This window comes from Pinus tabuliformis, chromosome 9, assembly GCF_031772625.1.
Source record: "Pinus tabuliformis cultivar Carrire ecotype Pingquan chromosome 9, CPIR1, whole genome shotgun sequence".
Taxonomy (NCBI): domain Eukaryota; kingdom Viridiplantae; phylum Streptophyta; class Pinopsida; order Pinales; family Pinaceae; genus Pinus; species Pinus tabuliformis.
The window spans coordinates 650,013,183-650,157,361 of record NC_142307.1 but is presented as its reverse complement, the minus strand read 5'-3'; the positions used below and the strand labels follow the sequence as shown (position 1 = coordinate 650,157,361).

Genomic DNA, 144,179 nt, shown 5'->3' with positions numbered 1-144,179 from the left:
CGGATCAGTGGTATCAGAGCGGTCTGCTTTTTCTCTGTTTTTCTTTGCATGTCCCCAACAAGGTCGGGATATAAGGAGTTAGGGCTTGAACTGGTTGAACCTTTGCAAGACCAGCCTCGCAAATCCCGACGGCCTCCCATGGCGGACGAGAAGAAAGACGAGGGGGCAGGAGATCCCATCAAAATCTTGCTCGAAGAAGCCTCGAGCGACAACGGAACGCGATGATGGACAGTTTTGCGCAGATCCTTCAGCGGCTACCCAGAAGCGGCATCGGCTTCCAGCAGCTACTCTGGAAACGCCACACCCTTTAAGGTACAAGTTAATTTTGAAATCCCCATATTCGAGGTCAGATAGACGCGATGCCGTAGATAAATGGTTAAATCTGCTAGAGGGTTATTTTTCTGTTCATGAATTTTCGAGTCGGGAAAAGATTGTTTTTGCTCTTCTCAAAGCAGCCCCCCACGTCAAGGACTGGTGGGAAACCTACTGCGAGCAGAAGGATGAAAGTACTGGCTCACTATTTTCAGCCGCACCCACCTGGGATTCGTTCCGGGATGCATCAAGGAGCAGTACTACCCTGTCGGGAGCTATGAGGATGAATACATAAAGTGGACCACGCTGCGGCAGGGAAGGGACCAAGACGTGCCGGAGTTCACCAATCTTTTCCATACCCTTCGCACAAAGTTGGGTATCAAGGATTCGGAGCAACATTTGATACTCAAATACCGTGGCTGCCTGCACAAGTACATCCAGGAAGAAATACAAGTTCCTAAACATCCCCTCGCTCGGCGCAGCATACCGGTATGCCGTCAAGGTCGAGCAGAAGTTTAAACAAAAGAAGCGAGACTTTGGATCTGCGAATCCAAAGCAAGGGAAAGGTGCCCCTAAACCACAGAACAAAGGACAAAGCCAAGGCGGGACAGCCCAAGACAACCAGCCGAAGCTGCAAGCAAAGACAGCGCCGCGAAGCCGAGAAAGGACACTGGAAAATGGTGCGAGTTCCATAAGAGCTCCACTCACAACACAAGTGAGTGTCGGGCCAAGCAGTCACTGGTGGCTGAGCTAAAGGTTTCAGAATCAGATGCATGTTCCGACTCTGAGTCAGAACCCGATAAGGGGTATGAAAAAGGGAAGCAGATCATTGATGCGGACCCAGCGCCACTGTTGCTACCTCAAAGATCCAGAAAAATGAACCCGAAGATCCAGAGGAGGAGGAGCGTCTCTTCCACTCCCAGATGTGGGTAAAGGGCTCCCCGATACAGTTCATTGTTGATAGCGGGAGTCAAAAGAACCTCATTTCGGCAGAGGTCGTGAAGCGGTTGGGCTTACCGACCACAGCACATCCACAACCATACACCATTGGGTGGCTTCACCAAGGACGAGATCTTCGCGTGAGCCAGCAGTGTCGCCTTCCATACAACATCAAGCCCTTCACGGATGAGGTATTGTGTGACATTGCTCCCCTTGAAGTTTGTGATGTATTACTAGGACAACCATACTTGTGGAAGCGACATGCTGTGTATGAATCAAGGCCCCGTGCTGTTATTATTACATTGGGAAATAAGTTGTTCAGGATACCAGAGGTAGCACCACCTGCCGCCATCTCTTTGATTACTGCAAAACAATGCAGTAAGATCATTTCCAAAACCAGGAAATTTGTTTTCCTGATGATACGCCCTCAAGGGAAGAAGAAGACAGTGGCCGCGGCCTCCAAACGGGTCCCTCTGCACGACAGCTACAGATGGACAAGATTGTGAAGGAGTACGAAGACATCTTCACCTCCCCGGCAGGGGTTCCTCTGCACTGTCAAGTCAAGCACTCCATCGATCTGACCCCAGGTGCGCCGCTACCCAATGGACCAATTTATCGGCGCTCCGTTCTGGAGAACAATGAAATCAAGAGGCAGATTCAGGAGCTCCTGCAGAAAGGTCACATCCGTCCGAGTTCATCGCCCTGTGGGAGCCCGATAGTGTTGGTACAGAAGAAGGATGGGACGTGGAGACTCTGTATTGACTATCGGGCGCTGAACAAGATCACTGTCCGTAATAGGTACCCGATCCCGCGGATTGATGACCTCCTAGACCAACTAAAGGGGGCGAAATATTTCAGCAAGATCGATCTGAAGTCAGGATATCACCAGGTACCAATTGAACCCTCAGATGTGTGGAAGACTGCCTTCAAATCCAAGGAGGGCCTCTTCGAATGGTTGGTCATGCCTTTCGGATTGACGAATGCTCCTGCAACCTTTATGAGGCTAATGGATGACATCTTGCGGCCATTCACCAACTCCTTTGTAGTAGTATACTTGGATGACATTCTGATCTTCAGCCAGAGTTGGGAAGAGCACCTCCACCACATCCGACAGGTTCTCCAAACACTGCGGCAACACAAGCTATGTGCCAATTTGGAGAAATGCACTTTTGGCATGACCGAGGTTCAGTATCTGGGATACATCATTGATGAACAGGGGGTGCATGTCGATCCAGCCAAGGTCCAAGTCATTCGGGATTGGCCCTCTCCAACCACTCTAACAGAGCTCCGCAGCTTTCTAGGTCTTGCCAACTTCTACCGCAGGTTTGTGTTGGGGTTTTCTCATATTTCTTGGCCCTTGAGTCAAGTCACCAAGGGCGGGGCGAAAGCAAAATTCTTTTGGTCTGAATCTCAACAGAAGGCATTCAGGGAGTTGAAGGATCGCCTCTGCACGGCACCAGTGCTCGCGTTACCAGATTTACAACAACCATTTGAGGTCGAGACAGATGCCTCTGACTATGCTATTGGGGCAGTCCTTACTCAACATGGACATCCAGTGGCATATCACAGTGAAACACTTTCAGACACAGTCCGGAAGTACCCCACTTATGATAAAGAGATGTATTCCATTGTACAGGCCTGCCGACAATGGAAGCATTACATTTTGGGGAAGGAAACGGTCATCCACACAGACCACCGACCTCTGCAGTTCATACAGACCCAAGGGAAATTGCAAAATGATCGCCATCAGAAGTGGTCTACATACCTGCAACAGTTTCACTTGAATATCAAGTATAAAAAGGGCAGCACCAATAATGTTGCAGATTGCCTCAGTCGACCACCGATCATGGCGCTAACCACCGTGCTCAACTCTGCGGGCACGAGACTTCTGATTGGCCACTTCTCTACAAAAGCGACCCAGAATTCGGCCACACATACCAGACACTCTTGGAGGGTCGGCAGGTTGCAGATTTTCACCTCCAGGATGCCCTATTATGCCACCTCGGTCACCTTTGTGTTCCTTCAAGCGAGCGTGCCAAGATGATTTGGGAAGCACACTACAGTCGGGCTGCTGGGCATTTCGGGGTCGAGAAAACAGTGGCAGTACTGCAAAATTATTTCTATTGGCCGAATCTTCGACAGGATGTTGGGAAGTACATCCGATCATGTACTGCCTGTGCCATTGCCAAACCGACCATTAAGAAGCAAGGCCTCTACACCCCGTTGCCTACCCCTAGTCGACCTTGGGAATCCATCTCCATGGATTACATGTCAGGCCTTCCTTCCACTAAGCATGGAAATGACTGTGTTTTTGTGGTCGTCGACAGGTTCTCAAAGATGGCCATTATGATGGCCTGCAAGAAGAATATCACAGCAGAAGCCACTGCTAAACTCTTCTTTGAACGAGTGTGGGTGCACTTTGGGATCCCACAGTCTATCATCTCAGATCGGGACAGTCGGTTTCTCAGCACATTTTGGTCCAGTCTCTGGTCAATGCTGGACACCAAACTCACGAAGTCCACAGCCTTCCATCCTCAAACTGATGGCCAGACAGAGGTTGTCAATAGGATGATTGTGCACATTCTGCGCATGTATAACTCAAAGCATCCACGCACATGGGACGAGAGCCTCCCCTATGTTCAGCATAGCTACAACCGAGCTCTTCACAGCTCCACTGGCCATAGCCCTTTTCAGGTGGGTTTGGGATTCCAGCCACTATGCCCCATTGATGTGGCCATGCCACTTGCAGCTACTCACATGAATTCAGCTCATGTCCAGTCCGAAACAGATAAGGCCACCAGCTTCATTGAGCGCATCCAACATATTCGCCAGCAGGTCCATGACATTCTTGAGAAATCAAATGCCAAGTACAAGCAGCGACATGATCAACATCGGGTGCCACACAAGTTTCAGGTGGGCGACAAAGTCTGGTTGCATTTGCAAAAGGAACGCCTTACTGGAGCCTATCGGAAATTGAGACCACTCCGATATGGTCCTTACACCATTACTAAGGCTATGGGAGACAATGCATTTGAGCTCAGCATTCCCCCATTCCTTGGCCTGCACCCAGTGTTCAATGTGGACCGCCTTCGGCCATACTTTCCACCATTGCTAGACACATCCGACATTGCAGAACAGCTCAAACCCACAGAATTAAATCCAGATTGCATGGAACAAGCTGCAACTGATCGATCATGGACACACAGATCAAGAACACTCGCCAACAAAATATCCAACTGTATCGAGTTGTCAAAGCAGGCCAACTCCTTCAGCAGGGCAAGTGGCTCACCAGGGAACAAGTTCAGCAGAAGTTTCCTCATCTCATGGAGGATCTCAACGCAATGGGGACCATTGCTTCCTAAGGGGGGAGGAATGATCCAGGTGGATATTGGTGGCCACCTGCCAAGTCCACCTGGACCCCCACCATTGTCTTTCTCAGCATTTTCAGTTTCCTTAATTGTAGCACAACTTACTATTTTTAGCAGTTTTTCGGGTCCTGAACTTCCGGAGCCGTTTTGAGGCCCTAAACGACGTTTTTTGGGAAATCTACCTGCCAGCGATTTTTTTGATAAAAATCGTCTTTTTCGTCGTAGTCCTCGGAGAGATCTTTCCAACGGGCTATCATGGACGTCAAACGGAGATAGTATGACCAATTCGACCCCGGGAAGTTGATGTACCAACTTACCAAAAAAACGGGGCCCACAATTTGGCGTTTCATCTTCTAGGGTTAGGTTTTGGAATGTGAAGGGTTTTCTATTGTTTCTCAACAATAAATAGGCCTCTGAGCCTCATTGTAAGACAGTTCAGAGGCATGTAGCCATCACATCTCTTCTCAGAGATAAGCTACCATCGCCCTAGCTAATTTATTTCCATTTCTGTTGTAAGCATATTTGAGTATTTTCCATTAATGAAATGAAGTATTATTTCCGCTGCATCTTTGTGTATATGGTTATCTCTGTAATTTGTTGCGTTCCTGTTTAAATCCGGATCAGTGGTATCAGAGCGGTCTGCTTTTTCTCTGTTTTTCTTTGCATGTCCCCAACAAGGTCGGGATATAAGGAGTTAGGGCTTGAACTGGTTGAACCTTTGCAAGACCAGCCTCGCAAATCCCGACGGCCTCCCATGGCAGGCGAGAAGAAAGACGAGGGGGCAGGAGATCCCATCAAAATCTTGCTCGAAGAAGCCCTCGAGCGACAACGGAACGCGATGATGGACAGTTTTGCCCAGATCCTTCAGCGGCTACCGAGAAGCAACGGATCGGCTTCCAGCAGCTACTCTGGAAACGCCACACCCTTTAAGGTACAAGTTAATTTTGAAATCCCCATATTAGAAGGTCAGATAGACACAGATGCCGTAGATAAATGGTTAAATCTGCTAGAGGGTTATTTTTCTGTTCATGAATTTTTGAGTCGGGAAAAGATTGTTTTTGCTCTCTCAAAGCAGCCCCCCACGTCAAGGACTGGTGGGAAACCTACTGCGAGCAGAAGGATGAAAGTACTGGCTCACTATTTTCAGCCGCACCCACCCACCTGGGATTCGTTCCGGGATGCTATCAAGGAGCAGTACTACCCTGTCGGGAGCTATGAGGATGAATACATAAAGTGGACCACGCTGCGGCAGGGAAGGGACCAAGACGTGCCGGAGTTCACCAATCTTTTCCATACCCTTCGCACAAAGTTGGGTATCAAGGATTCGGAGCAACATTTGATACTCAAATACCGTGGCTGCCTGCACAAGTACATCCAGGAAGAAATACAATTCCTAAACATCCCCTCGCTCGGCGCAGCATACCGGTATGCCGTCAAGGTCGAGCAGAAGTTTAAACAAAAGAAGCGAGACTTTGGATCTGCGAACCCAAGCAAGGGGAAAGGTGCCCCTAAACCACAGAACAAAGAAAAATCCAAGGCGGGACAACCCAAGACAACCAGCCGAAGCTGCAAGCAAAGAACAGCGCCGCGAAGCCGAGAAAGGACACTGGAAAATGGTGCGAGTTCCATAAGAGCTCCACTCACAACACAAGTGAGTGTCGGGCCAAGCAGTCACTGGTGGCTGAGCTAAAGGTTTCAGAATCAGATGCATGTTCCGACACGGAGTCAGAACCCGATAAGGGGTATGAAAAAGGGAAGCAGATCATTGATGCGGACCCCAGTGCCACTGTTGCTACCGCAAAGATCCAGAAAAATGAACCCGAAGATCCAGAGGAGGAGGAGCGTCTCTTCCACTCCCAGATGTGGGTAAAGGGCTCCTCGATACAGTTCATTGTTGATAGCGGGAGTCAAAAGAACCTCATTTCGGCAGAGGTCGTGAAGCGGTTGGGCTTACCGACCACATCACATCCACAACCATACACCATTGGGTGGCTTCACCAAGGACGAGATCTTCGCGTGAGCCAGCAGTGTCGCCTTCCATATAACATCAAGCCCTTCACGGATGAGGTATTGTGTGGCATTGCTCCCCTTGAAGTTTGTGATGTATTACTAGGACAACCATACTTGTGGAAGCGACATGCTGTGTATGAATCGAGGCCCGTGCAGTTATTATTACATTGGGAAATAAGTTGTTCAGGATACCAGAGGTAGCACCACCTGCCGCCCTCTCTTTGATTACTGCAAAACAATGCAGTAAGATCATTTCCAAAACCAGGAAATTTGTTTTCTTGATGATACGCCCTCAAGGAGAAGAAGAAGACAGTGGCGCGGCCTCCAAACGGGGCCCTCTGCACGACAACTACAGATGGACAAGATTGTGGAGGAGTACGAGGACATCTTCACCTCCCCGGCAGGGGTTCCTCTGCACTGTCAAGTCAAGCACTCCATCGATTTGACCCCAGGTGCACCGCTACCCAATGGACCAATTTATCGGCGCTCCGTTCTGGAGAACGATGATGAAATCAAGGCAGATTCAAGAGCTCCTGCAGAAAGGTCACATCCGTCCGAGTTCATCGCCCTGTGGGAGCCCGATCGTGTTGGTACAGAAGAAGGATGGGACGTGGAGACTCTGTATTGACTATCGGGCGCTGAAAAAGATCACTGTCCGTAATAGGTACCCGATCCCACGGATTGATGACCTCCTAGACCAACTAAAGGGGGCGAAATATTTCAGCAAGATTGATCTGAAGTCAGGATATCACCAGGTACCAATCGAACCCTCAGATGTGTGGAAGACTGCCTTCAAATCCAAGGAGGGCCTCTTCGAATGGTTGGTCATGCCTTTCGGATTGACGAATGCTCCTGCAACCTTTATGAGGCTAATGGATGACATCTTGCGGCCATTCACAAACTCCTTTGTAGTAGTATACTTGGATGACATTCTGATCTTCAGCCAGAGTTGGGAAGAGCACCTCCACCACATTCGACAGGTTCTCCAAACACTGCGGCAACACAAGCTATGTGCCAATTTGGAGAAATGCACTTTTGGCATGACCGAGGTTCAGTATCTGGGATACATCATTGATGAACAGGGGGTGCATGTCGATCCAGCCAAGGTCCAAGTCATTCGGTATTGGCCCTCTCCAACCACTCTAACAGAGCTACGCAGCTTTCTAGGTCTTGCCAACTTCTACCGCAGGTTTGTGTTGGGGTTTTCTCATATTTCTTGGCCCTTGAGTCAAGTCACCAAGGGCGGGGCGAAAGCAAAATTCTTTTGGTCTGAATCTCAACAGAAGGCATTCAGGGAGTTGAAGGATCACCTCTGCACGGCACCAGTGCTCGCGTTACCAGATTTACAACAACCATTTGAGGTCGAGACAGATGCCTCTGACTATGCTATTGGGGCAGTCCTTACTCAACATGGACATCCAGTGGCATATCACAGTGAAACACTTTCAGACACAGTCCGGAAGTACCCCACTTATGATAAAGAGATGTATTCCATTGTACAGGCCTGCCGACAATGGAAGCATTACATTTTGGGGAAGGAAACGGTCATCCACACAGACCACCGACCTCTGCAGTTCATACAGACCCAAGGGAAATTGCAAAATGATCGCCATCAGAAGTGGTCTACATACCTGCAACAGTTTCACTTGAATATCAAGTACAAAAAGGGCAACACCAATAATGTTGCAGATTGCCTCAGTCGACCACCGATCATGGCGCTAACCACCGTGCTCAACTCCTGCGGGCACGAGACTTCTGATTGGCCACTTCTCTACAAAAGCGACCCAGAATTCGGCAGGCCACACATACCAGACACTCTTGGAGGGTCGGCAGGTTGCAGATTTTCACCTCCAGGATGCCCTATTATGCCACCTCGGTCACCTTTGTGTTCCTTCAAGCGAGCGTGCCAAGATGATTTGGGAAGCACACTACAGTCGGGCTGCTGGGCATTTCGAGGTCGAGAAAACAGTGGCAGTACTGCAAAATTATTTCTATTGGCCGAATCTTCGACAGGATGTTGGGAAGTACATCCGATCATGTACTGCCTGTGCCATTGCCAAACCGACCATTAAGAAGCAAGGCCTCTACACCCGTTGCCTACCCCTAGTCGACCTTGGGAATCCATCTCCATGGATTACATGTCAGGCCTTCCTTCCACTAAGCATGGAAATGACTGTGTTTTTGTGGTCGTCGACAGGTTCTCAAAGATGGCCATTATGATGGACTGCAAGAAGAATATCACAGCAGAAGCCACTGCTAAACTCTTCTTTGAACGAGTGTGGGTGCACTTTGGGATCCCACAGTCTATCATCTCAGATCGGGACAGTCGGTTTCTCAGCACATTTTGGTCCAGTCTCTGGTCAATGATGGACACCAAACTCACGAAGTCCACAGCCTTCCATCCTCAAACTGATGGCCAGACAGAGGTTGTCAATAGGATGATTGTGCACATTCTGCACATGTATAACTCAAAGCATCCACGCACATGGGACGAGAGCCTCCCCTATGTTCAGCATAGCTACAACCGAGCTCTTCACAGCTCCACTGGCCATAGCCCTTTTCAGGTGGGTTTGGGATTCCAGCCACTATGCCCCATTGATGTGGCCATGCCACTTGCAGCTACTCACATGAATTCAGCTCATGTCCAGTCCGAAACAGATAAGGCCACCAGCTTCATTGAGCGCATCCAACATATTCGCCAACAGGTCCATGAAATTCTTGAGAAATCAAATGCCAAGTACAAGCAGCGACATGATCAACATCGGGTGCCACACAAGTTTCAGGTGGGCGACAAAGTCTGGTTGCATTTGCAAAAGGAACGCCTTACTGGAGCCTATCGGAAATTGAGACCACTCCGATATGGTCCTTACACCATTACTAAGGCTATGGGAGACAATGCATTTGAGCTCAGCATTCCCCCATTCCTTGGCCTGCACCCAGTGTTCAATGTGGACCGCCTTCGGCCATACTTTCCACCATTGCTAGACACATCCGACATTGCAGAACAGCTCAAACCCACAGAATTAAATCCAGATTGCATGGAACAAGCTGCAACTGATCAGATCATGGACACACAGATCAAGAACACTCGCCAACAAAATATCCAACTGTATCGAGTTGTCAAAGCAGGCCAACTCCTTCAGCAGGGCAAGTGGCTCACCAGGGAACAAGTTCAGCAGAAGTTTCCTCATCTCATGGAGGATCTCAACGCAATGGGGACCATTGCTTCCTAGGGGGGAGGGAATGATCCAGGTGGATATTGGTGGCCACCTGCCAAGTCCACCTGGACCCCCACCATTGTCTTTCTCAGCATTTTCAGTTTCCTTAATTGTAGCACAACTTACTATTTTTAGCAGTTTTTCGGGTCCTGAACTTCCGGAGCCGTTTTGAGGCCCTAAACGACGTTTTTTGGGAAATCTACCGTCAGCGATTTTTTTGATAAAAATCGTCTTTTCCGTCGTAGTCCTCGGAGAGATCTTTCCAACGGGCTATCATGCACATCAAACGGAGATAGTATGACCAATTCGCGACCCCGGGAAGTTGATGTACCAACTTACCAAAAAAAAACGGGGCCCACAATTTGGCGTTTCATCTTCTAGGGTTAGGTTTTGGAATGTGAAGGGTTTTCTATTGTTTCTCAACAATAAATAGGCCTCCGAGCCTCATTGTAAGACAGTTCAGAGGCATGTAGCCATCACATCTCTTCTCAGAGATAAGCTACCATCGCCCTAGCTAATTTATTTCCATTTCTGTTGTAAGCATATTTGAGTATTTTCCATTAATGAAATGAAGTATTATTTCTGCTGCATCTTTGTGTATATGGTTATCTCTGTAATTTGTTGCGTTCTTGTTTAAATCCAGATCAAACTTGGTCCAAGTTTTGGGTCAAAGACTTTACATTTTGAGGTACGGAGTTGTGCAGAGCACGTGGAGCCGATGAAGTTATATTGATCGTGTGGTGTTTTAGGAGCTTTAGGGCAAGTCAAAGCCCCTTATTTTGTAACAGGTATTGGGTTTTAGTCATTGTTTTGTTGGATCCATGGTATGTGGACCATGGTCTTGTAGTAAGGAAGTCTATCTAAGAAGATGTAATACTTTGTAAAGGATACCAATCATGTCATAATAGAAGATCATAAGTGAATTATATTCTCTGTCTTGAGTATATCTTTGGGGAAGGCTCCGCAGCTAAGTGCGCGGAGGCTTGGAAAATTCTGCAGTTGAGTGCACAGACCACATACAGTTGTGTGCGCAGGTCAAAGAAGTATATGTATTGAATATTTGTAACAATAAAGAATAAGTTTGGCGAATTTATTGTGTTCTGTTTGTGTTGTTGTTATTATCATTATGCATGATTTTTACTGAATTACGTGAAAGAATACAAGTTATACTATTTTACATTAGTTGATGCGATAAGAGTAATTTTGTAAATTTAATAATCAACGTGAAGTTATTCATGTATGCAAAGTTATAGGAAAATAGAAAACATAAGTAAATGCACAGATGCAACAACGCGCATATCCCTCTGGTTGCGGAAACCTAGTTCTACAACCTCTCATAACCATTTTGGGTGAGAGTGCAATCTTCTTGCAAGTCATTGCCAAAATGGAAAGTGGTTGAGGGCTCTTTTGGTGCGTAGAAAAATTTGGACCTGGTGAAGCGCCCTTAAACAAACAAAAATACTCCCTATTATTCAATGTTGTTTCTTTACATTTAATATTATATTTCTATCAATCGTGGCATTAAGCCTTATGAGTTGTGGTGAATAATATGATTTTAATGTTTTCTGTGTTACGTATGTATATGTGTATAAAATATGATACACCCCTTTACCCAATGGTGCCATTGTCATTGAATTCCCATGAGCAGATCTTTGACACCTTCAAATTTACTTCTAGCTTCCGCCTCAATTTTTTTTAATCCTTTCACACTTGTTTTATTATGCTAGTGTTTTACTCTTAATTTCCATCATTAGTTTATAGAGTTTAAACAAATTCATTTTTATGATATAGATATGTTGGAAATTAGGTATGGGATACAATTCACTCTTTGGCATTGTACCAGATAAAAGTTACCTTTTGTGTGTTTTGTCCACATTTTTGGTTTTTTTCTAGACCTATGTTGTAGTCATGAACATCAATATATCAGTTTCTAGGTTGAATTTTAGGTCCAAGCTACAAATAGGTGAAACACTAGATTTCCCTTTGCACCTTTATGCTTTTCTACTAATATTTTTTATGGTTCAAGGTATATGCGACAATTGTCCCTTTGACATTGTGCTATATATAATTTTGTTTCCCATGTGTGCAATAGACGTTTTTTGGTTTGCTATTAGGTCAATGTTTTAGTTTTTAAGATCAATATATTAGTTTGTTGTTTAAGATTTCAATCACTAAAATTGGTGAGAAAGATAATAGTGGAATTTAAAGATGCACGAGGAAGAGAACATATATGGGGGATACAAGAATCATATGGAAGGAGAATATTTGAATCAACAAATACCTTGAAAAAGACTAACACATGAGGAAAAAAATGGAAAAGAGATATGGAGGTAGACATAAGGAAAAGAATGATTTATGGGAAGGTAAATATATAATGAGGAGATAGGAAACATGTGAGAATATATTTAATGCGTATTAATTGAAGACCCTCTAATACATGCATGGGAAAGACATTGATCGCTTCGAGGCAAACTATTGACTTTAAAATATTTGCTATAAGAGAAATATTTCTTCTTCTAACATCCCGAACGACCCATCTTGTTGAGAAATCATCAGACTTATGATTTATATTAGCTTTCTCTTTCCATGTTAATTTCTTGTGAAGTTTGTTTCCCTTTTATTAATCTTTATTATGTTCATTCATCAAACAATTACCAAAAAATAAACATGAAGATTGCAAGAAAAATAAAGAACACAAGATATAGGCTACAAGCTAGGGAAAAACCAAAAAAAATAGCTTCCTATAGAATCATATTAAAGTGATATATCCATGACTCAAACCTTCTACATTCCAATTCTAACCCTCCTTCTGCGCAACAAATTCATCAATAGCAAGAGATTACCAAAAAATCATTAACAAGAGATATGATAAGGCAGAACTTCCACAAGCCCTTCTTAATTTCAGACTTCATCCCTCCTTCTACGAAATTCTGAGAACCAATTAAGCAAAATTATATGTGTCAAAATGAGCTCATCTCACCCTCTATTTGTACTGTCCAAAAGGGTTCGAATAGACATGCCCTTTGGGTAGCACTGAATTGGAATCTAAAGGCATTTTTTACCCAAAATTACATCTAGAAAATTATTTTCTCTTTTTCTTTACAAGAAGTACAAATAGGAATTTGATACAACAAATCCTAGAAGCATGAAGAGAATGCTTAACTAATAAAAAATAATAATGATTAAAAATAATTTTTTGTTTTTTATTTTACATAAAATAAACAACGACATAAGTACAGTGATTATTATGAAGGTTGAACCTAATTACACTTTCCAACACTCCCTCTTAATAGGTAGGTATTCATAATTACATAACAGGTACATGGATACTTATCAAATTGAAATATTCTCATAAGAAGAGTCAGATTGATAAGCCATATTTAAGCATTAACATCATAACCAACAATTTCAAATGGAAACATAGTAAGGCCTTGATTAACAAGCTCTAACTCTCCAAAAAATTAGACCACAATGTTGGGAGGCATACACATGGACACCATCATAGCCTCTCAAGGAACATACCCCATTCAAATGTTCACAAGGTATGTCCTTCCAGTACTACTTTTCCCTTGTATTCCCAATCCTTAATGAATATCGATTCTCTTTGACCAATTTTACCTTAGATACCCTATTAAATCCTCAAAGAGTGTCGGTCCAAGGGACTAGCTCTTATCTTGGATTCCCAATCCTCAATGAGTACTAGTTCCATATGTTTATCCAATCTTCCATTCTCCCTCCTATTGTGACACACTAGAAATACGACGATTAGTCGTGGCTTAGTGCATGACACATATGGAGAATATGGTGTCCATCATCACTCCCTTTCAACCAGGGAGGTGATCCTTACTCCTCCTAAAAAATGGAGGAGATTTCTTGCTCCCTCTCAACTAGTGATACATCATAATAATCATTAGCCAGTGTTATACATCATCAATACACTATCTACTTGTTCTCTCATCAAAATATAGTTGTATTTTCAAGGCTCCTTTCTCATGTTACATTATTCCTGAGCTTTGACCTTCTAGGATGTCAAATATTTTACGGAGCTAAATTATTTCACATTTCATCTTCATGATAAGGTTTCTTGGCTCTTAATAGCATCACATCATATCAAACTTCGACCTTTCTAGATATTGTCAATTTACTAAAAGGTTCATCTATCATCTTGAAGGATCTAAGCTTCCTCACAACTTCTATCGCATGTATTTTTCCTTCATAATAGTGTTCTGCCTCATATTATTATAAGATTCATATCAACTTTCCAATATACATTATAATCTCATTCTTATCCAAGCAATCAATAGTGATATCCACAGAATATATGTGTTTTATGATCAAACCACACAATTTTCGTTACAACAAATTAAGTATTTACAACCTCTGCATAAACTACTGTAATATTCATTTCGAAGGAGCCAAATCACATCTTAAAAAATCATCAGTATCGGACTTTCCAATCATAATGGCCACAAGTCAAGGTGTCAAATTATACTGCTTGCTCCCTCTAATGTCAATAATCCTTTGTGTAGTATATCTCATATTGCAACAGATTTCAACTTTATTCTCTTTAGCTTTCAATCATCAATTCAAACCAACCAGGAGGCTTCAATATTGTAATCATCATGGTCTTTATATATCCATTTTTCCTACTTGTTTCCTCCCATATAATAGCCTTCTTGATACATACATCAAAATACTCCTTCCTTCATAGCCTTCAGGTTATGCCATGTTCCTTCAAGTCTTTCATCTGCTTAGTCAAGCTTTAGATAGAACTTACCGTTGACTTGTAACTTTGACTAGAAGACATATGAAAGAACAAAGAGACAAAATATAAGGATAGTAGCATTAATAATAATCAAGAAGGTGTCAAATACTTATCTCTAGAGAAAGGTTGACTCTCTCTTACTCTCAAACCCCTTTTCATCAAAGCCTTTTTTTCATATCATCATGATATAGTATCTTCCAATATCTAGGTTCCTTTTCCTTTCACAGTGGAAATTAGTTAAGGTTTCTATTTCTATAGTTTGTTCTCCCATTCCATACTTTGCTAGGGTTTACAAACCCTAGATGCCTAGACCTATCACATGCAAACTATAAAGTTCTACAATCACACAAATGAATTTTTTGGAAAACCCTATATTTTTAAGGTTTGCAAGGTCTTGATAGAAATAATAGATTTTATGCAATCCTTAGATTCATTAGAATGATTAAGACTTGGCATTTGCAAAATTATATAAACATGTTGTAAAACCCTAACAATTGACATACATTTTATCTTTACTGACTCTAATTTATGCATACGTTTTCGATAATCATTATCATGGCCTAAAACTTTATATAGGTCACAAAAAATTATATGTACCTCCTTTGATTTTACCTTACCTCTTTTTCAAAGACCTAGTATCGTTCCTTGAATTGACATTTATCAACATTTGACAATGCTGGACCCGCCAACATGTCAACGAGATCTCCCCCGTAAGAATTCATAATTAGACCTCAGACCGTTTGGTGTAGGAGCCCTAGCAGTGGGTCAGAAGGTAATTCCTTAACTGTGATGTCGCACATAGGCAAGTAAGATAACTTTGTCAGAAGCAAGGGTGTGACTAAGGGAGTGAGTCAAAGAAGGTGTATGAGAGGTTCTAACACATAAAGGGGAGATGAGGGTGAAGGTGAGTTCTAGGTTGAAAGGGATTAGTCCCAACTCGGCTATGAACACACAACACAAAAGGACATGAACAACTTTCGGCGGAGTAGTCCACTTGAATGTGTCTGTCACAACATACAAGGTAATATAACACATACAACACTCATGGATCAGCATGAGACAATTACAACGGTTGTTATAGCGAGGTTCATGTGAAAGATCTATTTGGTGTCCAGCAGAGCATTCGACATGGTCAGGACATCATTAACAACATATACAACACATTAACAACAATATTCATATAATTGCATACAAATCAGTTCATACACAAAGATGTAAGTTAAACAACATATATCATTAAGGAAATCAGAACAGTCCAACTATAATAACAACATATGCATGAAAATGTGTTGGCTCTTATTATATAAAGAAGTGTAAGTCACAATCATACAATAAATGCATGTAAACCTGCTAGCCCCAACATTGGAATGTTACAGCCACATCCGCCTGCTCCTCCAAAGAGATGAACTAGCTCCGTGCAGTGGAGAAGCCAAGGTGCATTACAATACTGTCAAGCTTTATCCAAGATAGTATTATCAGAAGCTTGGCTGACCAAAAGCCTATACAATGAGTTATGAGAGACTATTTATAGCAAAGGGTGGAGTAACCCTTGACATTCCCCTTTCTGACAGTTCAACTGCCCTCATGACTCTCACCCTCTCTATGACTGTTACATCCAACGGTTGACACTTGACTTACACTTGACATGAGTCAACATTAAAATGCACATGTACTCATGTGAGACAACATGGCTTGAGCAAGCCTTGCAAGACATCACTGACACTCAGTCCGCAATGGTGATACCAACTCTTTGACATGCTTGTGATGGTGAATCTCATGAGCTAATGCCAAGCTTGGTCGTCCGTGATGGTATGTATGCACCTCATGGTAACATCTTGTTGAAGCGAACTCTTGCCTCTGTTGCAACCGGTGCATTGGTTCGACCCCTTCATCCAAGTCGTCTGCTAACATGCGCATGGTCTTCTTCGGTGTGCCTGAACCAGCAACACACTGATGCATAATGTCCATGCTGATCTTCAAGTGTCTGCTAGTGGTCATGTGCATCAACTTTCCGTAGTACATGTTCAGCTCGAGTAAGACTTTCTTCTTGTCTTCGCCTTGGTGAGTGTTTCGAATGGGTTGGATTGAATGTGTGCGCACAATGACATGCATGCTGCTAAATCCCTTGCATCCGATCAACAACACTCCTCACCATGTCTACTCTGTGTTAGCTACTAGGATGGATCCTTAACTTGTATAGGCTCAATTTCATCCATGAGTGCATGTTGCACCCACTATTGTTCCTGTTCCTATTGCAACTCATTTTTCTATCTGTGTAGCTACATGTTCTTCCTGAGTTGTTGCTTCAGCACATGCAACCCCTTCTTTGTTCCATCTTCTGCCTTCGTGTGATCTTCATGTCGCGCCGTCACTTCATAGCTGGAGTCTCCAAAGTTGCTTTCATCATTAATGGAGTTGCTTGAGCTTGCAACCTTGTTCTGCCTCGTGTTGTCAACAATCCTCCTCTTGTATTCGTTGCATTTGGTATGCTATCTTCAACTGTTGTTCATGATGTTACACATTGTGATGCTACTACTGTCATATCTTGATGTCCTTGTCTATGAACAACTTGATGCCTTCGTTGGTAGGAAAGTCCATGGATACTTGATCGACTACATCCCTAAGAGTGCTTTGAATGGTGTCTTTGTCTCTGCTCTCCTGGAAACCATTGTACCTATACTAATGAGAGGCAGATGAACACCTAGGATACCTGGAGACATGGAAACACTCATGGCAAGCAATCTATCAGTCGAAAACCAAAATGAACCTGAGAACTGACTTGCAACGTACCTAGGTGCGTGATCATTAAGGTTATGCAATTTTGAGCAGGAGGTCGGGAGACCAAATGCCAAGACTACACAAGGCACATTCTGGGTTGCTGGAAGACTGACTGACTACTGGAATTGTACAATGCATAGTTCAGTCTGTCTGCGAAATGGTGAGATTGCACAATGTGCAATTCCAGTTGGGAAAGACTGCTGGCCTAGGGACAAATTTGTGCAATTTCTTGGGCCAAGTAGCCACTGTCCTCCAGAAGTGTGCAAAATAGTCGTGGAGGCCAGTGCTAGGAAAGAATGTTCAAATCTAGAGAGGAAGGTGAGCCTTGCTATCCTAGATTGCATAATAAAACCTTGGTGAAGGCAGAGTCTAGGCGAAGGTTGGCCCGACTCACCGACGGGCAATTGAAAGAAACTAAGACACTAAATGCATGACGACACTAAGTGATAGCAGAAGTGATTGACAGTGCATGCAAAACATGAATGAAAGATTCAATAAACAGATCAACGTGCATGTGGGTGATGCAATTCGTTGGTTGGGCGAACTTTAGTGAAATAGTTTCATGCATGCAATAACAGTGAGATAGAAATGAAAACTGAAACAGAGCTAGTACAAGCAGAAATACATGTAAATGACAAAAAGCATTAAAATAAATCAAGGAAACATTACTCACACAAGAGAAAACACAAAAAGCGACATAAATGCAGCGTAAAGCATGGGAAGCGGGCTTACCCCAAGATAGTTGAGTTGAATGTGTTGACTACTCCTAGATGTGATGTGGGATGTCAAAGTTGCAAGGATGATGTGAGGAATGAGCTTTACAATGTCTAGTTGATGATTTTTGATAACATCGAGGTTGCGACATGCATGCCACAAATCTAGGGGAAGCGACACTTGGTGGGAGGTTTCTAAATTTCTCCTTGCATGTAACCTCCAAATGCTAAACATAGATCCCTGAGACAAGGAATTCCTTTGCATGTTTCCTTGGGAGAAGTAGCCTATGGATGAAATTTTGTTTTGCTTGATTCCAGAGGGAACCAGTCAACTCAGCCGCACATCCAAGAGGATGTTAAACTGCTTGAAGGAAATGCACATTTCTAGCTAGGAGCTAAGCTGGCTGCCTAGGAGATTTTCCCAATTTCTCGGCAAAGCAGCTAACTGCTACCTAGATTTTCGCAAATTCTATGCTGAGTAGCCTTGCTGGGGAAATTTTCACAAATCCTACTGGGAGTGTTGGTAGGCAGGATTGCGCAATCCTGGAGCCAAGTAGGTTGCCAAAGAGGATTGTACAATTTCTAGAGGGAAGGCTAGTTGCCCTCTAGAAATGCGCAATTTTCAAGGGGAAGTTGTGCAGCCTACAGCTGGACCAAATCTAGGTGAATAGCCTGTGAGGGGAATGGATCAAGTTATGACCGAAAAGCTTCCTTTATGCAAGAAAGACACTAAAGCTTGTGAACTTAACGAAGCAAGGCAAGCTGCTGTGAAGATCTAAAGGGAGGCTCCAAAACGAGGGTACAAAAAATTTTTGGAGGGTGGTTGTAGCCGCTACAACACAACATCATTTCTTCAAAATGATTTAATTGATGAAGTAAGTCGTTTGAAACTATATACATCCTCTATAGACCAGCCAACAACCACTATGAGTCACAATAATATAAGTCCTTTGTAGATTATTCACCATAACCAAACATTATTGTAGCGAAAACTAAAATGTGGTCTTGTGGTCTAGCTGCCATACCTATGTATCATTAGAACCGAATGAAAACATTCCCTTTGTAGAATAGCTACTATAGTAAAAAAAATTATGCCATCTACTTATGTGATGTCACTGTAATGTTGCTTGATCCATTATATAATTATGTTATTATAAAATATATTGATGCCATCTAAAATCATGGTTACCCGATTGTAGAGATAACTCACTGTTAAGAATGATCCTGAATGATATCATTGTGCTGAACATAGAAGATTCATGACCATTGTAATGATTAAGCCATTTCACAACAATTCTTCAGTTATAGTCAAGTGTGATTCCTCTATTGTCTAGTATATGAGTCTCATGAACCACTTTATAATTTTAGTATTATGGAATGTGAAATGAAACATTTATAGATCTAAGTACTGACAACAAACCAATGTAATAACAAGTGTGATGCTAAAGTGAGATCCATATCACAGTGCGAGTTAGGGAACTACATCACTTTGTGAGCCATAGTATGCAGAGATTAGTGATGCCATATAGAACCACATGCGATGCTACATAGATCCACTATAGAGATAATTATGTCACAGAACCACATATGCGAACCATGGTGTTAATATCAATCCTTAGATGAAGCAATGTGGATCATTAACAAGTCATCAAGAAAATATGAGCGACAAGGTTATGTAATGATCTTGGAGTGAGCCAATAAACATATATGATCCTTATCACTATAAAATATGAAGCTTCTGTATAATATATCAAGCTAGAGGGTAAGTGATTTTCAATGCGAGTCACTATCAATTTCATATGTGAACTTCATATCAATTGAGTCATTGTAGTATCGGTGTCACAATGGTATACTACCGTTAGCGTTATACTTCCATAAGGGTGAAACTCAACATCACTGCTATATCATCTTTGCATATATAAAGTTTTTGTATTAAGGTATCTAGATCATCATCAAAGAATAGGTAACAATATCATTGTTATATTATTCATGTCAAGATCCTTCGCATCACTCTCATATATTATACCTTCGTTTCATTATTGTATCTTCGTATCCTTTTTATTAGTGTTGTATCTCAAATCAACCAGTCAAGGGCTCTCATCCTTTTATATTACTTTGCATCATATTGAAAGGGGTTTTTACTATGTATAAAATTAGGTTCGTAGTATAGTTAATTTACTACTTCAAATTTCATTAGAGTAGTGACTTGTATCATTAGATGAATAAATTGGATCATATATTACAGTCATTTCTTGAAAAATGATTTGCATCCTTTTCTTTTTATACCTTCATAACTTGCATCATTTTCCATTCTTATTACTTATATGCACCTCTAATTCACTAATATTTTCATCATGCCATATTCCAAGGTACCAAGGTATTGCCCAGAAATGTGTATTACAATTTATCATACCTTTGTATACACTTCAAGCTGAAAGGATTTGCATCATGAAGATAATCTTGTTATTGCTTCAAAACTATAACACGAAAATTCAAATCATACTTTTAGACTTAGTATCATTCTTACTGTCATCCTTCACTTGCAGTCAAATAAATCGCATTAACTCAGAGTTCTAGTCTTGATAGAATAGGTATCCACAGATAAGAAATATCTAGCCTTATTTTAAGCCAGAAGAAGTGATCTCTAGGCCTCCTTTTTCCAAACCTTATCTCTGATACCAAATTTTAAAACTCAATACCAATGGATCTTTAGTTTGTGAGTGTTCTTGATCTGTGTGTCCATGATACGATAATTTATGGCCTATTTAATGTAGTCTAGGTTCCTCAACTGATCGCTTAGAATTGTTCCTCAACTTGCCTTGACGATGAACCACACTAGTTGGTTTGAAACGCATCGACAAATGATTCTCTATGTGATTTTGCTGAAATCATTCTCACAATAAAAGTATGTATCACAGGAGTCTAAACTCTTTAGTAATTTCCTTGCATAGAGAAGCCACTGCAAAAAAGGTTCATCATTTCAAAAGGGCATGCATGTAGGTCTTGAAGTTGAAGTCAAATATAGTGTTTCTAAAGTGTTGCAGGGACTCCTCGGTTATTCCGGCATTTGCCCGGATTAACCTGTTCATATAGCCGTTGAAGGACCTGCATGCACTATTTAACTGATATCTCAGAATTGTTCCTCAGTAACAAATTAACCAACGGCTAATTTTCAACGACTAACTCTGGGCAATGATGCATCCATGTTATTTACTCTTTTAGATAGATTGATTTCTCACCTTGTCATGAGGATGAACCAAATCCATGTTATTTATTCTTTTAGGTCGATTGATTTTCAACTTGTCCTGAGGATGAACCACATTAGTTGGTTCGAAATGTTGACCCAATCCTAATGATGTGATTAATCTGAAACACTGATATCTATATAATATAATATTGAGTAATTTAAAATGTTAATTTTAATAATTCTATGGTACTTTAAAAAATAAAAATAATATAATAATAGTTTATGTGTTTTTGGAAAAATATTTTTATTTAGTTATAAATTAACTTGAGAGGCTTGGGATTGAGTTAGTTGGACTGTCACTATACTTCTGAGCCCGACACAACTACCCATAAGCCTCACTAGATAGGTAAACTGAGTTTGTAACTTGGGCAGGGTTCTTATATTGGTTGAAAAAGCATTCCATTGTGGGATATCCACCGTTCAAGTTGTTTCTTTAGAAAATATTATAAGATCACATCAAAATCGATAGAAGATATATGCCTCCATAGAATGGATCAAGTCCATTGTCTCACAAACAGAGGGATCTCATACACAAATTACCTCATCATCATCATCATCATCATATATATAGAATGAAATATATATAAATAAATATTCATATTAATATTTTATCTGTATCTATTCATATATATATATATATATATATAAAGTTATAAAAAAAATAAGATATATTTTTAATATTTATTATGTTTATATACATATAATTCGATTATATTATAAAGATATTTTATATATTGATATGCTAAGAAACTATAAATAATTCAGTTATTTTTAAATAAATGGCAAAGTTAATTATAGATGTAAGGGAAATTTATATTGATTATTTAAAATTGGTGAATTATTATTATTTAAAACTCGATAAAAAATATATTTTATTTATACGTAAAAGCAACTTCATCTGGCTTCGAGAATTTTGTGTTACAAATACTATATTAACTAGTTCAACCATGTAAAGGTGGAAGCTCATTTGGCCCCTCTCCCTCACTCGTAATATATGGTTATACTACTATTTTACTCATCACTCCCAAAACCCCACCTCTTATGTGATCTCCCTATGCAATACATTAAAGTTCTTTTGAGCTACCCCCTCACTTATAGTTTATATATTATTACTATTTCACTAACACTCCAATCTCCCCATTTAATTTCTTGTGCAATAAATTTAAATTCAAAATAGACATCAAAATCGATCATTACATAAATATTATTACAAATACAAAAAGATGTCATATCAAAATTTTCTCATTCTCACACAAATTCTCACATTCCAAGTACATACACAATCACAATGAAAAATGACAAATAAACAAACAACCCTATCAAACAACAACCATAATTAAATTAAAAAATATTATAGATATACAAGCATCACATTAAATTTTCATCATTCCATTAAAAAACATATAAATACACAAGCACTCAAATATCATATCAATTTTTTTATCATTACATTCAAAAACATTGTAAATACACAAGCATATAAATATTCCTTCAGATTTTATTACACACAAAAGTTTAAATACACAAACAAATGTGATAAAAAAAGTACAAACTCTATCTTAAATGCATACAATCAAGTATGTAAACGCATACTAAAAAATGCATACAATCAAGTACATAAACGCATAATAAAAAATGCATACCATGAAGAGTACAAACACATAATGAAAAATGCATAAAATTAGGAGTACAAACAAATAATCAAGAGAACAACTCAAGTTTCAATCATTACAAACAAGATTGTAAGTATAGAAACAATACAAACGCACAATAAATACACAAACATTAAAACATCAAAAGCATTGCAAATACACAAGCAATATAAACATCCCATCCAATCTCCTTATTACACACACAAAATTATAAATACTACAAAAATTGCATATCAAACTTTGATCATCATACACACAAGATTGTAGATATCCAAATACACAAAATTAATGTGCATACTAAATCAAGCCATATGCTAAAGAAAATCCACATACATTTCAAAGAACATATCAAACATGTCATCCACATTCATTGTAAATGCACAACTATGTAAATGAAGCCCAATCAACAATCATTCTCATACAAAATCAGAAATATAAATCAAATAATTAACATCACAAAAAGAATTTTAAATATCCAAAGATATATTGAGTATTACATATGAAATTTTGATCATCACACGCAAATAAGGTGTTGAATGCGCAAACATAATATAATCACCATGCATTAATAAAGAAAATACTCACACAGTTCAAAATACATATTTTTTTCACTATGTGGTTGACGACCCCAATTGAGATTATTAGATTATTTCCCCTATGTGGTTCACGCCCCTGGAGACGACTCACTGCTACACTCACAAAATATTCTATCAAGTAGATCTACCTAAAAAGATAACTTCCTATTGACTCAACCATGGAACTTGACCCTAAGAGTGATCAGAGAATCAAACCCACTGTAGTAGATTTATTTTAATGATAGGAACTTGACAAACTGAATTATCTATCAAAACTAAAATTAAGATTAATAAATATTAGTAAAATGAATAATTTTTTAATAGTTAATAAATTATAAAATTAAAATTAATATCTATCTATATATATAGGAAATATAAAAAATTATTTAAAATAAAGTTAAATTTAAATTAGATATAAAAAAAATAATTAAGACGATTTATATTTTAAAACATTATTAAACTAATAAAAAATAATTAATAAAAAAATATATGAAATACATTTTGTTTATTATTAATTAATTTAAATTTAAATATAATATATTCTTAAAAATACATAAATTTATTGAAAAAATTTATATTTATATTTAAATAATATATTAATAAAATATATAAATTTATTTAAAGAATTTAAACTTAAATTAAATATCAAACATAACATTAAAATAAAAATAATTAATATACAGAGTAAATAATATACATCAAATTCTAAACGTATGATGCATTTTATTATTTAATTTTTATTAAATAACAATATTAATAAGATATAATTTTTTTATTTTTTATTTTTTATTTTAATTAAATAAATAATAATATTAATATTAGTAAATAAATATTTATAATTTTGTTCTTCGTATTAAATAAAGATTAAATTCAAATTACTGAAATTTAAATTAATTAAAGCTATTTTGAATTTTTTTAAACGATATATATATATATATGAATGATAAGAATTATAAAGAAAATTTAATATATTAAACTTTAATGGAGTATTTTAATAAAATATGAGAATTTATTTTAAAATTTAAATTTAAATGTATAAGTGCATCACATGAATCTATATATATTAAATATTTTTTTATAATATATATAAATATTTATAATGATATTAATTAAATAGTTTTTAGAATAATAATTTAAATTTTATTTAATAAAAAAAAATTATTATTATTTAACAATAAATATATATAGATATAGATATTTTATCTGTGTGAATTAAAGTTATGAAAAAAATTAGATATATTTTTAATATTTATTTTATATTTATATATATATATATATATATAATATATATATAATTTGATAAATAAAAATTCAAAAATAATATTTTACTTATACTTAAAAGGAATTTTACTTGGTTTTGAGAATTTTGTGATATAAAGTGATATAAATTCTCTACTAACAAGGCAAACCATGTGAAGGTGGAAGTTCATTTGGCCTCTCCCCCTCAATGCTAATTTATGGTTATACTACTATTTCACTCATCACTCTCCCCAACCCCACCGCCTATTTCATTTTCCTATATAATAGATTAAAATTCATTTCTACTACCCCCTCACTGAGAGTTTATATAATATTACTATTTCACTCAACACTCCCAATCCCGGCATTTAATTTCTTGTGCAATAAAATTAAATTGAAAATAGACACCAAATTTTGATCATTACATAAATATTAGTGCAAATACAAAAAGATGTCATCTCAAATTTTTCTCATTCTCACACAAATTTTCACATTCCAAGCATATACACAATCACAATGAAAAAATTACAAATAAACAAACAACCCAATCAAACAACAACCATGATTACATTAAAAGGTATTATAGATATACAAGCATCACATTAAATTTTCATCATTCCATTAAAAGATATATAGATACACAATTACTCAAACACCATATTGGATTTTCACCATTACATTCAAAAACATTGTAAATAAAGAAACATATAAACATTTTTTTAGAATTTATTACACACAAGATTGTAAATACACAAACAAAAGTGATCAAGAATACAAACACAGAATCAGAAATGCATACAAACACATACTGAAAAATGCATACAATCAAGAGTACAAATACACATACAATTAATAGTACAAACAGACAATGAAGAGTACAGTTCAAGTTTTAATCACTATTGCATTCAAAAACATTGTGAATACAGAAACATATAAACATTACTTTAGAATTTATTACACACAAGATTGTAAATACACAAACAAATGTGATCAAGAATAAAAACACACAACAAGAAATGAATACAATCAAGTATACAAACATGTACTGAAAAATACATACAATCAAGAGTACAAATACACATACAATTAATAGTATGTGTATTTAATAGTATCTGTATTCTGGAGATCTCTACGTTCCTATTCATTTCCTTCGCAAATGATTAAACAAGTCAAAGTGAGGGAGATGAAATAAAAAGTTACAACAAGTCGAAAGTGAGGGAGACGAAATAAAAAGTTACCAGAAGTCGAAAGTGATGGGAGAGAAGAATCCAAATATAAACCTAGAAATTCAATCTGAGTAGTTATGACAATGAAATTTGTAAGTATTATTGGCAGGTACACAGGAAGCAGTGAAACATTTCAAAATGGCCACGCCCTTGCATCTTGAGTTGGGACAGCAGCAACAATAACACAGAAAGCCAAGCATACAGTCCCAAATCACCTTAACAAACCTTAATGCCAGCAAAATATATCATAAAATAAAAATTTAAGAATGATTAAATACAGAGAGAACCGAGTATTTGAGAAAATTTACCAAATTATGAATAAAAAAATAGCTATGGGGCTAACTTGGGGGTGGGTGATATTGGATTATATACTGAGCCTCTGCATCAGTATGGAAGGTCTCTGGAGGGAGCTGAAGAGGATGAACGGGTGACCCAACAGCTGAGCAGCCTCTGCATCAGTATGGAAGGTCTCTGGAGGGAGCTGAAGAGGATGAAGGGGTGACCCAACAGCTGAGCAGCCTCTGCATTAGTATGGAGGGTGTCTCGGGAGGGGTGACCTGAAGCAGCAAACGTCATTGGAGGAGGAGGAGCTGATGGTCCCCGTAACAAATTGCGCACTATCAGTATGTTTTCTGCCCTGCCGCCAGAAATGGGAAATGTCCAATAAAATAAAATACTCCAGCAGACTCAACCCCTGTAGGGGTCGAATCTCTCTGGGCTCGTATTTTGATGGCCTGGCCTTAACAATTCTATCGTTAAAAAATCCTACATAATATTTTGTCCACTGGATGCGACTCTAGAGAAAATTTGAGCCATTAAGTTACAAGTCCACATGTGAATGTAGACAAAATTTGAGCAATTAAATTACATGTCCAATCAAACATAACCCAGAAATTCAATATAAACCAAATATATTGAATCCAAATATAAACCCGGAGATTCAATCTGAGTATATATGGTATTGAGAAAATATGGAAGGGCACCTGGAGACCTGCAAGCAGAGGGATCTAAGCTATAGTTAGAGAGCCAGAGGGTAGGCAGCAGGCCCGGTGAAGTTTGAGTAATCGATTCCCGAACATCTGGAAGGAATACCCTCCCGAATCCAACCCCACCTGCTGAACAGGGATTGAAAATGGTAACGAAATAACCCATATGGATTTTTGGGTAACAGGTAGGTTTCAGGCTTCATCTACTAATGATAAAATAATGAATCACTTGCAGAGCGTCGCTGGGGCCCTTGGATGTAATGTGCTTAACGTAGAATAGCTAATGCAAATTGTATCAGTAATTCGGTGCAAAACCTGAGATAGCTAATGCAGAAATAATCCCTTGTATGGTTTACAAAACAGATAGCTAATGCAATCGACAATGACTTTCAAACAGAGTCGGTCAAGAAAATGATGTACCTACCTCCGAAGGATGAATTCACATTGATAGTCATGATATTTGCAATGGTTACGGCCCTTAGATTCAATGTCTAAGAGAATGGTCGCTGCATTGGGAGACGATGCGTAAAATGAATGATGTGGCCGAGAAACCTAGAGTTAGTCCACCCCTCGATACCGCAACATAGAAACCTAGCCTGTGCACTGTATACGAAGGTTTAAGTACGCCCTCGGTAAGGGAAGGGTCGCCGTTAACTCCATCTTTAAACAGCTTCACAGGGTAAGGGAAATTCTACTCCAGAAAAATGCTTCGACGCCAGCCATATTCAAAAGGCATGCCCGGTTTCTCTAGCTTTCTGTGGTTAAACAACCAAGTAACATGGATTCAGATGATCTAATTTAAAAAACCAAGAAACCGCCTCACCATGGATGCACAGAATTTAATTTTAAAAACCAAGAAACATGGATGCAAAGGATTTAATTTAAGAAACCAAGAAACATGGATGCAGAGGATTTAATTTAAAAAACCAAGAAACTGCAGGATCTGCAGTATAAAACGCTACCAGTGGCCACTATTCGACGATGGCCACCGCCCAGATCCAATCATGATATGGGCATGCCCTGTTTCTCTCCATTTAGGCGCAAAGCAGGGATCTATATTGCCGCCTCTCGCCAAGGATGCTGAAGATCTAATTTAAAAAACCAAATAACAGTGAACATCTCAGTTTATTTACAGGAATCGAGCTATGCCAATGAAATTTCTAAACTCAAATTGATTCCGCTCTCATTTAACTAATCTTGTTTGCAACCCACAACCCATAATCAGAGTGATCAATCCATACAGAGAGTTTGAAAATAAATTTACAGGAATGCCTCATTTACCTGTCATCGAGTCGGATGCCACATTTAACTGTGATCCCTGGGCAGAATTGTCTTGATTCAATAATAATTGATGTGTTACCTCTGCCTCTCAGGGAATACCACACCACCCAGACAAAGAGACACACCAAACAAATGACACAAACAGACATAACAATAGACACCAGACCACATTCATGCACACACAACATATGGAGCTCCAAACGCACGAGACGCACAAGACTAGACCACACAATGCAGGAAACTCTGAGAGGAGGAGCAGGAGGAGAGGGTCTGCAATGCCAATGCCAATATGAATTCCGAAAATTGAGTTGAAAAGTAATCAACATCCTTGGCCGTTGCGATAACTTGTTCGATAAGTAGTGTCACTTATCTCTCGCACTTTGCTATCACCAATTTTTACCAGAGCGGAGGGCTGGGATTGGTTATTTCTTACATGTTGATGTCAATTTTGCTTGCAAAAGACGGCTCAGATTACCTGTTAGATGCGGAAAGATGCTGCAGATTTTTTTCACAGCTGCATAACAAAAGTACAATCCATGTCATTGAAGCAAAAATAATAATTAAAGCACAATTCATGTCATCTAATTAAAAATAGTAACAAAAGCACAACTTATGTCATTCAAATAAAATTAGTAATAAAATTATCTAATCAAAAATAGAATCCAATTTTTAAAATAAATTGAAGCAATACTCACAAGTTCAAAATGTTTGATATGTTCCAGTGCTCATCACTGTCAGCGTTCATCTACTTGCTTTATAGTGCGCACGCTTTTGCATGGAGATGTCTTTCTGAACACCGAGTCCAACTCCAATCCTCAACTTACTTCATACCATGCCCTAGTTAGCATCTTCTTCATGGTTCACCTCCTGCTATGGATATGAAGGTCATATTTTTTGCACAAGTGTTTCTGCAACAAATGATTAGCTTCATCTTATTAGGAGGAAATTATATAACTGAACATCATGCCCCTACAACTATTCCATCCACTCTCATTTCAACATCCATTCTTCTAGTATCCAATAAGGTTATTCATGTCAACTATGTTCCTACAAATGATGATGTCTTTCACTAGAAAGAGTGTACAATCAATAAAAAACAGGGACAATTTATTTTCATCATGCCAAAACTCATCATACTTTGTCCGTAGTTCCTATTGGATTTAGTCCAAAATGTGATATATCTGTGTGTTATTTATTTTGTACTTTATTTCTTTTAGTTTATCTACCTTGTCGTGAATATTTCATTGGTGACTTGGTCAAACATGCTCACTCACCGAACTTTGTATCACATATTGTAACCCTTGGAGACCTGGTCAAGTATGATCACTCCCCACCATTTTTTCAAAAATATAACCACATAAAACAATAGTGTACACCATGTATGATTTGATGTTCTCCTTTTGGTAATTTCATTCTTCTTTCTTTTGTAAATATGTACAATGCAGCGTACCTATACTCATGTCAAATGGAAATAGAGGAAAATGTAGAAGGAAAATCCAAATTGACAAACCTTTCCATCTTTTGAAGTTTGTGAGTGATGTAGTATCTATTATAGATGGCTTTGTGATCTTGCACATAAGGTCTACCAAGGATTTTGCATGTGCTCTACATTGCATCCATATTATGGCTTTAAACCTTCCACAACTATAAGTTGTAAGAACTCGACACTTATTGTGAACACCATTGTGTACTTGTCTTCCTTAACATAGGATTAGCTGGGAACTAATGTTTCCCACCTTCGAGTGCTGCTAATGGTCAATTCGTAACCTTCTATTTATTAAACTACTCACATTTTTATAATCTACGAAAAAACTAGGTAGTTGGTAACAAATTGAAGCATGTTAAGATGAGCTTGTGTTAACACGAGTGGACATATAACTACACACCATGTCTCAAAAGCACAACTTGTTTCCTTTACCCCTTTGCTCAACTAGCAAAATTTTCTTCTCATGTTCCTATCATTTTTTCACAAAGATATCTACTACTTTTGCTACGAAATTAGTTCGCAATAACAATGATTGTCTTCCTACTCCACTTTTAATGCCTTTTTGTGGGCTTCTATAATTGGTTCTTTCCTTTCCCACATTTTCTCAAAATGTCGTTTACTAGTTTCTTAATGCCAAAAGCCCATATTCCCAAATGTAATCTCTGATATCTCAACACCTATATGTTGATGAATTAATAAAGACACAGAATGCAGGAAACTCTAAGAGGAGGAGGAAGATAGGCACTGCAATGCTAATGCCAATGCCAATATGAAGTCAAAAACTGAATCGAATTAAAGCAATCAAGATCCTTGACTGTTGAGATAACCTATTTGATAAGTAGTGCCAATTATCTCTCGCGCTTTTCTATCATAAACTGCCAATTTTATTAAGAGCGGAGGGTTGGGATTACTGCGCTAGTTCTCTTCATCTATTAGATGTTGATGCCAATTATGTTTGAAAAAGAGGGCTTGGATTGCACAATGTGGAATGATGCTCCAATGTTTATAGATAGACAACAAAAGCTACGACTAGGCAACCAAAGCACAATCCATGTCATCAAAGCAAAAATAGAATCCACTATAATGTTGGTTAATTTTTTTAAAATAAAAGCATGTAGATATAGAAGAAGGGTTAAAGCCCCTTTTCATGTCATCATGATGACATTTTCATATGTTATCTTAGGAATTAAATAATTGAACCGAATTAAAAAAAATCAAAGAGTCGTCATACTATATCAATTTTCTCCTTTGATATGCACTATGTGTTATTCTATGTTATTTTTCTCCTTTGATAAGGACTATGAGTTATCTCTTAGATGTTGCTATCATAGATTACCAATTCGGAGGGGAGGGTTGGGATTGCAGTATGCTGAAAGATGCCCCGACGAATGGAGGATGTAGCCACCTTTTACAACCAAACATCAAAAGCAAGCCCTTTTGCATAAAGTATATTTTAGGTTTTCTTTCTCACATTGACACAAAGCTAACTTGAGTAAGTAAACATATTGCAAAGACCACTTAATCCTATGCGTTGTCTAAACATTATTATGCCCAATACAAATTGATATTTACTCAAACTATTAATATATAATGGCTTTAGTAAGTATGTTTATGCATGATTTCACTCATTTGGTATAATTTGAAGCCTACAACTATTTTCATGATGGACAACGTTTACATTGTTGGCGCTTAGGTACATAATGGGGAGAACATGTATGGTACCATGAGTTCGTTTACCCTATTCACTTACACGTAAACAAATTTGGCACAATAAACACTTTATATGATAGAGATGTTTGGTAGAAATCAATAAACTAATGGACACTTCATACAAATATATCCTGGAGCTGCTACAATTTTTTATATGGTTGCCCCCATCTGTGGGGATTCCTTTTCCCCTGTGAGGAATTAGAGCACCTACGCTTATCTTTGGATTAGATTAGGTGAAGAGAAATTAATTTGGATCAAGGAAGGTAGAAAAACTTGGTTTGAATTTATAAGACCACTAAGCATCTTATGGAAAAGAGTTATGGTACAAAAGGGTCCTTTGAGCAAATGCAACCAATGAATATGGTCTGCCAATTAGGAGATTTAACTAGATTGGCTTCTCTTGTTGCCTATGATTTGAAGCCCTCGCAAATGTTCCAAAAAACAAAGAGCATCTTGGTGAAATACGTAGAGGATGTAGACAAGAAGGATGCCATCCTTCATGGCATTATATCATGGATTTGATGAGAAATCTGGTCATGTTTTAAATGTCTGGGTACACCATATTTTTAATGGAATTCTCAATTAATTTGTACTATTGTAAAAATTTGTTGAGACTACAACAAGATGATGGGGCTTAGTGAAAAGAGTCGCCTTCACTAAGTGGGTCCGCAGGCTATTTTTGGCGCAAGTCTATTTTTAGACTATGTCTATTTTTAGATATATGGATCATGTCTATGGATTGCAGGTTGCTGTTTATGGATGATTGATCAAGTTGGGAAAAAATAGATGGACTTCTATTTTTGATGAAAGTGTGAGTGATCACAGTGTGAGTGATCAAAGTCAAAAATAGAAAAGTCAAATATTATTATCTCACAATAATATTTGGACTATAAACTTAATCTTATTCTCTTGGAGCACTTCAGTTTGAGCTACAGAGGTGGCACATGCAGCTGTCAGAAAGAAATATGCTTTTCTTATGAGTCAGTTGAGTTGTTGCATGCATGACTTCAGTTAGAACTCAATCAGTTGAGTTTGGTGGAGTTGATTGTGGAGTTGATGGAGTTGTGTTCAGTTTAGCTTTGTTAAACTGGTTGTATTTCTTCTAACTGGAAAATAGACTAGAGATGAGTTGGGTGAATTAGTTATTAATTAATTCACAAGTTATTAACTCATAATACAACTAATGAATACATCAGTTAACTCAGTTGCATGTCAGTGCATGTTCAGTTCAACAGGGACAGGTGGTAGAGAATCAGATTGCTATCAGTTGTGACTATAGTTGTGCACCAGATCTTGCACAATCAAGGGATTGAGTATGCCAATGAGTTTGCTCACATATTTGCCTACATTATAGCTTGTGCTCACGTCCAACAAAGAGTGAGTGACTATTTTTCAGGTGAAAAACGAGTTTGGTGACCCATTCTCATCAGTTCTTGAGCAGGTATTGAGCAGTGGAGGCAGGCAAGCAAAGAAGAGATTTGGAGATCAGATCTGAGCTGTATTGTGTGTAACGGAGGTGGAGATACTTGTGAGAAGTATTATGCTGTGTAACGTTACATGACTCAATAATTAATATACAGATAGTTGGGGTTTTTAGCGAGATGCTTTCCCCAGGATACATACTGTGTTAATGTGTGAATGCTCTTGATGTTTTATTGTTATTGATGCTGCTATATTGATGATCAACGTAGAGGAGCTTATGTATTGTATATGTTTTCCGCAATAGTACATGATCAGGATAATCTCCATTGAATATGTGTTAAATTATTCAAAATTTCTACATGGTATCAGAGCGAGCTAGATAATTGTAGAAAAAGTTTCTACATGGTATCGGAGCTGTTGATCATCAAATCTACTATTCAGGAAGTGTTTACATTCTATTTCTTCAGGCAGAGTCTGTAATCGGGCCAGGTAGCCTCTGGATTCATCCTTCCTTTGGAAGGTGAGATATCTGGTGAATGCCCATACAGTCAATCTCTGTACGAGAAATATTGTGTTCTCACGAATCTTAGATCGAAAGCGGTTGAGTTGGTAGCTGGTGGAATTCGAATTTGCAGCAGTGTTGTTGAAATGTCTTTCAACGGATTGCAAATGTTATTCCAAAGCAAGAGCGACTTGGCGCTCAAGGATAAACTCAATAACAATAAGTATGAGAATGGATCTTCATCAAAGGTATCTGATGAAGAGAATTGCGCTTTGGCTGCCAAAGCAAAGAAGGGGAAGAACAAGAAAGCTTCTCATTCCAGTGCGAAAGGCAAGAAGCAGGATATGTCCAAGCTGAAGTGTTTTCACTATCACCAGCATGGACACTATGCCACAAATTGTCCGCAGAAGAAGAAGAACAAGCAAGCTGCTGGATCTACAGGGGGAGAGGCCTTAGCTTCTCAGTTTGAGCTTGATTTTTCATTGATCGCATGCTTGGTTTCAAGTGTGATGGGATCAGTGTGGTTCTTGGACAGTGGTGCATCTTTTCACATGACGGGAGATAGAGATTTGTTCTCTGATCTGGAGGACAAAGATCTTGGAGTGCACATCGAGATGGGCGATGATGGTAGATACAGTGCGACCGGTATCGGTACCATTTCCTTTGAGAGGGAGTCTGGTAAACCCTTTTTATTGAAGGAAGTCATGCATGTTCCAGGATTGAAGAAGAATCTCATCTCAGTGGCGATGTTAGAAGACAAGGGGTATGATGTTGTTTTCAGCGAGGGAAAGGCCTTCCTGCGCAGCAAGACAACTGGTGAGACCCGGAAGATAGGGGTTCGAGTGAGGAACCTTTATCAGTTACATGTAGATGGATGCGCAGCAATGGCAGGCAAGCCAGAAGGATTGGTGAGCCGGGATGATGGCGAGTTGTGGCACAGGAGATTGGGTCACCTTCACCATGGAGCCTTGAAGATACTGCAGCAGATCACTACAGGGCTTCCTAAAGGCACACTTGCGCAGTCAGATCAGTGCAAGGGGTGTACTTTGGGGAAGTTTGTGAAAGCCACCTTTCACGAGAAGGATAGTCGCGCCATGACGATCCTTGAGAGAATTCACACAGACGTGTGTGGACCTTTCTCAGTTGCTTCGACAACAAAACACAGGTATTATGTGATTTTTGTTGATGATTTCTCTCGTAAGTGCTGGATCTTCTTCATGCAGAAGAAGAGCGAGACATATTCAAAGTTCTGTGAATTCAAAGCACTGGTCGAGAAGGAGTCGGGGAAGAAGGTGAAGGCTCTTAGGAGCGATAATGGTGGTGAATACATCTCGGACGAGTTCAAGGATTTCTGCAAGACAGAAGGGATTCGTAGAGAGCTCATAGCTCCCCATAACCCACAGCAGAACGGGGTAGCTGAGCGAAAGAACAGAACGATCATGGGTCCTGCACGGGCAATGTTGCATGATCAGGGCCTACCCCTTCACTTGTGGGCGGAAGCATGCAATACAACAGTTTATGTGCAGAACCGTTGTCCTCATAGGATACTTGGCATGAGTACACCCGAGGAGGCTTATTCTGGTAAGAAGCCTGATCTTTCTCATTTGAGGATTTTTGGTGCTAACGTTTACATGCATGTGACGAAGGATGCCAGAAAGAAGTTGGAGCCGACCGCAGAGGTTAGGATATTTGTGGGGTACACTGATACGCCCCACAACTATCGTGTGTATTTGCCAGACAGTGGTAAAAATGTTGTGCGACGAGATATAAAATTTCAGGAGGAGAAAGCCATGAAGTGTTCACTTGAGAGGGAGCTACACTTGCATGCAGATGAGGAGCTATTAGTTCCTAAGGATGAGCTTCAGGACGTGGATCAACCACAGGAGGAGGTTCATGGATTGGAAGAGACCACTCATGCAGCGCCAACCATCAGAGGGCGAAAGCGCTTGACAGAAGCTGAGCAACTGGCTCAAGATGCAGAGAAAGTTGTAGGACCACCTACAGCCCAACGCAGGCAGAGACAGTCACCTGATCAGTACACTGGATACATGGCTCTTATGAGCAAGTGTGTTGTGACTGAGCCATCCTCTTTCGAGGAAGTTGTGGAGGATCCCGCATGGGTAGACACCATGGTGGAAGAGTATGATTCTATTGTCAGAAACAGTGCATGGGGGATTGTTCCTAGACCAGAAGGGAAATCAGTGGTGGGTTCAAGATGGATCTACAAAGTTAAGCAGGCAGCTGACGGGAGTGTGGAGAAGTACACGGCAAGATTTGTTGCCCGAGGCTTTTCACAGATTGAGGGGATCGATTATGAGGAGACCTTTGCACCTGTCGCAAGGTATTCTTCCATACGGACGATTCTTGCTCTCTCAGCGCAGATGGGATGGCACATTCATCAGATGGATGTGGAGACTGCGTTCCTCAACAGAGTCATTGAGGAGGAGGTGTACATTGAGCAACCCGAAGGATTTGAAGTCTTCAGCAGCGAGTCGCATGTGTGCAGGCTCAAGAGAGTGTTGTATGGGTTGAAGCAAGCACCACGTGCTTGGTACACACGGATAGACAGCTATTTCACAGGACTTGGATTCTCCAAGAGTGAGGCGGATCCTAACCTATACCATATTGTGGTGGAGGGTAAGTTGCTTATCATTGTACTGTATGTTGATGATTTGATTCTAACGGGTGATGAGCTGTTGATACTATCATGCAAGAAGGATCTTGCTACAGAGTTTGAGATGAAGGATTTGGGCCTCCTTCACTATTTCCTGGGATTGGAAATATGGCAGCGCAGTGGTGGACTGTTTGTTTCTCAGGGCAAGTATGCTCGGGAGATACTGGAGAAGTTCAACATGCATGGCTGCAAGCCTGTTGATACTCCTCTTCCTGGAGGTTGGAGGAAGGAGGATGCCACTTCGGGAGAAGAAGTGGATGCCACTGTTTATCGACAGTTGGTGGGGTCGCTGATGTATTTGGTCAATACACGACCTGATATATGCTATGCAGTTAACCAACTTTCACAAGCTATGGTTAAGCCTACCAAGCTCTTCTGGAAGGCGGGCAAGCATGTATTGCGCTACTTGAGAGGCACATTGGGATATGGTTTGTGGTACAGACAGGAGGATGAGGTGAAGCTATGTGGCTTCACGGATGCAGATTGGGCAGGGGGCCCAACAAACAGAAAGAGCACATCAGGAGGGGTATTCAGTATTGGATCGACTGCAATTTCTTGGTATAGCAGGAAACAGAGATCCGTGGCACTCAGTTCAGCGGAGGCCGAGTATATGGCAGCAAGTTTGGCTGCATGCGAGGCTATATGGATGAGGAAGATCCTAGTTGGTTTGTTCGGTTCTCATTTGGATCCTACTGTGATTTACTGTGATAACCAGAGTTGCGTTAAACTCTCGGCTAATCATGTATTTCATGATAGATCTAAACATATTGACATCAGGTACCATCATATCAGAGATTGTGTGTAGCGGAGGATCATGTTACTTTCGTACATTCCAACGGAGGATCAGGATGCTAATATTCTGACGAAGGCTCTCACCAGGAGAAAATTCGAGTACCACCGAGGCAGGATAGGGGTTGCGGATAATCCATATCTTGTCGAGAGGGAGTGTTGAGATTGCAACAAGATGATGGAGCTTAGTGAAAAGAGTCGCCTTCACTAAGTGGGCCCGCAGGCTATTTTTGGCGCAAGTCTATTTTTAGACTATGTCTATTTTTAGACATATGGATCATGTCTATGGATTGCATGTTGCTATTTATGGATGATTGATCAAGTTGGGAAAAATAGATGGACTTCTATTTTTTATGAAAGTGTGAGTGATCACAGTGTGAGTGATCAAAGTCAAAAATAGAAAAGTCAAATATTATTATCTCACAATAATATTTGGACTATAAACTTAATCTTATTCTCTTGGAGCACTTCAGTTTGAGCTACAGAGGTGGCACATGCAGCTGTTAGAAGGAAATACGCTTTTCTTATGAGTCAGTTGAGTTGTTGCATGCATGACTTCAGTTAGAACTCAATCAGTTGAGTTTGGTGGAGTTGATTGTGGAGTTGATGGAGTTGTGTTCAGTTTAGCTTTGTTAAACTGGTTGTATTTAGTCTAACTGGCAAATAGACTAGAGATGAGTTGGGTGAATTAGTTATTAATTAATTCACAAGTTATTAACTCATAATACTAACTAATGAATACATCAGTTAACTCAGTTGCATGTCAGTGCATGTTCAGTTCAATAGGGACAGGTGGTAGAGAATCAGATTGCTATCAGTTGTGACTATAGTTGTGCACCAGATCTTGCACAATCAAGGGATTGAGTATGCCAATGAGTTTGCTCACGTATTTTCCCACATTATAGCTTGTTCTCACGTCCAACAAAGAGTGAGTGACTATTTTGCAGGTGAAAAACGAGTTTGGTGAGTCATTCTCATCAGTTCTTGAGCAGGTATTGAGCAGTGGAGGTAGGCAAGCAAAGAAGAGATTTGGAGATTAGATCTGAGCTGTATTGTGTGTAACAGAGGTGGAGATACTTGTGAGAAGTATTATGCTGTGTAATGTTACATGACTCAATCATTAATATACAGATAGTTGGGGTTTTTAGCGAGATGCTTTCCCCGGGATACATACTGTGTTAATGTGTGAATGCTCTTGATGTTTTATTGTTATTGATGCTGCTAAATTGATGATCAACGTAGAGGAGCTTATGTATTGTGTATGTTTTCCGCAATAGTACATGATCAGGATAATCTCCGTTGAATATGTGTTAAATTATTCAAAATTTCTACAAAATTGAAAACATAAATTCTCGTCTTAAGATAATTTTTGGGCATAGCCCAAATTGGTTCAAGTTTTGGGTCAAAGACTCTTCATTTTGAGATGTGGATTCGACGAAGTTATATTCATTGCACGATGTTTTAGGGGCTTTACGGTGGGTCAAAGCCCCTTATTTTGTAACGGGTATTGGGTTTTAGTCATTGTTTTGTTGGATCCATGGTCTGTGGACCATGGTCTTATAGTAAGGAAGCCTATTTAAAGAGGATGTAATACTTTGTAAAGAATATCAATCATGTAGTGATAGAAGATCAGAAGTGAATTATATTCTATGTCTTGGCTCTGTATTTTGGGAAGGCTCCACAACTGAGTGCATGGAGGCCTGGAAGAGTCCGCAACTAAGTGCACAGACCACTTGCAGCTGGGTGCACATGTCGAAGAAGTATATGTATTGAAGATATATAATAATAAATAATAAGTTTGGCGAAATATTGTGTATGTTTCTGTGTTGTTGTTATTATCGTTATGCATGCTTTTTACTGAATTGCGTGAAACAATACAAGTTATATTGTTTTTTGTCATTTGATGTGACAAGAGTAATTTTGTAAAGTAAATAATCAATGTGGATTTATTCATGTACACGAAGTTATAGGAAGATAGAGAACATAAGTAAATACACGGATGCAACAACATGCATATCCCTTTGGTTGCAGAAACCTGGTTATATAGCCTCCCATAACTGCTTTGGGTGAGACTGCGATCTGCTTGCAGGTTGTTTCTAAAAGAGCTAGTGGTTAAGGGTTTTTTTGGTGCACAACGCACTTTGAACCTCAATCAAGCCCCCTAAAACCAACAAATGGTTATGTTGCTTTATTGGGCTGCACAGATGCGCAATGGAATGGAATGCTATAATCTCACTACCGAAGAGGATGAAAATGATGCAGAATCATTCAACCCAAGAGAAAATCACTGTAATTAAGTAGACATAGGGGGGTAATGTGTTTTAGGGACATTAGTTTCCCAAGTCTCAAGTTAATGTAATATTTAGGCTTGTAAGTGATTTAATTAGATAATGTGAGATGTTTGTAAATGCTCTCAAATAAATGAGAACATGAATGGGAAATAATGAAAAAAGAGTCTAAAGTCAATTAGAACTCTTTAAGCAGTTCCATGATTCGAGGATCTAAGGAGAGCTCTTAGGAATTAAATGAATATTAGAAGTGGACGTAGACAATAGAGGATTTACGAGTCAGTTCAGTAGATTTAGGAGTTGAACTAGGATTAGTTCAACGAACCTTTCTGGTATAAATGTAAGCCTACGGGCAGAGTGCAAGAGGAAACCACTGATAATTGAAGTTCAGGCCTGTGCGAGACACAGAGTCTCGGATGTAATCATTTGTTTATCTATATATATATATATATATATAGATACAGAGGTTTATTCCTGAATGTGTCAGTATGTGTGAAACGAGTATTTCCTAAATGAAACCTTGAGTTTAGGGGAAACAAACCAAGACAAACAATCTTTAGAAATTCCTTTTGTTTAATCATTCTGGGTAATGGGAAGGAACAAACCAGGAAATTATTGAATAAAAATGCTCTAAACAAATTCTGAATACCGAAACAACTACAACGACAAACGCCAATATTAGAAGTCTAAGTAGGCATTTCCGCAAGGTCAGAAATGCATAATATTACAATCCTAAGAATGAAAAGAGAGTTACAGTTGTGATATAAAATGGAAAACATTATATTTTCATTTAGAAATCCCCGATGGGGTTATCAAAAAAATAATTACGGTTAAAACATCTGAATATTTCCAATAGTGGCTAAGAGTCAATATCAAAGCCTAAAGACTGGCCTCTAGAGCATATTCACGAAGGCCGAACCAGATCACTCTGAGTCCATTAAAAAGGATAGAGACAAAGAGGCCTCGACCTCGCAATGTCTTTCCTAACTCAAATACATACCACCATTATGGGTTGGCGAACTTTACATTCAAATAAGGAATTAAGACTGCAAATAAATAACAAGCATGTTCAGAAAAAATCGTTCCCTGGAGCCGAAACTCATCTGCAATAAAACCCTTATAGAAAAACCCTAGACTAATTCAAGTACCTAATAAAGGGTCTAAAATTCTAGCACGATACTTGACGAGTTGAGCAAGGGTTCCTCCAACTCTTCATCCAGGAGTCTGCTTCGTTTACAAAAACCTCCACCCGAACTGGGAGGAGTTCACAATTAGAAGTTTGCATTTTAAAACAATATATAAGTATAAACTGGGAGTTTACATCTCATAATAGAAATCAGCTTTCATAACACATGTATAAATCGAAAGTTCCCAATGTTGTCAAATTGCTGAAGCATAGAAACATGTTTGACCATCAGAAGAACCATAAGACAACAGCAAGGTATATCATGGTATGGAGAGGTAGCCTCGGTCACCCAGCAACACCAACCACAAGCTGAAGTTTGAAGATGACTGTACAGGGAAACCCTCTTGCAGAGAAGACCAAAGACCTCCTTCGGAGGAGAGAAACAATGAGCAAAGAATGATATGCCACCTGAGTCAAAATAGCCCAAAGATTTTACCCACCGTCGGATTAGTGCCACAGTTTGGAGACCGTAGATGGGGACCAGAATCCCAAGCATGACAATGGCACCACTCTACATTGAAGTTTCCGAAGGGCCAGCCCTAATACCTAGGCCACCACAACAGCTAGCAATAACTCAGCATTAATGGAGGCCAAGTGGAGTGACAACACAGTAATATAACTTTGCGTTATAAACTCACAAATACCATGTATATTCCAGACTTAGTAGAATAGGACAGGACAGTACTAAAGTGGCATCAATGTAGCAGTATAACCTTAGTACTTATAGATCCTGATGAATATTGAGAACCATCAAATCTAACACAATAACCTTTTAAAGGGGAATGATATTATAATAAAGGCTAAGGTCACATTGTAGTTCATTTATGTATTAGCAGAATGAAAAAGTTTAATTATTACAGTTTTGTTATATATATAGATGTATAAGTACCTTGCATATCTAAATAGTAATAGATAGTAAAGGAATTTATTTTTTACATAGTTTACTTTAATACGTGGATGCATGACATCCTCTTTCAAACCTCTCAAAACCATTAAAAATTCCCTTAGATCCATAAAGGACCCTATTGACCCTAAAGACACGAAAGGAGTCTACCTTGTTCCCTGCTCCTATGGTATCCCCTACATTGGGGAAATAGGAAGGTCCATTAAGCAAAGAATCATCAAACATGTTGATGACATTAGACACAATCGATCCCGCACATCAGCCCTTGTCGAACATGCAGAGAAATCGAAACACCATGTCTGCATTGAAGAATCTAAATTCATTGCTAGGGTTAATCATTTCCACCACAGGAAACTCAGGTAAGCGATTGAAATTGACAGGCATGACAGAAACCTTAATAGGGATGATGGCTGGAAATTAAGTAAAAGTTGGATTCCATCTCTCTCCTCTCTCCTCTTCCTTCCCTCCCTCCCCTTTCTCTTGTTCGTTTTTCTGATTCTTCCTTTTTGTCTTCAGGCTTTATCCCCCCTTGTTTCTGTACATTAATTTTCTTTTGCTTCATTTGCTTAACATGAGGAGTAAATTTCTAATCTAAATGGTTGACCTAACTTATCCTAAATTTTTAATATTCATCTTGTAAACCTTCAAAATTATCTCAGCCATCCTCCTATATAAACAAGATAAGTTTTCCTCTAACAAACTATGGTCATATTAATAATAGTCTTAATAATATTAACTTTTAATGAAATCTAGATACTTTAATCTGAATTATTCCTAAACCTAATTTATCTTGGACTAATCAAACCCTAATAGATTACATTATATAAATAGATTATTTTTAGATAACATGATTATAAAAATTAATATTATTAAATAATCAATTTATCATATCAAAATAAAATATTTATTCATTATTACATAACAGTTACTTCCTAACTAAATATTAAACAATTTAATTGATAATATTCTTACTATAGAAATTAATAATATTTTAATTTGAAATATTATCAAATTTATCTTGAATAATTCAAACCCTAACAAATTATATTATTAATATTAATTGTTTTTAGATAAAATTGTTATTATAAAAATTGATATTATTAAATAATCTATTTATAATATCGAAATAAAATATTTAATTATCACATAACAACTAGTTTTTAGCTTGATATTAAGCAATATTTCCTTAGTAACAAATTAACCAACGACTAATTTTCAATGACTAACTTTGGGCAATGATGCATCCATGTTATTTATTCTTTTAGATCAATTGATTTCTCACCTTGTCATGAGGATGAACCAAATCCATGTTATTTATTCTTTTAGATCGACTGATTTCTCACCTTGTCCTGAGGATGAACCACATTAGTTGGTTCGAAATGTCGACCCAATCCTAATGATGTGATTAATCTAAAAGACTGATATCTATATAATATAATATTGAGTAATTTAAAATGTTAATTTTAATAATTTTATGGTACTTTAAAAAATAAAAGTAATATAATAATAGTTTATGTGTTTTTGGAAATATATTTTTATTTAGTTATAAATTAACTTGAGAGGCTTGGGATTGAGTTAGTTGGACTATCACTATACTTCTAACCCCGACACAGCTACCCATAAGCCTCACTAGATATGTAAACCAAGTTTATAACTTGGGAAGGGTTGTTATATTGGTTGAAAAAGCATTCCATTATGGGATATCCACCGTTCAAGTTGTTTCTTTAGAAAATATTATAAGATCACATCAAAAGGGGTAGAAGATATATGCCTCCATTGAATGGGTCAAGTCCATTGTCTCACAAAGAGAGGGATCTCATACACAAATTAAATCATCATCATCATCATCATCTTTAAAACTTTGTTTGAGACATCTTATAAAACATAAGTATAATTTTTTCGAAACGGACTCCAAATTGGACAACAAAAAATGGGGTTTTGTAGATATATATACCTTACAGAAACAACCCATTAAAAAAAAAAAAAAAATCGGGTCATAATTTAACTAATTGATAATACAATCCTTCACAGCTGTGTAATGCCATTTCATTTATCTTTAAGGAATATGAGAGGGTTTGATTTGACCATTGATTTTTAAATATCTCAATTTTAATTTACACCCTTAATTTGCATGTAAGCCTGCATCTTTATTGAGATAACAAAGAACATGGAAATATTCTATAGAAGAGAACCCTTCCTAATTCTTTTCATAAGAGTTTATAATTTTTTTCCCTTAGATAGGAGCCCTCCACCAAATGTTAAATTTGCAAGGAGTGTCTCAAAACCATGAGAGAAGCTATTTGATTTTCTTCGTCTAATTGAATACCCTCATAAAAGGCATAAGCTTAATCTTGGTTGTTTGTCATACATCCTAAGCCCCATGAATACTCTACAACTTTAAATCCATCAAGGCCATAGAGCACCCCTCCTGTCTTGTCGCCACTTGTATTTTTCCAATTTCACAAATTAATTTCATAATAAAATAAAAAATAAATAAAAATTGTATTATGAAATTAAAAATCTATAGTTTCAAATTAAATTTAAATTATATATACATATATAGAGAGATATATTATCATTTATGTCAAATAATTATTAAATTAAAATTAATACACTTTTTATTTTGCTTTTGATTCATAGATATGAGTTATGTGAAATACATATTAAATTGAGATTAATAGATTTTTTTCCCTATGTGGTTTACTTCCTCTAGAGATAATGACTACAACATTTACATAATATTATACTAGGTAGATATGCATGAAAGGATCCCTTCATATTGACTTGACCCTAGAAGTGTTGAGAGAACCAAACCCACAACCTTTCAATAGTAGAGTTGCTTTAATGAGAGGGACTCGACCAACTGAGCTAATCATAAAGACAAAAACTAAAATTATTACATATTAGTAAAATGCTTAATTTTTTAATATTATACAATTAAAATTAATTAGTTTAATGTAAAATTTAGATATTTGTTTATTTAATTAAAAAAATAATATTTATATTTATTATTGATATTAAAATTGATTAATTTAAATTCTTATATATGAAATATTAATATTTTAAATATTAATATCATATTAATAAGATATTGAAATATAAAAAATTATTTAAAATAAAGTTAAATTTAAATCATTTATAAAATAAAAATAATTATTCTTTAATAAATTATGGAACTAAAAAAAATATTTACTTAATAAAAAATTACATGAAAAATAATTTTATATATTATTAACATTAAAATTAATTATTTTGAATTTTAATATATCAAAAATTAGTATAATATATTAATAAAATAAATAATTTATTTAAAATATTTTAATTAGATATCAAAAGATATCATCGTTAAAATAGAAATAAATAATAATAATAATAATTAATAGATTAAATTTAAATTATTAAATTTTATTAAAATAATTAAAGGTGATTTGATTTTTTTTAAACAAATTATAAAAATGAAAAATGTAATATGAAATATATATATATATATATATATATATATATATATATATTCAAAAAAATCATATACGGGAATATATATAAAAAGTTAAATTTAAATTAGGTATTAAAATGGAGAAAATAATAATAATAATAATATTTAAAAAAATATTTATAATAGTAATAAATAAATGCATTTTCATAATGATATTTTATGGTTATTATAATAATAATAATAATAATAATAATAATAATAATAATAATAATAATAATAAAAATAAAAAATTAATTATTTAATAATAAAGGGAGTCAAAAGGGTCCTATATAGTCCTCAAGAACATTTGGCAAACCAAATATGTGTGGGGATTGGGAGTGACCACCAATAATAAGGTGGAGTTCTTCATCTTGTGGAAAGGTGTGGATCTCACTATAGCCCTAGGAATAAAGACAATAAACATAGTAGGAGACTCAACGTTGGTCATACGAATGTTCTCAAATGTATGTTCTATGGACAACAACTCACACATCATTAAACGAGTAAACCTATAATTAGAAAAAATGGAGAAGCATTCTATTTTTCATGTTCTCTGTCGATTGAATTCAGTTGTTGATAAAATGGAAAATCGAGGCCTTATATTGGGAGTTTGGAGATATGGGTTAGATGGGATAACCGAAGGCTACTTCCCTATCTTTTGATTTAATGCAAGAAAGACTGTTAATAACTCAAAGCAGGACTCCTGATGTTGGTGGAGCAATGCGGAGTCGAGGCTACAGATGAATGGACATGTGGAACATGGGAAAGATGCATGGCTATTTCCTAGATCCCTAGGGAAACATAAGGTATGGTTTCAAGAGGGCGTTAACGTGGAGTGGGGAGGATGTGAGGATCCCATCATTTCAGTAAATTTGTAGGATTTTTCATAACAGGAGAGAATTAATGGGAAGGAGGAATTATGTTGCAAATTGCTTGCAGACATGATTTTCCATATCTCTGAGGAAAAATGTATATTTAATGGGACTTTAGCTTGAGGGCCTCCAATGGTAATCACACGAGTAACAACGTTTGGAGTGACAGGAGAGCGGGGATGATATAAGTCACCAACACCCCCAGTAATGTTGCCCACAGTTAAAGATTTGGTGTGCGGTGGTGATTATAGTGAGAGTTGGTTGAGTGTCAAAACGAGTGTATCGGGAGATCACAATGGGACCCTTCTAAGGAGGAGCTCACGCGGTGGAAGCAGACTACCGAATTCCTATTCAAGCTAATCTTGTGGAGTCTCAACCTCATCACTCAGCGAGTGGAGTTGTTGGAAAACGAATGAATTGCTAACACCAAGAGAATCAATGCAAAGTTTTAGGCTATGGAGGTGACCCTTGAGCGAAAAATTTTAAATATGGAGACATACCTCCTCACTGCCAATTCAGAGCTAGTTAGTGATAGTGTTCATCGACGTCAAAGAGATAATTGCAGGGTTGTTGAAGGTGTTTATAGCAAAACTTCAAAGCGATGGAGGTGTTGGCAACTCAAGTGCAGGACTGAGCACCGAGGAAATTTTGTTGGTGAGGACGAGGGGAAACTCAATCTTGGATAATGTTTCTTGATACTTTGTAGATGTATTTTGTTATTAGGATTGTAATTTATGATCTATGGTCTATTTTAGTGTTTCTTAATTGTATATAAAGCTACTAGGAGAAAGAAATTTGCTTCAAGGGTATAATGAGACGTGGAAGCATATGCTAAGTTTGAAGCAAGTTTTTTTACCGTGATGTAAAATGGTTCTCGCTGTGAAATCCAGATTTTGAATACAATGTATTCATCATCTTTATATATATATATATATATATAGAATGAAATATATATAAATAAATATTCGTATTAATATTTTCTCTATATCAATTCATATTCATATATATATATATATATATATATATATATATATATATATATATATATATATATATATATATATATATATATATATATATATATATATATATATATATATATTTATATATAGTTATATTAGATATATATAATTTGATTATATTTTATATAAAAAATATTTTATATATTGATATGCTAAGAAACTATAAATAATTCAGTTATTTTTAAATAAATGGCAAAGTTTCCCGGATGCGGGTGTCTTCACCGGAGATGAGACCTTGCCACATGCAGAGCACGGGCGGCCACGTGATGAGGGACGGGCCTTTAATTCCCCAAGCCGTCGCTGCATTGGCATAAGGAATGTTTCAGAGCTTCCATAATGGAGCCGAGGGAGGGATGGACGCACTTGCGGTTCTCATTCAATGCTGGTCCTATCATCTGTCATGGGAAGGTGCATAAGTTTGTTCGTCGGGTGGTGCTGGGTGTATTATGCATGGAGAGGAATCCAACGCAAGTCTGGAACTCCTGTAGTGAGGTGGTGGAACACCAGAGGGAGGCTGGCTTCATACCAGTGCCTATCCGCCTTTGTTTCCACTCAGTTGAGAGCTGTTGGATTGCATTTTGGGAGTGTCGACCGGTGGAACGGTCCAGTTCAAGCTGTTGCGAACAGCACGAGGAGGGGGAAGACACTATGGTTCGAGAGCGTATGCCTTGCAGGAGAGGTCCTGGGCGCGGAGAGCCCTCCCGTCCCCCTGCAGTAGACATTCATCACCATTGTTGCTGCTGTTATTGTTACCGAAGAATGGGAGCTAATCCAATTCCTGCTCGCCAAGTCATGGAGGTGGGAGGCTCTGCTGTTGGTGAGCCAATGCTCCCAGCTTTTGGTTCGGTCATTTTCACCTTGGGTAGCTCCAGGGAGAATGCAGGCATCAATGCCCACATCTCTGTGCTCTTCACCAAGATTCCAGAGGAACATGAGGAAGAGTCATCACTGGTTATGGCGGAGGACAATTCAGGGCGCGGCAAAGGGAAGCTTCCAATGGGAGAGTCTTCAAGAGCAGCTGACAGTGCTGAGAGTGGCAAAGGCAAGGCCCCAATTGGGGAATCCTCAATGGCGGTGGGCACTTCCAGAAGCAATCAGCCTCGGCCCCTTTCTCAATTTCATGACCAGGAGCAACCTTCCACCTCGCAGAATCCCATGGCGATGGGGGAAGGGGTGGCAGAAGGAGAGGGTTGGCGCACAATTGAGGAAGAGGAACCAGACATATAGCTCCCAATGCCATCTCCGCGCTCTGGCTGTCTTTTTTCAGGTTTGGTTTATTCTTGTTGGTTCCGGGTTTCTGATAAGTACCAATTGTCTGTTTCATGTCACAGTTTGCTTTCTGTTAGTTGTAAAGACCCGCTTGCGGACTCCACAGTCGCAGTGGGCGCGATGTTGTTGGTCGGGCATTTCATGTAGTTTCAGCGTTTTGCTTTTGGGTTTCACTGTCCGGTTGGTCCACAAGTTACTGTTGAGGAACCCCTGCGTGGGCTGTCATGTTGTTGTTTTGAGGAACCCCTGTGTGGGCTGGCATGTTGTTATTTTGAGGAACCCCTGCGTGGGCTGTCATGTTGTTATTCTGATCTCTCTCAGTCATATTGTCAAGGTTTTTGATCTTTTTGCTCGAATTGCCCTGCGAGGCAACCTCATGAATCAGTCTTTGTCGTCCATGGAGTCACTCATGACTCTGGGCAGCCAGCTTCTTTGGATGTAAAATTTTACTGTAAATATTAATACAATAGTAGTTAGAATATGCCGAGAAAAAAAATAAAAATGGCAAAGTTAATTATAGATGTAAGGGAAATTTATATTGATTATTTAAAATTGGTGAATTATTATTATTTAAAACTTGATAAAAAAACTATAAAAATAATATTTTATTTATACGTAAAAGCAACTTCATCTCGCTTCGAGAATTTTGTGTTATAAATACTATATTAACTAGGTCAACCATGTAAAGGTGGAACCTCATTTGGCCCCTCTCCCTCACTCGTAATTTATGGTTATACTACTATTTTACTCATCACTCCCAAAACCCCACCTCTTATGTGATCTCCCTATGCAATACATTAAAGTTCATTTGAGCTACCCCCTCACTTATAGTTTATATATTATTACTATTTCACTAACACTCCAATCTCCCCATTTAATTTCTTGTGCAATAAATTTAAATTCAAAATAGACATCAAAATTGAACATTACATAAATATTATTACAATTACAAAAAGATGTCATATCAAATTTTTCTCATTCCCACACAAATTCTCACATTCCAAGCACATACACAATCAAAATGAAAAAATGACAAATAAACAAACAACCCTATCAAACAACAACCATAATTAAATTAAAAAATATTATAGATATACAAGCATCACATTAAATTTTCATCATTCCATTAAAAAACATATAAATACACAAGAACTCAAATATCATATCAATTTTTTATCATTACATTCAAAAACATTGTAAATACACAAGCATATAAATATTCCTTCAGATTTTATTACACACAAAATTTTAAATACACAAACAAATGTGATAAAAAAAATACAAACACTATCATAAATGCATACAATCAAGTATGTAAACGCATACTAAAAAACGCATACAATCAAGTACATAAACGTATAATAAAAAATGCATACCATGAAGAGTACAAACACACAATGAAAAATGCATAAAATTAGGAGTACAAACAAATAATCAAGAGCACAACCCAAGTTTCAATCATTATAAACAAGATTGTAAGTATAGAAACAATACAAATGCACAATAAATACACAAAAATTAAAACATCAAAAGCATTGCAAATACACAAGTAATATAAACATCCCATCCAATCTCCTTATTACACACACAAAATTATAAATACTATAAAAATTGCATATCAAACTTTGATCATCATACACACAAGATTGTAGATATCCAAATACACAAAATTAATGTACATACTAAATCAAGCCATATGCTAAAGAAAATCCACACACATTTCAAAGAACATATCAAACATGTCATCCACATTCATTGTAAATGCACGACTATGTAAATGAAGCCCAATCAACAACCATTCTCATACAAAATTAGAAATATACATCAAATAATTAACATCACAAAAAGAATTGTAAATATCCAAAGATACATTGAGTATTACGTATCAAATTTTGATCATCACACACAAATAAGTAGTTGAATGCACAAACATAATATAGTCACCATGCATTAATAAAGAAAATACTCACAGATTTCAAAATACATATTTTTTTCACTATGTGGTTCACGACCCCAATTGAGATTATTAGATTATTTCCCCTATGTGGTTCACGCCCCTGGAGACCTTCTACATTCACAAAATATTCTATCAAGTAGATCTACCTAAAAAGATAACTTCCTATTGACTCAACAATGGAACTTGACCCCAAGAGTGTCCAGAGAATCAAACACACTATAGTAGATTTATTTTAATGATAGGAACTTGACAAACTGAATTAACCATCAAAACTAAAATTAAGATTATTAGATATCAGTAAAATGAATAATTTTTTAATAGTTAATAAATTATAAAATTAAAATTAATTGATATTATATATATATATATATAATATATGGAAATATAAAATATGGAAATATAAAAATTTATTTAAAATAAAGTTAAATTTAAATTAGATATAAGAAAATAATTAAGATGATATATATTTTAAAACATTATAAAACTAATAAAAAATAATTAATAAAAAAATTATATGAAATACATTTGGTTTATTATTAACTAATTTAAATTTAATATAATATATTCATAAAAATACATAAATTTATTGAAAAAATTTAAATTTAAATTTAAATAAATTATTAAAATAATATATTAATAAAATACATAAATTTATTTAAAAAATTTAAACTTAAATTAAATATCAAAGATAACATTAAAATAAAAATAATTAATATACATAGTAAATAATATACATCAAATTATAAACGTATGATGCATTTTATTATTTTCTAAATCATGAAATTAAAATTTTCTAATTTATTAAATAACAATATTAATAATATAATTTTTTATTTTTATTTTTTATTTTTTTTATTAAACAAATAATTTATTAAATAACAATATTTTTTTATTTTTTTATTATTATTATTATTATTATTATTATTATTGAATAAAGACTAATTTTATTAAGATAAGAAGAGTGTAGTACAATCAAGCTTGCCTGCAAGCGAAGCAGAAAAGCAAGGGAGCCGAAAGTGATAGGCTTCACCTTGCTCTTTTGAGACAAACAAAGAGAGGGCTATAGAGAACACGGGAATGCAAAAAACTGGCACTAAGCAGAGAGATGTACCTTGAGGAGGCAGTATATATATATATATATATATATATATATATAGTGGAAATATAAAAATTTATTTAAAATTAAATTAAATTTAAATTAGATATAAGAAAATAATTAAGACAATATATATTTTAAAACATTAGAAAACTAATAAAAAATAATTAATAAAAAAATTATATGAAATACATTTGGTTTATTATTAATTAATTTAAATTTAAATATAATATATTCATAAAAATACATAAATTTATTGAAAAAAATTAAATTTAAATTTAAATAAATTATTAAAATAATATATTAATAAAATACATAAATTTATTTAAAAACTTTAAACTTAAATTAAATATCAAACATAACATTAAAATAAAAATAATTAATAATAAAAATAATTAATATACATAGTAAATAATATACATCAAATTATAAACGTATGATGCATTTTATTATTTTCTAAATCATGAAATTAAAATTTTCTAATTTATTAAATAACAATATTAATAATATATCATTTTTTTTTATTAAATAAATAATTTATTAAATAACTTGATATTTTATTTTTTATTTTTTCTTCTTCTAAATAAAGAATAATTCTATTAAGATAAGAAGAGTATAGTACAATCAAGCTTGCATGCACGCGAAGCAGAAAAGCAAGGGAGCCGATGGTGATAGGCTCCACCTTGCTCCTTTGAGACAAACAAGGAGAGGGCTATAGAGAACAAGGGAATGCAAAAAATTGGCACTAAGCAGAGAGATCTACCCTGAGGGGGCAGTTACTGCCACACAACATTCTTTTCCTTTTTTCTTGCTTACTTTGACCCATCTAGTGGAGTTTGGCTGAGCCGTAACAAGTTGTAGACTATTGTACCCCGGCGGCAGAATATCCTTATCAGAGTCTGAGGACGAAGATAAATGAGAACGTTTTTGAGAGATCTGAGAGAAGGAGGGGTTTGTCGGATCATCCAAGTGAGCTTCCAGCGAAATCTCAACATTCTGTCCATCTGCTACAATTTCCTCCTCATCCGAACTGGAGGAATCTGAATCGTCCATAGGAGGGGGAGGCATGCAGGGATTCCAACTTTTGGATTTGGGTTTGTGATTTAGATTCTTCTTTTTGTCGAGGAACTAGGTACAGGAACTCTGGAGGTGCCTCGTTCGATGACAATGGCAGAAACGGAAGGCTGTATTCTCATAATCCATGGTTTGAGTCCATTGGAAATCTCCAAACTTGAGATTAATCTGATCCAGCAGTCCTTTGCTAATATCTATTTCTACACAAATTCTCCCGTAGGTGAAGAGTCCATTTTCCTTCCGTGAAGAATCTACAACCAGATAGCGTCCTAAGGTGTCTGCAATGGCTAAGAAGACAGGGATATGCCATAGATGCGCAGGAAGATTCGGGAGCCTGACCCAAATGGGAATCTTGGTGATGACAGCTGTAGAAGGGTCGAAGTCTGGAAACCAGGGGGTGAGAAAAAGCCACAATGAAGAATCCTTTTGAACATAAGTAGGTCTTGCTTTTTTTAGTCCAATTGGTATGGATCCATTGGTATAGATCTGATGTGCGAGGCTAGAGCCCATTAAATCTGCATATGAGTGCGGATTATGCAAAAGGCTGATAGCGATGGTTAATCCCAGGATGAGAGAGGTTGGTGGAAGGAATTTCCTCTGATTTGTCTACCAGAAAAGGCTTTGGAGCCCCAGATGGATGGGCTGCTGTCGAAGAGGGCTGTGAATGGGCAACGTCTTTGGGGACTGCATCTTTATAAGAGAAAGAAGGGGTAGAGGAGGTCTGCCTAAAGGAACCACCTCTCAAACGAAAGGTAGCCACAATAGAAGCGTCCCTATGAATGTTGTAATAGGAGAGAGGAAGGGGATTCATAAGTTGCTTACCCCTGTATAGCAATCTGAGGTAAGAGGAGGGGATCCCCATCTGGCATTCAAGATTTTGATAGAGATCCAGCACGAGATCTGTTGCGCGTGCCCATTGCATTGTCGTCTTGCTTGAGAGATTGACCTTGATCTTAAAAGCATTTGATTCTTCATGCAGATCTGGTTCAGATTTGGCCCCTACTACCCGGCTCCAACAAGTCCAGGTTTTCTTAGTACCATGGCGAGGATAGGGAGGGGTTTTCTCCTAAAATACATTCACAACTGCAGGCCCAACAGCAAGCGTGCCGCCACAACTTGCAGTCTCGGGTGCTACCACTTGGGCCAATGCCTCAAGAAAGGGCTCCAGCCATACACGTCCGCTGTGATCATTTCTTGCCTCCGCCGACCCATCTGTGTCCTCTGAATGCGCCCTCGATCTCCTTGAGGAGGACTCCCCTCGTTCCACATAATACTCTCCTCGCTCCACAAGATTTCCCTTCTCTTCCTGTGCTAGGGTTTGAGCCGAAACACGTTGTTCTATTCTAGAACCAGGCACTTGACTTTCTTTCAGCACCGATCCAAAGCTGCAAAGCGGTTTCCTTGACCGGTGGAGTCACGAGCCAAGTCCACCGCCGTCACAGAGAAATGAAGTCGCACCGCCATGATTCTTTAGAGAAACTTCTCCTCTGCACTTGGCTGCCATTTTTCTTCGAACTTCGAACTATTTCCTATTAAATAACAATATTAACAATATATAATTTTTTTATTTTTTATTTTGACTAAATAAATAATAATATTAATATTAGTAAATAGATATTTATAATTTTATTCTTCATATTAAATAAAGATTAAATTCAAATTAATTAAAGAAGTTTTGAATTTTTTTAAACGATATATATATATATATATATATATATATATATATATATATATATATATATATGATAAGAATTATAAATAAAATTTAATATATTAAATGTTAATAGAGTATTTTAATAAAATATGAGAATTTATTTTAAAACTTAAATTTAAATTAGGTATTAAACTGCATCACATGAATGAATATATATATATATATATATATATATATATATATATATATATATATATATACTATGTTTGTGAATTAAAGTTATGGAAAAAATTAGATACATTTTTAATATTTATTATGTTTATATATATAAAAATTAATTTGATAAATAAAAATTCAAAAATAATATTTTACTTATACTTAAAAGAACTTTACTTGGCTTTGAGAATTTTGTGATATAAAGTGATATAATTCTCTACTAACAAGGCCAACCACGTGAAGGTGGAAGTTCATTTGGCCCCTCCCCCTCAATGCTATTTTATTGTTATACTACTATTTCACTCATCACTCCCCCAACCCCACCTCCTATTTCATTTTCCTATATAATAGATTAAAATTTATTTCTACTACCCCGTCACTCAGAGTTTATATAATATTACTATTTCACTCAACACTCCCAATCCCCCCATTTGATTTCTTGTGCAATAAATTTAAATTGAAAATAGACATCAAATTTTGACCATTACATAAATACTATTGCAAATACAAAAAGATGTCATCTCAAATTTTTCTCATTCTCACACAAATTTTCACATTCCAAGCATATACACAATCACAATGAAAAAATTACAAATAAACAAACAACTCATTCAAACAACAACCATGATTACATTAAAAAGTATTATAGATATACAAGCATCACATTAAATTTTCATCATTCCATTAAAAAATATATAGATACACAATTACTCAAACACGATATCTGATTTTCACCATTACATTCAAAAACATTGTAAATAAAGAAACATATAAACATTCCTTTAGAATTTATTACACACAAGATTGTAAATACACAAACATATGTGATCAAGAATACAAACACAGAATCAGAAATGCATACAAACACATACTGAAAAATGCATACGATCAAGAGTACAAATACACATACAATTAATAGTACAAACAGACAATGAAGAGTACAGTTCAAGTTTTAATCACCATTACATTCAAAAAGATTGTGAATACAGAAACATATAAACATTCCTTTAGAATTTATTAAACACAAGATTGTAAATACACAAACAAATGTAATCAAGAATAAAAACACACAACGAGAAATGCATACAATCAAGTATACAAACACATACTGGAAAATGCATACAATCAAGAGTACAAATACACATACAATTAATAGTACAAACACACAATCAAGAGTACAATTCAAGTTTTAATCACCATTACATTCAAAAACATTGTAAATATAGAAACATATAAACGATGATTTAGAATTTATTACGCACAAGATTGTAAATACACAAACAAATGTGATCAATAATACAAACACATAATAAAAAATGCATACAATCAAGTATACAAACACATCCTAGAAAATGCATATAATCAACAGTACAAATACACATACAATCTATAGTAGAAACACACAATCAAGAGTACAATTCAAGTTTTAATCATTACAAACAAGATTGTGTGTACAAAAATAACACAAACATAAGAAGCATTACAAATACACAAACATTCAAACATCAAAAGCATTGATAATACACAAGAATACAAACATCCCATCAAAATCTTCTTATTACACACATAAATTTATAAATACTACAAACATCGCATATCAAATATTGATCATCATACACACAAGCTTGTAAATATCCAAACATACAAAATTATTGTAGACATTAAATCAAGCCATGTGCTAAATAAAATCCACACACATTTCAAAGTACATATCAAACATGTCATCCACATTCATTATAAATGCACAACTATGTAAATAATTCCCAAACAACAACCATTCTCATACACAATCACAAATATACATCAATTAATGAAAATCACAAAAAGCATTGCAAAAGGATACATTGAACATTACATATCAAATTTTGATCATCACACACAAAAAAGGTTTTGAATGCAGAAACATAATATAGAAACCAAGGACCAAGCATCAATAAAGAAAATTCTCATACATTTCAAAATACATATTCACATGTCACGCATTCATTGTAAAACACAATCATATAAATGAAACTCAAATAACAGTCATTACACAAAATTTTGCATTTAAATTCATACAAACAATTTCATTTTTTCATTTAAACTCAATAGACATACATTTTTTTTGCAATTAGCACACACCAATCAATGTACATACAATAAAGACATACAACTTGATCATACACAAGTCCAACCACTAAATGAAACTCAAACAACAATCATTAATACATGAAATTATGTGTGTAAATTCATCATCACAAAGTAATAGAAAAACACATCAATCTATGTATACAATAAAAACATACAACTTGATCATACAAAAATTGAATCACTCAATAGGCATACAAATTTTTTTGCAATTACCACAGACCAACCAATGAATGTACATACAATAAATACATATAACTTAACCATACACAAATCCAACCACTAAAGAAGCATCCAAAAATTGTGCAATTATCACAAAACCCATGGTTGGAAAAATACTATATTGATTAAATCAAATGCATATACATAACTTCAAGTTGATTTAAGATTTTAAATTTTTAGTTAAGATGTTATAATTATCTATATTGATGCATTATTTGATACTTTTAATTTACAATCTATTAAACTAAAACTATCTAGTTCTAAAATAAAGAAATAAAAGTAAATGAAAAGGTAAGGTGTAGAGAGGGACACAAAGCGTATAGGATAGCCATGGTCCATCCTCAAGAGAAATGAGAACATTCGTATGACCAACATTTTGTCTCCTACTATGTTTATTGTCTTTATTCCTAAGGCTATAGTGAGATCCACACCTTTCCACAAGATGAAGAACTTCACCTTATTATTGGTGGTCACTCCCAATCCCCACACATATTTGGTTTGCCAAATGTTCTTGAGGACTATATAGGACCCTTTTGACTCCCTTTATTATTAAATAATTAATTTATTATTGTTAAATAAAATTATGAAATATTATTATAAATATATTATTATTATTATTATTAAATAAAACCATAAAATATTATTATGAAAATGCATTTATTTATTACTATTATAAATATTTTTTTAAATATTATTATTATTATTATTTTCTCCATTTTAATGCCTAATTTATAATTAACATATTCCCGTATATGATTTTTTTGAATCTATATCCATATATATATATATATATATATATTAATTTTCCTATTACATTTTTCATTTTTGTAATTTGTTTAAAAAAAATCAAATCACTTTAATTATTTTAATAAAATTTAGTAATTTAAATTTAATCTATTATTATTATTATTATTATTATTATTAATCTATATTTTAACGATGATATCTTTTGATATCTAATTAAAATATTTTAAATAAATTCTGTGTTCTCTTAATATATTATACTAATTTTTGATATATTAAAATTGAAAATAATTAATTTTAATGTTAATAATATATAAAATTATTTTTCATATAATTTTTTATTAAGTAAATATTTTTTTAGTTCCATAATTTATTAAAGAATAATTATTTTTATTTTATAAATGATTTAAATTTAACTTTATTTTAAATAATTTTTTATATTTCAATATCTTATTAATATGATATTAATATTTAAAATATTAATATTTCATATAGGAATTTAAATTAATCAATTTTAATATTAATAATAAATATAAATATTATTTTTTTAATTAAATAAACAAATATATAAATTTTACATTAAACTAATTAATTTTAATTGTATAATATCAAAAAATTAAGCATTTTACTAATATGTCATAATTTTAGTTTTTGTCTTTATGATTGGCTCAGTTGGTTGAGTCCCTCTCATTAAAACAACTCTACTATTGAAAGGTTGTGGGTTTGATTCCCTCAACACTTATAGGGTCAAGTCAATATGAAGGGATCCTTTCATGCATATCTACCTAGTATAATATTATGTAAATGTAGTAGTCATTATCTCTAGAGGTCGTAAACTACATAGGGAAAAAAATCTATTAATCTCAATTTAATATGTATTTCACATAACTGATAAATATGAACCAAAAAAAAAAAAGTCTATTAATTTTAATTTAATAATTATTTGACATAAATGATAATATATATATCTCTATAAATGTATATATAATTTAAATTTAATTTGAAACTATAGATTTTTAATTTCATAATACAATTTTTATTTATTTTTTATTTATTATGAAATTAATAAATAAAAAAACACAACGAGAAATGCATACAATCAATCGAGTATACAAACACTGCCTTCACACTCCCCAAAACCATCAAGTTTTCCTTAAGGCGAGTTTGGCGTTAATAAGGGCAGAAATCAATAGGGTCAGAAAATCCTTGAATCATCTTTCTCGGGTTCTTTTAGATTTGCATCTAGGTCTTGGAAACTTATTTTTGGCCTCCCTTTGGGCCAGAATAGATGCCTGTTCGGCTCTGAAGTCTCTTCGGTTAGAGGAGATTCGGAATCAGAATCAAGCTTCTAAATTTCTAAGGCTAGCTGGGAATTCTGCGTGCAAATCTCTGTGCTAAATGATTGGTTATCTGGCTACTCAGGGGGGGTCTCTGGTTCACCGTCACTGGATAACTCAGCTCACTTTGATGGAGCCGTTTCTGTCTCTTCAGACCTGCATTCATCTATAGTGGGTTGTGTTTTACTGGAAGGGAGTAACCAGGGTCATCTCTGCGCAGAGGAAAGGAGTAACCAGGGTCATCTCTGCGCAGAGGAAGAAATGGAGTTTGCTTCTCGGGGGATCGTTCGTCCTGGTGTTGTGGGAAATCACTCTGAGGTTATCAAATGCTCCCATCCTGTGGCCAGTGATCCTGAACGCATTCTTTCTCCAGGCGCAAGACGGTTTTCTTATAACAGCAGCCGAGTTGTTGGGATAGCTTTCAGTGTTTTTGGTTCATCTGCGCTGTCGTCCAATGAATTGTCTGCCTCCCCGGGCATCAAGGGTTCCGTTCCGGTGGTTTTAAGTCTGGGTTCTCCTTCCGATAGCTCCGATTCCGCAGTGCATAAAAGGATATCAATTGGTGATTGGCAGGCCGTTTTGGTATGATCAGCATGGTGAATTCGTTGTCGGATAGCTCCTCATCCCCGGTGCCTAACAAGACCGTAATTCCTGAAAATGATGTGGCTGGAATGTTTGGAGAGGTCAGCGTGGATTCGATCCCCGTTCCCTGTTGGTTCAGCGTTGGAGATCCCGCAGGTTTTGCAGCGCCTCAGGACAATATCGATATGGTTAATATGAATCATAATAATAATACTATGTTTAATCATAACAGCTTTATTAATAAGAGTTATAATAACAATATGAACGGTAATGGTAATGTTAATATGATTAATAATAATGATTTTATTAATAATAATATTAATAATTATAATAATAATACTTATAATAATAACACTAATAATTATAATAATAGTAATATGAATTATTATAATAACAATGTTAATGAGTAAAATAATAATATGAATAATAATAATGACATTACTAATTATAATAGTAATAGCAATAATAATAGTAATAATATTAATTTTAGTAATAATAATAACAATAATGTTATTTATAATAATAATAAATTCAATAATAATAATAAGAACTGGATGGACAAGATTGACACAAACATCTCTAACATGAAAAATAATAAGAATAAGAGGATTTCTGGTATTAATAATCTTCTCCTTTCTTCTCTTTCTAGTAATAGGGTTATTAATCTTTCCAGTTTTGGTTTCCCCCTTCTATTTTTAAAGTTCTGGGCAAAGGATTAAATTTTGCCTTAGCCCCTTGGAAAATCCCCGTGGAGGATATTATTTGTGATATTGAGTTTGGGATCAGAGGTTTACCTGATAGGATCAAGGATACTATTAGGTAGGATTGTGCAGTTTCCTTGAGAAAGGCTAGGCCGCCTAAGAGCAACCTTAGCAAGGAAGAATCTTTAGCTCTCAGATCCTTAAACCAAAACATAGATATCATTGTTCTTAAGGCAGAAAAGGGTGGTGCTGCCATCATTCTTAACAGGGTTGATTACCATAGCAAGATGTTGGATCATCTTCATAATAGTGGTAGCTACAAAAAGCTTCCCAAAAATCCTTTGAAGAAGGTTGCTTGGAATGTGGCTTTGGCCATTAAATCCATTAGCTCAATGAGTTCCTTGCACCAAAAACTCATTGAAAGCAACCCTATTACTCCTAGAATCTATGGTCTCCCCAAGATTCACAAGGAAGGGGCCCCCTTAAGGCCCATCGTCAACACCATTGGAGGTCCTACCTACCTTCTTGTGAAGTTCCTTGCATTAAAGCTTAAGCCCTTAGTTGGTCGTACGGAGTCCTTCGTAAAAGACTCTGCTTCCTTTATTGAGGAACTCAAGGACATTAAGCTTGAGCCTGGGGGAATTCTTGTTAGTTTTGATGTTGTCTTCCTATTCACTTGCATCCCTATTAATGAGGCCATGGAGGTGATAAACCACCTAACAGATCCTGACACGGCCAGGTTAGTTGAGATCTATCTCACTTCCACCTTCTTTAGTTTTGAGGGAGAGTTCTTTGAGAAAACCTATGGGGTTGCGATGGGCTCACCCCTTTCCCCTGCCGTTGCTAATCTGTTTATGGAAGATTTTGAGTCTAAGGCTCTTAACTCTTCCCAGCTCTTGCCAAAGCTGTGGAGAAGGTATGTGGATGACACCAATGTCATCTGGTCTCATGGCCAGGATGAGCTTGATCTCTTCTTTGATCATCTCAACAATCAATCCTCAGCCATTAAGTTCACTAAGGAGCAAGTAGTTGATGGATGCCTTCCATTCCTTGATATTCTTATTTCTAAGAATAGTGATGGTTCCCTCGCCCATCAAGTTTTTAGGAAGAAAACTCATACGGAGCAGTATCTTCATGCTAGTTCCCACCATTTCCCGGCTCAAAAGATGGGTGTTCTCAATACCCTTGCTACTCGGGCCCTAAGGATCTCGGACAAGAAGAGCTTTGAGAAAGAAAAATCCCATCTTCATGATGTCTTTGTTGAGAATGGTTATAGTAGATACATGGGTTAGAGGGCTTTCCTTAAAGCTTCCAAGAATTCTCTGACCAAAAGGGAATCGAAGGAACGAATTCTAGGTGTCCATCTTCCGTATGTTCAGGGGACCACTGATAGAATTGGAAGGGTTCTCAGGAAGCATAGTATCCCTGTGACCTTTAGGCCCTTGAACACCATCCGTATGTCCCTCAGATCAGTGAAGGATCCTATCGACCCTAAGGATATGAAAGGTGTTTATATGATCCCTTGTTCCTGTGGGACCCCCTATATTGGGGAGATTGGTCGCTCCATTAATCAAAGGATTAGCGAGCACGCAACAGAGCTTAAGCATAGGAGAGCTAAGTCTTCCGCTTTAGCTGAACGTGCTGAGAAAACCAATCATCATGTTTGTATTGAGGAGGCTAGTGTTATTGCTAGGGTTTCGCATTTCCATCATCGAAAATTTAGGGAAGCGCTTGAGATTGAAAAGAGGCCAAGCAATCTCAATAGAGAGGATGGCTAGAAAATCAGTAGGTGTTGGGTCCCAGCACTCTCCTCCTAGCCACTTTTCCGCCCTCCTCTTAAGTTTTTATTATTATTATTTTTAATTAATTTATTAATTTTTATTATTTATTTATTTTTTTTATTTATTTATTTATTTTTTATTTTTTTGATTTATTTTTTATTTTTATTTTTATTATTTTTATTTTTTATTTTTTATTTTTTATGTTTTCTCTTCATTATTTTCTCCTTTCATTTATTTATTTTTTGAGAGTTAATTTTTTCATAGTCCTTTAATTTTCCGTGTGATTTCTAATTAGCTTATAATTTTAATAATACTTCTGAATAAACACCCATTTCAATTATATATATATATATTACTTCATATATTCCTGCATATAATTTATTATAAGGTCCCTTATATAACTAATTTTCCATTTAAATTCTAATCAACTTATATTTTTAACTAATTTTCTAACTAACCTAACATCCTTATGATTTTACTTTATTTTATTATAAGGTCCTTTATGTAACTAATTTTCCATTTAATTATTAATTAACTTATAATTTTTAGTCATACTTTTTTACTTTATATATTTGTATTTAGGCATTTAATTTATTCATAAGGTCCTGTATCTAACTAAATTTCCTTTTAAATACTATTTAACTTATAATTTTAATAATATTTTTTGAACTAAATACCCATTAAAAATATTTTTTATATTTTTAAGGGATTGGTCCTAAATATTACTAATTAAATTAATAAAATAATTTTGACCCCGGTCCTAGAGTCAAACTAGCCGTTGGAGGCTCTGCTCAGACTATTTAACTTGCTAAGCTGGATCTGTTTCTTCAACTTGTCCTGACAATGAACCACACTAGTTGGTTCAAAAAGCGTCGACAAATGGTATCCCATGTGATTTTTGCCGAAAAATCTGTCACAAAATAATAATAATAATAATATTTAAAAAAATATTTATAATAGTAATAAATAAATGGATTTTTATAATAATATTTTATTGTTTTATTTAATAATAATAAGAATATATTTAAAATAATATTTCATAATTTTATTTAACAATAATAAATTAATTATTTAATAATAAAGGGAGTCAGAAGGGTCCTATATAGTCCTCAAGAACATTTGGCAACCAAATATGTGTGGGGATTGGGAGTGACCACCAATAATAAGGTGAAGTTCTTCATCTTGTGGAAAGGTGTGGATCTCACTATAGCCCTAGGAATAAAGACAATAAACATAGTAGGAGACTCAACGTTGGTCATACGAATGTTCTCAAATGGATGTTCTATGAACAACAACTCACCCATCGTTAAACGAGTAAACCTCTAATTAGAAAAATTGGAGAAGCATTCCATTTTTCATGTTCTTTGTCGATTGAATTCAATTGTTGATAAAATGGAAAATCGAGGCCTTATATTGGGAGTTGGGCGATATGGGTTAGATGGGAGAACTGACGGCTACTTCCCTATCTCTTGATTTAATGCAAGAAAGACTGTCAATAACTCAAAGCAGGACTCCCGATGTTGGTGGAGCAATGTGGAGGCGAGGCTACAGATGAATGGACATGTGGAACATGGGAAAGATGCATGGATATTTCCCAGATCCCTAGGGAAACATAGGGTATGGTTTCAAGAGGGCGTTAATGTGGAGTGGGGAGGATGCGAGGATCCCATCATTTCAGTGAATTTGCAGGATTTTTCACAATAGGAGAGAATTAATGGGGAGGAGGAATTATGTTGCGAATTTCTTGCAGACATGATTTTCCATATCTCCAAGGAAAAATGTATATTTAATGGGACTTCAGCTTGAGGACCTCCAATGGTTAATCACACGAGCAACAATGTTTCGAGTGACAGGAGAGTGGGGATGATATAAGTCACCAACACCCCCAGTAATGTTGCCCACAATCAAAGATTTGGTGTGCGGTGGTGATTATAGTGAGAGTTGTTTGAGTGTCAAAATGAGTGTATCGGGAGATCACAGTGGGACCCTTCTAAGGAGGAGCTCATGCGCTGGAAGTAGACTACCAAATTCTTATTCAAGCTAATCATGGGGAGTCTCAACCTCATCACTCAGCGAGTGGAGTTGTTGGAAAACGAATGGATTGCTAACACCAAGAGAATCAATGCAAAGTTTTAGGCTATGGAGGTGATCTTGGAGCGAAAAATTATAAATATGGAGACATACCTCCTCACTGCCCATTCAGAGCTAGTTAGTGATAGTGTTCATCGAGGTCAAAGAGATAATTGCAGGGTTGTCGAAGGTTTTTGTAGCAAAACTTCAGAGCGATGGAGATGTTGGCAACTCAAGTGAAGGACTGAGCACCGAGGCAATTCTATTGGTGAGGACGAGGGGCAACTCAATCTTGGATAATGTTTCTTGATACTTTGTAAATGTATTTTTTATTAGGATTGTAATTTATGATCTATGGTCTATTTTAGTGTTTCTTAATTGTATATAAAGCTACTAGGAGAAAGAAATTTGCTTCAAGGGTATAATGAGACATGGAAGCATATGCTAAGTTTGAAGCAAGTTTTTTTACCGTCATGTAAAATGGTTCTCGCTGTGAAATCCAGATTTTGAATACAAAGTATTCATCCTCTTTTATATATATATATATTAATATTTTATCTGTATCAATTCATATTCATATATATATATATATAAATATAAAGTTATAAAAAAAATAAGATATATTTTTAATATTTATTATGTTTATATACATCTAATTTGATTATATTATAAAAATATTTTATATATTGATATGCTAAGAAACTATAAATAATTCAGTAATTTTTAAATAAATGGAAAAGTTAATTATAGATGTAAGGGAAATTTATATTGATTATTTAAAATTGGTGAATTATTATTATTTAAAACTCGATAAAAAAATATAAAAATAATATTTTATTTATACGTAAAAGCAACTTTATCTGGCTTCGAGAACTATGTTACAAAGACTATATTTACTAGGTCAACCATGTAAAGGTGGAAGCTCATTTGGCCCCTCTCCCTCACTCGTAATTTATGGTTAACTACTATTTTACTTATCACTCCTAAAACCCCACCTCTTATGTGATCTCCCTATTGAATACATTAAAGTTCATTTGAGCTACCCCCTCACTTATAGTTTATATATTATTACTATTTCACTAACACTCCAATCTCCCCATTTAATTTCTTGTGCAATAAATTTAAATTCAAAATAGACATCAAAATTGATCATTACATAAATATTATTACAAATACAAAAAGATGTCATATCAAAATTTTCTCATTCTCACACAAATTCTCACATTCCAAGCACATACACAATCACAATGAAAAAATGACAAATAAACAAACAACCCTATCAAACAACAACCATAATTAAATTAAAAAATATTATAGATATACAAGCATCACATTAAATTTTCATCATTCCATTAAAAAACATATAAATACACAAGCACTCAAATATCATATCAATTTTTTATCATTACATTCAAAAACATTGTAAATACACAAGCATATAAATATTCCTTCAAATTTTATTACACACAAAATTTTAAATACACAAACAAATGTGATGAAAAAATACAAACACTATCATAAATGCATACAATAAAGTATGTAAACGCATACTAAAAAATGCATACAATCAAGTACATAAACACATAATAAAAAATGCATACCGTGAAGAGTACAAACACACAATGAAAAATGCATAAAATTAGGAGTACAAACAAATAATCAAGAGCACAACTCAAGTTTCAATCATTACAAACAAGATTGTAAGTATAGAAACAATACAAACGCACAATAAATACACAAACATTAAAACATCAAAAGGATTGCAAATGCACAAGTATTATAAACATCCCATCCAATCTCCTTATTACACACACAAAATTATAAATACTACAAAAATTGCATATCAAACATTGATCATCATACCCACAAGATTGTAGATATCCAAATACACAAAATTAATGTACATACTAAATCAAGCCATATGCTAAAGAAAATCCACACACATTTCAAAGAACATATCAAACATGTCATCCACATTCATTGTAAATGCACAACTATGTAAATGAAGCCCAATCAACAACCATTCTCATACAAAATTAGAAATATACATCAAATAATTAACATCACAAAAAGAATTGTAAATATCCAAAGATACATTGAGTATTACATATCAAATTTTCATCATCACACACAAAAAATGTGTTGAATGTGCAAACATAATATAGTCACCATGCATTAATAAAGAAAATACTCACAGATTTCAAAATACATATTTTTTTCGTTATGTGGTTCACGACCCCAATCGAGATTATTAGATTATTTCCACTATGTGGTTCACACCCCTGGAGACGACTCACTACTACATTCACAAAATATTCTATCAAGTAGATCTACCTAAAAAGATAACTTCCTATTGACTCAACGTTGGAACTTGACCCCAAGAGTGTCCAGAGAATTAAACCCACTATAGTAGATTTATTTTAATAATAGGAACTTGACAAACTGAATTAACCATCAAAACTAAAATTAAGATTATTAGATATTAGTAAAATGAATAATTTTTTAATAGTTAATAAATTATAAAATTAAAAATATTATATATATATATATATGGAAATATAAAAATTTATTTAAAATAAAAAATTTAAATTAGATATAAAAAAATTTAAGACGATATATATTTTAAAACATTATAAAACTAATAAAAAATAATAAATAAAAAAATTATATGAAATACATTTGGTTTATTATTAATTAATTTAAATTTAAATAAAATATATTATAAAAAAATACATAAATTTATTGAAAAAATTTAAATTTAAATTTAAATAATATATTAATAAAATATATAAATTTATTTAAAAAATTTAAACTTAAATTAAATATCAAACATAACATTAAAATAAAAATAATTAATATACAGAGTAAATAATATACATCAAATTCTAAATCATGAAATTTTTATTAAATAACAATATTAATAATATATAATTTTTTTTATTTTTTATTTTGATTAAATAAATAATAATATTAATATTAGTAAATAAATATTTATAACTTTATTCTTCATATTAAATAAATATTAAATTCAAATTACTGAAATTTAAATTAATTAAAGATGTTTTGAATTTTTTTAATGAAATATATCTATATCTATATCTATATATATGATAAGAATTATAAAGAAAATTTAATATATTAAACTTTATAGAGTATTTTAATAAAATATGAGAATTTATTTTAAAACTTAAATTTAAATGAGATATTAAACTGCATCACATGAATTTATATATATATATATATATATATATATATATATATATATATATATATATATATTTTATAATATATAAATAAATATTTATAATGATATTAATTAAATAGTTTTTAGAATAATAATTTACAATTTTATTTAATAAAAAAAATTATTATTATTTAACAATAAACATATATATAGATATAGATATTTTATGTGTGTGAATTAAAGTTATGAAAAAAATTAGATATATTTTTAATATTTATTATATATATATAATTTGATAAATAAAAATTCAAAAATAATATTTTACTTATACTTAAAAGGAATTTTACTTGGCTTTTGAGAATTTTGTGATATAAAGTGATATAAATTCTCTACTAACAAGGTCAACCATGTGAAGGTGGAAGTTTATTTGGCCCCTTCCCCTCAATGCTAATTTATGGTTATACTACTATTTCACTCATCACTCCCCCAACCCCACCTCCTATTTCATTTTCCTATATAATAGATTAAAATTCATTTCTACTAACCCCTCACTCAGAGTTTATATAATATTATTATTTCACTCAACACTCCCAATCCCCGCATTTAATTTCTTGTGCAATAAATTTAAATTGAAAATAGACATCAAATTTTGATCATTACATAAATATTATTGTAAATACAAAAAGATGTCATCTCAAATTTTTCTCATTCTCACACAAATTTTCACATTCAAAGCATATACACAATCACAATGAAAAAATTACAAATAAACAAACAACCCAATCAAACAACAACCATGATTACATTAAAAAGTATTATAGATATACAAGCATCACATTAAATTTTCATCATTCCATTAAAAAATATATAGATACACAATTACTCAAACACCATATTGGATTTTCACCATTACATTCAAAAACATTGTAAATAAAGAAACATATAAACATTCCTTTAGAATTTATTACAAACAAGATTGTAAATACACAAACAAATGTGATCAAGAATACAAACACAGAATCAGAAATGCATACAAACACATACTGAAAAATACATACAATCAAGAGTACAAATACACATACAATTAATAGTACAAACAGACAATGAAGAGTACAATTCAAGTTTTAATCACCATTACATTCAAAAACATTGTGAATACAGAAACATATAAACATTCCTTTAGAATTTATTACACACAAGATTGTAAATACACAAACAAATGTGATCAAGAATAAAAACACACAACGAGAAATGCATACAATCAAGTATACAAACACATACTGAAAAATGCATACAAACAAGAGTACAAATAAACATACGGTTAATAGTACAAACACACAATCAAGAGTACAATTCAAGTTTTAATCACCATTATATTCAAAAACATTGTAAATACAGAAACATATAAACATACAAACACATCCTGGAAAATGCATACAATCAACAGTACAAATACACATACAATTTATAGTAGAAACGCACAATCAAGAGTACAATTCAAGTTTTAATCATTACAAACAAGTTTGTATGTACAAAAATAACACAAACATAAGAAGCATTACAAATACACACACATTCAAACGTCAAAAGCATTGCAAATACACAAGAATACAAACATCCCATCAAAATCTTCTTATTACACACATAAATTTATAAATACTACAAACATCGCATATCAAATATTGATCATCATAGACACAAGCTTGTAAATGTCCAAACATACAAAATTATTGTAGACATTAAATCCAGCCATGTGCTAAATAAAATCCACACATATTTCAAAGTACATATCAAACATGTCATCCACATTCATTATAAATGCACAACTATGTAAATAATTCCCAAACAAAAACCATTCTCATACACAATCACAAATATACATCAATTAATGAACATCACAAAAAGCATTGCAAAAAGATACATTGAACATTACATATCAAATTTTGATCATCACATGCAAAAAAGGTTTTGAAAGCAGAAACATAATATAGAAACCAAGGACCAAGCATCAATAAAGAAAATTCTCATACATTTCAAAATACATATTCACATGTCACACATTCATTGTAAAACACAATCATATAAATGAAACTCAAACAACAATCATTACACAAAATTTTGCATTTAAATTCATACAAACAATTTCATTTTTTCATTTAAACTCAATAAACATACATTTTTTTTGCAATTAGCACACACCAATCAATGTACATAAAATAAAGACATACAACTTGATCATACACAAATCCAACCACTAAATGAAACTCAAACAGCAATCATTAATACATGAAATTATGTGTGTAAATTCATCATCACAAAGTTATAGAAAAACACATCAATCAATGTATACAATAAAAACATACAACTTGATCATACCAAAATTCAATCACTCAATAGGCATACAAAATTTTTTGCAATTACCACAGACCAACCAATGAATGTACATACAATAAATACATACAACTTAATCATACACAAATCCAACCACTAAAGAAGCATCCAAAAATTGTGCAATTATCACAGAACCCATGGTTGGAAAAATACTATTTTGATTAGGTCAAATGCATATACATAAATTCAAGTTGATTTAAGATTTTAAATTTTCAGTTGAGATGTTATAATTATATATATTGATGCATTATTTGATACTTTTAATTTACAATCTATTAAACTAAAACTATCTAGTTCTAAAATAAAGAAATAAAAGTAAATGAAAAAGTAAGGTGGAGAGAGGGACACAAACCCTTGAGGATAGCCATTGCCCATCCTTAAGAGCAATGAGAAAGGGCTTTTAGCCCTTTGAAACAAAATAATACTTTTTATTACTATGGTGTTTTTAGAGTAATTACATAATAAAGATGAAAAATAAATGAATGCTAGTTTATTTTGGGTCATGATAACATAATGAATTCATGTCATGAATTCATAATGACATGTAGATATTTCATATATCCTAACATGCTTGTATATTCTTCATGTCTTCTTTATCATCTGCCAAAAAAACAACAATTATCAAAATTTAGTGGTCATCTATGCCTTATCTTTAAAGTAGCAAAAGCTTTATGAATCAAATTCAATATTTTAGCAAAGTGACAGACCTAATTTGATAATTGAAAGGAAATGAATACGCTGAAAGCTCATATCAGGCTTTGAATTTGCCTTTGCACCATTTACTCTAAGCTCTCTTTCTTCAACCATGATATGCCCATGGAACACAAGACATCATACTCCCATATAACTTACAACCCATTTGGACATATTCATCAAATTAAAAGATACAATCAATTAAATGAAAATTGCAACATTGAGTTTGACTATTTTGGACACTGGGAGTAGGAGAATAATTATTTTTTCTCACCAATAAAAAGAAATGAAAACACAAAAATTCATTATCAAAATTATTTTTTCTCACTAATAAAAAGAAATGAAAATACAAACCTAAATAGATTTATTATCAAAATCATCACAACTATCACTATAATTATATTTATTATCATAATAATTATCACAGCTATCACTATAAATTATAAGTGAACAATAGTCAGTTAAGGAAATGCAAGGTTACACCCGTTGCCCTTTTTCCTTGTACTTAGATTCAACGTCCACGTATGTACAATGAATGATGTGGACACTGCGTTGGGAGACCAGGCAACCAGCCAACCGTAAGCACACTACTCTGTATTTATGTTGTTTAATATAATATAATATATTAAGTTTGCATGCATATATATGTATTTATGCTGTGTCTCCACCACACATGTAAAGGTATAAAGGGTGTGCACGTTCTCCACCACACATGTAAAGGTATAAAGGGTGTGCAAGTTCTCCACTACACATGTAATTATTAGGAAATCACAGATATATGCACCATTTTCTTTACCAGAAAAATACCCATCAATAATGAGGGGGAGAAATAGAAATTTATATGAATATGATAATAATAATGACAAACACTGAATGAGAGTGAGAGTGACCACTCAAAGCCTCTGGGGATCCCTACGTTCCTATTCATTTCCTTCACAACTGAGTAAAAAAGTCAAACTGAGGGAGATGAAATAAAAAGTTACAAGAAGTCGAAAGTGAGGGAGACGAAATAAAAAGTTACCAGAAGTCGAAAGTGATGGGAGAGAAGAATCCAAATATAAACCTAGAAATTCAATCTGAGTAGTTAGGACAATGAAATTTGTGAGTATTATTGGCAGGTTCACAGGAAGCAGTGAAACATTTCAAAATGGCCCACGCCCTTGCAACTTGAGTTGGTACAGCAGCAAAAATAACACGGAAAGCCAAGCATACAGTCCCAAATCATGTGAACAATATATGATCATTAACCATTGTTAAATGCTCTTTTATGTACATATTTTGATGACCTCAACAAATCTTAATGCCAGCAAAATATATCATAAAATAAAAATTTAAGAAGGATTAAATACAGAGAGAGCCGAGTATTTGAGAAAATTTACCGAATTATGAATCAAAGAAATAGTTATGGGGTTTTATGTACGGGCTAGTTTGGGGGTGGGTGAGATTGGATTATATACTGAGCCTCTGCATCAGTATGGAAGGTCTCTGGAGGGAGCTGAAGAGGATGAAGGGGTGACCCAACAACTGAGCAGCCTTTGCATCAGTATGGAGGGTGTCTCGGGGAGGGGTGACCCTGAAGCAGCAAACGTCGTTGGAGGAGAAGGAGCTGATGGGTCCCCGTAACAAATTGCGCACTATCAGTATGTTTTCTGCCCGGCCGCCAGAAATGTGAAATTTGTGAGTGATGTATTATCTATTATAGATGGCTTTGTGATCTTGCACATAAGGTCTACCAAGGATTTTGCATGTTCTCTACATTGCATCCATATTATGGCTTTAAACCTTCCACAACTATAAGTTGTAAGACCTCGACACTTATTGTGAGCACCATTGTGTACATGTCTTCCTTAACATAGGAGTAGTTGGGAACTAATGTTTCCAACCTTCGAGCGCTGCTAATGGTCAATTCATAACCTTTTATTTGTTAAACTACTCACATTTTTATAATCTACGAAACAACTAGGTAGTTGGTAACAACTTGAAGCATGTTAAGATGAGCTTGTGTTAACACCAGTGGATGTATACCTACACACCATGTCTCAAAAGAACAAGTTGTTTCCTTTACCCCTTTGCTCAACTAGCAAAATTTTCTTCTCATGTTCCTTTCATTTTTTCACAAAGATATCTACTACTTTTGCTACAAAATTAGTTCAAAATAACAATGATTGTCTTCCTACTCCACTTTTAATGCTTTTTTTTGGGCTTCTATAATTGGTTCTTTCCTTTGCCACATTTTCTCAAAATGTCATTTACTAGTTTCTTAATTCCAAAAGCCCATATTCCCAAATGTGATCTCTAATATCTCAACACCTATATGTTGATGAATTAATAAAGACACACAATGCAGGAAACTCTAAGAGGAGGAGGAAGATAGGCACTGCAATGCTAGTGCCAATGCCAATATGAAGTCAAAAATTGAATCGAATGAAAGCAATCAATATCCTTGACTGTTGAGATAACCTATTTGATAAGTAGTGCCAATTATCTCTCGCGCTTTTCTATCACAAACTGCCAATTTTATTAAGAGCGGAGGGTTGGGATTACTGCGCTAGTTCTCTTCATCTCTTAGATGTTGATGCCAATTATGTTTGAAAAAGAGGGCTTGGATTGCACAATGTGGAATGATGCTCCAATGTTTATAGATAGACAACAAAAGCTACGACTAGACAACCAAAGCACAATCCATGTCATCAAAGCAAAAATAGAATCCACTATAGTGTTGGTTAATTTTTTTTAAATAGAAGCATGTAGATAGAGAAGAAGGGATATCACCCCTTTTCAAGTTAATGTAATATTTAGGCTTGTAAGTGATTTAATTAGATAATGTGAGATGTTTGTAAATGCTCTCAAATAAATCAGAACATGAGTGGGCAATAATGAAAAAAGAGTCTAAAGTCAATTAGAACTCTTTAAGCAGTTCCATTATTCGAGGAACTAAGGAGAGCTCTTAGGAATTAAATGAAGATTAGAAGTGGACGTAGAGGATAGAGGATTTAGGAGTTAGTTCAGTAGATTTAAGAGTCGAACCAGGATTAGTTCAACGAACCTTTCTAATACAAATGTAAGCCTACGGGCAGAGTGTAAGAGGGGCCACTGATAATTGAAGTTCAGGCCTGTGCAAGACATAGAGTCTCGGATGTAATCATTAGTTTATATATATATATATATATATAAATATACAAAGGTTTATTCCTGACTGTGTCAGTGTTTGTGAAACGTGTATTTCCTAAATGAATTACTTGTGAATTCGTAGGTTATGTGACAGGGTTGCAAGCAGAATTTTGAAGGACGCGCAGAGGAGCAGAATGCTTCAGAGGAATCATAAGGGATCTTAGAATCCAATTGAGGAAACAGAATGGAGTTTTGGAGAGATAGAAAAGTAAGAATTCACTGGGGAGCTAAGCTCAAAGGAGTTGAGAAGCGGAAGCAGAAGATCATAACCTTTTGAAGAAAAACCTGAACCATAGAGAAACGCTAAGGTAACAGCATAAATTCTTAGTAAAAAGGAAGAATGGTGAAGTGCTGATTCAATACATAGGGGTCATTGGATCGATATGATCAACGGACAGGATCATATTGCGGAGACAGAGGAAATTAATATCACATTGGCGGGTTTACATATGGGAGTGGTATTTTGGGTGAGCGAGGAGTGGTAAGTGGTATTGAGCGCTGAGCACCCGATTCTAGTCACCATTCAACATGTAGCACAAAGGTGGTGAGGAGAAACCGCTTTATCGGGCAGTCACACCCCTTGCATGTTGTCTTTCTAAAGTCATTGTTGACTGTTGGATCTATTAAGTGTAGATCAACGACGAAGGACTGTCAGGTAACTTTTCATCGAGAAAGGATATCGACTGTTGGATCGAGAACCGATCAACGGTCGTGATCTAATCGCAAATCGGTAATTGGAGGAGTTAAGGACTAGCAGGTGATGGATAGTCCAATGAGCGATATAGCGATACTTCGATAGCCGATAAGCGGAGATCGGAGATCGGAGGTATTGAAGATTTGAATGATCGGCGCAACGCTGTGGAGAGGTCTGAAAGAGTGAACCCAACGAATATATAGATCCGAGTGAATTGTTTCTGAAGTCCGAACAAAGGGTTCGAAATGGAGAAACCATGTGTTTCTATGCATTACTGTGTATTGCGATAAAGTGGTTGTGTGAGTCTTTTAAGGCTTAAGCGTTGTTCAAACGCTTCCAATAGTTGCATATCAGATGGAAAGGGTGATGATATATATATGTGTGTGTGTGTGTGTGGTGTGCCCACGGAGGAGCGATCCCCGATTGCGATAAACGTAACCTTGGGATCTGTGCAGAGATCATACCAAACCGGAAAAGATATGTTTTGCGAGGTTTTCCTTTGTAAATGGTTTATAAAGGTGTTTATGCATTAAAATATATGTAACCAATAGTTAAAGATGGAAGGTTATATATATATATATATATATATATATATGTGTGTGTGTGTGTGTGTGATTAAGGGGTAATGAAGGTTATGAAAGGGGTTTAATGTCCCAATAAGAAGGATTTGAATGAAAGGTCGGAAATAAAGGTTAATGAGGGTTTAAGTAGGGTGATAAATTTTTGATAGAAAGGAAAAGGTGGTTTAATGTTTAGACTTTGTTAAGTCTATGAATCATTCCGCATAAGACTAAAAGAGGGCCTTAACCATTTATGGTTGAAGATTTTACTCCTTTGAGATTTAAATACCTGGGACAAATGTGTGGATGCATTTTACATGTATACCGTGGGTATAAGTAGGGGTAACCCTGCGTCATTAGTGGTATTAGAGTCAGGTTGTAATCAGAGCAGATTGTAGCAGTTCCAACAGAGGCTTGGAGTAGACAGGAACAGAGGATTCCTTGAAGAAAAGTGAGAGCAGGATTGCTTAGTACAATCCATTCAAAGTGCAGAAGAATGGGAGAACAAGATCATACATAGATCTTGGAGGTAAGATAGTTTGTTTTGTTTCAAATTGAAATTGAAGATTGTGGTTGCAGATGAAGCATCTCAGTAAAGGACAGTAAGAGGAGTTGTGAGAGGAGAACCAGATGTATTTTTGAAGGCAAAGTAGGGAAAACACTCTGAATGAGAAGGGGTAGTGAACCTGAAGAATCCAACAAGAGGTTGGTGTTGGACACCTAATCCTAAATGGGTTAGTGTGGAAGCCGAATAGACTAAGCAGTCCAAGAGACCTTGGGATCTGAAACCCAAGAGTCACATAATGTACTATAAATGTAAATCTCTTGTTAATAAAATTGTACTGCATGTTTTATCTTTCATATCTCCTGTGCTGTCCATGTGTGTTTAACATGGTATCAGAGCGGGCGTACTCCTTCCCTGCATAATTTCTTTGAACCATTTGTTTTATGAAAATGCTAAATATCTGATCAGGAAGAACAATTTGACAATTGAATGAATTGAACTTTGTAAGGACTGGCAGATCGATTTGAATAATCGATGTCGATATTGTCAAAAGTATAATGCAAATTTGTTTGAGTATAAGAAGGCGTTGAATCAAGCCTGAATCAAAGTCGTGGAATGGCAATTAATTGGAAGTTGTTGTATATTTAGTTTCTGAAATTGGGTTCAATATCAATCAAATTGTAAATGGCGCTTATAATACATTGAATGCGTGATCAATTTTAGCTGTGGAAAGATCGATGTATGTCGAGATCGGTGGAGCATTTGATGTAGTATTAAATTGGTGTTGGCTGTGATATATAGCACTGAATTTGTGCAAGATGTTCAATGCGTGCTGCATAAAACTTCAATTGAATTTAATTTAAGATCACACGCTGTTTGTTTGCGTTGTGAGAATTAGATAACACATTGAAAGTGCAACTTTGTGACGGAATGCTAAGAGAAGCAGCTGCGTTGAAATCGAATCTGCTGCAGGTTCAGAGATTGAAGAAAATCGGATTTGGAAAAACGAAAGAATGGAAGTTATACAAATCGATGTGTTAATATCGGCCTGTGGTTAAATGAAAGCGCAGTGGTATTAAACGGTTCATGAGTGTAATGGTGCGTTACGCTGCTGGATACCATTCCGTGGATGCCGTAATCAAAATGTTCTGTCAGTTCTGGAATCGAAACGTTCTCTCCCATAAATTCCCATCATTTCCAAGAATCAAAACGTACTCTCTCTTCAGTTCTTGTTCTTAACGCCGTTGAATGATGAGCCGTTTTGATGAATGCCCAGAATGGTCTGCTCCTGTTGAATGCGTTTGAACGCGTATTATTGAATGGTGCGTTATGCTGCTCTGTCTTGAGCGCTGCTCTGCCTCAGTGCTGAAATAGTTTTCCTCTGCCTCTGTCGCTCTCTGAACAGTCAGAGCCATGTCATAAACGTTTCAAAAAAAAAAAAAAGGCGTTATTTTATGTACATTCCGTTGGAGAAACGGTTTCCTCTTCCACTGCGCTACGTCAATTAATCGATTTCAGAGCTGTAGACCTGAGCATTGAAGCGTGCAGGCCATTCATTATTAGCAGAAGAAAAAGAAATAGAGGGTTTCTTTCTTGTACTTGTTTTTGACGTATGACTGTGATGTGCACTGGTCCGACCTGCATACTCTCTGTGCACTGGTCAAGTTGGCGTTCAACATGAAGCTCTTTGCCGTGTATTTCTACCACTACGTCTATTTTTCGTTCCAATGATCTCAAGTTGGCGTTCAGCATGAAGCTCTTCACCGTGTTGGAACTTTGCGCCTTCATAAAAATCTACGACAGTCAAATGGGTTGCACAAAACCGATCTGCATCCAATCAAACACTTTTGCTTGGCTTTTGAGTTCTCGTCTGCGTTGAATTGGATATGTTGTGGCATCGATAATATTCCAGAGGTCTCCACGGATGCCCACTAACCGACGTGACACTTTCTAAACTTCAACTAAAGGGAGAGCAATTGTATGAATACTTTTCAATATATTTAGTATGGTGAGCCCATGGTGCGTTGAGCCTTCTCCATGGATGTTTTGTTGTGCATTACTCCGACAAAACAATGTGCTAGTTATGACAGAGTGAAATTAAGCGTGTTGAATTGATACATCGAATCTGTGTGTTGAACGTTTTGAAGGATTGAACGCTGCATATATATATATCGACCAGCATATGTTTTGAATGCGTTTTGGACGCTGTTTAATGCTGTAATGATATATATATTGACCAGTTTGTAGATATTTGAATGTGTTTTTGCAAAGAGGACAAGTGGATTGCGAAAGAATCCATCTGTCAATACAATGTACATGAAAAATATGCTCGCAGTTGGGTAGAAACTGGAGTTCCTCATCCTTCGGTCGCACTAATGCCGCATAGTGGCAACGATCCCCATCGAAGGTGTGCTCCAGAACAGATTGCGCTCTCCAAAAGAATCCGGGCTGCATCCACTCGCCAGCTACGATTTATTCTGCCTCCAGTCACTTTCATTCGTTGCTGCCTCTGATTTGCTGTCTCACTTTCATTCGTTTGCTGTCTCTGATTTGTGGATCATGATAATCTTGCCCATGTGTTTGTCAATGGTGAGGAATATATAAATATCAGGGGCATGGTTATGATCAGGATTCAGCATTATATTTGGTAGTTCTGTGCTTGAATTGATCGATATTGGTTGAAATTTTTGAGGTTTGGGAGGTTTAGGGAAGTAGATTATTGCACAGGTTTAGGAGGTTTAGGGAAGGAAATTACAGTCTGTTGTGTGTAATCAGGTTGGGCTTATAGTTCTCTGTGGGAAGAGGATCGATATGGTGGTTTTTCAGAATGGCATCTCAGAAGTGGGAAATCTTCATCTTAAACAGTTGAAACTTCTATCGAGATATCTAAAGAAACATACATTGGAGGCTAAAACAAAAAAAACAACAAAAAGGGGGGGAGTGCATTTTTGGTCATTTGATTGTTTTTACAAATACATTGTTGATTTGATTGTCTGAATAATGGAGAAAAATCATGGATTATTAGAGTTATTAAGCACTCTAATCTTATCTACTGATGGAAGTACAGTTAAAGTCAACAAAAACACTCTTAGAGATATTCAGAAATCTTTACAATATGCACAGGAAAAGTTTGATTTTTTGCAGCTTGAGACAAAGCTACAGCAAGAAGAATTACAGCAGTAGAGTCATCATTCTGAACCTGTTTCTGTTCAGAAAATTGAAACAGACTCCCATAAACAGCAAGACACTAATGTTGCAAATTCAGTGCCTAATACAACAACAGATTTACATGCAGATGCAGAAACTCAGTCTGCACTTCCCAAGCCCATCATCAGACCTTGGGACCAGCTTGTCCACAACAAGCACATAACTGGTCTTGGATATGACAAGGACTTGTCCTTTCATATTCCAGACTACTCAAAGCCCATTCAGTTTCAGAGTGCTGGATTCATTCATGATAGTTCAGCTGCTCCTCATGACAGTTCACCTCTAGCTGTTCCAGATTCTACCCCTTTTCCACAGCAACAACAACAATAACAGATCGTGAAATGCCAACACTGTGACCAAGTTGGCCATTTGAAAGATCAATGTTTTGATCTTCATCCATGTAAGCACTGTCATAAAACCAGTCATTCTTCACACAGATGCTTCAAAAACAAACGTCCTGCAAGAACAAAGATTCATCTTGGATGGATCGCTTCTTGGCAATGGGCATCAACAGCCAAGAAGATATTCCAAACACATGTTAGAACTTGTTCCAGAGTATTGAACAGTCTTGCAGCTGAGTTTTCTCCATCATCTCACCTTGTATCTGACAGGGGGGGAAATGATGGTCATCTACAAGCTTCAAAGTCACATCAAGCGAGCCTGAGCCACAACCTGCCACACCAGTTTTAGAGTTGTAGCCAGAGACATAGATGCCCGTGAACATGCCTTCAGTTGGAAATCTGGGACACTTCCTCTAGCAGAAGACTTCAGCTTCTTTCCAGCTTTGGAAGAATTCCAGGAACAAAATTAAGAACACTTCCTCTAGCAGAAGACACCAGCTTCTTGCCAGCTTTGGAAGAGTTCCAGGAATTGCATTAAGCATTCGAGAGTTGTTGGTCATCCTTAAACCATCACAGGCTGAGACTTCCCTTTTCAGGTTGAAGTTTTACCTTTTATGCGGGGTGAGACCTCCCTTTTATGGTTGAAGGTTTCCCTCTTTAAAACAATAGGATCACTTCCTCTAGCAGAAAACTTCAGTTTCTTGCCAGTTTTGGAAGAGTTTCGGGAACTGCACTAAGCGTTCCAGTGTTGGTGGTCATCCTTAAACCACTGCCCTTTATACCAACATTTCATAGAGCACATTCAGCCTAGTGCTGCCATGCATTTTTTGCACATTTCGTATTACAACTCTCTTCTTGGACTCATACATAACCCTTCGGATTAAGGGGGGAATGTTGGACACCTAATCCTAAAATGGGTTAGTGTGGAAGCCGAATAGACTAAGCAGTCCAAGAGACCTTGGGATCTGAAACCCACGAGTCACATAATGTACTATAAATGTAAATCTCTTGTTAATAAAATTGTACTGCATGTTTTATCTTTCATATCTCCTGTGCTGTCCATGTGTGTTTAACAGTTGGATAGAGACAGATGACAACTGAAGTGTTTTCAAGAGATTGCAGAAGCCTAGAAGGAGCAAAGCTGTTTCTCAAGAGGATGTTCCAGACAGAGGACTGTGATTACCAAAATACTGAGTGAGGAGAGCTTAGTGAGGTAATATTGCAACGAGGAGGACTAGTTGTTGCAAAGGCTTGTTGTAGATGAGTGAGGAGCTCATGAATAAAGAGGAGAAGAAGATGACTACTGATAGTCATAGCAGAGGTGTAGAGAGAAGCCACAACAGAAGAAAGATGAAGAAAGAGAATGCCAAGACAAATGGAAAGAGGATGATTCAAGAAGAAATTGACCAGGAGATTGCAAAGTTAAAAGCTCAACTCGATGCACTAAGGAGGATACTAGAGGAAAGCTAGAGACAAGGTTGGGTATTAAGGAAGAAGCTAGTGGAATGGCATGAAATGCAGAGAAGGCTACAACGAAAGCAAGTAAAGTGACTGAGGGAAAAACTCAAGGAAGTTGAGTTGGAAATGGAAGAGTACATTTGTGAACCAGAATAGGGAGAAATTCTGGGAGAAAGTGAAGACTACGCTGAAGATAAAGAATGGGGATTAAGTGAAGATCTCATGGACTATTGGGATAGTTCAAAACAACATGAGAAGAAAATGACTAAAGATGAAGGCTTGAAGACTGAAACTTCAAGTGAGACCAAAAGGTCTGATGAATTTAAATTTGAAAATTTGTGTATGTTTGCAGGTGAAACATGTAAAGAAGGACAATTTTTTGATATTGTCATAAAGAAGAAAGAAGACAAGCAGAATCTAAATTATGTTGTGGAAGGAGATGAGATAGATAGGTCTCAAATACAGTTGGGGAAAGATACCAAGCAACCAAGTGAAGGGCTTGAAGATATTGAAGAGGAGACCACGGAAGAATTTTTGAGTCATAAGGAGAACTTGGAACAGCAAGGAGATATGGTGGTTGAAGCATCCAGTGATACCACAGGGTATTATGTGTTTAAAACTGATAGTTTGTGTATGATGGCAGGTATTGCAGGATAAAAGCAACCTTTTGAAGATATATTCAGAGGAGATGAAGATCTAGAAGTAAAAGGTGACAAAGAAAACTTCTCAGAAGAAGAATAATTTGACTGCATACAAAAGGAAAAGTCTATGGATGAGTCTATAAAAGTTGTCATAGAGATGAGGAATCGGGATCTTATTCTGATGAAGAATGAAGGAATATTGTCTCAGAAAGGTAATCAAATGAGTTTGATTAATGTTATTGATGAAAAAAAAATACAAGAGAATGTTAATGTAGATGGTGAGACAAGGATAGCTCTTGGAGGAGTTAAGCAGCAAGAGATTAAAGGCAAACTTGGAGAAGAGACTATGTTAGCTGAAAACATAGTAAAGGATCATCAATTCACCATGATGATAGGCACAGTGGAAATAGCCATGGAAGTTGTTGAGACAGGCATTAAGAAAGGACATCTACTGAAAAATGTTAATAAAGAAGGAACCTATGCAAAGAATTTAACCTTGGGAGAAGGAACACTAACAAAGGAGTGGTTTCCAGAGGATGAGCAATCTTTTGAAGTTGTCAGGAGTTTGGAAGAGTATCTTTCAGAAGATGAAAACTCTGAAGTAAAGGAGGATGGAGAATGTCTCTTAAATGAGAGAAGAAGCTATTTATTGCAGCAGAAAGAACTTAATAATGCATTGATATTTGAATCTGTGACAAAACCGGAAGAATTTCTTGTGAAAGAAGGAGATGAAATTTAGTTTGAAGAGTTGATATGTGAAGCAACAGTTGAGACTGTTGAACCTTATGATTTCCAAACTAATAATTTGTGTATAAATGCAGGAAACATAAGTGATGATGAAATACTTATGAAGTGTCACAAAGAGATTGCATTGCTGGAATATTTGCTGAGAAATTCAGAGTATGACAGTGTGATTACAAAGGAAGGAGTTCACTATGGTGGACAAGAGAAAGAAGACATCATTAGAGCAGATGATGTGGAAGAAAGACTAGTTGATAGTCTCATGAGTTCTTTTGAGAATTCAACACAGCATATTGATGTGCTGATAGAGGAGAAAGAAACAGAGCAGAAAACTGAATTGTTGCCAAAGGAAGATAAGGCACAGAAGCCTTATGTTTTTTAATTTAACAAGTGTTTTGTGAGTGTAGGTTTTGTTGCAGATGCTGAAGGAAATTTGGCACAGATGAGTAGCCAAATAAAGATGAAAGAAGAAGATTTTGTGGAAGATTTTAATCCATGGAACAGAGATGTTCAATTGCTGGAGAGAATGTTGAGAAGTCATGATTCAGTACAAACAAAAACAATCATGAAAGAGGGTAAAGGTGAAAGGGAGGAATTTAGCATAGTAAACAAATCAAAATTTGGAACAAGAGAAAAACAAGAAGAAAAAGTAAACCATCAGCTACAAAGTGGAAGTAACCAGTAGCAGTTTGAAGAATTAGTGGACAACAGCAACAACTTGAAGCAAAGAGAAAGAGGAAGAAGTAAATGGCATAATATGGACCATCCAAAATATATATTAGAGATAGAGATTGAAGAGTTATGGTAGCTGATGATGAAGCAGTCCAAATGGAGGAAAATGGTAGCAGAAGGAAGCATGATCAATCAGAGTTTGAACCTAATTGACAAGAAGAAGAAAATGGAGCAGAAGACAACAGATATACAGTAGCAACAAAGGTACAAGGCATTTTGGTAGTTACAAAACAAAGTATGGGATCTAGGAAGACAAAGACTAGAAGACACATGATCAGGAGATCATGAATATTTTCTACTTTGGGAGTTTGATGCAAGAGCGTTCAACCCAAGAGCAAATCATTGTAATTAAGTAGACATAGGGGGGTAATGTGTTTTAGGGAAATTAGTTTCCTAAGTCTCAAGTTAATGTAATATTTAATATTTTAAGTGATTTAATTAGATAATGTGAGATGTTTGTAAATGCTCTCAAATAAATGGGAACATGAGTGGGCAATAATGACAAAAGAGTATAAAGTCAATTAGAACTCTTTAAGCAGTTCCATGATTCGAGGAACTAAGGAGATCTCTTAAGAATTAAATGGAAATTAGAAGTGGACATAGAGGATAGAGGATATAGGAGTTGAACCAGGATTATTTCAATGAACCTTTCTGGTATAAATGTAAGCCTACGGGTAGAGTGCAAGAGGAGGCCATTGATAATTGAAGTTCAGGCCTGTGCAAGACACAGAGTCTCAGATGTAATCATTTGTATATATATATATATATATATATATATATATATATATATATATATATATATATATATATATACAGAGGTTTATTCCTAACTGTGTCAGTATGTGTGAAACGAGTATTTCCTAAATGAATTACTTGTGAATTCGTAGGTTTTGTGACAGGGTTGCAAGTAGAATTCTGAAGGACACACAGAGGAGAAAAATGATTCAGAGGAATCATAAGGGATCTTAGAATCCAATTGAGGAAACAGAGTGGAGCTCTAGAGAGATAGCGAAGTAATAATTCGCTGAGGAGTTAAGCTCAGAGGAGTTGAGCAGCGGAAGCGGAAGATCATAACATTTTGAAGAAAAACTTGAACCATAGAGAAACACTGAGGAAACAACGTAAATTCTTAGTAAAAAGGAAGAACATTGAAGTGAGTCTTCAATACACAGGGGTCATTGGATCGATATGATCAACGGATAGGATCATATCGCGGAGACAGAGGAAATTAATATCGCATCAGTGGGTTTACATATAGGAGTGGTATTTCGGGCGAGCAAGGAGTGGTAAGTGGTATTGAGGGCCGAGCACCCGATTCCACTCACCATTCAACACGTAGCATAAAGGTGGTGAGGAGAAACTGCTTTATCGGGCAGTCACACCCCTTACATGTTGTCTTTCCGAAATCATCGTCGACCGTTGATCTACTAAGTGTAGATCAACAACAGAGGACTTTTGGGTAACTTTGCATCAGGAAAGGATATCGACTATTGGATCGAGTACTGATCAACAGTCGTGATCTAATAGCAAATTGATAATCGGAGGAGATAAGGATTGGCGGGTGATGGATAGGGCGATGAGCGATATAGTGATCCTCCGATAACCGATAAGCGGAGATCAGAGATCAGAGGTATCAGAGATTTGAATGATCGGTGCAGTGTTGTGGAGAGGTCTGAAAGAGCAGACCTGATGGATATATAGATCCAAGTGAATTGTTTTTGAAGTCCGAACAAAGGGTTTGGAGCGGAGAAACCATGTGTTTCTATGCATTACTATGTATTGCGATAAAGTGGTTGTGCGAGTCTTTTAAGGCTTAAGCATTGTTCAAACGCTTCCGATAGTTGCATATCGGAGGGAAAGGGTGATGATATATATATATATATATATATATATATATATATATATATATATATATATATATATACATGTGGTGTGCCCACAAAGGAGTGATCCCCAATTTCGATAAAGGTAACCTTGGGATCTGTGCAGAGACCATACCGAACCGGAAAAGGTATGTTTTGTGGGGTTTTCCTTTGTAAATGGTTTATAAAGGAAAAGAGCGTTTATGCATTAAAATATATGTAACCAATAGTTAAAGAGGGAAGGTTATATATATGTGATTAAGGGGTAACAAAGGTTATGAAATGGGTTTAAAGTCTCGATAAGAAGGATTTGAATGAAAGGTCGGAAACAAAGGTTAATGAGGGTTTAAGCGGGGTGATTAATTTCTGATAGAAAGGAAAAGGTGGGTTGATTTTTAGACTTTGTTAAGTCAATGAATCATTCTGCATAAGACTAAAAGAGGGCCTTAACCATTTATGGTTGAAGATTTGACTCCTTTGAGAGTTAAATACCTGGGACAAATGTGTGGATGCATTTTACATGTATATTGTGGGTATAAGCAGGGGTAACACCGTATCAGAAAAGCCTTGCAACAATGACATTAAAGAGTCAGAATGTCATCGCGAAGTAAATGGACCTAAGATAGAGATGCCTAATATAACAAAGACATTGAAGATGAGGAAGGTGAATATAGGATCAGAGGCTGAACCGAAATATGCAACAATAGAAGATTACTAGGATGAAGGCACAATCAACAAAATAACAAATCTCTTGCATGAATATCAAGAGTTGTTCCCTATCAATTTTTAGATATGAAGGGCACATTAGGAGATTTCGGAGTCATGAGGATTCCTCTAAAGCATGATGAGAAGCCTGTCAAGAAGAGACCTTATAGACTGACTCCAAAATACAAGGAAAGGATGAAAGAAATAAGACAAAATGTTAACAATTGGGATAATTGAGGCACAACTAGTGAAGGATTGCAGTGCAGAAACTACTGTGAAGTTCATATTTGAATATATATTTTCCATGTTTGGTTGTCTGAAGATCTTGATGAGTGATCAATGCACACATTTCTTGAACAAGACTATTGAAGCATTAACTAAGGAATTCGAGGTTTATCACTAGAAGAGCACTCCTTATCATCCTTAGGCAAATGGAATAGTGGAAGCTTTAAATAAGATTATGGAGAATGAATTGACCAAGGTATGCAATGTGAACAGAGATGACTGGGATTTGAGAATTCCAACGGTGTTGTGGGCGTATAGAGAAACATGCAAGAATTTGACAGGGAAAACACCGTTTAGGTTAGTATATGGACAAGAGGTAGTTATGCATATGGAATACATTGTGCCAAGCTTGAGATTTGCAAATGTCACAAATATGGAAGTCCCTGACATTATGAAGGAAAGAAGGTCACATATACTAGCTCTAGAAGAAGACAAGTTCATAGTAGGGTTCCATCAGCAAGTACAAAAAGCAAGGGAGAAAGCTTGGCATGACATGCACATCAAGAAGAATACATTAAAAAAAGGAGATATTGTATTATTATATCACAGTAAAATGACGAAGTTCCTAGAAAATTTAAAACACATTGGTTAGGACCATATATCATCAAGCACACCTCTAATGGTGGTACAATTCAACTCACGAAGTTGAATGGCCAACTGATTATGGGATAAGTGAATGGTAGTATATTGAAGATATGCAAGGACAACTCTGTCCTTGGAACTTTTCACTAAAAATTGATAGGAAGGCAATCATAGTGCTACTCATCGTTGAAAGTGGGCACAAGACTATAAACTACTATGCAGAAAGGGACTTCATCGAAGGAATATTATGGCACTATATTCAGGAATATGATGAAGGCCAAAGGAACTGTGAGAAAGAAAAGGTGACCGCGCCATCAGTGAGGGTTCATCGATGTTGACCGAAAATATGACCGTTGGAAGGAAAAAGCTATCATTAAAAAGGGAAATCGGTATTAAGGGATGCGAGAAAAGAGCATTTATGAAGCTATTGCATGACATAATGCGGATTTGGACCTTACTCCAGGAGGACCCAAACATATAGAAAATCGAGGAACAATTAAAGGTGAAGTAGAAGCAACATGAAGAGATCCTGTTAGCCATAAATACCTCACCAGTCTTGCAGAGACTCGCCAACATTATTGAAGGGAAGACCTCCAAAAGAACATATATGAACTTTAGAGGAAGGAGCAGATATTGCAAGAAAGGACTCAGCCATGGCAGAGTGAGGCGCTCAAGCTATCTCAGGCAGTGGACGACAAACTCAAAGAATTAAAGAAAATGGAGGGAGAGATACTGAAAAGGTTGTTGGCCCAACCATAGAGGCTTTGCTAGAAGAGACGCACAAACATGAGAAACAAATGGCAAAAACAATGCAGTTGTATAATGCAATATACAATAGAATTATAGCGAAGATCAAGGGAACCATAGCTAAGTGACTCGGGAAGAGTCATGAGTGAGCATTGGGGGCCTGTTGGGTGCAACCCAACTTGGTCCAAGTTTTGGGTCAAAGACTCTGCATTTTGAGGTGTGGAGTGCATAGAGCCAGTGAAGTTATATTCATCGCGCGGTGTCTTAGGAGCTTTAGAGTGGGTCAAAGCCCCTTATTTTGTAATGGGAATTGGATTTTAGTCATCGTTTTGTTGAATACATGGTGTGTGGACCATGGTCTTGTAGTAGGGAAGTCTATCTAAAGAACACATAATACTTTGTAAAGGATATCAATCATGTCATGATAGACGATCAGAAGTGAATTATAGTCTCTGTCTTGAGTATGTATTTTGGGAATGCTCCGTAACCAAATGTGCGGAGGCTTGGAAGGATATCTTGTATTATTATATGAAATTAAATTCAAAGAAGAAGATCTTGTATTATTATATGACAATAAATTCGTGAAGTTCCCAAGAAAATTTAAAACACATTGGTTAGGACCATATATCATCAAGCACATCTTTGATGGTGGTGAAGTTCAACTCACGGAGTTGAATGTCGAGCTGATTTCAGGATGAGTGAATGGTAGTATATTGAAGATATACATGGATGACTATGTCCTTGAAAATTCGCACTGAAAATTGATAGGAAGGTAGTCTTAGTTCCTCCCGCAGCTGAAAGTGGGCACATGAATATAAACTACTATGGAGAAAGGGACTTCATCGAAGTAAGATTATTGCATGATATTGAGGAACAAGATGAAGTCCAAAGGAACTGAGACAGAGAAAAGGTGACTATGCCACGAGGGAGGGTTTGTTGAATTTGACGGGAAATATGACAGTTGGAAGGAAAATTCTACCATTAAAAATGGAAATTGCCATTAAGGGATGTGAGAAAAGAGCATTTATGAAGCTATTGAATGACGTGATTCAAATTTCGACCTCACTGCAAGAGGATCCAAACATCTAGAAAATCGAGGAAGAATTATAGGTGAAGAAGAAGTACATGACGAGATACTGTCAGTTGTAAACACCTTACCAATCTTGGAGAGACTCGCTAGCATTATTGAAGGGAATAACCTCCAAAAGAAGATAGATGAACTTTCGAGGAAGGAGCAGATATTGCAAGCAAGGACTTAGCCAGCACAGGATGAGGCGCTTAAGCTATCTCAGGCAGTGGATGACAGACTCAAAGAATTAAAGAAAAGGGAGGCAGAGTTACTGTAGAAGGTTGTCGGCCCAACCACACAAACATGAGAAACAAATGAAAGAAACAATGCAACTATATAATGCAGTATACAACAGAATTGCATCAAAGATCAAGGGAAATGAAGCTAAGTGACTCAGGACAAGTCATGAGTGAGCGTTGGGGGTCTGTTGGGCACAACCCAACTTGCTCCAAGTTTTGGGTCAAAGACTTTACATTTTGAGGTACGGAGCGTGTGGAGAACGTGGAGCCAACGAAGTTATATTCATCGTGTGGTGTTTTAGGAGCTTTAGGGCAGGTCAAAGCCTCTTATTTTGTAATAGGTATTGGGTTTTAGTCATTGTTTTGTCGGATCCATGGTATGTGGACCGTGGTCTTGTAGTAAGGAAGTCTATCTAAAGAAGATGTAATACTTTGTAAAGGATATCAATCATGTCATAATAGAAGATTATAAGTGAATTATATTCTCTGTCTTGAGTCTATCTTTGGGGAAGGCTCCGCAGCTAAGTGCGCGGAGGCCTGGAAGATTCTGCAGCTGAGTGCACAGACCACATGCAGTTGTGTGCGCAGGTCGAAGAAGTATATGTATTGAATATTTGTAACAATAAAGGATAAGTTGGGCGAATTTATTGTGTATCTGTTTGTGTTGTTGTTATTATCGTTATGCATGATTTTTACTGAATTACGTGAAAGAATACAAGTTATACTATTTTATATTAGTTGATGCGATAAGAGTAATTTTGTAAATTTAATAATCAACGTGAAGTTATTCATGTACGCAAAGTTATATGAAAATAGAAAACATAAGTAAATGCACAGACGCAACAATGCGCATATCCCTCTGGTTGCGGAAACCTAGTTCTACAGCCTCTCATAACCATTTTGGGTGAGACTGCAATCTTCTTGCAAGTCGTTGCCAAAATGGAAAGTGGTTGAGGGCTTTTTTGGTGCACAGAAAAATCTGGACTTGGGTCAAGTGCCCTTAAACAAACAAAAATACTCCCTATTATTCACTGTTGTTTCTTTCCATTTAATATTATATTTCTATTAATCCTGGCATTAAGCCTTATGAGTTGTGGTGAATAATATGATTTTAATGTTTTTTGTGTTACGTATGTATATGTGTATAAAATATGATACACCCCTTTACCCAATGGTGCCATTGTCACTGAATTCCCATGAGCAGATCTTTGACACCTTCAAATTTACTTCTAGCTTCCGCCTCAATTTTTTTTAATCCTTTCACACTTGTTTTATTATGCTAGTGTTTTACTCCTAATTTCCATCATTAGTTTATAGAGTTTAAACAAATTCACTTTTACGATATAGATATGTTGGAAATTAGGTATGGGATACAATTCACTCTTTGGCATTGTACCAGATAAAAGTTACCTTTTGTGTGTTTTGTCCACATTTTTGGTTTGTTTCTAGACCTATGTTGTAGTCATGAACATCAATATATTAGTTTGTAGGTTGAATTTTAGGTCCAAGCTACAAATATGTGAAACACTGGATTTCCCTTTGCACCTTTATGCTTTTCTATTAATATTTTTTATAGTTCAAGGTATATGCAACAATTGTCCCTTTGACATTGTGCTATATATAAGTTGTTTCCCATGTGTGCAATAGACCTTTTTTGGTTTTCTATTAGGTCAATGTTTTAGTTTTTAAGATCAATACATTAGTTTGTTGTTTAAGATTTCAATCACTAAAATTGGTGAGATAGATAATAGTGGAATTTAAAGATGCGCGAGGAAGAGAACATATATGGGGATACAAGAATCATATGGAAGGAGAATATTTGAATCAACGAATATCTTGAAAAAGACTAACACATGAGGAAAAATAATGGAAAATAGATATGGAAGTAGACATAAGGAAAAGAATGATTTATGGGAAGGTAAAGGTATAATGAGGAGATACGAAACATGTGAGAATATAATTAATGCATATTAATTGACGACCCTCTAAGACATGCATGGGAAAGACATTGATTGCTTCAAGACAAACTATTGACTTTAAAATATTTGCTAGAAGAGAAATATTTCTTCTTCTAACATCCCCCAACGACCCATCTTGTTGAGAAATCATCAGACTTATGATTTATATTAGCTTTCTCTTTCCATGATAATTTCCTGTGAAGTTTGTTTCCCTTTTATTAATCTTTATTATGTTCATTCATCAAACAATTACCAAAAAATAAACATGAAGATTGCAAGAAAAATAAAGAACAAAAGATATAGGCTACAAGCTATGGAAAAACCAAAAAAAATAGCTTCCTATAGAATCATATTAAAGTGAGATATCCATGACTCAAACCTTCTAGATTCCAAGTCTAACCCTCCTTCTGCACAACAAATTCATCAATAGCAAGAGATTACCAAAAAATCATTAACAAGAGATATGATAAGGCAGAACTTCCACAAGCCCTTCTTCAATTTCAGACTTCATCCCTCCTTCTTCTACGAAATTCTGAGAACCAATTAAGCAAAATTATATGTGTCAAAATGAGCTCATCTCACCCTCTATTTGCATTGTCCAAAAGGGTTCGTATAGACATGCCCTTTGGGTAGCACTGACTTGGCATCTAAAGGCATTTTTTACCCAAAATTACGTCTAGAAAATTATTTTCTCTTTTTCTTTACAAGAAGTACAAATAGGAATTTGATACAACAAATCCTAGAAGCATGAAGAGAATGCTTAACTAATAAAAAATAATAATGATTAAAAATAATTTTTTTGTTTTTTATTTTACATAAAATAAACAACGACATAAGTACACCGATTATTATGAAGGTTGAACCTAGTTACACTTTCCAACACTCCCTCTTAATAGGTAGGTATTCATAATTACATAACAGGTACAGGGATACTTATCAAATTGAAATATTCTCATAAGAAGAGTCAGATTGATAAGCCATATTTAAGCATTAACATCATAACCAACATTTTCAAATGGAAACATAGCAAGGCCTTGATTAACAAGCTCTAACTCTCCAGAAAATTAGAGCACAATGTTGGGAGGAATACACATGGACACCATCATAGCCTCTCAAGGAACATACCCCATTCGAATGTTCACAAGGTATGTCCTTCCAGTACTACTTTTGCCTTGGATTCCCAACCCCTAATGAATATCAATCCTCTTCGACCAATTTTACCTTAGATACCCTATTAAATCCTCAAAGAGTGTCGGTCCAAGGGACTAGCTCTTATCTTCGATTCCCAATCCTCAATGAGTACTAGTTCCATATGTTTATCCAATCTTCCATTCTCCCTCCTATTGTGACACACTAGAAATACAACGATTAGTCATGGCTTAGTGCATGACACATATGGAGAATATGGTTTCCATCATCACTCCCTTTCAACCAGGGAGGTGATCCTTACTCCTCCTAAAAAATGGAGGAGATTTCTTGCTCACTCTCAATTAGTGATACATCATAATAATCCTTAGCCAGTGTCATACATCATCAATACACTATCTACTTGTTCTCTCGTCAAAATATAGTTGTATTTTCAAGGCCCCTTTCTCATGTTACATTATTCCTGAGCTTTGACCTTCTAGGATGTCAAATATTTTACGGAGCTAAATTCTTTCACATTTCATCTTCATGATAAGGTTTCTTGGCTCTTAATAGCATCACATCATATCAAACTTTGACCTTTCTAGATATCGTCAATTTACTAAAAGTTTCATCTATCATCTTGAAGGATCTAGGCTTCCTCACAACTTTTATCACATGTATTTTTCCTTCACAGTCTTCAGGTTATGCCATGTTCCTTCAAGTCTTTCATCCGCTTAGTCAAGCTTTAGATAGAACTTAGCGTTGACTTGTAACTTTGACTAGAAGACATATGAAAGAACAAAGAGACAAAATATAAAGATAGTAGCATTAATAATAATCAAGAAGGTGTCAAACACTTATCTCTAGAGAAGGGTTGACTCTCTCTTACTCTCAAACCCCTTTTCATCAAAACCTTTTTTTCACATCATCATGATATAGTATCTTCCAATATCTAGGTTCCTTTTCCTTTCACAGTGGAAATTAGTTAGGGTTTCTATTTCTATACTTCATTCTTCCATTCCATACTTTGCTAGGGTTTACAAACCCTAGATGCCAAGACCTATCACGTACAAACTATAAAGTTCTACAATCACACAAATGATTTTTCTGAAAAACCCTATATTTTAAGGTTTGTAAGGTCTTGATAGAAATAACAAATTTTACGCAATCCTTAGATTCATTAGAATGATTAAGACTTGGCATTTGCAAAATTCTATAAACATTTTGTAAAACCATAACAATTGACATACCTTTTATCTTTACTAACTCTAATTTATGCATACATTTCCTATAATCATTATCATGACCTAAAACTTTATATAGGTCACAAAAAATTATATGTACCTCCTTTGATTTTACCTTACCTCTTTTTCAAAAACCTAGTATTGTTCCTTGAATTGACATTTATCAACATGTTGACAACGCTGGACCCGCCAACATGTCAAGGGGATATCCCCCGTAAGAATTCCTAATTAGACCTCAGACCGTTTGGTGTAGGAGCCCTAGCAGTGGGCCATAAGGTAATGCCTTAATTGTGATGTCACACATAGGCAAGTAAGATAACTTTGTCAGTAGCAAGGGTGTGACTAGGGGAGTGAGTCAAAGAAGGTGTACGATAGGTTCTAACACATAAAGGGGAGATGAGGGTGAAGGTGATTTCCAGGTTTAAAGGGATTAGTCCCAACTCGGCTATGAACACACAACACAAAAGGACATGAACAACTTTTGGTGGAGCAGTCCACTTGAATGTGTCTGTCACAACATACAAGGTAATATAACACATACAACACTCATGGATCAACACAAGACGATTGCAACGATTGTTATAGCAAGGTTCATGTGAAATATCTGTTTGGTGTCCAGCAGAGCATTCGACATGGTCGGGACATCATTAACAACATATACTACACATTAACAACAATATTCATATAATTGCATACAAATCAGTTCATACACAAATAAGTAAGTTAAACAACATATATCATTAAGGAAATCAGAGCAGTCCAACTATAATAACAACATATGCATGAAAATGTGTTGGCTCTTATTATATAAAGAAGTGTCAGTCACAATCATACAATAAATGCATGTAAACCTGCTAGCCCCAACATTGGAATGTTACAGCCACATCCGCCTGCTCCTCCAAAGAGATGAACTAGCTCCGTGGAGTGGAGAAGCCAAAGTGCATTACAATACTATCAAGCTTTATCCAAGATAGTATTATAAGAAGCTTGGCTGACCAAAAGCATATACAATGAGTTATGAGAGACTATTTATAGCAAAGGAAGGGGTAACCCTTGACATTCCCCTTTCTGACAGTTCAGCTACCCTCATGACTCTTCACCCTCTCTATGACTGTTACATCCAACGGTTGACACTTGACTTACACTTGACATGAGTCAACATTAAAATGCACATGTACTCATGTGAGACAACATGGCTTGAGCAAGCCTTGCAAGACATCACTGACACTCAGTCCGCAGTGGTGATACCAACTCTTTGACATGCTTGTGATGGTGAATCTCATGAGCTAATGCCAAGCTTGGTCGTCCGTGATGGTATGTATGCACCTCATGGTAACATCTTGTTGAAGCGAACTCTTGCCTCTGTTGCAACCGGTGCATTGGTTCAACCCTTTCATCCAAGTCGTCTGCTAACATGCGCATGGTCTTCTTGGGTGTGCCTAAACCAGCAACACACTGATGCATAGTGTCCAAGCTGATATTCAAGTGTCTGCTAGTGGTCATGTGCATCAACATTCCGAAGTACATGTTCAGCTCGAGTAAGACTTTCTTCTTGTCTTCGCCTTGGTGAGTGTGTTGAATGGGTTGGATTGAATGTGTGCGCACAATGACATGCATGCTGCTAAATCCCTTGCATCCTATCAACAACACTCCTCACCATGTCTACTCTGTGTTAGCTACTAGGATGGATCCTTAACTTGTACAGGCTCAATTTCATCCATGAGTGCATGTTGCACCCACTATTGTTCCTGTTCCTATTGCAACTCATTTGTCTATCTGTGCAGCTACATGTTCTTCCTGAGTTGTTTCTTCAGCACATGCAACCCCTTCTTTGTTCCATCTTCTGCCTTCGTGTGATCTTCATGTTGCGTCGTCACTTCATAGCTGGAGTCTCCAAAGTTGCTTTCATCATCAATGGAGTTGCTTGAGCTTGCAACCTTGTTCTGCCCCGTGTTGTCAACAACCCTCCTCTTGTATTCGTTGCATTTGGTATGCTATCTTCAACTGTTGTTCATGATGTTGCACGTTGTGATGCTGCTACTGTCATATCTTGATGTCCTTGTCTATGAACAACTTGATGCCTTCGTTGGTAGGAAAGTCCATGGACACTTGATCGACTACATCCCTAAGAGTGCTTTGAATGGTGTCTTTGTCTCTGCTCTCCTGGAAACCATTGTACCTATACTAATGAGAGGTAGATGAACACCTAGGATACCTGGAGACATGGAAACACTCATGGCAAGAAATCTATCAGTCGAAAACCAAAATGAACATGAGAACTGACTTGCAACGTACCTAAGTGCGTGATCATGAAGGTTACACAATTTCGACCGGAGGTCGGGAGACCAAATGCCAAGACTACACAAGGCACAGTCTGGGTTTTTGGAAGACTGACTGACTGCTGGAATTGTGCAATGCATAGTTCAGTCTATCTGCTAAATGGTGGGATTGCACAATTTGCAATTCCAGTTGGGAAAGACTGCTGGCCTAGGTACAAATTTGTGCAATTTCTTGGGCCAAGTAGCAACTGTCCTCCACAAGTGTGCAAAATAGTCTTGGAGGCCAGTTCTAGGCAATAATGTTCAAATCTAGAGAGGAAGGTGAGCCTTGCTACCCTAGATTGCGTAATACAGCCTTGGTGAAGGCGGAGTCTAGGCGAAGGTTGGCCCGACCCACCGACGGGCAATTGAAAGAAACTAAGACAGTAAATGCATGATGACACTAAGTGATAGCAGAAGTGATTGACAGTGCATGCAAAACATGAATGAAAGATTCAATAAACAGATCAACGTGCATGTGGGTGAGGCAGTTCGCTGGTTGGGCAAACTTTAGTGAAACAGTTTCATGCATGCAATAGCAGTGAGATAGAAATGAAAACTGAAATAGAGCTAGTACAAGCATAAATACATTTAAATGACAACAAGCGTTAAAAGAAATCAAGAAAAGATTACTCACACAAGAGAAAACACAAAAACATACATAAATGCAGCATAAGGCATGGGAAGCGGACTTACCCCAAGATAGCTGAGTTGAATGTATTGACTACTCCTAGATGTGATGTGGGATGTCAAAGTTGCAAGGATGATGTGAGGAATGAGCTTTACAACATCTGGCTGATGATTTTTGATAACATCGAGGTTGTGACATGCATGCCACAAATCTAGGGGAAGCGACACTTGGTGGGAGGTTTCTAAATTGTTCCTTACATGTAACCTCCAAATGCTAAACATAGATCCCTGAGACAAGGGATTCCTTTGCATGTTTCCTTGGGAGAAGTAGCCTATGCATGAAATTTTGTTTTTCTCGATTCGAGAGGGAACCAGTCAACTCGATCGCACATCCAAGAGGATGTTCGACTGCTTGAAGGAAATGCACATTTCTAGCTAGGAGCTAGGTTGACTGCCTAGGAGATTTGCCCAATTTTTGGGCAAAGCAGCTAACTGCTACCTAGATTTGCGCAAATTCTGGTCTGAGTAGCCTTGCTGGGGAAATTTTAACAAATCCTACTGGGAGTGTTGGTAGGAAAGATTGCGCAATCCTGGAGCCAATCAAGTTGCCAAAGAGGATTGTGTAATTTCTAGAGGGAAGGCTAGTTGCCCTCTAGAAATGCGCAATTTTCAAGGGGAAGTTGTGCAGCCTACAGCTGGACCAAGTCTAGGTGGATAGCCTGTGAGGGGAATGGATCAAGTTGTGACCGAAAAGCTGCCTTTGTGCAAGAAAGACACTAAAGCTTGTGAACTTAATGAAGCAAGGCAAGCTACTGTGAAGGTCTAAAGGGAGGCTCCAAAACGAGGCTACAGAAAAATTTTGGAGGGTGGTTGTAGCCGCTACAACACAACATCATTTCTTCAAAATGATTTAATTGATGAAGTAAGTCGTTTAAAACTATATACATCCTCTACAGACCAGCCAACAACCACTATGAGTCATAATAATATAAGTCCTTTGTAGATTATTCACCATAACCAAACATTATTGTAGCCAAAACTAAAATCTGGTCTTGTGGTCTAGCTGCCATACCTATATATCACTAGAACCAAATGAAAGCATTCCCTTCTTAGAATAGCTACTATAGTAAAAAAAAATTATGCCATCTACTTATGTGATGTCACTGTAATGTTTCTTGATCCATTATATAATTATGTTATTATAAAATATATTTATGCCATCTAAAATCATGGTTACCCGATTATGGAGATAACTCACTGTTGAGAATGATCCTGAATGATATAATTGTACTGAACATAGAAGATTCATGACCATTGTAATGATCAAGCCATTTCACAATGATTCTTTAGTTATAGTCAAGTGTGATGCCTCTATTGTATAGTCTATGAGTCTCATGAACCACTTTATAGTTTGAGTATTATGGAATGTGAAATGAAACATTTATAGATCTTAGTACTGACAACAAACTAATGTAATAACAAGTGTGATGCTAAAGTGAGAGCCATATCACAGTGCGAGTTAGGGAACTACATCACTTTGTGGGCCATAGTATGCAGAGATTAGAGATGCCATATAGAACCACATGTGATGCTACATAGATCCACTGTAGAGATAATTATGTCACAGAACCACATATGCAAACCATGGTGTTAATATCAATCCTTAGATGAAGCAATGTGGATCATTAACGAGTCATCAAGAAAATATGAGCGACAAGGTTATGTAATGATCTTGGAGTGAGCCAATAAACATATATGATCCTTATTACTGTAAAATATGAAGCTTCTGTATAATATATCAAGCTAGAGGGTAAGTGAGTTTCAATGCGAGTCACTATCAATTTCATATGTGAACTTCATATCAATTGAGTCACTGTAGTATCAGTGTCACAATGGTATACTACCATTAGCGTTATACTTCGATAAGGGTGAAACTCAACGTCACTGCTATATCATCTTTGCATAGATAAAGTTTTTGTATTAAGGTATCTAGATCATCATCAAAGAATAGGTAACAATATCATTGTTATATTATTCATGTCAAGATCCTTCGCATCACTCTCAAATATTATACCTTCATTTCACTAATGTATCTTAGTATCCTTTGTATTAGTGTTGTATCTCAAATCAACCAGTCAAGGGCTCTCATCCTTTTATATTACTTTGCATCATATTGAAAGGGGTTTTTACTATGTATAAAATTAGGTTCTTAGTATAGTTAATTTACTACTTCAAATTTCATTAGACTAGTGACTTGTATCATTAGATGAAGAAATTGGATCATATATTACAGTCATGTCTTGAAAAATGATTTGCATCCTTTTCTTTTTATACCTTCATAACTTGCATCATTTTTCATTCTTATTACTTATATGCACCTCTAATTCACTAATCTTTTCATCATGCCATATTCCAAGGTACCAAGGTATTGCCCAAACATGTGTATTACAATTTATCATACCTTTGTATACACTTCAAGCTGAAAGGATTTGCATCATGAAGATAATCTTGTTATTGCTTCAAAACTATAACACGAAAATTCAAATCATACTTTTAGACTTAGTATCATTCTTACTGTCATCCTTCACTTGCAGTCAAATAAATCGCATTAACTCAGAGTTCTAGTCTTCATAGAATAGGTATCCACAGATAAGAAATATCTAGCCTTATTTTAAGCCAGCAGAAGTGATCTCCAGGCCTCCTTTTTCCAAACCTTATCTCTGATACCAAATTTTAAAACTCAATACAAATGGATCTTTATTTTGTGAGTGTTCTTGATCTGTGTGTCCATGATACGATAATTTATGGCCTATTTAATGCAGTCTAGGTTCCTCAACTTGTCCTAACGATGAACCACACTAGTTGGTTCGAAAAACATCGACAAATGATTCTCTATGTGATTTTGCTGAAATCATTCTCACAATAAAAGTATGGATCACAGGAGTCTAAACTCTTTAATAATTTCCTTGCACGGAGAAGCCACTGCAAAAAAGGTTCATCATTTCAAAAGGGCACACATGTAGGTCTCGAAGTTGAACTCAAATATAGTGTTTCTAAAGTGTTGCAGGGTTTCCTCGGTTATTCCGGCATTTTCCCAGATTAACCTGTTCATATAGCTGTTGAAGGACCTGCATGCACTATTTAACCGATCGCTCAGAATTGTTCCTCAACTTGTCCTGACGATGAAGCACACCAGTTGGTTCGAAATGCATCGACAAATAATTCTCTATGTGATTTTGCTGAAATCATTCTAACAATCAAAGGATATTGTAGTGGATGAACATAGTGATGTGGATAAAACCAAGTGATTCAATGAACAAATCCTATTCGTGCAAGAAACAAAATAGGGACAGCTGGAAAAGAGTCAGGCCAAGTACAAATCTAGGCATGATAAGAAACGAGTTGATTATGATTTTCACGTGGGAGATCAAGTATGGTTGTATATTTGCAAGGAAAAACTGCAAGGTGAAGGTAAAAAGATAAAACCAATCATGTATGGTCCTTTCAAGTTTGTGGAAAAATTAGTAATGATGTTTTCCGATTAGATTTTCCACCTTACATGAAAATTTATTTTGCTATGAATGTAGAAAACTTGAGGTTGTATGAGCCTCCTATGATCATTAATCAAGAAGAGAATGTTTAGATTCCATCTATATAATATTTTTATCTTGAATACTTAGATGAACTGCAAGAAGATGCCATTCTTGATAAGAGAATAAGAACTTCACACAGAGGCAATGTGGAGTACCTTCATGTGGGGCTTAAAGGTACCAATCCAGGTAAATCATAGTGGATAGAGATCAAGAAAGTGAGGGAGTTGTACGCTCACTTACTCACTAAGTAGAAACAAACTTTTGGTGGTCCAAAAGCTTTTAATGGGAAGGAGTGAGCTAGGGAATCTAGAAAATGCTCAAAAATAGAAGTGCTCAAATTCTCTTGAAACAAGTGCGAAGCCATAGATCTCATCGCATTGATTCCAATGATGTTTGAATCGTGTCACTCTGACACCATATTAGCAAGTTATGGTGTTTTGAAGTTTTCACCAAATAGTAAAAAAAGTCAACGTGCAGGGTTGGCTATGTAGGGTACGAATGTTGGCATGGCAGTCCGTATGCTGACATGGTAGTTAATGGTTGGTGGTATGGATGGGAAGATAGGTCAATCATGGAAGGGCACGTGGTGTTGACATTGGCAGTATAGTATTGAAGTGGCCCAATCAAAGGGCATCACGTGTCCCTATGAAAGGCCGCTAAGTGGCCTTGATTTTCGTGCCAAAATTTATTGGTCAAACGGCCTCTGTAGGATTTGAACCACTAACCTCTCGTCTATGAAATCAATGTCTCACTAACTGGGCTACATTATGGCCTATTAAATGACAAGTAAATGTTTTAATATATTATCGTAATAATTCAATGTTGGCAATAAAACGCCTGACCAGTTTGATGCTTGGTTATATGGAATATATGTGACCGACGATAGGTGTTATGCTAAGGGTTATATGGTGGTCGCATGATTGGAAGCAGGATCGATTGTTGGTGGTAACCGCCAATGGTCGATGACCAAATTGGACTAATGTGCAGATTTCTAAGTGGTTATAATTATTTATTTATTTAATATAATCAATAAATAACACAACCACAAATGCATTTAACTATTCAAACCTATGTCCAACGCCTACACCCATCTAGTTGAGTTATGAACCCATATTGTTGAATCTTTTGTAGAACAGAGCCTTTTTGTAGAGATGTTTAATAGTCCTATGTTGTAAGGGGGGTATTTTTCTCATTTTTAAGCCTTTTTTAGCTTCGAGAGAGCCCCGATGGGGATTTTTGAGCATTTTGAACAACATGGAAGTGTTAGTTTTTTAGTCTGAAGCTGGTAAATTGATGTATTAAGCACTTGCAAAATTAATGAAGCGGTCACCACTGGAAGTTGATCCTGAAAACATAGCCCAAGATAGGTGAACTTCGTTATCAAGTTGTGCCTTGTCTATGCTGTGTTTTTATCCTCTTTGTTTTGTACTTTTTTGCGATTTTACTTTTGTTCATGTATTTTTGCAATTATGAAGTGTTGCACAAAGATACATAAAATAACTTGCAAATTGTTTAATAATACCTTCACTTTTGTATTTTGGATCAAATTTGGTATTAGAGCATGGTTGTGTAAAGGTTTGACTGGATTTGCATGAATCTAAAAAGAAAGGAGCTAAAACCCGTACTTCGCCTAAAAAAAGAATGGCGGCAAAGATCTAATGCAAGCCCTTTAAAGCTTGCACCTATTGTTTCTCAAGAACATGAGTAGATTCTTACAAATTGTTGGCATGGGATGATGCAAGAACAAAACATTTATAAGATTTGAGAGAAATCGACCCACCACTAGACCGATGGTGTACCACCCTCCTCCCATATATACCCAAGTAACCAGCCAACCGGGCTAAACATGTGGCGAGAGGATACTATGAGATGATTCAACCTCCTAGGTGTCCTTAATAAGGAAGTGGAATCGATGGAAACACATCAACATTCCTTCCATATTAGCAACAACACTCCGAGGAGCCATCCCAACCACACAAGTATCATGCCCCTGGGTCCCACTGAGTTTTCAAGCTATTAAACCTCTTGACACTCTCATGCTATTGGCATCCCAAAGTCCATAGAGATCTGGACGCTCCCACAAGCCTGCATGCCTGTGTCCAGGGACTATTTCCAGCAAACCTGTGCTAGAGTCTGTGGGATTTAAGGCACTTTTCAAGCCTAGAATTTTGGCCATTGCCCAGAACTTGTTGTAACTTCTAGAATCCATTAAACACATGATGACAAGACTAATAAACCAAAAACTATCTCAAGGACTAGGCTTGACCATCCCCAACCAAGACTGACATTCAATCAAACACTTGTCATTAGTACAATCCACAAGTCTAGGATACAAGAAAAAGCATGAATGGCCGAAAACTCTTATGAGACATGACAAGAAGGATCACCACCTTCTCCTTAAACTGTTATGATTCCAATTAGGTCTTGCATCCATTATCCTTTCAGTTACAAGTAAATACATGAAATAACCATGACAATAACTAGTCATATAACCATGTTTATAACCAACATAAAACCATGGAAATAACAGAGAGATAACAACCATTAAATCCACATATAAACAAGTACAAAAGAAATAGAACCTTGCTTTAATTAAACATAGGCAAATCTGACAAGGTTCTGGACTTCCATGTACCACCCAACCATAGACATGGTTGAACCAAAATTTTCTTTCAACCAGTCACCCCCATGCAATATTCCAATCATGAATATGGGAAATCATGTATAAAATAATCCAAAAACAACCAAGGGAATCCTGAGGTTAAACCACCTCCACCCTCACCAAACCTTGATCATATCAAAATGGTGTTCCGATTACAAAACCAAACCGAACTTGGAATGTCATCTGTAATCCATCACTATCCTTGAGGAATTTTTCGTCTCCTTGTCTCTCAGGCTTTACCACAATCCAATCCTGGATCACTAGGCCCTAAGCCCAAACACCTCCCTCAGGCTTTACCATTTATCCCACCAAACCGGTCAGGGAATTCTTAGGCCTTTGGGGATGAACCTTGAGACCACCTCCACCGCGGACATCGAAATCCATTTGGCAATTCCAAAGCTCAAGATGAAGATCAACATCCCAACAAACCATGGAATATGGAAAAAAGGCAAGGCTAGGCTGAAAACCATTGTCATAACCTCGGCAAAACCATGCCACCTACAACAAAAGAACCATAAACCGACATGCAAAGCCATGCATGTCAAAACCAGCTAGGAAATCACACAAGCAATATGTTACCTACAAGTATTCCTGCTAAAGTTGCTTGATCCTTACTTTCCTTCCTTGCTCCAAAGCTAGAGTGCTCCAAGAAAATTCTAAGTGTCAAAGAGTGTGAGTGAGAGAGAGAGAATAATGAGGGAGCTCCAAAATTGAACTGACCAAGCTTACACAAACTAAGCCTACATTGACCAAGCTTTCCCACTGATCGTCATAAGCATGTTTATCAATTTGACCTCTATTTTCTTCAATTTCCATTATTTTCCTTCATTTTCCTCCTCACATGCAACCTGTGACCTTTCACCTCCATTTTCTCATATTTTCCTTTATTTTCATAAATAAGTGTGACAAAAATGATTTTTTTCCTTTTCCAATCTCCTTTAGACATAAACACATCTAGTGATGCCCATTAGGATATCTTTTCCCAACATTCAACTTGGACTGAGTGTCCCTTAACTGTGGTCTTGTTTTTCCTTTATTAACTTTTATTACATGGAATTTTCACCAAGGTTGTTACAGAACCCTCCTCCTTGGGGAACATCATCCTCAATGTTAAACCACACCAAGACCTCAGCAAAACCACTGAAAAACAAACATGCTACCCATGGATATTTATAACTTAGCTTGTTGCAGTATTTACAATGAAATACCTTCTCAAAAGCAAAACATTGTGACAACATGACCAGATAACAACCATACTGCTTACTAGAGCTTTATAACATAGTTCATTATGGTATTTATGATAACCACATATACACATATGAATATTTTCTTAACCAACAAATAAAAGGATACGATGTCTGCATCCACACAAGGGAATCAAAAGGCTCGCACCTCCACCCTCAAGGTAATACCAGGATTCACCTCCTTCCCAGGAAGTCTAGAATCCAGTGGCACGGTTAAACTACATCCAATGTCTAGTGCTATAATCTTGCGCCACTTGTCCTCTCAGTGAACAGTTACCGACTCATTATTCCAAGGCGCACTCCCAATGTGCATTTGATTCCATATTGCAATGTTAATGACCAAAACAAATATATCCCCGACCTTCCCTTCTCTTCTACATAATCCCTCGAGCAATTCGGTCACCCCTTTCGTGTAGTCACTCACCTTCCAAGTTCCCCGACATCCCCTGTCTAGGTAAATCCATCCATTGGCAAGGCTTCCTCACATCAGAAAGTCAAACAACCAAGGCATATACCTGTATAAATCCATCATATTGGTCATAGCATGCTCATGTTAATCAATGGACACTATTGGGTACCAATGTCCATGTTAATCAATGGACACTATTGGGTACCAATGTCCCATAATGACCCTTCTCCTGAAGTGCTTTACCAACATATTGTTGCATGTTCCAATTCCTTTTGTCGTTTTTGCTAATGCTTGTAGTCGATTTCAACCACCCAATCGAGCATTTTCATGCTTCAAGTACCAAGCACATAACTTCCATTAGATTAAAACAAATTGAAATAACTTCAAATCATACCTCATTGGTAGCCTGTCAGTGAGGTACACTTGCAATCCTGTTTAATTCCTATCACGACAAGTCAAACTAAAATCTTTGGCCAAATCATCATGTATAGATATATCACATTAGGTTAGCTCAAAACACAACCATCATAGGTCAAATCATAAATCACATGTAACCATCATAAACCAACATCATAATTCACACGCATAATAAAACTGAAATATAATATTAATCAATCCTTAGCTTCTACCTTTGTCCTTATTCCGTACGCACTCCAAATCGGTTTCCACACCCGAAAAACACCCAATGCCTTCTCCTCAACCATGTACGCATACACATAGTGTACATGACACACATACAACCACACACGACATAAAACACCATGTAATACATGCACCTACACCTAGCATACCACACATACACCTACACCCAATGTACAACACAACACAATACATACTCCTACATCCAGTGTACACCACAACACAATACGTACATCTACACCTGACATACAACACGGTACATATATGTACACAAAGTACAACACATTGAATACACATGTCATGATACCACGAATACACCATGCACATACATAATAACACATGTACACAACACAACATGTATGACATGCACATAATATCACATGTACACCATGTACACAGTACCACCTATACACAACACCACTTTCATAACGTGTACACAACATGACATGTACATGGCACCAACTATACAACATGTACACAATGCCACATGTACATTGTACCACCTATACAACGTGTACACAATGCTAGACATACACAGTAGCACATGCATGACATGTACACAACACCACCGGCACACAACACCATATGTACAACATGTACACAACACCACATCCTCACATCACCACTTGTACAATCATGCACACAACACCATAGGTACATAACACCACATGTACAAACAAGCACGCAACACCACATGTACATAGCACTGCATATCCAACATGTACATAACATCATATGTACACAACATTGCATATCCAACATGCACACAACACCATATCCAACATATCTACACAATGTTGCATATCCAACATGTGCATAGCACCATCTATGCCCAACACTGCATATGCAATATTCACACAACATTATTTGTACCACCCTGTACGTAACATTGCATAACAACATGTACACACACTATATATACACAACGCCACATGCGCACAACATCATTGATGCAAAATGTACAACATATACAATATATGGACAACAGTAGTACCACACATCCAAAACCACATTGTCTCTATCAAACAACCTTGCTTCCAGTGTCTCTTTTCCATCCATGCTTATCTTAGCATGTCGCGCATTACATTGTTTTCATTTTGATGATGTATCTCTTAGCATTAGCCTGTCCATAACATAGACATAGACATATTATAGTCACATAATATCAATTCATATCCACATGATACTGACCTCAAAGATCTCCCATGCTACTCTTCCCACTTTATTCCTTATGAACCATGAATCTCTCCATGCCATTCACCTGCATAAGAAATCATTCCTCCACAAGAACGATTCCTAATGACCTTGTCAGACAGTGAAATATATATGTGTGTGTGTGTATAGGTATGTCGTTTTTTGACGAGATCATGATTGTTTTGTGCTAATTATATATATATATATCTATATATATATATATATATATATATATATATATATATATATATATATATATATATATATATATATATATATATATATATATATATATATATATATATATATATAGACACGATCATGATCACAACATAATTACCAGATATCGTAATAGAACTTCCTTTATCCATGCAACACATGTAAAACATCGAGAACAACAATTCCCAACATAGCTAAGACATCTGACGCCTCAAATCTATTTACCTCACCTTTCTTGATTACTTTTCTCGTGATTGTCCCGCCATTGTCCATTTACGCCAATGGACCCAACCAATCCAACTAGATGTTACGCTTGCCTTCATCTACCCTTATACATGCACTGAGCCTCATCCGAACCTTACATCACCTGTTGGGTTTCATTCATCCCTCCTTGGGATGCATTAGCTTTCCTCTTTCCCAACCAATTCCCCAGACCCCAAACATAAAAGGCAAGACAAGAAACAAACAAGAAGAAAACCATGGCAAACCAACAACAATACGACACCACAACCAAAGTGGCATGGCCATGCACAAGATGCAAACAAAACCACAATCAAGCACAACAAATCACCAAAAGACCAAAATCACAAGATTGACAACATACACCATGGCTCAATCCCCATCATTCCTAGTGCTTCCATGGGAAATCTCAACCCGAGCCTTCTTCAAGATTCCATGGCAATTTCTTTTCCATGTAATCCCTTGCATAATACTTCCATCAACACATATCTATCAGTGCTTAAATAAACATAACAATACATTGACTACCTTACATTGTTGTACCAAGCACGTTGTTTGCAATTGAACACATCCACGCCATCTCTCAAGGGACTCTAATTCCCTTGACAGATCCGCCTATAACTAGAGACTAGCTAATATACATGTCAAATGCAAGTTCATAAATCTAACACATATCCTATCCACATAATGTTAGAAAAGATTAAGAAGACTTCCTGTATGAAAAGCACTCATTCGTTTGGAATTAGGGTTTCCAAACATAGCCAAAATAATTCTTTCCTAATTCCTTTCTTTGACCTTTTCCTTACTGCAATTGAGTGTTACTATGGACTGTCACATCACCCAATTGTTAATTATATAAACACATCAACCATTACCTTGTCATGCTAATACCAAGCATGCTTCCTCCACTATTTACACATGTTCCAAATATCAAGACAATCATATCTATCAATTTGAAATCAACCTTTACCAGGACTAGCAATCATGTCATAATCCATAGTCAACTCATAATCTTTAGGTATAATGCTACAACTGTCACCTACTACACTCAAGTACATGTCAACTGCCTCAACACATGTCTGACTAAAACCATCCTAAAAAAAAATCATTTCTTCCTGCAATCTTACAGACACATACTCACATCATTCAATTAATCAAACATTCAAACAACAGGTAGATGGCATAATAGACACCAAACAATCAAACACCAAATAGATGACATAATCAAGAATTCAAGCACCAAGTAGACGACAAATTCATACCTTAATGTATCTTAGGGGAGGCTATCTTGTCTGCACGACCAATCTAGTTAGTACAATATAACTTCCCAACACATCAACTCAAACACAAATAAGATCATGATATCCATAACAGTAACTAACTAACATGTTCACATCATAAACTCATAAACAATTATTATTCACACATAATAATCACATCTTCGCAATCAGTCTAGATTAGTATGACATAATGTCACAACATATTAACTCATACCAGAATGTCATAACCCTAACCATCTGCATAAGCTAATCCAATTTGGCATGATACATATAACATCAAGATCTTATTGTAATAACCCTAATCATCAAGTTATTAGCATATAACAACAACAAGTTACATATCATGTTCATAAACAACATATAACATAATCATTGAGCTAACTACAAGTTAACATATAAGATATTCACCAACGACATATAACATGATCATCAAGTAAAAAAAAAAAAAAAAAAAACAAAACAAAACAAAACAAAACAAAACAAAAAAAACAAAACAAAAACAAAAACAAAAACAAAAACAAAAACAAAAACAAAAAACAAAATCAAAAACAAAAAAAAAATAAAAACAAATAAACAAAAAAAACAAAAAACAAAAAACAAAAAAAAAATAGAACAAAACAAGTTACCATCGTTCATGACTAACACATGTGCATATTACTATACTAATCAACTAGCATCTATCACATATGTGACCATAACATCAATAAGCATGTAACAATCCATCTATAAATACAAATAACGCAAGCATAATAGCAGGTATACGGTACATGCATATGATAGCTACATATGCATGTGTCACATACACTGCACTAGTACTTTATACTAAATTGATTATAAGTGCTAAATACTGTGACACTTCATGGAATAGAAGTTCTACTCATTCATCAATATTGCATAATGTATGGTTAGATCTTAAAAGAGGACTATACATATTATATGTTCCAGATTATTGATAAAATTATATTAATAAATTAATAAAATAAAGGTTAATTATTAATATAAATAATTAATCAAAAAAAGGGTCCAAGTATAAAGTTTATAAATGTTAACAAATATAAATAAAACTTTATATTAAAACAAATATAAATAAAACAAAGTGTTATGTTAAAAATATATATAACGTTATAAATCTAAAGTCATTACTAGGGTTGATCATTTCCACCATAGGAAACTCAGGTAAGCGATTGAAATTGACAGGCATGCAAGAAACCTTAATAGGGATGATGGTTGGAAATTAAGTAAAAGTTGGATTCCATCTCTCTCCTCTCTCCTCTTCCTTCCCTACCTCTCCTTTATCTTGTTCATTTTTCAGATTCTCCCTTTTCATCTTCAGGCTTTATTCCCCCCTTGTTTCTATACATTAATTTTCTTTTACTTCATTTTCTTAACATGAGGACTAAATTTCTAATCTAAATGGTTGACCTAACTTATCCTAAATTTTTAATATTCATCTTGTAAACCTTCAAAATTATCTCAGCCATCCTCCTATATAAAGAAGATAAGTTTTCCTCTAACAAATTATGGTCATATTAATAATAGTCTTAGGTAAAATTTTTAATGAAATCTAAATACTTTAATTTGGATTGTTCCTAAACCTAACTTATCTTGGATTAATCAAACCCTAATAGATTACATTATATAAATTAATTATTTTTAGATAACATGATTATAAAAATTAATATTATTAAATAATCAATTTATAATATGGAAATAAAATATTTATTCATTATTACATAACAACTACTTCCTAACTAAATATTAAACAATTTAATAGATAATATTGTTATTATAGAAATTAATAATATTTTAATTTGAAATATTATCAACTTTATCTTGAAAAAGTCAAACCCTAACAAATTATATTATTAAAATCAATTGTCTTTAGAAAAAATTATTATTATAAAAATTGATATTATTAAATAATATATTTATAATATTGAAATAAAATATTTAATTATCACATAACAACTAGTTTTTTAACTTGATATTAAGCAATATTTCCTCAGTAACAAATTAACCAACGACCAATTTTCAAAGACTAACTCTGGGCAATGATGCATCCATGCTATTTATTCTTTTAGATCGATTTATTTCTCACCTTGTCATGAGGATGAACCGAATCCATGTTATTTATTCTTTTAGATCGATTGATTTCTCACCTTGTCCTTAGGATGAACCACGTTAGTTGGTTCGAAATGTTGACCTAATCCTAATGATGTGATTAATCTGAAAGACTGATATCTATATAATATAATATTGAGTAATTTAAAATGTTAATTTTAATAATTTTATGGTACTTTAAAAAATAAAAATAATCTAATAATACTTTATGTGTTTTTGGAAAAATATTTTTATTTAGTTATAAATTAACTTGAGAGGCTTGGGATTGAGTTAGTTGGACTGTCACTATACTTCTGAGCCCGACACAACTACCCATAAGCCTCACTAGGTAGGTAAACTGAGTTCGTAACTTGGGCAGGGTTCTTATATTGGTTGAAAAAGCATTCCGTTGTGGGATATCCATCGTTCAAGTTGTTTCTTTAGAAAATATTATAAGATCACATCAAAAGCGGTAGAAGATATATGCCTCCGTAGAATGGATCAAGTCCATTGTCTCACAAACAGACGGATCTCATACACAAATTACATCATCATCATCATCATCATCATCATTATTATTATAATATATATATATATATATATAAAGGAAAAATTTATATGCAATTATGCGCTTAGATAGCAAGAAATACTTTAAGGTAGTACATAGCTATATCTTTAAAACTTTGTTTGAGACATCTTATAAAACATAAGTATAATTTTTTCGAAACAGTCTCCAAATCGGACAACAAAAAATTGGGTTTTGTAGATATATATACCTTACAAAACTAACCCATCAAAAAAATTCGGGTCATACTATAACTAATTGATAATACAATCCTTCACAACTGTGTAATGCCAAATCATTTATCTTTAAGGAATATGAGAGGGTTTGATTCGACCATTGATTTTTAAATATCTCAATTTTAATTTACACTCTTAATTTGCATGTAAGCCTACATCTTTATTGAGATAACAAAGAACATGGAAATATGCTATAGAAGAGAACTCGTCCTAATTCTTTTCATAAGACTTTATAATGTTTTTTCCCTTAGAGAGGAGCCCTCCACCAAATGTTAAATTTGTGAGGAGTGTCTCAAAACAATGGGAGAAGCTATTTAATTTTCTTCGTCTAATTGAATACCCTCATAAAAGGCATAAGCTTAATCTTGGTTGTTTGTCATACATCCTAAGCCCCATGAATACTCTACAATTTTAACTCCCACAAGGCCATAGAGCACCCCTCCTCTCTTGTCGCCACTTACATTTTCTCAATTTCACAAATTAATTTCATAATAAATAAAAAATAAATAAATATTGCATTATGAAATTAAAAATGTATAGTTTCAAATTAAATTAACTTATATATACATATATAGAGAGATATGTATATTATCATTTATGTCAAATAATAATTAAATTAAAATTAATAGACTTTTTATTTTGTTTTTGATTCGTAGTTATCAGTTATGTGAAATACATGTTAAATTGAGATTAATAGATTTTTTTCCCTATGTGGTCTACATCCTCTAGAGATAATGACTACTACATTTACATAATATTATACTAGGTAGATATGCATGAAAGGATCCCTTCATATTGACTTGACCCTCGAAGTGTTGATATAATCAAACCCACTGTTACATAGTAATTTGTCACCATCCCTGTTACTCCTCTTGTCGTACCTTGGAGGACTCATTCCGGGAGTTATAAGAAGTGACAAGGGCTAAAAACACTTGCATTATGTTCCCTTGAGTATGTACTCCATGTTCCCTAAAGACACCTTCTGCAGATCATCCCTAAAAAGTGCTTTTTTTCCATTGGCGCAAGTCCACAGTATCCTACCCGCGCCAATGATGGAAATCCTCAAAAGAGGGCACGACCATTGGCGCTCTGTCTCAGAGCAACGGTCGCGCCAACCAAATTTAGTCATGCTTTTTGCCTTAATGCACGTCCGATTGTTGTTTCCTTCATTACATGGAGCTTTTCTGAGGATAGAAAATCAGTCTTTTGTCGAGCTTTATCCATCTTTTTGGCTTTTGCTAATTCCACGAAAGGTGTCCCGGTTCATCGCATCCTCCTCCCTTCTCCATCTATATAAGCTTGTCATTATGCATTGGACAAGCTAGGGCTAAAGGGCTAGTGCAAGAGAGAGTGTTGGTGTTAGTGTTATGCTAGTGATTTGGTAATTGAGTTATAGTAGTGATGATTATTGGTCATGGAGAGAATGCTAATGAGTGCTAGAGAGGTTATGCTGCCGGAGAGGAGTTGCATGTCAAGACACATATAGTTACTCACCCAGCCAGGAGAAGGGTCGACGTCAGAACAATGGTTGTAACTTTTCCTGTTTATTAATTGATGAGCGACTGCTATTATAGTTCCAATCTCATTATCTGTCATGGTGATATGTTGATTTATTTCCTTTCTGACTGAAATATAGTTGTGCCTTGGTAGTTTCTATGTTGGTATTTGTCTCTTCCTTTGCATGTGCAGGTATTCGTTATGATCTGTTGTGGCAAGGGATCGAGGACATCAACTCTACTTCAATCATAGCGTTGGACTCCAGGTTAGTCTTCTTGATTCACCTTTGATGCATAACTAGGAACTTGCGTAGCAGCGTGGTTTATTTGTGGCTAGTTCTGTGATAGGCTAGTGGGATCGCCTCTATCCGCAGAGGGGATTTACCTTACCAACAAATTGGCGACTCCGCTAGGGAGTAACTCTTTGATTTCTGTCTTGCATGTTAATTTTCTTCTCCTTGCTTGAGTGCATGAGCTTCCTGAGTCAGTTTTGAGTTGATTCTTTACTGTTTGACCCATCTGAGCACTGTCAACCCGACCTGAGGTCGTATCTTTTATCTTTTTAGTTGGCAAGCTTAATTGGCGCGGTTATTTCTCTGACAGTCGCGCCAGTTGGCGCATGTTGCTCAAAAGCAACTCGCGCCAATTCTGTGGTAGCGCAAGTTGCAGGCTGACAGTCGCGCCAGCTCTGTAAATTTTGCCTGTGTGTGGGTAGAAAGCTCATTCAGTCTCTTTATATATCTCTTTCAGCCTCTGGAACTGTGTTGAACCTCTGCTTGACTGGTCTTAGCCTGTATCCCTCAGCTGTTTGCTTAATTCCAGTGACTTTGCATGTCTAGCCTTCTGTGGGAAGTTTCGGTCTCTTGATCATCCAGTCAGCTTGTTGATTGTTCTACACCTATCCGATGCTTTGTTGAAGCTTGATCTTCTATACACTGAATACTTCACTTCTAGCCTCTTTGAAGTTCACTAGTTTTTGTGTTTTTCCTTGCTTGCATGGTTCATTTTGTGTTTTAGAGTTGGTTCTATTTCATTGACTGAACTTGGATTGTGCATATCTCTTAGAATTTGTTTACATGCATCATGCCATCTTAAAGGAAAGGAAAACAAAAAATCTTTTGCATCATAGTAGTTAACATTTATTGTTATTTGTTGCTATTGAAAAGAAAAAGACAAAATTTCGTTTCTTGTTATTAGCTGCATTAGGATCTTTGTTCTTTGTTGAAGTGATCATTTCGTTTGTGAAAAAATATCTCAACCCTCCTGCAGATAGAATTCATCGAATCAATTGATTTAATTCCGGCATATAGTTTGCATGTAAGAAGTTTTCGAGATATCACATACGGTAGGACCAAAAAACTGAAACATAATCAAAGATAAACCTTAAAATGAACTCAATGAACATAACAACGCATTGGAACATAACGCAAACACTCTAGAGGTCTAGGTTAGAGACGTGTTCCGGCGTCGTTAAACCTGGTAGTTTATCGTCGAGTGGTTGGGTGATTCCTCCACGGTGAAACGGTAGCTGCCAATACGGACTGTGCTCCCACGTACCGTCGAGTATATATTGGGAGACCCCTATAGGAATAAAGCCTTTATCCATAGGAAGCCGTGTCAGCCGCCCTACGATTCGCAATGCAGTGAACACAATATTCACGAAGATTGACCACCTGTACCCTAAAAAGTATTCTGTGGTTTTGCGAAAAGTTTGGCACACCCTCTACCTAGAATTCCAGAGCAGTCACTTTTGATCCTTTTCGGACTCCCTAAACGAAAAGGTGCCGGTGAGCGTCTTGTCACTTCGTGCTCATTAAATATTTGAAGGAGACTAGAGTCATCTTTTACCCTTTTCTCAACTCTTAAAAAATGAAAAGGTTAAGTTCAGTGTCTTAAAAATTTATTGGCCACGATAACATTACCCAATTAGATTTTGCGTGCGTTAGCTTGAGTAGGGTTAATTCTCGTTCAATGGCAGCCTTTCCGGTGCCCACCGGCCAAGGTGTTCCTCCTGATGGGTACCCTCGCCCATTTCCTTCTGTTGGAAATGTTGGTGTTCAATATATCACAACATTGTCTTTGCCTGGGTTGACCATTGGTTTACCCGTATGGTTGTTTTCAAACTCAGTGGTCCCAAGTGTGATGACTCCTATCCCACCACCACCTCCTCCACCCGAACAACACTGTGTTGATTCTAAGGTGGACCCCTTCCCTTCTTCGCCTATTGCTGCGTCCTCATCTTCTACTTCGCCTGGTGAAACCTTGGATTTCACTAACCAGGTGGCTAAGAAGAAGAAGAAGAAGACCAAAAAGAAGAAGTCTCCTAAGGGAAAGGTCGTATCTACCACAAAGCTATCAAAAGTGGAACCACCTTCTACTCCTCCGCAGAAGCTCCGGTCTCCTTTTCGATTATGCAAAGGGGACCATTTTCTTTCTGATTGTCCTGGCATTCCCAGGATCCTAGATATATGGTCCCGTGACCCGACTCATCCCTTGCTGTCGCAAATTGACGACACCTTACTAGTTGGTAACAGAAAAGGGAAGGTTCGTTTCCCTTGTCGACTTTGTGAGGGTAATCATCTCCTTCGCCTTTGTCCACTTATGGATGAAGCTTCCCGTATTTTGGCAAGTTCGTCGAATTCCTTACCCCAACTACCCGCTGGATATCAGCGTCTTTTCACACCTGCAAAGCGTCTTGTTACACCTGCAGAGCGTCTCTCCGCTAACCAAGTGGCCAAACATGATTCCTCTTTGGTCCAACTTTCTCTTCTTGAACCTACCTGTGCTCAGCCTGTTCCAGACCAGTACCTGGTCGGAAAGAGTGTTGCTCAGCTTGTTCCAGACCAGTACCTGGTCGGAAAGAATGTTGCTCAGCCTGTTCCAGACCAGTCCCTGGTCGGAACAAGTGATTTATATTCATCATCTACGCACTACTTGATCATCAAAGATGAACCCCCTGAGTCTAAAGCAACCGAAAGTCCACAGTTCAAGCTTACAAGTAACCCGGTCTTTCAAAAGGTTTTGCCTACAGAAGTTCCATCTTTAGCTGCTCTTACATCTGAATCTAAACCAGACGAAAGTCAAACGGTCCTGATTACAAGTGACCCGGTTTTGCTTTCAGAACTTCCACCCCTAGATGATCCTACATCTGAATCCAAACCAGACAACAGTCAAACGGTCCGGCTTACAAGTGACCTGGTTTCGCCTTCAGAAGTTACCTCCTCAGATGATGTTATCACTGCCAAGAATGACGAACCCACCATCCAAATTCTATTCATTGACGTAGACGTTAATGATCAAGTGAGCATTCCTCTCATTTCTTCACAACAGGAAGAAAGCCCATTAGAGGCATATCCGGCTGTCTATCCAGTCCCACCTCCGAGCAACCTGGTTGTTTCCTTTAATTGGGATCACCTAGTCAATCCTCGGTTACCAGCCTCCATACCATTTCGAATTATAGTTCAAGTCTATCGCATGGTTATGGCTGGTACAATTATTGATGAAGGATCTCCTGTGAGTATCCTTTCTTCAACAGCTTGGGAAGCACTTGGTTCCCCACTGCTTCTGCCTGAGATGAGAAGCCTTGTAGGTTTCCATCGAGAAATCACTCGACCTTTAGGAATTCTTCCCAATGTACCTATCACGTTAGAAGGGAAGACTATCCAAATGGGTCTCATGATAGTCCAAGGTCCGTTAGATTACAATTTACTCCTTGGACGAGACTATATTTATCGCATACGTGCTATTGTGTCCTCACTCTTCAGAGTGATGTGTTTTCCGCATGAAGGCAGAACGATCAAAGTTGTAGACCAACTTTCATTCCCCGGTTCACACTTCACATATAGCCATTTGCCATTCCTAAATGGTCTTATTTCCACAGGAAATGCCCCAGCACCTACCCCGTCATTCTGATGATGGCAGCTCGCCCGGGCGCGTGACTGAAGCCCGGGGGCATCCTCCAATCGAGTCTTTCTAAGTAAACCTTCATTCCATCCACTCCGCGAATGTCATGAAGGAGGCATGTATCTCGATTGGTATAATCATGCTGGGGGCATGCAACAATTTTCTTTTTTCTTTTAACAAGCATAGTTTTTTGTTTCAAACTTGTGTAAACATGAAACCGAACCCAAGCATAGTTTTTCGTTTCAAGCTTGTGTAAACATGAAACTGAATCCAAGCAAAGTTCTTCATGGTTCAAGCTTGTGTAAAAATGAACCCAGTTACATCCCGTGATTGCCTTTTATCTGCTAAAATTCTGCTAGATGAGCCTTGGTTGTTTCATTCCATCGCCACCATCTTTTTTGGCCGATCATACACTTTCACTTGGTTGTTTCTCCTTTCCTGAGGAACCGCAGCGATGAGTGGTCTTGTTAGCCAGCCTCTTAACCTTCACGTGTTTCAAGTAAAGTTCCACCATTACCGGAACCAGTTGCTATCCCTTATACCACTCATTCCTTCAGGACGAGTCACCTTTACGGTCTTTTCTGACTCGTAAAATATGAAAAGATTGCCGAGTATTTTTCCCTTTTTGACTCGTTAAAGAAAATAAAAATGGAGGTCCGCTTTTAGCTCTTTTCTGACCATTTAAAGAGGAAAAGATTGCCGAGTCGCTCCTCTTGACTCGTTAAATGGTGATAAGGGGCGGTCGTTTTAAGTTCTTTTTGTCGACCGTTAAAACATAAAAAGATTACCGGGTTTTTGTCGTTTCAAACTCGTTAGTGGTTACGAAACGACGTGGTTTTGACCGCTTTTTTACTTTTTCAGGTCGAAGTCACTAATCATGAAAAGTACTCCTCGATCGTAATGATCGGGTGGTTCTTTCGGATATTATTTTATACTTTTTCGGGCCCGAGAGACACAACTTTACGAAAAAGGCAATCCCTGGAGTTTCCTTTTCCGCTGTCTTTTCAAACTCTCTAAACAAGAAAAGACGCCGAGTTCTTCCTTTGTCAGACTCGTTAAAACTTAATGACATCGGATTTTGTCACAGCACAAGCATATGCTATCCCCATCAAGCTTGTTAAAAATAACTAGGGTACTCGCCAGAAATGGTGGGGGAAAATAAAATTTTTTGAACCATAATTATTACCGTAACGGCAGGATGTCGCTCTTGAACATGGCACTTTTTTCTTTCGTGTCCAGGGTGGGGATATTTCATCTCATATATTTCACTTGCTTCCATGGATTTGGGCACCCTATTCGACCTCTCATTCACTCATTGCCTCGTCATAATGACCTTTGATACATTGATGTCAAATACTGCCAATTCCGTTAATGTGCCGCCGATATGTTCAAGAGATGTTGACCTCTGCAAATAAACAACCTCCCTCTGATAGTTCACACAATCTTGATTCACGACATTATCTCTCTGTCTCGTGTCGATGATGTGGGAAACATTATGGCCCACCTTCGATTAAGGTCACTCCCTGTCGACTTCAGCTTATTATCCAGGAAGTTGACCTAGAGACTCCCTTCCGGTGCCTTGGAGCCTGCATGCCTCAATGGCAGGTTCTTCGTGTTCGACGTGAGGTTTTCATCATTGGCCTCCAATCGAATGATTCTATGGATGTTCGACTTCAGCTCATTGATTCACACGCCGTAGATTGTACCTATAGTACCTTGAGGGCCATTGTCATTATTGGTGGTACCTCTCGCGTCTGTTAACAGTCTCCATTATTGACTGGTAATCAGGCGATGTTCATGCATGTTCGACTTCAGCTCATATATTCACATGCTTGGACTTGTACTCTTGTTCAGGTCGAGATGGAGCGCAAGACCCTGGATTGTGTCTGTTGTAATCCAGGCATGATTCTTAATACTTGACTCATTCACTGGATGGCTGCGACCATACCTGAGTCAAATCATTGATCCTAACCAGATGGCTGCGTCCATACTATGGATCTAAATTATTTATGTACTCTCTTATGGATGGCTGCGACCATACCACGTACATCTTGTAATTGAACTATCAGTCATGTCTCTTAATACAGCTCCTCGATGGCGGTAACTATATGTGCTCTTGTGTGTTCTTATGTGTGTGTTCTTGTAAAGCATTTCACCCCTCTCCACCTCTCGGACTTCATGCTTTAGGGGGCATCTATTACACAGTAATTTGTCACCATCCCTGTTACTCCTCTTGTCGTACCTTGGAGGACTCATTCCGGGAGTTATAAGAAGTGACAAGGGCTAAAAACACTTGCATTATGTTCCCCTGAGTATGTACTCCATGTTCCCTGAAGACACCTTCTGCAGATCATCCCTAAAAAGTGCTTTTTTTCCATTGGCGCAAGTCCACAGTATCCTACCCGCGCCAATGATGGAAATCCTCAAAAGAGGGCGCGACCATTGGCGCTCTGTCTCAGAGAAACGGTCGCGCCAACCAAATTTAGTCATGCTTTTTGCCTTAATGCACGTCCGACTGTTGTTTCCTTCATTACATGGAGCTTTTCTGAGGATAGAAAATTAGTCTTTTGTCGAGCTTTATCCATCTTTTTGGCTTTTGCTAATTCCACGAAAGGTGTCCCGGTTCATCGCATCCTCCTCCCTTCTCCATCTATATAAGCTTGTCATTATGCATTGGACAAGCTAGGGCTAAAGGGCTAGTGCAAGAGAGAGTGTTGGTGTTAGTGTTATGCTAGTGATTTGGTAATTGAGTTATAGTAGTGATGATTATTGGTCATGGAGAGAATGCTAATGAGTGCTAGAGAGGTTATGCTGCCAGAGAGGAGTTGCATGTCAAGACACATATAGTTACTCACCCAGCCAGGAGAAGGGTCAACGTCAGAACAATGGTTGTAACTTTTCCTGTTTATTAATTGATGAGCGACTGCTATTATAGTTCCAATCTCATTATCTGTCATGGTGATATGTTGATTTATTTCCTTTCTGACTGAAATATAGTTGTGCCTTGGTAGTTTCTATGTTGGTATTTGTCTCTTCCTTTGCATGTGCAGGTATTCGTTATGATCTGTTGTGGCAAGGGATCGAGGACATCAACTCTACTTCAATCATAGCGTTGGACTCCAGGTTAGTCTTCTTGATTCACCTTTGATGCATAACTAGGAACTTGCGTAGCAGCGTGGTTTGTTTGTGGCTAGTTCTGTGATAGCCTAGTGGGATCGCCTCTGTCCGCAGAGGGGATTTACCTTACCAACACCCACAACCTTTCACTAGTAGAGTTGTTTTAATGAGAGGGACTCGACCAACTGAGCTAATCATAAAAAAAAAAAAATTAAGATTATTACATATTAGTAAAATGCTTAATTTTATAATATTATACAATTTTAGTTTAATGTAAAATTTATATATTCGTTTATTTAATTAAAAAGATAATATTTATATTTATTATTGATATTAAAATTAATTAATTTAAATTCTAATATATGAAATATAAATATTTTAAATATTAATATCATATTAATAAGATATTGAAATATAAAAAAATATTTAAAATAAAGTTAAATTTAAATCATTTATAAAATAAAAATAATTATTCTTTAATAAATTATGGAACTAAATTTTTTTTTGCTTAATAAAAAATTATATGAAAAATAATTTTATATATTATTAACCTTAAAATTAATTATTTTCAATTTTAATATATCAAAAATCAGTATAATATATTAACAAAACACAAAATTTATTTAAAATATTTTAATTAGATATCAAAAGATATCATGGTTACAATAAAAGTAATGAATATACATTTTCGAAGATTCTTTAGCGAAAATCACATAAAGAAATTTTTGTCGACGCGTTTCGAACCAACCAGTGTGGTTCATCATTAGGACAAGTTGAATGCGCAGATCTCGCTATGCACTTTAAATAGATAGGTCAGAATATCCAATGACTCAAATTTCTGGATAAGGTAACAGCTAACAGCTCGATTTGACGAGATAACAGCTAGTCAAATCGAGCTGTTAGCCATTACCTTATCCAGAAATTTGAGTAATTGGATATTCTACCCTATCTATTTAAAGTGCATAGCGAGATCTACTCATTCAATTTGTCCTGACGATGAATCACACTAGTTGGTTTGAAACGCGTTGACAAATGTTTCTCTATGTGATTTTCGCCGAAGAATCTTCGAAAATTTGATATGGATCACAGAAGTCTCATTTCAATGAATATACATAATAAATAATACAGATAAAATTATAAAATCTAATGTGATTATTATTTTCTAAATTATAAAATTAAAAATAAAAAAATGTATTAAATAATAATATTAGTACAACAAATATTATTTTTATAAATTAATAAATAATAATAATAATAATAATTAATAGATTGATATGAATTGTTTTAAGGTGAATTTAGCGGTATTGACGAAGATGGCTAGGGTTATCATGAGGGCCGCCGTCACAGTGCGCAGCGAGGAGCCAGAGACATCACCAGATCCCACGAGACTGAACGCCGGACTGCTGGATCTGTACGCGCCACTCTCGATAGGGCGTTGCAGTGGACAAGCTCACAAACCCCCGGCAACAAATCGTTCATTGGTTGAAGAATACTCGGATCACAGGTCTTTTTTGTTTACTCTTTTACTGAATAAGGTAGTTTTTCACGGTAAAACCCTTGCCCATCCAGTAATAGATCACGACCAGGATGAAATAGAATGCCTATGTTCAGATCCACTTGTAATAGAGCAACCACGCCTTGATCTGCAACCCTTGACTGCGAATAAGGGCAAGTTTGGAGAGTTGAGGCCGGAGTTCCATCAATATGCAAATCCGCGTCTGATAATACAACTCCATACGCTCCCTCTGACCACGGTAAAGGGTAAGTATGGATCAGAGTGGCCGGAATGAGCCGCGCAAGCAGGGGCCATCGTCCCCCCATCTCCAGGCGGAAGAAGAAGGAACGGCTCGGTCTCGAGATCAGAGAGCCCTGATGCCGTATATCAAACAAATCCAGCTCATAAACGTGTGAATCAGGGACTATCCCTCACCAACGCAGATCTGATCCAGATCTTTATAAGATCTATTGAAGGCAAGCATTATTGCATGAGACTCAGTAAGGAGACGCGCGTACACGAATTAAAGCAGAGGATCCAGGGGCAACTTGGAACCCCACCTCAACATCAAAACCTTATCTATTCTGGATACAGTTTACAGGACAGCCAAGCACTCCAACACTACGGTATTGCCAACGAATCAACCATCATTCTTAACCTGCGATTGTGTGGTGGTAGCAGCGGATCTAGCTCAAAAAACACCAGCTCTTTTCGGGATGCAGTGAAAGGAAAAAAAATGGAACACAAAACAACACCACCATCAGAGCTGCCAGGTCCATACATCGTTGAACAAAAGCCAGAAGCACCAACCCTACAAGTTACTGAGCCAGAGGTAAATAATATATACACCGATCTATCCAATACTGCTGTTATTTGTAGATTCAATGGCTTCTGGCCTAAATCGGATGCCCTCCATCAATGGATCTACTCAACATGGTCACCTAACTATGAAATTTATCTCTGCCCCAAGGGGTATTTCATAGTTAGATTTAACACAGAACAGGAAAGGGACAGCATTATCAATCAGGGCCCTTGGTTCTGGGGCAGTGCCGGCCTCTTCACCACCCCCTGGTTCTCATATTTTTATGCTACAACAATGAAGGTCTCAAAAATTCCTGTATGGGTGAGGCTACATGGACTCCCACTACACTTCTGGCACCACAAAGTGTTAATCGCCATTGGAAATACTCTAGGGAAATTCCTAAAAATGGATGAAGAAAGAGCCATCAGGGGAATCTTCACATTTGCCAGAATATGCGTTGAAGTGGACTTGAGCGAGGGGCTACCTGACCACATCACGCTGAACTTTAATAATACTCAATGGATACAGCAGCTTGACTATGAAAATACAGCATTCCGATGCAGGACCTGTTTGCAGACAGGGCACCTTCAAAATAACTGCCCATTAGCCTGAAGGGACCCCAGGAAAACCAAGAAGCAACCAAAAAAGCCCAAAGGCTGGCAGAACACAGACCCACTAGAAGAAGAGGACATAAACAAGGAGCCCACAGAGAACCTGACGGAACCAGCCTCACAAATGGGACAGAAACAAACACATGCAGCGAATCCACCATCCACTCATGCGGGGCTGATCATCAAAGATCTGCATCAGGAGTTACAATTGGAAGTAAGTGGCATAAAGAGAACCCACAGCTCAGAGGGCTCAGAATCAGACAAAGAACCACAAGTGACCACAATGGAAAACCAGCTAGCTATCATTACACCTACCGCTGACTCAGGAGGATGGCGACGGGTGGAAAAGAAGAAGGGAAGAAAAGTATAAGCTCGCTTGAATTCACATTTTTCTATTACTCTATTGTTTCCTGACTTTACAGGAACACTCTCTCTGTTTTTGTCTTTGCCGCTGCCTGTTATTAACAGGATCAGCCATTTGCATATGCCTTGGCATCTACAAAATGTAATTTTATCAATTCATGAATAAAATTACGACTTTTTCCTAGGGGAAAAAAAAATAATTAATAGATTAAATTTAAATTACTAAATTTTATTAAAATAATTAAAGGTGATTTGATTTTTTTAAAACAAATTATAAAAATGAAAAATGTAATATGAAAATTATTAATTATATGTATATATTTTAATATTCAAAAAAATCCTATACGGGAATATATATAAAAAGGTTAAATTTAAATTAGGTATTAAAATGGAGAAAATAATAATAATAATAATATTTAAAAAAATATTTATAATAGTAATAAATAAATATATTTTTATAACAATATTTTATGGTTTTATTTAATAATAATATTAATAATAATATTGTGGAGCATGTCTCACAATATTGACAGTCAAGTAAAGAGTCTTCCCAAATATTTCATCGAAAGTAGACGAAGCGATGGCGGAACGAAATGCATCGAGCAGGGTTTCTGGTGCTAGGGTTTTGGGAATGGGGCATCTGAAGCCGAACCCCCGCTCCCTCCAATGGCGCCGCAACAGGATAGGCCGCAGGAATGGCCCCGGTATTGCTCACCCTGTGAAGATTCAACAACAGGGGAAATCGAAAGCCACAGGAAAGGACGAGGCGTGGTGGTCGTCGAATGCAGGTGCCGAAGATTATCCAGCATTTCGCACCGGATCCACTTAGAAGAAGAAGTAAACCTAGCCAGTGTTAACAAAATCCGTTCTCTGCCTCCCCGGAATAGTCGATACTCTACATCTCATTTTCAGAACTTTCCAAGCTTCCTGGATCTACCTAGAAGGAGCATCTGGGATCTGAATGTTTCAACCTCGATTCCTCACTCAGGCAGCTGGGATCTTACTCATTTCCAGCAAGTGAGTTTCCAAATTCAGATAATTCTTCTGACTGGAAAAACCCTACTCCTAGAAGTCCAGCCGTCTTTCAGAGTGCACCATCTCTCAAAGATTCTCGAACTGAGGTTGGGGATCCCTTCCTCCCTTCTGTGGCTCCTCTTTGTTGGTAAGCAGCTTGATAACAATCTGCCTCTTTCCTTTTATAATATTGAAAGAAATACCACAGTGATCCTATCACTTCGACTAAGGGGAGGGGCAGTCGGGCAATCCTCTACCTCCAAAGGTTTCTCCTACAAAGATGCAGTACATGCACAGCCTACTAAGAAGCCTGTCCAATATGTCGATGCTCCTAAACCCTTCTTGGTGGACAAAATGGAGGAAACCCCTGCCATTGAAATCACTCATCCATCTTTGGATGATCAATACCAGACATTTGCAGAAACAACCCTCATCTACAGATTTAATGGCCTATGGCCCCGCACTGCTGATCTATACTAGTGGATCCATTATAATTGGACCAACAATTGCAAAGACTTCTTCTACTCGAAAGGCTTCTTTATTGTCGTCATTGCCTTCAACGAAGATTACCAGAAAGCCTTAACGGGGGGCCCCTGGTTCTGGGGATTAGCTGGACTTTTCCTCTCCCCCTGGTTCCCAGACTTTGACCCCTCCATTGCAGTCATCTCCAAGCTTCCTATCTGGGTCAGGCTTCCAAATCTCCCTGCGCATCTATGGCATTTTGCTGTCTTTCAAGGAATCGGAGACACCCTTGGCTGCTTCCTGGCAACAGATACCTCAAGGGGGGAGAAAGGAATATACACCTATGGCAGAATTTGTGCAGAAATAGACATCAGTAAAGGGCTACCAGATCAGATCATCCTCAAAGTCGGGGACTTCCATTGGACGCAAACTTTGGACTATGAGAATACAGCCTTCAGGTGTCGCCATTGCCATCAGACAGGGCATCTCCAGAACACATGTGCAACGTTCCTCGACAAAAAGAAGAATTTCACTTGCAAATCCAAATCCAAGAGTTAGAAACCTTGTGACAGACCCCCTATGGATGACATAGAGTCCTCTAGCTCTAATGAGGAGGACTTGGAAGTGGACAAGGAGAATTTGGAGCAACTGAAGGACCCGCCCTCAGCCTGCGCCATGGATCCTTCTGCGCCTCTGTTCTCGCAAAAACATCCTCATGAGTCCTTGCCTTCCGATTCAGACAGAGAGTCTCCTCCTTTAGCTCAGATCAGTCTGCAAATAGTTTCGGTCTAGCCAGATCCATCTGGTTGGGTCAAAGTCAGCAAAAAGAAAGGAAAAAAATGTAGATTGGAAGATTATGCCCATGCTAGGTAGACTCCCTAGACCAGCTCGTTCTTTCTGTTCCTCTCTATTTTCTTCTACTTGTGCCGTGGTTGTTTTTGGGACCGAGGTTGATATCATATCATTTCCGGCTCCCTTGCTCCTTAGCTTCGCTTCTTTGAAAGCTCTGTTTGTACCATATTTCTTTCCTTAATAGATTTAGTCTTAATTCAGTAAAAAAAAATATTAATAATAATATTTCATAATTTTATTTAACAATAATAAATTAATTATTTAATAATAAAGGGATCTGGAAGGGTCCTATATAGTCCTCAAGAACATTTGGAGACCAAATATGTGTGGGGATTAGGAGTGACCACCAATAATAAGGTGAAGTTCTTCATCTTGTGGAAAGGTGTGGATCTCACTATAGCCCTAGGAATAAAGACAATAAACATAGTGGGAAACTCAAGGTTGGTCATACGAATGTTCCCAAATGGAAATTCTATGGACAACAACTCAGCCATCATTAAACGAGTAAACCTCTAATTAGAAAAATTGGAGAAACATTCCATTTTTCATGTTCTCTGTTGATTGAATTCAGTTGTTGATAAAATGGAAAATCGAGGCCTTATATTGGGAGTTGGGAGAAATGGGTTAGATGGGAGAACCGACAACTACTTCCCTATCTCTTGATTTAATGTAAGAAAGACTGTCAATAACTCAAAGTAGGACTCTTGATGCTGGTGGAGCAATGCGAAGGCGAGGTTACAGATGAATGGACATGTGGAACATGGGAAAGATGCATGGCTATTTCCCAGATCCCTAGGGAAACATAGGGTATGGTTTCAAGAGGGCGTTAACATGGAGTGGGGAGGATGCGAGGATCCCATCATTTCAGTGAATTTGTGGGATTTTTCACAAGAGGAGAGAATTAATGGGGAGGAGGAATTATGTTGCAAATTGCTTGCAGACGTGATTTTCCATATCTCTGAGGAAACATGTATATTTAATGGGACTTCAGCTTGAGGACCTCCAATGGTTAATCACACGAGCAACAACGTTTGGAGTGACAGGAGAGCGGGGATTATATAAGTCACCAACACCCCCAGTAATGTTGCCCGCAGTTAAAGATTTGGTGTGCAGTGGTGATTATAGTGAGAGTTGGTTGAGTGTCAAAATGAGTGTATCACGAGATCACAGTGGGAACCCTTCTAAGGAAGAGCTCACGTGTTGGAAGTACACTACCGAATTCCTATTCAAGCTAATCATGGGGAGGTCAACCTCATCACTCAGCGAGTGGAGTTGTTGGAAAACAAATGAATTGTTAACACCAAGAGAATCAATGCAAAGTTTGAGGCTATGGAGGTGACCTTGGAGCAAAAAATTGTAAATATGGAGACATACGTCCTCACTGCCAATTTAGAGCTAGTTAGTAATAGTGTTCATCGAGGTCAAAGAGATAATTGCAGGGTTGTTGAAGGTGTTTGTAGAAAAACTTCAGGGCGATGGAGGTGTTAGCAACTCAAGTGCAGGACTGAGCAACCGAGGTAATTCTATTGGTGAGGACAAGGGGCAACTCAATCTTGGAAAATGTTTCTTGATGCTTTGTAGATGTATTTTGTTACTAGGATTGTAATTTAGGATCTATGGTCGATTTTAGTGTTTCTTATTTGTATGTAAAGCTACTAGGAGAAAGAAATTTGCTTCAAGGGTATACTGAGACATGGACTCATATGCTAAGTTTGAAGCAAGTTTTTTTACCATGATGTAAAATGGTTCTCGCTGTGAAATCCAGATTTTGTATACAAAGTATTCATCCTCTTTATATATATATATATATATATATATATATATATATATATATATATATATATATATATATATATATATATATATATATATATATATATATATATATATATATATATATATATATATATATATAAAGCTGTGAAATTTACCTTTGTCCCAAAGGGTACTTCATAGTCAGATTTAATAAAGAACAAGAACGAGACAGCATTACCAATCAGGGGCCTTGGTTCTGGGGAAGTGCTGGCCTCTTCCTTACCCCCTGGTTTCCTGATTTCGACGCTAATACAATGAAAGTTTCAACGATGCCTGTATGGGTGAGACTACATGGTCTCCCTCTACACTTCTGGCACCACAAAGTGTTAGCTGCCATTGGGGATTCCTTGCGGAAATTCCTAAAAATGGATGAAGACAGAGCTATCAGGGGAATATTTACATTTGCCAGAATATGTGTAGAAGTGGATTTGAGTCAGGGGTTACCTGACCACATCACGTTGAACTTCAGTAACTCTCAATGGATACAATAGCTCGACTATGAGAACACAGTGTTCCGGTGCAGGGGATGCATGCAAACAGGGCACCTTCAATATGACTGCCCTTTTGCTCGAAAGGACATCAGGAGAACCAATAAACAACAGAAAAAGCCCAAAGGCTGGCAACACACCGAACCAGTGGAAGCAGAAGACACAAACGTGGAACCTACAGAGAACGAGACAGAACCCGATACTCAAATGAGACAGACATTTACTCAGGAAGAGAACGCTACAGCTACACATTTGGGGCCTCACATTTTGGATCTGCAACGAGAGCCACAAATGGAAATAAGCGGCATGAAAAGAACCCATGGATCAAAGGGCTCAGAATCAGACAAACAACTCCAACTAATCCCTATGGAAAATCAGCTAGCCATTATTACACCCACTCCCGACATTGGTGGTTGGCAACGGGTGGAGAAGAAGAAGGGCAGAAAAGTCTAGTCTTACTGGAACATTTTTTATCTTTTTTTCTCTACATCTTGTAGCTTCCTGTCACAACAGGAACAGTCAACTGCAAATTTGTGTTTTTATTTACTCTGTTTGCTGCCTGTCATTACAGGAACAGCCATCTAAATATGCCTCATGCATCTACAAAATGTAATTTTATCAATATGAATAAAATTACGACTTTTTTCTTACGGGAAATATATATATATATATATATATATATATATATATATATATATATATATATAGAGAGAGAGAGAGAGAGAGAATGAAATACATATAAATAAATATTCATATTAATATTTTATCTGTATCAATTCATATCCATATATATATATATATATATATATATATATATATATATATATATATATATATATATATATATATATATAAAAATAAAGTTATAAAAAAAATTAGATATATTTTTAATATTTATTATGTTTATATACATATAATTTGATTATATTATAAAGATATTTTATATATTGATATGCTAAGAAACTATAAATAATTCAGTTATTTTTAAATAAATGGAAAAGTTAAATATAGATGTAAGGGAAATTTATATTGATTATTTAAAATAGGTGAATTATTATTATTTAAAACTCGATAAAAAAATAAAAAAAATAACATTTTATTTATACGTAAAAGCAGCTTCATCTGGCTTCGAGAATTTTGTGTTGCAAATACTATATTAACCAGGTCAACCATGTATAGGTGGAAGCTCATTTGGCCCTTCTCCCTCACTTGTAATATATGGTTATACTACTATTTTACTCATCACTCCCAAAACCCCACCTCTTATGTGATCTCCCTATGCAATACATTAAAGTTCATTTGAGCTACCCCCTCACTTATAGTTTATATATTATTACTATTTCACTAACACTCCAATCTCCCCATTTAATTTCTTGTGCAATAAATTTAAATTCAAAATAGACATCAAAATTGATCATTACATAAATATTATTACAAATAAAAAAAGATGTCATATCAAAATTTTCTCATTCTCACACAAATTCTCACATTCCAAGCACATACACAATCACAATGAAATAATGACAAATAAACAAACAACCCTATCAAACAACAACCATAATTAAATTAAAAAATATTATAGATATACAAGCATCACATTAAATTTTCATCATTCCATTAAAAAACATATAAATACACAAGTACTCAAATATCATATCAATTTTTTATCATTAAATTCAAAAACATTGTAAATACACAAGCATATAAATATTCCTTCAGATTTTATTACACACAAAATTTTAAATACACAAACAAATGTGATAAAAAATACAAACACTATCATAAATGCATACAATCAAGTATGTAAACGCATACTAAGAAATGCATACAATCAAGTACATAAACACATAATAAAAAATGCATACCATGAAGAGTACAAACATACAATGAAAAATGCATAAAATTAGGAGTACAAACAAATAATCAAGAGCACAACTCAAGTTTCAATCATTACAAACAATATTGTAAGTATGGAAACAATACAAACGCACAATAAATACACAAACATTAAAACATCAATAGCATTGCAAATACACAAGCAATATAAACATCCCATCCAATCTCCTTATTACACACACAAAATTATAAATACTACAAAAATTGCATATCAAACTTTGATCATCATACACACAAGATTGTAGATATCCAAATACACAAAATTAATGTGCATACTAAATCAAGCCATATGCTAAAGAAAATCCACACACATTTCAAAGAACATATCAAACATGTCATCCACATTCATTATGAATGCACAACTATGTAAATGAAGCCCAATCAACGATCATTCTCGTACAAAATCAGAAATATACATAAAATAATTAACATCACAAAAAGAATTGTAAATATCCAAAGATATATTGAGTATTACATATCAAATTTTCATCATCACAAACAAAAAAGATGTTGAATGCGCAAACATAATTTAGTCACCATGCATTAATAAAGAAAATACTCACACATTTCAAAACACATATTTTTTTCACTATGTGGTTCATGACCCCAATTGAGATTATTAGATTATTTCCCCTATGTGGTTCACGCCCCTGGAGACGACTCACTGCTACATTCACAAAATATTCTATCAAGTAGATCTACCTAAAAAGATAACTTCCTATTGACTCAACCATGGAACTTGACCCCAAGAGTGTCCAGAGAATCAAACTCACTGTAGTAGATTTATTTTAATGATAAGAACTTGACAAACTGAATTAACTATCAAAACTAAAATTAAGATTAATAAATATTAGTAAAATGAATAATTTTTTAATAGTTAATAAATTATAAAATTAAAACTAATTATATATATATATATATATATATATATTATAATATGGATATGTAAAATATGGAAATATAAAAATTTATTTAAAATAAAGTTAAATTTAAATTAGATATAAAAAAAATAATTGAGACGATATATATTTTAAAACATTATAAAAGTAATAAAAAATAATTAATAAAAAAATTATATGAAATACATTTTGTTTATTATTAATTAATTTAAATTTAAACATAATATATTCATAAAAATACATAAATTTATTGAAAAAATTTAAATTTAAATTTAAATAATATATTAAAATAATATATTAATAAAATATATAAATTTATTTAAAAAATTTAAACTTAAATTAAATATCAAACATAACATTAAAATAAAAATAATTAATATACAGAGTAAATAATATACATCAAATTCTAAACGTATGATGCATTTTATTATTTTCTAAATCATGAAATTTTTATTAAATAACAATATTAATAATATATAGTTTTTTTATTTTTTATTTTGATTAAATAAATAATAATATTAATATTAGTAAATAAATATTTATAACTTTACTCTTCATATTAAATAAATATTAAATTCAAATTACTGAAATTTAAATTAATTAAAGATGTTTTGAATTTAATATATATATATATATATATATATATATATATATATATATGATAAGAATTATAAAGAAAATTTAATATATTAAACTTTAATAAAATTTAATATATTAAACTTTAATAGAGTATTTTAATAAAATATGAGAATTTATTTTAAAACTTAAATTTAAATGAGGTATTAAACTGCATCACATGAATTTATTTATATATATATATATATTATATTTTTATAATATATAAATAAATATTTATAATGATATTAATTAAATAGTTTTTAGAATAATAATTTACAATTTTATTTAATAAAAAAAATTATTATTATTTAACAATAAACATATATAGATATAGATATTTAATGTGTGTGAATTAAAGTTATGAAAAAAAATTAGATATATTTTTAATATTTATTATATATATAATTTGATAAATAAAAATTCAAAAATAATATTTTACTTATACTTAAAAGGAACTTTACTTGGCTTTGAGACTTTTGTGATATAAAGTGATATAAATTTTCTACTAACAAGGTCAACCATGTGAAGGTGGAAGTTCATTTGGCCCTTTCCCCTCAATGCTAATTTATGGTTATACTACTATTTCACTCATCACTCCCCCAACCCCACCTCCTATTTCATTTTCCTATATAATAGATTAAAATTCATTTCTACTAACCCCTCACTCAGAGTTTATATAATATTACTATTTCACTCAACACTCCCAATCCCCGCATTTAATTTCTTGCGCAATAAATTTAAATTGAAAATTGACATCAAATTTTGATCATTACATAAATATTATTGTAAATACAAAAAGACGTCATCTCAAATTTTTCTCATTCTCACTCAAACTTTCACATTCAAAGCATATACACAATCACAATGAAAAAATTACAAATAAACAAACAACCGAATCAAACAACAACCATGATTACATTAAAAAGTATTATAGATATACAAGCATCACATTAAATTTTCATCATTCCATTAAAAAATATATAGATACACAAATTACTCAAACACCATATCGTATTTTCACCATTACATTCAAAAACATTGTAAATAAAGAAACATATAAACATTTCTTTAGAATTTATTACACACAAGATTGTAAATACACAAACAAATGTGATCAAGAATACAAACACAGAATCAGAAATGCATACAAACATATACTGAAAAATGCATACAATCAAAAGTACAAATACACATACAATTAATAATACAAACAGACAATGAAGAGTATAGTTCAAGTTTTAATCACCATTACATTAAAAAACATTGTGAATACAGAAACATATAAACATTACTTTAGAATTTCTTACACACAAGATTGTAAATACACAAAAAAATGTGATCAAGAATAAAAACACACAACGATAAATGCATACAATCAAGTATACAAACACGTACTGAAAAATGCATACAATCAAGAGTACAAATACACATACAATTAATAGTATGAACACACAATCAAGAGTACAATTCAAGTTTTAATCACCATTACATTCAAAAATATTGTAAATACAGAAACATATAAACATTGATTTAGAATTGATTACGCATAAGATTGTAAATACACAAACAAATGTGATCAATAATACAAACACATAATAAAAAATGCATACAATCAAGTATACAAACACATCCTGGAAAATGCATACAATCAACAGTACAAATACACATACAATTTATAGTAGAAACACACATCAACAATACAATTCAAGTTTTAATCATTACAAACAAGATTGTATGTACAAAAATAACACAAACATAAGAAGCATTACAAATACACAAACATTCAAATGTCAAAAGCATTACAAATACACAAGAATACAAACATCCCATCAAAATCTTCTTATTATACTCATAAATTTATAAATACTACAAACATCGCATATCAAATATTGATCATCATACACATAAGCTTGTAAATATCCAAACATACTAAATTATTGTAGACATTAAATCAAGCCATGTGCTAAATAAAATCCACACACATTTCAAAGTACATATCAAACATGTCATCCACATTCATTATAAATGCACAACTATGTAAATAATTCCCAAACAACAACCATTATCATACACAATCACAAATATACATCAATTAATGAACATCACAAAAAGCATTGCAAAAAGATACATTGAACATTATATATCAAATTTTGATCATCACACACAAAAAAGGTTTTGAATGCAGAAACATAATATAGAAACCAAGGACCAAACATCAATAAAGAAAATTCTCATACATTTCAAAATACATATTCATATGTCACACATTCATTGTAAAACACAATCATATAAATGAAACTCAAACAACAATCATTACACAAAATTTTGCATTTAAATTCATACAAACAATTTCATTTTTTCATTTAAACTCAATAGACATACATTTTTTTGCAATTAGCACACACCAATCAATGTACATACAATAAAGACATAGAACTTGATCTTACACAAATCCAATCACTAAATGAAACTCAAACAACAATCATTAATACATGAAATTATGTGGGTAACTTCATCATCACAAAGTAATATAAAAACACATCAATCAATGTATACAAGAAAAACATACAACTTGATCATACAAAAATTCAATCACTCAATAGGCATACAAAATTTTTTGCAATTACCACAGACCAACCAATGAATGTACATACAATAAATACATACAACTTAATCATACACAAATCCAACCACTAAAGAAGCATCAAAAAATTGTGCAATTATCACAAAACCCATGGTTGGAAAAATACTATATTGATTAAATCAAATGCATATACATAACTTCAAATTGATTTAAGATTTTAAATTTTCAGTTAAGATGTTATAATTATCTATATTGATACATTATTTGATACTTTTAATTTACAATCTATTAAGCTAAAACTATCTAGTTCTAAAATAAAGAAATAAAAGTAAATGAAAAAGTGAGGTGGAGAGGGGGACACAAACCCTTGAGGATAGCCATGGTCCATCCTCAAGAGCAATGAGAAAGGGCTTTTAGCCCTTTCAAACAAAATAATACTTTTTATTATTATGGTGTTTTTAGAGTAATTACATAATAAAGTTGAAAAATAAATGAATGCTAGTTTATTTTGGGTCATGATAACATAATGAATTCATAATGACATGTAGATATTTCAACTATCCTAACATGTTTGTATATTCTTCATGTCTTCTTTATCATCTGCCAAAAAAAACAACAATTATCAAAATTTAGTGGTCATCTATTCCTTATCTTTAAAGTAGCAAAATCTTTATGAATCAAATTCAATATTTTAGGCAAAGTGACAGACCTAATTTACTGAAAGCTCATATCAGGCTTTGAATTTACCTTTGCACCATTTACTCTAAGTTATTTTTCTTCAACCATGATATGCCCATGGAACACAAGACATCATACTCCCATATAGCTTACAACCCATTTGGACATATTCATCAAATTAAAAGATACAATCAATTAAATGAAAATTGCAACATTGACTTTGACTATTTTGGAAACTGTGAATAGGAGAATAATTGTTTTTTCTCACTATAAAAAGAAATGAAAACACAGAAATTTATTATCAAAATTATTTTTCATCAGTAATAAAAAGAAATGAAAACACAACCATAAATGGATTTATTATCAAAATCATTACAACTATCACTATAATTCTATTTATTATCATAATAATTATCACAGCTATCACTATACGTTATAAGTGAACAATAGTCAGTTAAGGAAATGCAAGGTTATACCCGTTGCCCTTTTTCCTTGTACTTCGATTCAACGTCCACGTATGTACAAGGAATGATCTGGACACTGCATTGGGAGGCCAGGCAACCAGCCAACCGTAAGCACACTACTTTGTATTTATGCTGTGTAATATAATATAATATATTATGTTTGCATGCATATATATGTATTTATGCTGTGTTTCCACCACACATGTAAAGGTATAAAGGGTGTGCAAGTTCTCCAAAGGTATAAACGGTGTGCAAGTTCTCCACTACACATGTAATTATTATGAAATCACAGATATATCCACCATTTTCTTTACCGGAAAAATACCCATCAATAATGAGGGGCAGAAATAGAAATTTATATGAATATGATAATAATAATGACAAACACTGAATAAGAGTGAGAGTGACCACTCAAAGCCTCTGGGGATCCCTACGTTCTTATTCATTTCCTTCAAAAATGATTAAACAACTCAAAGTGAGGGAGATGAAATAAAAAGTTACAAGTAGTCGAAAGTGAGGGAGACGAAATAAAAAGTTAGCAGAAGTGTGATGGGAGAGAAGAATACAAATATAAACCTGGAAATTCAATCTGAGTAGTTATGACAATGAAACTTGTGAGTATTATTGGCAGGTTCACAGGAAGCAGTGAAACATTTCAAAATGGCCCACGCCCTTGCAACTTGAGTTATATGAACATACAGTCCCAAATCATGTGAAAAATATATGATCATTAACCATTGTTAAATTCTCTTTTATGTACATATTTTGATGACCTCAACTAATATTAACACCAGCAAAATATATCATAAAATAAAAATTTAAGAATGATTAAATACAGAGAGAGCTGAGTATTCGAGAAAATTTACCGAATTATGAATCAAAAAAATAGTTTTGGGGTTTTATGTACAGGCGAATTTGGGGGTGGGTGAGATTGGATTATATACTGAGCCTCTGCATCAGTATGGAAGGTCTCTGGAGGGAGATGAAGAGGATGAAGGGGTGACCCAACAGCTGAGCAGCCTCTACATCAGTATGGAGGGTGTCTCGGGGAGGGGTGACCCTGAAGTAGCAAACGTCGTTGGAGGAGTAGGAGCTCCCCGTAACAAATTGCGCACTATCAGTATGTTTTCTGCCCAGTCGCCAGAAATGGGAAACGCCCAATAAAATAAAATACTCCAGCAGACTCAACCCCACGCTCCATATAGCGCGCGTATCAGTCTGACCTTCCACCATGCCTCTAGGGGTCGAATCTCTCTGGGCTCATATTTTGATGGCCTTAACAAATCTACTGTTAAGAAATCCTACATAAAATTTTGTCCACTGGATGCGACTCTAGAGAAAATTTGAGCCATTAAGTTACAAGTCCACATGTGAATGCAGACAAAATTTGAGGAATTAAATTACATGTCCAATCCAACATAACCCAGAAATTCAATATAAACCAAATATATTGAATCCAAATATAAACCCGGAGATTCAATCTGAGTATATATGGTATTGAGAAAATATGGGAGGGCACCTTTGTTGAAATTATAATTTCAACGGCAGTGAACAGTTGAACAACAGCATCTATTTTACTTTAAAAAGAAGCCACCGCCATTACTGTCTTTTCACCTTTTAATTGTTTTTGTGTTCCCGAAGGTGGAAGATTAGATCCACCGCTATGCCATTACTTCTAAACAACCGCATTAAAGAGCAGAATGGCTGAAAGTGGAAAGAACCAGCCTCGAGCCGGCCGCAACATTTATCAGTTATGGGTTTCAACACTACCGGCTCAATAAATACAACAAAATATCAAATTTTGTTCATTATGAGCAGCATATTGCAGCAAAGACTATGTCTGAGAGTTGAAGCTGTTGATGGACTGTTATGATCCCTATTGCACTATATATATGTGTATACACAACAGTGTAGATAAGATAGAGAGCACATGAGAGCATGCAGCAGCGTGAAGAAAAATGCTCCCAGAATAGTGAAATGCACAGCAGTGCAGATTTGAAAGTAATTTGTTTTGTGATTGTTTGCTGCAAGAGAGGATAGAAAACACAGCACCATGAAATATTTGCAGTTGTTCTGTTGAGAAAACAAAAGGCAATACGCTGCAGCGCGTATGTGCTAAATGAATGTAAGACACAGATTGAAGTGCCTCTGAAGAAGGCATGTTGGAAAATCCCTCTGTTAGAAGGAGGATGCTATTTGTGTGGAACTGAAGCGTTCCTTGGTGAATCCCTCTGTCAAGAGGAAGATTTTTTTCAGCATAGTCATTGGTGAATCCCTCTGTTAAGAGGAATATGCTCTTCAGCATAAATTGTTGTAATCCCTTTGTCAAGAGGAAGATGCTCTTGAGCATAATCTTTTGTGAAAATCCCTCTATGTGAGGAAGATGTTTTTGTAATAGTTAGCTTATTGTTAATGAGTACAAGTTCTTGTGAGTGTTATTGATACACTGTAAGCATAAAGTAGTCTTGATGTCAAAATAGAGTGTTGTTGATACACGAGTTTCAGCATTGCTGAAACACCGTTGTTGAAACACCGCATTCAGCAACTAACGAAACTGCGTTGCTGAAACATTAGTTTCAACAAAGCGATTTTTTTTGTTTTTGTTGTGTTAACACAGAGTATTGTTCTATTTTTTAGTTTTGTTTAGAATTATCAGAAATTTCCAACATGGCACCAGAGCTTGTCCAGGCTCTTTGAAGACGTCAAAGAAGCTGAAGGAAGATTTCTTGCTGCAGCAGCTTTTCCAGCAGAGTGAAGACTCAGTCAAGAAAGATTCAAAGGTATTTCTCAAGCTAGTTTTCTGTGTTACTATTGAAGACAATCAGTTATTTTAATACACAGTCAAGTATTTTTGAAGAGTGCAAGAATGGCCAGCACCAACACTAGCATGGGTATTTTTAATACTCAGCTCCCACTACTTAATGGGAAAAATTATGACTATTGGGCAATAGTTATGAGAGCTTTGCTTTTCTCAGAAGATTTATGGGAATTTGTTGAAGATGGTTTTGAAGAACCAGCAAATGAAAATGAGTTTAATAGCTTAACTCAGGCAGAGAAAGAGCGGTTGAAGAACTATAAGAAGGAGGATGCTAAGGCCCTCTACTTCTTGTATCGAGCAGTGGATGAGAGTGTGTTTCCAAGGATAGCAGCAGCCAAGACATCCAGAGAAGCATGGAAAACTCTCAAGACAGCCTATCAAGGCATGGAGAAAGTGAAGACAGTAAAACCTCAGTTCATTGAGGAGGAAGCTTGTGATAAAAGCTTAGAGAAAACAGTGAATGATAAAAATTGTTTGTCTCATGATGAAGATGATGAGGAGATGGCTGAAGTACATCCCCAAACAGCAGCACCAACACAAGGGCAGCAAGAGACACCCTTGAGGAGAAATGAATGTGCTTCTCCAAGCACACCACAAGAAGCAACAAATGGAGAACCCATGAACGAGAGAAAGGAATTGAAGATCCTTGAAGATATGTTTAAAGAGTATGGAGTTCGATATGTAACTCTTGCCAAGATGGCCAAGATGGGCTTCACTGCTAAAACCCTTGTCAATATGAGAGAGGAAGATATTGAAGATTTGATGAAGACCCTGGTAGAACTCTATAAGATGGATCTTCCTATAGGGGAGAGATATGGAATTAAATCTCCCATGAGAGCAAAGAAGGAGCAGGCAGCAGATATTCTGACCAAACCATTGGATTAGAAAAGTTTCGAATTTTTGATGAAATGTCTGGGTATGACTGATAACCCAACAGTTGAAATGAAAGGGGAGTGTTGAAATTATAATTTCAACTGCAGTGAACAGCTGAACAACAACAGCTATTTTACTTTAAAAAGAAACCACCGCCATTACTGTCTTTTCACCTTTTAATTGTTTTTGTGTTCCCGAAGGTGGAAGATCAGATCCACCGCTATGCCATTACTTCTAAACAACCACATTAAAGAGCAGAATAGCCGAAAGTGGAAAGAACCAGCCTCGAGCCGGCTGCAACATTTATCAGTTATGGGTTTCAAGAGTACCGACTCAAGAAATACAACAAAAGATCAGATTTCATTCATTATGAGCAGCAGATTGCAGCAGAGACTCTATCTGAGAGTTGAAGTGGTTGATGGACTGTTATGACCCCTATTGCACTATATATATGTGTAGACACAGAAGTGTAGATAAGATAGAGAGCGGAAGAGAGCACACAACAGCGTGAAGAAAAATGCTTCCAGAATAGTGAAATGCACAGTAGTGCAGATTTGGAAGTAATTTGTTTTGTGATTGTTTACTGTGAGAAAGGATAGAAAACACAGCAACATGAAATATTTGCAGTTGTTCTGTTGAGAAAACAAAAGGCAATACGCTGCAGCGTGTATGTGCTACATGAATGTAAGACACAGATTGAAGTTCCTCTGAATAAGGCATGTTGGAAAATCCCTCTGTTAGAAGGACGATGCTATTTGTGTGGAACTGAAGTGTTCCTTGGTGAATCCCTCTGGCAAGAGGAAGATGTTTTTCAGCATAGTCATTGGTGAATCCCTCTGTTAAGAGGAAGATGCTCTTCAGCATAAATTATTGTAATCCCTCTGTCAAGAGGAAGATGCTCTTCAACATAATCTTTTGTGAAAATCCCTCTATGTGAGGAAGATGTTTTTTGTAACAGTTAGTTTATTGTTAATGAGTACAAGTTCTTGTGAGTGTTGTTGATACACCGTAAGCAAAAAATAGTCTTGACGTCAAAACAGAGTGTTGTTAATACACGAGTTTCAGCATTGCTGAAACACCGTTATTGAATCACTGCATTCAGCAACTGACGAAACTACGTTGCTGAAACACAAGTTTCAACAAAGCGATTTTTTCTGTTTTCGCTGTGTTAAAACAGAGTATTGTTCAGTTTTTCAGTTTTGTTTAGAATTATCAGAAATTTTCAACAACCTGTAGACCTGCAAGCAGAGGGATCTAAGCTATAGTTAGAGAGCCAAAGGATAGGCAGCAGGCCCGGTGAAGTTTGAGTAATTGATTCCTGAACATCTGGAAGGAATACCCTCCCGAATCCAACCCCACCTCCTGAACAGGGATTGAAAATGGTAATGAAATAACCCATATGGATTTTTGGGTAACAGGTAGGTTTCAGGCTTCATCTACTAATGATAAAATAATGAATCACTTGCAGAGCGTCGCTGGGGCCCTTGGATGTAATGTGCTTAACCTAGAATGGCTAATGCAAATTGTATCAGTAATTCGGTGCAAAACCTGAGATATAGCTAATGCAGAAATAATCCCTTGTATGGTTTACAAAACAGATAGCTAATGCAATCGACAATGACTTTAAAACAGATTCGGTCAAGAAAATGATGTACCTACCTCCAAAGGATGAATTCACATTGATAGTCATGATATTTGCAATGGTTACAGCCCTTAGATTCAATGTCTAGGAGAATGGTCGCTGCATTGGGAGATGATGTGTAAAATGAATTATGTGGCCGAGAAACCTAGCGTTAGTCCACCCCTTGATACCGCAACATAGAAACCTAGCATGTGCACCGTATACGAAGGTTTAATTACGCCCTGGGTAAGGGAAGGGTCGCCGTTAACTCCATCTTTTAACAACTTCACAGGGTAAGGGAAATTCTCCTCCAGAAAAATGCTTCGACGCCAACCATATTCAAAAGGCATGCCCGGTTTCTTTGGCTTTCTGTGGTTAATCAACCAAGTAACATGGATTCAGATGATCTAATTTAAAAAACCAAGAAATCGCCTCACCATGGATGCACAGAATTTAATTTTAAAAACCAAGAAACATGGATGCAGAGGATTTAATTTAGAAAACTAAGAAACTGCCTCACCATGGATGCAGAGGATTTAATTTAGAAAACCAAGAAATTGCCTCACCATGGATGCAGAGGATTTAATTTAAAAAACCAAGAAACTGCAGGATCTGCAGAATAAAACGCTACTAGTGGCCATTATTCGACGATGGCCACCGCCCAGATCCAACCATGATATGGGCATGCCTTATTTCTCTCCATTTAGGCGCAAAGTAGGGATCTATATTGCCTCCTCTCGCCAAGGATGCTGAAGATCTAATTTAAAAAACCAAATAACAGTGAACATCTCAGTTTATTTACAGGAATTGAGCTATGCCAATGAAATTTTTCTAAACTCAAATTGATTCCGCTCTCATTTAACTGATCTTGTTTGCGACCCACAACCCATAATTAGAGTGATCAATCCATACAGAGAGTTTGAAAATAAATTGATAGGAATGCCTCATTTACCTGTCATCGAGTCGGATGCCACATTTAACTGTGATCCCTGGGCAGAAATGTCTTGATTCAATAATAATTGATGTCTTACCTCTGCCTCTCAGGGAACACAAGCATGCCTCTGCCTCCACCTCTCAGAGAATACCGCACCACCCAGAAAGAGAGACACACCAAACAAATGACAAAAGCAGACATAACAGTAGACACCAGACCACATTCATGCACACACAACATATGGAGCTCCAAACGCACGAGACGCACAAGACTAGACCACACAACGCAGGAAACTCTGAGAGGAGGAGGAGGAGAGGGTCTGCAATGCCAACATCCTTGACCGTTGCGATAACTTGTTCGATAAGTAGGGTCACTTATCTCTTGCACTTTGCTATCACCAATTTTACTAGAGCGGAGGGCTGGGATTGGTTATTTCTTAAATGTTGATGCCAATTCTGTTTGCAACAGACGGCTCAGATTATTTATTACATGTTGATGTCAATTTTGATTGCAATAGACGGCTCAGATTACCTGTTAGATGTGGAAAGATGCTGCAATAATTCTGTTTGCAACGGAAGGCTCAGATTATTTATTACATGTTGATGTCAATTTTGTTTGTAATAGACGGCTCAGATTACCTCTTAGATGTGGAAAGATGTTGTAGCTTTTTTCACAGCTGCATAACAAAAGCACGATCCATGCCATTGAAGCAAAAATAGTAATAAAAGCACAATCCATGTAGTCTAACTAAAAATAGTAATAAAAGCACAATTTATGTCATTCAAATAAAATTAGTAATAAAATTATTTAATCAAAAATAGAATCCAATTTTTAAATAAATTGAAGCAATACTCACAAGTTCAAAATGTTTGATATGTTCCAGTGCTCATCGCTGTCAGCGTTCATCTACTTGCTTCATAGTGCTCACACTTTTTCATGGAGATGTCTTTCTGAACATCGAGTCAAACTCCAATCCTCAACTTACTTCATACCATGCCCTAGTTAGAATCTTCTTCAAGGTTCACCTCCTGCTATGGATATGAAGGTCATATTTTTTGCACAAGTGTTTCTACAACAAATGATTAGCTTCATCTTATTAGGAGGAAATTATATAACTAAACATCATGCCCCTACAACTATTCCATCCACTCTCATTTCAACATCCATTCTTCTAGTATCCAATAAGGTTATTCATGTCAGCTATATTCCTACAAATGATGATGTCCTTCACTAGAAAGAGTGTACAATCAATAAAAATTAGGGACAATTTATTTTCATCATGCAAAAACTCATCATACTTTGTCCGTAGTTCTTATTGGATTTAGTCCAAAATTTGATATATTTGTGTGTTATTTATCTTGTACATTATGTCTTTTAGTTTATCTACCTTGTCTAGAATATTTCATTGGTGACTCGGTCAAACATGCTCACTCACCGAACTTTGTATCACATATTGTAACCCTTGGAGACCTGGTCAAGTATGATCACTCCCCACCATTTTTTCACAAATATAACCACATAAAACAATAGTGTACACAATGTATGATTTGATGTTCTCCTTTTGGTAATTTTATTCTTCTTTCTTCTGTAAATATGTACAATGCAACGTACCTATACTCATATCAAATGGAAATAGAGGAAAATGTAGAAGGAAAATACAAATTGACAAACCTTTCCATCTTTTGAAGTTTTTGAGTGATGTAGTATCTATTATAGATGGCTTTGTGATCTTGCACATAAGGTCTACCAAGGATTTTGCATGTGCTCTACATTGCATCCATATTATGGCTTTAAACCTTCCACAACTATAAGTTGTAAGACCTCGACACTTATTGTGAACACCATTGTGTACTTGTCTTCCTTAACATAGGATTAGTTGGGAACTAATGTTTCCCACCTTCGAGTGCTGCTAATGATCAATTCGTAACCTTCTATTTGTTAAACTACTCACATTTTTATAATCGAAGAAACAAATAGGTAATTGGTAACAACTTGAAGCATGTTAAGATGAGCTTGTGTTAACACTGGTGGATGTATACCTACACACCATGTCTCAAAATCACAAGTTGTTTCCTTTACCCCTTTGCTCAGCTAGCAAAATTTTCTTCTCATGTTCCTATCATTTTTTCACAAAGATATCTACTACTTTTGCTACGAAATTAGTTCGCAATAACAATGATTGTCTTCCTAATCCAATTTTAATGCTTTTTTGTGGGCATCTATAATTGGTTCTTTCCTTTGCCACATTTTTTGAAAATGTCGTTTACTAGTTTCTTAATGCCAAAAGCCCATATTCCCAAATGTAATCTTTGATATCTCAACACCTATATGTTGACGAATTAATAAAGACACACAATGCAGGAAACTCTAAGAGGAGGAGGAGGATAGGCACTGCAATGATAATGCCAATGCCAATATGAAGTCAAAAATTGAATCGAATTAAAGCAATCAAGATCCTTGACTGTTGAGATAACCTATTTGATAAGTAGTGCCAATTATCTCTTGTGCTTTTCTATCACAAACTGCCAATTTTATTAAGAGCAGAGGGTTGGGATTACTGCGCTAGTTCTCTTCATCTCTTAGATGTTGATGCCAATTATGTTTGAAAAAGAGGGCTTGGATTGCACAATGTGGAATGATGCTCCAATGTTTATAGATAGACAGCAGAAGCTACGACTAGACAACCAAAGCACAATCCATGTCACCAAAGCAAAAATAGAATCCACTATAGTGTTGGTTAATTTTTTTAAAATAGAAACATGTAGATATAGAAGAAGGGATAAATCCCCTTTTCATGTCATCATGATGACATTTTCATATGTTATCTTAGGAATTAAATAATTGAACCGAATTAAAAAAAATCAAAGAGTCGTCATTCTATATCAGTTTTCTCCTTTGATACGCACTATGAGTTATTCTATGTTAGTTTTCTCCTTTGATAAGGACTATGAGTTATCTCTTAGATGTTGCTATCATAGATTACTAATTCGGAGGGGAGGGTTGGGATTGCAGTATGTTGAAAGATGGCCCGACCAATGGAGGATGTAGCCATCTTTTACAACCAAACATAAAAAGCAAGCCCTTTTGCATAAAGTATATTTTAGGTTTGCTTTCTCACATTGACACAAAGCTAACTTGAGTAAGTGAACATATTGCAAAGACCACTTAATCCTATGTGTTGTCTAGACATTATTATGCCCAATAAAAATTGATATTTACTCAAACTATTAATATATAATGGCTTCAGTAAGTATGTTTATGCATTATTTCAATCATTTGGTATAATTTGAAGCCTAGAACTATTTTCATGATGTACAATGTTTACATTGTTGGTGCTTAGGTACATAATGGGGAGAACATGTATGGTACTATGAGTTCGTTTACCCTATTCACTTACAAGTAAACAAATTTGCCACAATAAACACTTTATATGATAGAGATGTTTGGTAGAATTCAATAAAATAATGGAAACTTCATACAAACATATCCTATATCTGCTAAAATTTTTATATGGTTGCCCCCATCTGTGGGGATTCCTTTTCCCTTAAGAGGAATTAAAGCACCTACGCTTATCTTTGGATTATATTAGGTGAAGAGAAATTAATTGGGATCAAGTAAGGTAGAAAAACTTGGTTTGAATTTATAATACCATTAAGCATCTTATGGAAAAGAACTATGGTACAAAAAGGTCCTTTGAGTAAATGCAACCAATGAATATGGTCTGTCGATTAGCAGATTTAACTAGATTAGCTTCTCTTGTTGGCTATGATTTTAAGCCCTCACAAATGTTCCAAAAAACAAAGAGCATCTTGATGAAGTACGTAGAGGATTTGGACAATAAGGATGCCATCCTTCATGGCATTATATCATGGATTTGATGAGAAATCTAGTCATGTTTTAAATGTCTGGGTACACCATATTTCTAATGGAATTCTCAATTAATTTGTAGTATTGTAAAAATTGAAAACATAAATTCTCATCTAAGGATAATTTTTGGGCACAACCCAACTTGGTTCAAGTTTTGGGTTAAAGACTCCACATTTTGACATGTGGATTTGATGAAGTTATATTCATCGCACGATGTTTTAGGGGCTTTACGATGGTTCAAAGCCACTTATTTTGTAACGGGTATTTGGTTTTAGTCATTATTTTTTTGGATCCATGGTATGTGGACCATGGTCCTGTAGTAAGGAAGCCTATTTAAAAAAGATGTAATACTTTGTAAAGAATATCAATCATGTAGTGATAGAAGATCATAAGTGAATTACATTCTATGTCTTGACTCTGTATTTTGGGAAGGCTCCACAGCTGAGTGCATGGAGACCTGTAAGAGTCCACAGCTAAGTGCACAGACCACCTGCAGCTGGGTGCGCAGGTCGAAGAAGTATATGTATTGAAGATCTATAATAATAAAGAATAAGTTTGGCAAAATATTGTGTATGTTTCTGTGTTGTTGTTATTATCATTATGCATGCTTTTTACTGAATTGCATGAAAGAATACAAGTTATATTGTTTTTTTTTATTTGATGTGATAAGAGTAATTTTGTAAAGTTAATAATCAACGTGGATTTATTCATGTACACGAAGTTATAGGAAGATAGAGAACATAAGTAAATACACAGATGCAACAACATGCATATCCCTCTGGTTGTGGAAACCTGGTTCTATAGCCTCCCATAACTGCTTTGGGTGAGACTACGATGTGCTTGTAGGCCGTTTCTGAAAGAGCTAGTGGTTGAGGGTTTTTCTGGTGCACAACACACTTTGAACCTGGGTCAAGCCCCTTAAAACCAACAAATGGTTATATTGCCTTATTGGGTTGCAGAAATATGCAATGGACATGAATGCTATAATCTCATTACCGAAGAGGATGAAAATGATGCAGGAGCATTCAACCCAAGAGAAAATCATTGTAATTAAGTAGACATAGGGGGGTAATGTGTTTCAGGGAACTTAGTTTCCTAAGTCTCAAGTTAATGTAATATTTAGGCTTGTAAGTGATTTAATTAGATAATGTGAGATGTTTGTAAATGCTCTCAAATAAATGAGAACATGAGTGGGCAATAATGAAAAAGGAGTCTAAAGTCAATTAGAACTCTTTAAGCAGTTCCATGATAAGAGGAACTAAGGAGAGCTCTTAGGAATTAAATGAAGATTAGAAGTGGACGTAGAGGATAGAGGATTTAGGAGTCAGTTCAATAGATTCAGGAGTTGAACTAGGATTAGTTCAACGAACCTTTCTGGTATAAATGTAAGCCTACGGGCAGAGTGCAAGAGGAGGCCACTGATAATTGAAGTTCAGGCCTGTGCGAAACGAGTATTTCCTAAATGAAACCCTGAGTTTAGGGGAAACAAACCAAGACAAACAATATTCAGAAATTCCTTTTGTTTAATCATTCTGGGTAATGCGTAGGAACAATCCAGGAAATTATTAAATAAAAAT

General features: G+C 36.0%; 1 protein-coding gene across 1 annotated transcript; it reads right to left on the bottom strand.

The window, feature by feature from the left end:
- Positions 1–52,564: 52,564 nt before the first annotated feature.
- On the bottom strand, positions 52,565–52,954 carry LOC149150336 (uncharacterized). The gene has a single exon (XM_089442763.1). It carries the CDS (start codon positions 52,952–52,954, stop codon positions 52,565–52,567), a length of 390 nt encoding a protein of 129 aa, XP_089298889.1.
- Between the last annotated feature and the right edge of the window lie 91,225 nt (positions 52,955–144,179).

Bases quoted from the DNA above. Each gene is read 5' to 3' on its own strand.
- LOC149150336 (XM_089442763.1), bottom strand. From the start codon at position 52,954: ATGCAATGGGCACGCGCAACAGATCTCGTGCTGGATCTCTATCAAAAT.